This window comes from Sturnira hondurensis, unplaced genomic scaffold, assembly GCF_014824575.4.
Source record: "Sturnira hondurensis isolate 20B ecotype Veracruz unplaced genomic scaffold, ASM1482457v3 Scaffold0004474, whole genome shotgun sequence".
Classification (NCBI taxonomy): domain Eukaryota; kingdom Metazoa; phylum Chordata; class Mammalia; order Chiroptera; family Phyllostomidae; genus Sturnira; species Sturnira hondurensis.
In genome coordinates, this window is record NW_028077105.1 from 13713966 (window position 1) to 13858144 (window position 144179).

Here is a 144179-nt window from a genome sequence, read left to right on the forward strand (position 1 = left end):
TTCTCTTTAACAGTATTTATAGTTCCTCTTATTTCTTTTAAATTATGAATATCAATCAGATTTATATTTTTATCTGGACTTCTCTTCTAGACATTAGACCTATAGCCAAATGCCTAATTAATGTATCACTTGAATATTTCACAATTAAATTATGCATTTGGTTAACTTAATGATTGACCTTCAGTCTGCCTGACATTGTTAGATACTGAAAAAGCAGCTATCTCATGTAAAATCAATAAATGTCATGTCACACATTCAAAAAGTCAGAAACTCCACGAACAAAACATTCCTCGTATTTGTTTTATTTCCCTGAACCAATAGAAAGCCTCCTGCAGAGTTCTTCAAGGTATGCTCTGCTTTCTTCTGAAAAAATACTCTGCTTGCCATTATTTTCAAATGACCTCTTTTCAAATGCACCTTATCATTTTTCCCTTCCCAAATAGGTTTTTAGAAATTTGTTTACTAGGGAGGTCAAGGGTCTTCCTCCCCTGTGAATATGAAGCAGTTCTTGGAAGTCCAGGGGAGGTAGTGGTGGTGAACTTGGGTTGTACTAAGGTTGTAAAAAGGAATGTGAAAAGTAAACTGGATGGATTAATAACTGAGGTGTGGTATTAACATCTATCTACCTGGTGGCTATGCACCTGAGTAAATGCTAGCCATATTTTTGAATTCTGAGTCTGTGATCTATTTTTTCTCTCTCTCAGATGATTAGGAATACAATGCTGACTATCTCAATGAGTCAATGAGCATTTCTTACATGCCTATTAGGAGTGTGAGCTCTGAGTGTGACATTGGAGCTTGATCATTATAGGAACCCTCAAGAACAGTAAGGCTAAAGATTCACCTCCAGCTGTTCTTTAGGAAATAAACTGCTGGAGTTCCCCCTTCTCTGTGTTTCACCAAAAGGGAAAACTGTGCCCCTAGCACTACCAGTTCATTTCCAGCATGGTGTAGGCCTGGGCTGAGTAGCTTCTCTCCATAAACCTTTGAGTAATGAAGACCTTTCAAACTGGGAACCACATCCTGTCTGTGGGCCTTTCACTTTGGAAAACATGTTTATCAACTCAGAGATGAATCATTGCAGCATTTATGCTAAATCGACAATCTGAGGCTACATAGTTATTTTCCACTGCCACAGTAGACTTTCTCTTTTATTTACATCTGAATCTCAGCCTGCTCCCCTATTGAGTAGAAAGCCTGGCTTCCTCCCAGACCTCCCAAATCTGATTATGGAGTCCTCCAAGGATAGGTCTGACTTGTGTACACTACCTTGAAGGCCAACTTCAGCATTAGTGAGGGCCCCGCTGGTCTGCTCGAACTGGTGTGTTACAGAGATCTCAGCAGTGCTGAGTCATCAGTAAGTAAACAGGAGTCCCAGTACAAGGTGTCCTGAGAGGACGTGGGGCAAAATAGAGCCAGTGTCCACTCCATTCTCTTCTGTCGACTGACAATGCACAAGAAATTTAGGTTTATGTTGACATTTACAGTGCCTTAAAGAAACATCTGTCCTTTGTGATGCAAAATGATGCAGTGGTTAAAGACCTGGGATTACGAATCAGACAGAACTGGATTTGGACCTCGATGCATAGCGACTATGTGTCCTTGAGCAGATGAATTGATGCCACCCAACTGAAGTTTCCTCATCTCGAGATTTTGGCTACTGTTAATTTCTACCTAATAGAGGCAAATATTTTGGCTAATAGGGTGGTTTTAAGGATGAAATAAAATACAATATATAAAAGGCAGAGAGCATAGAACCAGGTGCAGGATAACAGTTCAAAACTGGTGGATATTAAGGATATTATGTTCATAGTCTTTTTTCATAATAATCCAATGCTCTTTTAGCTATCACTACCATCATTCATTTCTTTTTATTTACTGATTCTTTTGGCCTAAGTCTCTTCAGTATCACATTTTATATCATATCTTCCCTTTCAGCTCCAAAAAAAAATCTATTCATCAAAAAGGAATAAAGACAAAAAGTTAATCACACTGGAGAAAAGGCAGCAACTGATGATACAATTTTTTTTAAACTCAAACACTAACTTATTTGAGGTTAATTAACCACCAAGCCTACCTAAAACTTCGTTGCAGTGTTTGTTTGTTTTGTTTATTCATCTGTCTTTTCAATTGTTTGTGATTTCTAACAATTTAAATGGACTGGAAATTAGATAGTAGGGCACTGAATCATAAGAGTATTTACAGAATTCATAGGATATTGCGTTAGAAATAATACAAATACAGTGCAAAACTCAAAGCCAAGAAAGCTTCTATTCATACAGTAGCTGACACAAAACCTATTTCTACCCAAGGATAGGATTTATCCTTGGGTTCTCAGCCATACTGTCAACCTCCTGCTGTTTAAGTAAGGCTATGGCTCCCTTTGATGCCTCTGTCAGAACCGGTCCAGCACTGCCTACGACTTTGCTGGAGAGTCTGTTTGCGGTCCTTTGGCCTCCCAGGTTTATAGATTGATAACTTCACTATATCTGGTCTTTCAACTATTTCTGGGCTTCCAATCTCATCTCATTGGTATTAATTTGTTGGGGCTACCATAACAAAACACCACAGGTTGGATGACTTAAACAACAGAAATTTATTCTCCCACAGTTCTGGAGGCTGAAAGTCTAAGATCAAGGTCTTGGCAGGTTTGTTTCTTAGAAGGCTTCTCTCCTTGGCTTACAAACAGCCTCCTTCTCACCGTGTCCTCACCTGGACTTATCTCTGACACCCTTTCCTCTTCTTACAAGGGCAACAGCCCTACTGGATCAGGGGCCCAAGCTTGTGACTTCATTCATTAACCTTAATTAATTCTTTGAAAGTCCTATCTACAAATACAGGTATATGGGAGGTTAAGGCTTCATCATATGAAATTCGGTAATTTGCAGACTAATCACTTGATGTGGTTCAGCCTTTCTGACCCTGTTTGGTGGAACACTGGAATAGCTAAATTTTATTCTACAGGCAGTATCTGAAGAGTATGAGGTTCACCTTAAGGGTGGGGCGTCTGGGCCGAATGGAATCAAACTATACAGGGCATGGAAAACACAGGGACATACTGACCCTTTTGGAAGGTTAATAAAATGCCACTTTTTCACCGAAGCTATTTAATAATCAGACCAGTATTTACTGAGTATGATGAAAAGTATTTTTTTCTTTTTATAGTGAAATACTTGAAAGATACAGAAAAAATTAAATAATAAAATACTTATTTACCCAGCTTAATCAAACAAAAGAAGCTCTTTCAAGATAATTGTTTTAAAAGATAGTTCTTTTAAAATAAATATAATATACCTGATACATTTGAAGCCCTTGTGAATCCATGCTTAATCATCCTTCGTTCCTTCCTTCCCCACAGGTAATTACAATTTTTGAGTTTTTACCCCTAGTATGATGTTTTCATAATTCTGCTTCATGGGAAAAGACTATTGTTCTTTTTCATTGTGAAATTTCATATGTGGCAGCATATTAGAGGTTTCTATCCCAAATTTTCTTTTATACAAGCAGCTTTAGTTATTTCATTGTCACATAGCATTCCAAGGTAGAATATATCACAGTGCTATCATTTATTCATCTTTTAATGGACATTTAGATTGTTCACAATTTGCTGGCAATTACAAACAACACTGCAAGCAGGATTTTTGTACCTGATCACATTGTGTATGTGTTCAAGTTTCTCTAGAAAGAACAAAGAGGGAAAAATGTTTTCTTGACTCCCCAAGAGTCCCTGGATGGGTCTGACAATTAAACTGACAAAAACAGGTTAACAAGAGAAAAGCACACAAATTTATTTAGTATAAGTTTTATGTAAGAGAGGAGGCTTCATAAAGAAGTGAAGAACGGAAAAAATGGTTAAATCTGTGTATTTTATATGAGTTTTAATATAAAGTGGATATTTGTGATAAAGTATGATAGCTCAAGGAGTACAAGGTCATTGTAGTAAATTGCGAAAACCCAAGCAAGGCCCATTTGTTCAGAATCTTCTCTGACTACAAGGAATATAGGGAGAGCACCTCCCACATAAGGGTTGTATGACCTGTTTCAGGGGAAAAGGGGGAGGGGGAGCTCAGAGTGACCCTCCTTCTTCTGCTGTTTTCTCACACTTCTTCAGGTTAATATACCAATGTGCCGCATTTTGGAATAGCTCATCCTGAGCTCCACCAAGTTCACGTACCTGAATGAAGGGATTTCATATCTCCAACTTAATTGAGATATTGCAGTGGTAGCGCTTACTATACTCCCCCAACAACCTCATCAAAACTTGGTATTATAAATTTTTTTTAGTTTTCTCAATTTATGTATATGTGGTGTGAACATCATTTTATTTTAAGTCACATTTCTTTGATCTCTGGAGAGTATCTTCTATATATTTATTAACAATTCAGTGTTCTTTCCCTTTTTAATCCTTTGCTAAATTTTATATAACATTATCTGCCTTTTCTTATAGATTTTCAGGAATTATTTATATATTCATATTCAAATCATTTGGTGAATAAATTTTGCAGACCAGTTTTGCTAATTCATCATAAGTTGACTTCCTGTTTATGGTTACTAAATGAGTTCATCTTTTGCTATACAGAGAATTTTAATATAATCAAATGTATCTCTCTTTTTAAAAATAATTTTTGAGAGAGGTGGTTAAGAAATCCTTCTCTATCCTGGCATCAAGATACTCATTTATAGTTTCTTCTGAAATGTCTAAGTTGCATTTTTACACTGAAGTTCTTAATTCATTAAATACAAAGATATTGTGTAAATCTATTAAAAGTGCTGAAAATGGATTGGTAATCTTTACATGAGAGTTCTAATATATGAAATTTTAAGAAACATTTTATTTTTTTCTACCATTTGTTATTTCTGATGACTCTTGCTCATGACCAACTTGTTCCTTGTGGATTTCAAATTTTGTGTTATAAACATATACTCAAGATTCCTGGGGAATGTGGATTTGGCATGTCCCTCCAGAACGGCTGTGCTTTGGGTTCTGCCAGGCACTCCGGGTGTACTGCTCCCTAAGACTCCTTTTACAACAGAATGCCACTTCTGATCGTGAGCTTTAGACCTGAGAACCCCAAGTCTACCTAGTTAGGGATTCTCAACTTACTTTTTTCCACCAGGGTCCAGACTAATACCTGTAAAGGCCCTTATGAGGATGGGTTTCCCTGATGGAGTAGCTATTTCTACTCTTTTCATGATGGAAGGGACCTAACTTTATGCAGGATCTTATTTTCAATTTGTATTCCTATCCTGGACCCAAATCCTTATTAAACTTTTAAAACCCTAGAAAAGGAATGTAGCAATCTCCTCCATCGATTTCTCACCCCTCCATTCCACAATCCCCCCACTCAATACAATGAAAGCTCTTCAAAACATTCACACTCTTACCTTAAATATTTTCCTTATTTTCTTGCTTGCTCAGTTATGCATTAAAAATAATTTTAAAATATTGTGATCATTCTAGTTATTTTGCTGGTATAAACATTGCTATCAGTGAATATCTGTTTCTGTTTATAAATATTATATATCAATAGAATCACTTACTGAGTCACTTTGTGCAAAGCAAGATTTATATTCTAATACATGTTAATAAATAACTCTGTTTTATAGTTTTTATTTTCTTTTCAGGATATTCAGCACTTTTTTTCTACTCTGAAATCACTTCAGAGGTATAACAAATGCTTTAAAAATTAGGTTAATTTCCCACAAACATCACTGTATTATGAATTATTTATTCTCAGAATTCTAACAGTGACTGGCTGCCAAATTTCTGCTGTCATGAAAATAGCAAAAAAATTAGATAAGAAATATGAGATATTGTGCCAACAAGAAATGTCCCCAATCTCCACCACTTGTAAGTGGTAATAGAAACAATTTACATATTTCAATTTATGTCAATAACATTTTGATGTCTTATACAGACCATGACTCTTAGCAATTTCTCAGCTGATCTATTCCTAATATCATTTATCTAACCATAGACAGAATTAAATGACTCAGGATGTATAATTTTATGTAACTTCATCTCATTCCAGAAAGAACATCCAGAAAAAATTAAAAATCAACCAAAATTTATTTAACATATCTCTATTTTTTGCTTCTTTTTCTTTTCAAAGACCCTGTTCTCATTTGCTCTTGGGAAATTAATCGATGTCATATGGTTAATATAATCAATCAAGTAAAGTTCCGCTTCAACTGTTAGTGTTCCCAGAAATACGTTCAATGTAGTTTTTTGTTATGTCATTTCAAAGAATGAGTAACATGGCAGAATCAAATAGAACCAATGTAAGAGTTGTTCTCAAATTAAAGGAGATAAGGATGACAGTAAGCATGTGAGTGCTTCTCAAGTTATGCCTTTCTTTTCTGTCAACAAACCTGTCCTGTGAGAGCAAGAGTCCTCTCCAGAGTCCCTGTTCTCCACTCAATGGAGTTTATATACACCTCACGCAAACACACGTGTTCACGAACAGTAACTCACTCATCAGAGACTATGTAGGTTTCCCATATTTTGCTTATTTTAGAAAATGTTTTGCTTCTAGGTAAACCTTCAAAGAGCTCTAACACATGTAACACATGCTACATTTTTTCTGTTATCAGGAACATTTGAAGCCATTTCTTGATGATCATTTTCAAGTAACTTGAGATAATATACATGTCTCCAATATAAGTCCTTTTAAGAATGTCCATCCTTATTTTCAACTCAAATTTTTCATTTAGCCCTGCCTTGACATAGAAATAGTAACACTTGCTCACCAAAACTTTCACATCATCAGTCACTAATTGCACTAAAAATGTCGATGATGCAGTAATATTGCTTAATGAGATAGATCTGTCTTAGATTCCCTTTTATTGAAACATTTCTCAAAGTGTCAATGGTGAAAATCATATTGCACTAAATAAACATAACAAAGAGGGTTTTTATTACTATAAAAAGACAAGGTCAATTTCAATAGCAGTTAAACAATTAAACTAATTGTTTGAATTATTCTATACATATTATATATGACATGCCTGATATGCTGCACATTATAACATGTTACAAAATGTCTATTAGTTAAAATTATTTGGAAAGCAAGATGTCCTCATTAAATTAATTTCTGGTAGTGTCAATATATCTTTAAGTAGCAGAAAGTTGTAGTAGAAATAACTTTATTATTATATAACCATGTTTTAAAATCTTTCATCTTCCACTTATTACTTTGAACTCATCTTTACAAAATCTTCACTTTCATCAAAGTGATATTTGAATTAAAAATACCTTCTTTCTGTTGAAAAGTACTTGGCATATAATTCATTCTCTCTTCTTTCATGTTTATTACGAACATTTAAAAAGCAGAAGAAGCTATATATTAAATAATAAATAAGATAAGCAATATAATTCAAGTTTTTAGTGACTTTAATAATTCATCAATAAGCATTTCATTTGTAGTATTGACAATATTGATAGTGAACATAACGACCAATATTATTTCAACATTTATCAGTATTTAGAGACCTTATTGTTATTTTCAGTGTTGCTTAATAACACCAATCTCAAATTGAAACACCTTAGTCTCCTCTGACTTCTAGTTTAGGTTCATGACACTTGTTTTTATTTTCCAGCTCCTCATTTGCCCTTGGTGAGCTGCATTGTACATTTATGGGGCTGGAGTTTCTTAGAGTATATAAAGATGGGTGCTCTTTAAGGCAGAAGATATTGGACAAAAGAACTTTAGTGGTTTTCTCTTTTTTTAATGGGCATCCAAGGCTTGGGAGAGGGCTACTACATATATACACATAAAAGATGAAGGAATTTGGAGCATAAGCAGCCCCAAGTTTATGACTTCCTGTTATAGTTCCCTTTGACACTAAGATCAACTTATAATGATAAAAATCCATCAAGAAGACATACCAATGACAAACCTTTATGTACATAATACTAGAGTTTCAAAATACATGAAGTAAAAACTGACAGAATTAAAAGAATTGACAAACCAACAGCAATAGTTGGAGTCTTTAGTATTCCACTTTCAATTATAACTAGAACAACTAGATAAAAATCAAAAAGAAAATAAAATACATGAGCACTATAAACTCACTACAGGAGCACAAAAGGAAGATCATGTGAGAACACAGCAAGAAGACAACCATCTGCAAGTCAAGACAAGATAGGCCTCAGAAGAAAACAAACATGTCAAGGTGAATTACTAGTTTCCAGAAACTGATAAGAAAGTGCAGTTCTGTTGTTTAAGCTACTCAAATCTTTTATAGTTTGTTAAGGTGGCAAACTAACACAAATGACTTTAACTCAAGAGTCTGACCACAGTCTAGGATATCGTGGCTTACAAGGTTATTTTCATTTGCCCTTGATTTTTAAATTCTTATAAGTTGCTCTAATCTATCTATATTATTAATATTCACATTGAAGTTTTTATCGAGATAATTGTAGAAAGCTATTTAGGAATCTAAAAGTCACCTTAGGTTATTACTAACTTGTGATAGGTTTTGTGTTGGTCCACAAATCGTAAATCTCAGACCACCCCTCACTTTAGACCACCCATTAGAAAAGGTATAAAATAGTTTTGTTAAGAAATTATTTTAGAGACAACTTGGAAGTTCTGAACACTCAAAAAGAATAGCTATATAAAGAATCCCCCATGAGTAATTTGATTGTTGCCTCCTTTTATCCTACCAGGATTTCATCTCTGCTGTGTGATTATTTAGAGGAGGAATCCAGGGAAAATGACGGCCTCCTTATTGACATTCTGTGTATCCATGACCTCAGAAAATCCTGCTTAAGATAAAAGGGAACATAGGCAGCACGTGAAACCTGAGAGCTTTTTGCTCAGACCAATACATAAATTAACTGCAAGAGGAAAATAAATGACTAAGTAATTGTGATTCAAAAAAAAAAACTCCTCACCTTACTTAATGTGCATCAAAGTTGTCTAAAACATTTATTTTTATTTATTTTTTAAAAAGACTTTATTTTTAGAGGGGAAGAGAGGAGAGAGGGCAACATCAATGTATAATTGCTTCTCACACAACCCCTGCTCGGGACCTGGCCCACAACTCAGATGTGTGCCCTGACTGGGAATCAAATGGGTGACCCTTTGTTTCACAGGCTGGCAGGCACTCAGTCTCCTGAACCACACCAGCCAGGGCTAAAACATTTATTTTTAAATCAGTAAGTATTTAGCTTCCTACACCCATAAGATTTTCTTTTCTTTCTTTTAATTTTCAATATTGGAACATATTGCATTGAGGCATGTGTCAAAATTATCAGTGATTTAAAAACATCACAAAAGGGGCAGCAAGATTCCTACAATATCCTTTTTAAAAAAACTAAACTAGGCTTATTATTCTGATGCTTTTATTCCGTTAGAGTTCAAAGTTCCTATAATGGCAATCAATTTAAAAGACTTCTTGTAGTATAGATGTGTAAATATGCTGATAATATTTCCCTTTACAAGTAAAAATGTTATGTTTTAAAAAGAGAATACTAAATTGAGAAGAAAATAACAGAAATCCTGAGATGATAAAACAAGATGGGTATAAAAATTCAAAAAAGAATATCAAATATTAATGACAACCATTGACCTGAGTTTTTTCGCTGATTCTATTTCACATAAGGTTTTGGTCTGAATAGTTACTGAAGGTACAGGAGAAAAAGCAAGAGCCCTGTACAGGACTGGTGTACTTAAAACACGGAACAATGAATGAAGTTGGGACTACCTAAAACCAACGTTAGATGATGAATGGAGAAGGGAAATATTTGATCTCTACCATTCTAAAAACATCAATTCTATGTAGGTCAAGGATTAAATGCGAGAGGCAAAAAAAGTAAAATATTCTGGAATACAAAGAAAAATGCATTTCCTGAAGAAAAAAATCCATAGATTTCAAAGGTTTTAATATTAGAAAATAACAAAAACTTAAAATTAATAGTTCAGCACCCAAATTAGGAATGTACATCAATAAAACAAAATCTGTAAAATTTATCATGAAGAGACATGTAAAAATATAGTGAAATTAGTGAAACAAGACACAAAGTACAATAGAGTTTCAACTAAGCTATGTAAAGAAGGCTTATAGCAATGCCAATAAAAGAACTTAATGATGAGTAGCAGAAAGAAAATACATGTATTTTTAAAAGTGAAGATTATTATGAAATGTAGGCGAATTTAAAAACTTTGTAGAAAATGGTTAAATTCTTTAAAAAAGAGATACAATGACCAAAGCTGGTACAACTAGAAGCTGAAAATTGGAATAGTCTTCAAATCGTTGAGGATACAGAATTAAGGGTTTAAACATTTACAGCACGAACATACCATCTCCAGATCATGTTAATTGTGTCCTATCAAACATTCAAAAAAAGAAGTAATCCAATCTTATCTGAACTGTTTGTAAAGCTCAAATTTTTAGAAATATACACACAAATAGTAAACTATAGAGAAAAAAGTTAATAATCAACATGTTTTGGATAATTACCTGAAAGCAGGAGAAAGAGGGCATTATGTAGGAAATTGAGGGAGGATTTAAAACTACTGATAATGGCTATAATTATTTTATATCTTAGGGTGAGTGGTAGATACATGGGCACTTCCATTATTCTGTGTGTGTGTGTGTGTGTGTGTGTGTGTGTATAGTATAGAATACATATATATTATAAACTTTCTATCAGTAATATCAAAATGGTTTAGAACAAAAACATTTTAAAATTTTTATTTGATTTTTCAATAAATGATACATTCGTAAAATTCAACAACAAAAAAATGTAGAAAGAGAAAAATGAAAATGTCATTTCCATGTTTGTTTTGATCCACCCAATGTCCAACTCTCCTCACAACCAATGTATTACTCCCTTTATATTCTTATGCATTTCTTTAATATATAAACAAAATATATTTTTATTCTCTTACCCACATTTTTACATTGAAAATAATATTTTCTGACTGTATCTCAGAAACCTTTTTTTCAGTACATAAAGTGTTCCCTCATTTTTAAAATATTGTATTGTATTTTGGTTTATTTAAGTAGATTAGATCAGATCTGTAAAGTACCTTTTCTATGGATGTCATATGTTCTTTTAACACTTTTTCTATTTCTTTGTTCTTGCAATTATCCTTTGAATATCCTTGGAAGTATTTTTGAATATATAAAATATTTCTCATGTGTGGAAGTATATTTGAAGGATAAATTTCCAAAAGTGGAGCAGCTAGGTGAAAGTCCACTTCCTTCTGTAAGTTTGATGGGTATTGCCAAATTGTCATCTATCCTAAAAGCAATGTAACGGAGAGCCTATTTCCCTTTTGCCTCCTAGAGAGCGTGTCATCAATCTACTCCATAGTTTGAATTTCTACTTTTCTCATTTGGAGCATGAGAAAGAATGGAATCATTTTATATTTTTAGAAACACTACATTTTTTTTTCTGTGAACAATCTGTTTATATTAGCTGCCCATTTCTCTACTGGGTTTTTCTTTTCTTATCAATTTCTAGAAACCTTTTAACATATTAGAGAACTTGACTCTAATAGCTAAGTCTATGATATGAATTAAAATTTTTTCCAAACTTGTCATTTGTCATATTCTGGTTTCTCTTCAGATCATATAAATCTTTTGCCTCTTACCATTTGTCATTTATCTTTTGACTTGCCTTATAATTTGTCACTTGTCATTTGACTTGCCTTATAATTTTTCCATGCAGAAATTTTTGAATTTTGTTGATTCAAATGTATTTTTTATTTTATTTATTTTTTAAATATTTTTTAATTATTTATTTATCTTCAGAGGGGAAAGGAAGGAGAGAGGAAGGAAACATCAATGTATGGTTGCTTCTTGTGCATCCCCTGCAGGGAACTGGCCCCTACCAGAAACTGGCCTGCAACCCAGGCATGTGCCCTGACTGGGAATCGAACCCCGATCATCTGGTTCGCGTGCCCGCGCTCAATCCACTGAGCTACACCAGCCAGGGCTTCAAATGTATTTTTTAAAGTTTTTTAAATTTATCTTTAGAGGGGAAGGGGAGAGGGAGAGAAATATCAATGTATGGTTGTCTCTCATGTGTCCCCTGCTGGGAACTGGCCTGCAACCCAGGCATGTGCCCTGACTGGGAATTGAACTGTGATCCTTTGGTTCGCAGGCCCACGCTCAATCGGCTGAGCTATGCCAGCCAGGGCTCAAATATATTTTTTTTAATTTGAATCATAGGTATAAAGCCCTCTATTCTAAGATTATCAAGGCATTCTTTCATGCTTTCTACTAATACATTACTGTTTTCTTATTTTTATTTAAAATTTATTAATACATTTGAATTTTATTATAATACATAGCATGTTGTATGGAGCTATGCCTTTTCTAATCATAATTTATTTTCTCAAAGAAAAATAATATTTAAAGTAGTATCTATGACCTAAGTTACTATCAACTTAGAATATAATAGTGTTATAGCTGTTTTTAATCATAATTTATGTTCTCAAACAGACATAATATTTAAAGTAGATTACTATCAATTTAAAATACAATAGTGTCATAAATATGATTGTTTTAAGACAGTTTGCATTATTTTAAGACAGAATGAGTCTTTGTAACATTTATATTCTCAGTATGGGTCTAATACAAAGTTTTCACACATTATTTTAAAGGCCATGAGAAAGCTGTTAAAAAGTCAGGTCAAATGAGAGTGGCCACATAACCCCAAAGTCACCCTTTTCTAAACTCATCAATAGCGATGTTGAGAGAACCTCAGGCATAATCTGAAGCAGTCTTTTTACTCTCTTCTAATGACCTGAAATAAATATGTTGCATTCTTAGATTATTAACCAGTTAAAATCCATGCTTCTCTCCAATATTTTTAAGATTTGAGCATCCAATCTGTTAAAGATTCCAGTTCATAAAATTCTTACAGTAAATCCTATGATAAAAGCATATCAAACACCTGTGTGAACCTCTGTGGGAAAACTCTCCCAAGTAGTACTCTCACTCCCCTATGTACCACAAAGTTGCTTGCCAGCCATTATGATAGCAAAAGTCTCCAACATCCTGGCCTCCTACTTGCTTTAAATCATGGACAAATGTAGAGAAGATAGTCAAGCCTTAAGCTGAATAGCTATATTGAGCTGCACCCTATCCCATTTTCTTGAAATCAAGGAACACATACGTCTAAATGCATGACAGCTTCATTCAGTAACCACTGTTTTTAGACAGGCTTGAGAGAACTTCATCTTCCTGCAAGACTGGGCTCCGTGTCTACTGACTGCTGAAGTGCTGAAAGACTGGGAAGTGTGGATATGCACAATTTGCTTCTAATTTGAGTGTTCCTAAGTGTTTTTCTCTTTGTGTTAGTAGATATTTATGTAATATAATACTAGTGCAGAATTCCAAGCACAGAAAATGGTGTGGAGAAAATGAAATGAGGTCATATGCAGGGAGAACGTATTCAAAGCAACAGCAATATCACCAAACTGGTTAAGCCTTGGATCTAGTACCAGCATTTCCCTTAATTACCTGTATGACTTCTAGTAAGATAGACCTGATGGGTCTCCACTTAAACACTAACAGAATGAGCAATTTGTAGTATTTGATCTTTAAAGTATATTCTAACAGTAGCATTTATTATTCTCAAGAAAACCAAAAAGAGAAGTAGTATTTGGTTATGGTGAGGGGGCCATGCATGAAAGATAAGGAAACTTTTTTACTTAGGTGTTACTAATCTTTCTGTTATATTAAATTGCCAAATATCTTTGTAACTATTCCAAGTTAAAATATGTATGTTTCCATATTTAGTTTTTTAAAGTCTTAAATGTATATCTATAGTTTGTTTTACTATTCCTGAGAAAATTTTGTTAAAACATCTTTATAATGCCCATTAAATGATAAAAGATCAGCTGTGGCAAAATTAAGCTTAAAATCCTTTGCTCCTTAAAATGCTGTCACACACATTTTGTTGTGTGAGAATCACTATTTCTTCCTAGAGACTAGCTAAAATCTTCACTATATAATAATGAGGGAAATAAAGTTACAAGACTTCATAAACAAATAATGCACAAAAAATAAGCAATCTGAAGGGTGTCTATACTCACATCCAGAAACAATAGAGTATGTTTTTCCTTCATAAATGTGATGAATCAATTGTTGATGGTCTGAAATATTCCTTTGTGTAAGTCAGCATGTGAAATGAGACTCTATTTTTCTGTTCTTTGATTAACATGACACCCAGTGTCCCCTAACCCAGGCACTCTCCTTTAGTGATTTTCTGTATTAATAGAAACAGGAAAACCGCATGTTTCCTTTAGATAGAAATAATTTACTGTTTTTTCCTTATCTTATAAAAGGATATTTATTAACTAATGGCTTCTTCTAATGGAGTTAGGAGAAGATATGGTATCCTCTACTCTACCCAAAATTGAGATTTTTCCCATGATAGCCCATGAAACGTTTTCAAGGTTTTTTATATAGAACTACTTTCTAAAAAGCACAACTGTTCATTAAATTACATGTACCAGCTAGAAACGATCTTTTCAACACCACCTGACTTAGCACCTCTGGAATCGTTATGGTTGAAACTCCCTTTATTGTGCTCTTTCTCAGAATCTGTTTAATCTTTGGTTCTTTTTTCTTTTCTGCTGAAAATCAATGTTTATTTTTCATTTTTAATGAATTAAAGGAGTGTAGAATTTACCTTAACAGGGACAAAACTGGGCAGGACCTGGCAGCTCTCGATGACCCTGGAAAACGCACTGTGAGATTCTTCTTCCCTGAGCATCTGCAAGTCTGACAGCCAATGCCCACACTGAGAAGAAAGGAAGGAACCAAGGAACCCTCACAGCCATCCCCCAAACAGCATTGATGTGAGGAAACTATACTGCATTTTCCTAGTAAAAGAAAAAATAGATCATGAAATCTAGCGCATACTGCTGATACGCCATTTCATAGATGAAGAAACAGTGCCCTAGGGCACGCACATTAACCTTAAAACGCCAACGGCAGTATATAACTTCATCTGCTTTTCGTATGCCTTCTCTACCAGAATGACTTTCAGAGGCCTTTGTTTGTTTACTGTTAGATCCCTGGAACTTAGAACAGCGTGTGGAGTAGAGTAAGTGCTCAATAAATATTTGTTAGTGTTAAAAAAGAAATAAACTGAAATCATCATCAAATCAACTCTACTGCTTCAAGGGTAGAGCTTCGTAACTGATTCTGGCTTGCATCTCCATTCGGTCATTCTGCAATGGAAGAAGTGATTTTCTAGGGATTTGAACTTACACCAATTTTAGCAAATATATGTGATTAGATCAACAGTAACTTCCAAATAGCATTGCAATGTAGCCACACATTTGAAGTCCATTTAAGAGCATTTTATACTTCCAAAACTAACACCAATTTCATTTGTCTCCACACTTAAATGACAAATTTATCCATAGCTATTTTGATATGTTTTCGAAACTCATAGGAATTTTATTTATATTTTAAAAAATTGAAAGGGCATATATGCACATTCACATTTCTGAATTTGAAATTTCATTTGGTGACATTTTATTTAACAGAACTCCATTCATCCTCAGAAATCAAAAAGGACAGAAAGTAATCTAGATATGAAACAAAACATTTAACATTGTGGTTTTAGGAACATAATAATGACCTATAAAATTTCAAAATCGATTAAAAAGTTGAGAAAATTGATAAAATTTACCAAGGAATATATTCCTAGAATTCAATCACAAAAAATAACTTATGAAAAAAACAAAATTCAGTAGAAGATAATATGTACTACATAATATGTACTACATGTGTATGCTTGATCTCAAATCTTTTATTTTGGAAGTGATGCTAAACTCATTCTTGAGGATTGGTGAGAGCATGGCGGCCCCGAATGGCTTCCACGTACAGACTGTCAAGACTCACATAGTAAGAAACACAAAAATGTTGTACCTCCTTTATAACAAGAACCATGTAGTCTTTTCTCAATAAAAGGTCTTCCAAGTTACTCATTAACCCTGACTGCCACATATGTATGTAATTAACATGAAGCATGATCTATATTGATAACCAACATGCTGTGTAGTACCCATCTTAAAGCCAATAAAAGAATAGTTTGGCTGTCTTTTGAAAACATTTTCAAACATCTATTCTTATTTTGCCTCCCCCTCTTCTTTTTCCTTTCTAGTAAAAGTGTATAGGCATTTTCTCTTAGTCTGGCCTCCAATATTGGAAAAATAATGGTCTTTTAACTTCCTGCATTTTCTAGCATGGAATTAACTACGATAATCAAAGAAAAACAATTTACTATAGTTTTGAGCTCAAACAAACTTTTCACCTGAGGTATCCCGCAGTCCCTCCAAGAGTAAGTACAAGCCATGCACATGGCATATTACCTAATAATCTTACAGTAGCTTCCACAGATAAAGCTCAAACATTGATGAAAAACTTAGGTTTGGGGTAGAGACCAGAATTGGGGAGAGGGGTGATACAATTCTTGGTCATGATTCCACCATCATTGTCAGAGAGAGAAAAATTCCCCCTTTGAAGATAAATAACAGAAGATGGTTCTTATTAAGAAAAAGGTGTCTCCTTAAATGCATACTACTGGCTACTATATAACTTGCTGAAATAAATTAAGATTTTCATGCTATCTTTTTGGGTGTGCTACTAAATTTCAGACACAATTCATGTAATTGACACCAATAAACCAATAATGCAATAGTAAATAAGACAGCCTGTGTTGAGTTTACATTCTATTAAGAAAAAAATTAAATAAACAAAATAAATAAGCCATGTGGTATATTAGGAGGGGATAAAAGCTATGAAAAAATAAAGTGGGAAAAAGAAACATAAAAAACTATATTGCCATGTATTTTAAATAGGAAATTCTAGAGAGTTCTAAGAAGTTGACATTTGAGCAAAGATCTGAAGGAGATGAGAAAACTTTTCACGAGGATATCTGGGGGAAAGAGGCAGAAAGAGAATTGCAAAAGTTCTGTTGTGGAGGGATGCTTGGCAAGTTCTGAGTAGAGCAACGATGAGTGTGGCAAGAGAATAAACAGAAAATGTTCTTAAGAGATGACCCAAGAAGAGTCAAGGTCAGAGGTGAAAGGATATATTATGTAGGGCTTTAGAAACAAAAAATTAAAGTATTTAATAATTTTGCATTGTACAGAGAAAAGTGCCAACCCAATCAGAAAATACTCTTCTGCTGTACTGGTGCTTACTAACTTTATATTGGCCCTCCTCATACTCCATTGTAAGGACCTGGTTGCAATTCTTGCAGCAGATTTTTGAGAAGACTGAAATGAGCTGAGTGTGCTCACTCTTAATCACATGTTGTAACCTGACTTTAGCAGCCAAGGGCCAAAGCAAGGAGGCTAGTTTTCAGATTGTTAAAATATTGCAGAGAGAGATAACATTGAACTCTTGGTCCAGCACATGATTTGCAAAGTGGTCAGTGTGGATTTACATACTTTAAAGGAAAGCCAATAATATCTGCTAGCTGATTGGATGTGACTGAGTCAAAAGTTTGGAGAGAAAGAGAAGATGACTTCAAAGTTTTAAGTCCTAGACACTTGAAGGTTAGAGTTGACAGTGAGATGGGAAGTCTAAAGGGGGAGCCAGTCCAGGGTGAAGGAAGAGAAGTTTGGTTTTGTAGATGTTAAATGTGAAACATTCAGTAGACATCAAAATAAAAATGTTTAGATATATGAATTCAAATGCCAGTATATTACCAGTCTTCTCTATGAATCCATGATACACAGAATATTTAATAACTTTCTGGCACTAAAACCATATCATTATATATTTCTAAATTTTTAGGTAAGAATTTATAAACCAGCATGCAAATATTTCAGTTCTATGCAACAGAGTCAATTATGTTTGTATGTATATAATGTAGCACTTTTTCTTAAAAGGCAACAAAGTGTTTATGATTTCTGACACTTGAATGATTCCAGTTATTTTAAAAAAGGAAAAGAGAGCTTGCTTATTTTTATTTTCAGAGAGAAGTGATGCTCTGAGATGAGTTTTTGATGATGCTGTTGCTGTGTGGAGACAGACTGTCACATCCTCATGGCCTCTTTTCATTGACCACGTAGTTAACTCCTGATATCAGAAACCCATGGCATTTAAAAACAGTCTTCTGCATTTACGCTATAATTCCCTTTTTAGTGACACAAAGTGAAGACCACATCTCTGGCTTTTCATGCACTTTTTGGCTCCCCTGTGTTTATTCCCTCTTCGGATGTCTCTGTAGTCACTGCTAGAAACTTGGGCTCCTCCTGACGTGGCATTAGGAAGAGGTGGCAATACCAATTCTTGATAACCTCAAGTTATAAGGAAAAATCATCTGTGTTTGAGCTGAAGAAAGTAAAACCTGTTGTAGAAGGTTCTAGGTAAGTGACTTTTTTCTTCATTGATGGTCTTTTCATCCACAGGTAAGATAAATGAGAAAAACTCACAGAAGATATAATGCATTTATTCAGTGGGTTTTTTTTTCAAGTCAGGCTGAAATTTTTTATTTTACTTAATATTTTGAACTGCAATTATTTTAATAAGATTTATTAAAACAACACTTTTTTATAATACAAATCTCAGCATTTAGCCACTTGTCTAATCCAATAAATTATGTTATTTTATTTACTGATCACTCTCATTGGTATATGCAGCTTAAAAGTGAATTTACCTCTTTGTTTAAACTAGCTTTGAAAGCTTGTATAAAAGTTTAGAATACTGAAAATATCACCTTGATTAAAAAAACTTTTCCCCTTTAAGCCCCAAACACTCAAATATCAGAAAATTTTGTGTATCCTCACCTAATAGCTAACTACAATTTCTCTCATAATAAAGTTGTTGCCGTTTATTTTAGATGACATTTTAGAAATTTATTTCAGACATGACAGATCCAGTACTACCAAACTGAACATTTGCCATATGCAAAATAAATGCTTCTTTAAAGCAGAAATACACATTTATTCAAAAATTATATTATACCATTTATGATACTGTATTGAAATAAATATATTCCTCAAAAGATCAAGGTATTTGAGCCAAATAGTACTGTATTTAAACCTCGATAAGAATAGCTTAGTATTCTTATCAAGGACCTGCGTAATAACCTCTTCTACATCTTACTTTTTCTGGAAGTTTTGAAAACAAAAACTACTTGGTCTTTGGAGTTTTATTTATCACTCAACAAATATGAAAACTAGATTAGGAACAAAGACAATGCTTTGCACCTCTGTTATTTATTAACCCATTATGTATACTTTACTGCATTTTTTCAAAAGAGTTGAGGATCAATTCACTTTTAAAAGTTTTGTTAGAATTTATTTCACTGTTCATTTATGTCCCTCTCATTTACCACAAGAAATAACTATGACAGAATTATAAATGCATTAATATAATTAAGGACAAAAATATTTGCAATGAACCTAGGTCAAATACCTTCTAAACTGTAACAATGTCCACTATGTATTATGAAAGTGCATTTATTATATTTAAGTCCTATACTTATTTGGTTCCAAATTTTTTTAAATTTCAACAGTATCATTTTCATTCCTCCAGTACAACTTGGGTATCTCAATCCATAGAATTCCTATTTTATATATTTTTCCTGCAATTCAGGAGAATAAATTCCTATACTCAACAGAGAAGAGACTTCACAGTATTATCTCAACATGTGGCATTAACCTATGGATGTTTACAAAATAAAAATTTGATTTTGTGAAAAAAATTATCTGCTCTAAGCCATTAAGATCATGATATAATAATGTTTCAAGGCCAAGCATCCTTTCGTAGTTTTACTTATTGGCCCTATTTCAAATAGAAGTAATGCTGAATAATTTCAATAGCATATTAGAAAGCAAATATGAATACTTTTCACTACTGAAGACAATTACATACCCTGAATATTCAGTCACTTGTCTAATTTTGTTTGAATATATTTTATATTACCTGTTGATTCTTACATGATCTAATGGCCTCATAAATTTAAAATGCACCATCGTCTTTTAGGTTATATATCTATTTGGTACATATTAAATGAAAGATATGCCTACTAAGTTATTGATGTAAAAATGTAAATACCGTATCCTAAAGTTCAAATACCATTCCAGAGGTCTGCTCATTTTGTTCTGTGTGTGAAAATCATGCTGAAATATCCTCATGGCTCATGGCAATTTTTCAAGTAATTATATTACTACAAAGTAAGAAGCAAAAGAGATAAATTATTAACTAACCAGACCAATTAGACATTTAGATAAAACAACAGAAGAGTGCATAACCTCTCAGCAGGTTTTCCTGAAATAACTCTTTTAAAGGACCATAAACATGTCCCTAACCCTTTAGGTTGTTTCTAGAAGAAAAGGAAGTCTGTCCGTAAAGTCTCACTGTCATGGGTCTAAGGGTTTTCCTCTTGTGAAGAATAATAAGTATGTTCTCCAAAGTCTAAAACAACTCTCCATTTTCTTGATGCATGAGAGACATTTTTGTTCCCTCAGGAACATTAGAGATACTTCAAATATTTAATTTAACGATGTGACCTAGTTTGCAAAATTAAAGAAACCCTAGCTGTTTGGCTTTTCTGCTTACGAATATATGAACTTTCAGTACTGTAAAGTAAACAGGAATTTTATATGAAGAGACTTAAGAAATGTTTCTGCCTATACTTACGCAAACGATTATAGAAAGAGAAGAAATAATGCATGCCCACTTCAAAAACTTGCTTGCAAAACTCTATTTAATACCTGTATATTGTTTTAGCACAGTGCCAGGCTTGTCAATAGTGCATTCACGTTACTGTATTGGACTTACACAATAAAGACTTACACTGTGCAGGAATGCTCACAGAAAGGCCTCCAATAGCTGCCTTCAAATGATAGCTCTGTTTCCTCTGTACCATATAAGCGTAGTTACTTTTCAGAAGAGAGTACAAATAGAATCCATGTTCTAGTATCACTGCTTTATCCCATTTTTAAAGAGGCACTCCTCCATATTTCTTAGAGTACATTTTCATGATAATCTCTTCCATTTAAATCAGTAAAAAATGTGTCCAACTATCACTAACAACATAAAAGTTACTTATTGTTAAAACAACTTTGGAAGTAGCTGCCCTTGAAACATTGGAAGAAAGAAAAGATACAAGAATAGAAGGTAGAGCAAATAGGGTAAGAGAAGTAAGTGAACTACTGGCCTATTCCAAATTAAATGTGATAAATCTTTGATGTCTACATATTTTCAGTAAGCAGATACCTAAAAAAAAAGCATAGCTCTCAATATGACAGGCAAATTCATTAGGGCAAACAGTCTAGTATGTGTGTGTCAGTGTGTGTGAGTGAGCGTGTACTATCACAGTTACACTGAAAGCTAAGGATGCTTATTTGTTAAGTTTTATAACAAGAGACACAGTGACAGGACAAAAATCTTAAGGGGAAAAGTAGCTCCTAAATGGTACTAGTTAGCTGAGGCTGAGGGGAAATTTTATAAACTTGACCAAGTATCTCTTGACTATGCAGCTTCAAATACATCCCTAGGAAATGAGTTTCCTCACAGGCTGAACTAGATACAGCTATTTCAACAGGCATCATTGTTTTAAATTTGTACATTTGTTTAAAAATATTTTACACAATCCCGCCAATTCTGGACTGCTCATTTGTAGGAGCGCAGATGAGGACCCATTCCTATGCAGTTTCCAAATGTGGGGCGGGGAGACAGTGTATGATACTTCGTAATTAGATGGGTGAAGGTATAAGAAATATGTCTTCCTAATTATTTTTATAGAACACCAGTCTAATGACAGGGGAAAGAAGCTGACTATGCTAGTTGACATTTTTGAAATGGGTAGAATTCTGAGAACTGGCAGTAAAAGAAAAGAGAAATCAGTGAGAATGACAAGTTCACCGCCTTCTGCACTTTGTCTGTGCTTCATTCCAATGCACCATTTGCCTAATACTTGCTTATATAGTATATAAAGCCCACCCCTGGGAAGTGTATGTGAGGCTGGCAAAACATGCAATGGTCAGGGTTCTTACACAGATAAGAGGTGCTGTAGCTTTTTATACTAAATTCATTCCTGCCTCTATGATATTTATGAATAGAATAGAGTACCTGAGAGTCATTAATCTTCCATACTTGACTGGTCATTGGCATTTTTAAGGGACCTTTCATATACGTTATTTATGTATATTTATGTATTTTTACAAATATTAAATAGTTCATTGGTGATACTGTAGACTGTACTGATCTTGAATTTAAGATTTTTCACTAGAGAATTACAATGGAAAAATGTGTAACCTTTTAGCTAAAAAGTATGGAAAGGTCTTTATTTTTTATAGTTTCCAAGTTTCTTCAGATACTTTTCTTTCAAAAGAATATTTTAATGGTAAGTTTTCAATATCGAAAATTACCAATCTGAAAAGGTGGTGAAATTCTCCATTTTTTTCACACTAGAATTTGAAATTTAAAGTAAGCTATTTAAAATGTGCTAAGATGGCAGAATTTTTATGAAACAGAAACTTTCAATGACATAGGATTAGAGTATATATTTAAACTATATGATGCTATCTCAGAGGCCCTCAGATGCTTTCATTGTATCTCCTGGATGCAAAATGTTCTTTCAATTTTTTCTGAAAAGAAAATCTACTTACAGGATCTCTGGGCTTATTTACTTTAATGTGAGTAAAACTTTTATTACTCTCGATCACCTGATACTACCTACACTAGGTAGACACCTGTTGTTTTGAAATATACATTTTGCTAAAATGGCATGTATTCAAGATTGCATTATGAATTGGAATGCCCTTCAAGAGGTTCACTTAAAATGTGTTTCACTATACCTCAAGCAGTTTTCCAAGTTGGTATCTCACGTAATAATCTCTATCATCTCCAAGACCAATGAATATGCATGTTTTATCTTATAAGCCTATCACATCAAGGATTTATTACAGCTCAGCAAAAATATATGTTTGTGTGAATATAGGTGTTTTATAAACCAGCATACAATAAATTAGAAATTAGCCCCTTATCTGTATGCAGCAACTTTTTATGTTCAAAATTAGCTGTCAAAACACTATTATGTATGAGTTCTCAAAGAGTTTTGAGGGAGAAATGTTCTTAAAGTACATCAGACAGGGGTTCAGTGGGATCTCAAATAAAGGATACATTGTGAAGACAGCAGTTTAAAAAGGATCCATTCTCTTTCCAAACTCCACATCTTAATAGAGAAAACATATCTTTTTACAAGAATCCAGGAATTAAATAACATCGAAGAGTTCAAGTGTTCAGTGTATTAGATCAACTGCCATTATTTGTCTCCAAAATACAAGGCCAGTGAGAGTCACTAGAATACATTTTCTGTGAAATGCAATTCACTAGATAGGAAATACGGTTATCATAATAATTCCCTATAATCATCTAGTTCCCTGTGCCCATTAAAGGTACATCTGAATATGACAGAGTTTCAGAGAAAAACAACGAAACAATCACTATGGGAGCTGAAATATGGCTTCATAGGAAACAGAACCACATTGAATTCGTTTTGATTGTTCATGTGTCTTTTTCTTGTTGTTACAGCTCACGTCATTGGCACGGACTCATGCGCCAAATTTTTCCATTTTTAGTTATTACCAAAATTTACAAACTCGACATAAAGATTACATTATATTTACAAAGAACTTGGCACTTACAGAATAAATTATTGACATTTTAATCTAGACCAGGGCCCCCGTGGTTCAGGCAAATGGAAAAACCTGATGCCTTATTATACATTATGCTACATTAACAAGAATAAATAAATTTCCAGCTGGTAATTCCTCCACAGTGCTGTCTTTGTTGCTGAAAACAAGTACCTTTCTTTTCCAATCCGTGGCGAGTGTAGAGAAGTTATCAGTCCAGAGAGAGCAAAGGTTGCATGTTTTCTTCCTCATTTTTATCCATGCGTTTTAGGACTGCAGGGTCCACTACTGATTGGGATCTGGAAAAGACAGAGGCACTGTCAGTGAGTTACCAAATAATCACATTCTCTTCTCTGCCTTTTCTCCATTATTACTTCCCTCACTGATGCACATTATCTTCCTTTACATCAAGGGATTTATGAACTGAGGACGCTGAGCATCAATTTTCATTAGAGGAAATGATACCCTCTGGCCTCTAAATGGAATACTCAACAGCAAAGGATTCTAAATACACAATAATGGGCTTAAGTTTTCCTATTCACAAAGGAGCAAGGGTCTTTTCTTTGAAAATGATAATTGGTGGTATAGGACAGATGTATTACAAATGGGAAATTATTGCAGTGTAATTATTATTACGAGACATGAAATAGAAATGGTAGGAGCTTTTATTCCTGTCTTAGAGGGCTCTATGACACAAATTTAACATAAATGTGCATTTGTTTAAACATCTTTTTTAATGATTATGTTAGGAAAATAGCTAAAATTTGAAAGTGAATTTTGTTCAATTTCCCCCTGGAACATTAGAATAAAATCAATCTTACTCTTGAAATTTTGTGAAATGTTTTAAGATTTTTAAAAAGTTAAAACTCTGGGGAGCTGGGTGAAAAAGATGAAAAAGAGATTAGGAAACACAAATTGGTTGGTACAAAATAGCAACATGGATATAAATATGGCATTGAGAATAGAGTTAATAAGATTGTACTAACTATGTGTATATGTATATGTGTGTATATATATTTTTACAATGTCAAGTAGGGGCAAGACTTATTGGAGGGCCATTTTGTAAGTTATATAAATGTCTAATCACTTTGCATATACCTGAAACTCATATAATATTGTTTGTCAACTGTAATTTTAAAATTTCAAAGAGGAAATTGAAGTTAAATCTCCTCTTGGTTAGGCAGTTGCCCTTTACGATTAGGAAAGCAAATAATTTGAAAACCCCTTACACATGCCTTTGATAGCAGGTGGAAATTATATGTTAGGAAACAACATAAAACAGGAAAGGATGAAAGTTAATGAGACATGCTACGGTTGTGGCAGGAAGCTGCCATCATAATAGCTATAGCATTAAGAAAGCAGCTGCCCTTTTAAAATTCTCCGTGGTAATGAATTTTTCCCCTGCGGCTGCATTCCAGCCAATTGGCTAATGCTCTGCCTCTTAGCAGAGCTCATTAACTTCCAAACAGAAAGACTATGAGCTAAACTACAACCGCACATGCTAATGAAAAAGAAAGGCTATGGAACTAATTGTCAAAGTAAAAATAACTACAAAATGAACTGACAAATCCAGTCCTTCTTTTAAATAAACTTAGATTCCTTTCTGAAGAGAGAATGAAAGGAAGATGAAAATACTAACATGGTGACTTTATTTCCTAATTCATTTTTACCGTTTGATCTCAATGATAGGTATTAGATGCCTCTATCAGAAAGGAGATTGACTACAGGTGAATGTGTATGTATGTGTCTCTACTGTCTCTGGAATAAATAACTTTTTAACTTAAAACACATAATTTCAATTTAGTTATCCAGGTATCATTTATTCATTTTTTACTCCTCTCCAGTACTGTGCTAACATTAGCGTTTAAGAGGTTAGATTTTGGACAGAAGTGGATCCTGATCCCAGTTCTGCCATTTACTATCTCTGTGACTAAGGGAATCCTACTTACAGTTGCTAAGATGTTGTTCCCTTATCTGTAAAATGGAGAACATTACAGCTACATCGCACAGATGTATTGAGGACTGAATGAAATAACGCATGCGCAAACCCCAGCACAAATTCTGGCAGCTAGCAAATGGTAGCAGCTGAGGAAATGACTCACAGAATAGCACTGCCTGTGTTCCACTATTAGCACCACCACTTTGTAGCCATGGGACATGGGGAAGTTACTTGCCTTCTCTGTCTGGGTCTCCTCATTAATAAGATGGGGACACTATTACCTTACTAGTTGTTTAGAAAAGCAAAGGATTCAATACATAAAAACATTAGTTAAGTTTTTGCATGCAGTAACAATAGATGTTAAATATTCCGCAATAAAACTGAAGGTCATATCAGCATAACCATATTATTATCATTACTCAAGCAACTGTTATGTGCCAGGGACTATCCTAGGTACTAGAGATATAAGGAGAAAGACACTTGCCTGGTTTAAGGCAGCCACAACTAGTGAACTTTATATCTCTTCACACAACTATGCTATCCCTCCACAACTTTACACAGGAGGATCGAGTCTTCTTCTTACACATCTGGCTAAATTCACCCCAAGGGTTTACCTACAACTGGTGAAGGAATGATTTTTCCCTCTCAACTTAAATATGACAAAACTCAAAAAGAAGAGAGAGGAGAAGAGAGCAGAGGGGACCTAGGCACAATTTTCTCTTGTCCTTCACGGGGGAACTGTCATTCCCTGATGTGGAGAAGATAGGAGTCAAGTAAAACACATTTTTTAATCTCATTCTTTCACATACTTTCAAATAGAACAACAAAATCTTATATGATACAAAGCCAGCACCAAGCAAAGGATGTCGGAAATAATAATCAACCCATGTCAGAAGCAAGAAACTCAGAGTTGGGGAGGTCGATGTGCTGTGAGCCCAGTCTACAGGGGAAAAAATGGCCTAATTAATTGGAGAAAAAATTCTGGATCCATAAAAACTTCAAAAGGTGGATAGACCAAGCCAAATCTAACAACATGGTATTAACTGATTAAAAGTAATGGGCTTGGACGAAAAAGAGAAACCCAGTGACAGAGAATTAGGAGAATATGGACCTAAAAGCGAAGAGACTTACTAGTTTTAGGCAGCGCACTATGAGTTAGCAATGTGCTTTGACTTCTGAATGATAGCCACAGGGCAACAATGACTGCAACAAAAGGAAGCCAGTGAAGTCTACACCGCAAAGCCATAATTCTAGAACGTCAGTGCAAGTAGTAACAGTGTCAGATGTTACCTACTCAACTCTAAATACAACACTTAGAAGGGGCCAATGACAGACAGCAGAGGCCTCTGTCATTTTTCAACTAGTACCTAGTGAGGACCCTCTGCATGTCAGGGCTTACTCCAGGTACTGGGGATTCAGAAGAGAACAGGACAGACAAAGCCACTGAAGTCTCCATGAAGCTGACATTGGGGGTGCATATAAAACTAAATAACATAAGTCACTTTACAGACTGGTAAGTGCTATGAAGAAAATAAAGGATTGTGATTGATAAGGAATGACTAGAATGAGGAGGAGCTAGAACTAAATAAGACCTGGTGGTTGAGAAAAATCAAAAGACCCTCTTCAAGAGATGACCTCTGACTGGGCCAGCCACTGCACAACCTAGGAAAAGGGCATTCCAACCAGACATGAGAAGTATAAAGACCCTTAGGCAGGAACAAGCTTGAGAAGCCGAAAGAGGATAAACAAGGATGTTGGGTCTGAAAGGTGGAGAAAGACAGAAAAGGTAAATAAACTTAGAAAAGAGAGGCAGGCAGGATCAGATGACGTACCACAATGTAAGCCATGATATGGAGTTGATTTTATATGTATAATCAGCAGTCCTTAAAAATCTTAAAGCAGAGAATGAAAACAATCTGTTGCCATGTGGATACTTAAAGAAGGTAGAGGAGCAGTGTAGGGGTGGAGGCAAAGGCAGCAGGTAGGCAGTTTTGGAGTCAGTGAAGGTAAGCAGAGTGTGGGTGATGGGGGTATAGCCAAGGTCACAGAGGATGTGCTCGGACGAGGGGATCATGCTAGGTAATATGTCACAGAAGGAGTGACTTAAGAAAATGAGCATAGTTAACTGGCCAAGGAAAAGACGAGGAAACAATTATGGCAGCTGTCTTTGAATCTTTATGTAGCTTAGTTGTAGAGTGAGGGCTCTCTCTATCCTGTTATCGCAGAAGGGTAGGTACACGCGTATGTCAACACAGAAGACATACCTCCTGGGTTAGAACCCCATTTCACTACGTATAGACTATGTAACTTTGGAGATACCATATCTGTTTGACAGGGTTGCTCTGAGGATTAAACAAATTAATGTAAACAAAAAAGGGACTAGTGAGGCCTAATTTGTGGAAAGCAAATGATAGATTGCAACACTAATATTAGGATTATTATTTTTATAAGAAGAAAACTATTCTGAGTCCATGTATTTTAAATATTTGTGTTTTAGAAAACATTTTTGAGAATTTAATGAAATATATGCCTTTTCTCCAGAAAAAATGTACTTTTCCCCCCCACACTTCTCCATACACACCTTTGAAGACAACCTTTAGCACTTAGTAGACCTCTTCAAGGGTCCATCCATGAATCCCTTTGGTTAGAGAGCAGAACTCAAATTATAAAGTCCTATTTTAAGAAAGGAGCTGAGAAAGGAGTTGAGAAAGCTGAACTTGGTTTAAACATGAGCTTGGTGGCCAGTGGAGAAATTAAAGCCAGAGATGCCATCAGCCTTTTCATTCTCTCCAAGGAGTGGTGGAACAGTCTGGGGAAAGGAAGACATCACACACATACCAACAGTAGCAAAAAAAAAAAAAAAAGCCAACTCAAAGATCTTGAGTGCCACATATAAGTCACAGCAATGACAAAGGACCATAAGGCTTTCATCAGAGAAGGAAACATGGCAGCGTTCGGGATGACATGTAACATATGCTTGGTTCCTCCTGAACTAGATGAGAGGAGACTTGCAGGAGCTGTGATTCCTTTATTTCTGTGATGAAAAATGAACCAATAATATTGTTACATTATCCACATGAACCCTGGGCCTGTGTGGCCTAAGGAAGCCTGGGAATTAGATGTCTTATAGTTTGCTACAGAATGCAAGCTCAGCGGCAATTATGTGTTTGTGCACGTCTGGCAACTCTCCCACTCTCCGTTGTCATTAGACAACGGCTGGATGTACATTTTATCCATATTAGATCCCAAATACCTAGGAAAGAGCCTATTGCAAAGCACGTGTTCAATAAAGTATGCACTAACTGAAAGAAAACAGGCAGAAAAATACTGTGAGAGTCAAAGCAGGGAGTCTGACTCAACAGTGAACTTTATAAAGATTAAAGCTGTAGGGAAATAGTGTTTTTCCCCCAAGAATGACTAGATCTTTAAACAAAAACTTGGCAGAAATTCTGTAAAGAGAACACAAGCTTTGAATATTGGTGTTTAAAGAGTTTGTGTGCATGAGTGTTAGCTACAGGTCCCTTTCTTCAAATAAAATTTTAAATAGAAGTCTAACAAATTGCTTGGACAGGAAGGCCATTTTCATTGTGGAGATGGGCATTGTCCCCATCCCACCTGCCTGGCCCGAGAAACTCTACCAGAACCCTAAAGTGCAGTTTGAAATATCACTGAATTTAGTGACTTCTAGGACTGTGAGATTGTCTGTGAATTTGCAATGTAACACCGACTTGAGATTACCTCAAATGATTTTATTTGACTCAAAATTCCTAGACATCCGATCATGGGAGCATGAAATGCTTTAAAATATCACCAAACATCTGCTTCAAAATATATAAAACCTGGAATTAGAGTTGGGGGCCACTACCCTGGCCCCACCCCATTTCCCAGCTGCCTCAGGCATACCTCTTCATGGACTTGGGGGAGAGTTCCTTTTCTACCTCGGTCCCAGGCATGCTGAAGGAGTCCACATTGTATTCACTGTCATCGTCGTACTCGTGGTCTAGCAGCGTTCTTGCCCATGTGCCCATGTCATAAGGGGGCAGCATTCCTCCGAACTCGGAGGGCAGGATCTCAGGATGAATTAGTTGGTGTAGACTATTCAGGTTGTTACCATGCAAAAATATCTAGGAATACAAGAACAGAGGTGAGAGGAAGCACAAAGAAGAGAATAAATATTATCCAAATGCTGTACAGAGGGAGTAAGGATAGAAGGAGAAAAAGCAAGAGTTTGCCACGTCTATTAAAATATTTAAGCCCCTCATCCACTCTGTGAAACAGGCAGGCTGGTACTCTCATCCTATTATTTCATATGAAAATTCCAAGGCTCGGGGATTTTAAGTAGCTTCTAGAAAGTCCAATAATTATTGACTTAAAGAGCTGGAACCAGAATTTGGTTTCCTGCTTCATACCCAGGGACATAGCAGAATCTAATGTGCAAAGCCGATGATGTGCATAATGAATGCAGCTAAAACAGCTTCTTCTCATGTGGGTCTCATTGGCTACAAAGTCTATCCAAGTTATTCAGCCCAAAAGCTGTCACTGGTATGGCTTTCTCTTTATCATCCATAAAAACAGGAATAGTGTGACTGCTAAATTACCACTTCATAATGCAAAGTATATGATGTGAATAAAAGTAGATTAGCATCATAATGAAAGGTTGAGTGAAAGTTCATGTCCCAAAGGACTTATGTTCTGCAGTGTTTCAACATCTTCTCTGCTAGAGAGTTCCTTGTTATTGTACAAGTTGAAAATGAAATGATTAAAAATGTAAAGCTAATTGCATATATTAATTTTAGGTGTAACTGTTTACACAAAGCATTTTGTTAAACTGAAAATTATTCAAGCTACATACTCTAGATCTGTTTGCCCATAAATTGCTACCTCTTTTCTTTCATTTCAGTATCAAAACTACAAATTAGTCTTCTCTAATAAAGCATTGTTGTCATCTCATATAAAGTTATATAACATTTATTTAAGGATTATAGTTTATCCTTTGGGTTCACAATGAACAGGCCACTACATTCATCTTTGTTTTATAAACTTTTAGAACTAGTGATGTAAATATTTAGGAAAACAAAGAAAGACTAGTCTATAATATCAAATAAAACAAAAGGGATGGGAGTCACTAATCGACAAGTATTTTAACAAATTACGGAAGAATAAAAGCATCTGAGAGCAAGCCACTGGCCAGAATAGTCAGAAAAAAACCCCAGCTGCCTGGAATATATGATGCAGAGTATACAAAAGTGGAAGAGGCCATCTGTCCCAAATTGCAAAGTTTCTACCTTACCACACCTTTTTGCAGAGCACAACAGCTTAGGAGAACACACACACACACACACACACACACACAGAGCTAGGTTCTTCTCATAAGAAAGGAAAATAATTTTTCTTGGCAAAGTTAAGCTCTACCATCTGAAACCCATATTTTATTAGGTACATAACCTTTATTTTATCAGGTGCATTACTTCATGTAATAAACTTTCTCTTTCAAGTCATGCAAGATGTATGGTAATACATCCTTAGAAAAATAAATGTGACCCAACACACTACTTCCTCTTTCTTCACTAACACTCTCTCTCTCAGGATCACTTTCTGCTTTGGCCTTTTTTCCTCTTTCACTGAAAAAATAGGGCAACCAGACGAGACCACCCCACCACCCTCTGAGCCTGTATCAGTTATGTTTCCTAAGCAATTCTCTCTACCTCTCTCACATAATCAAATCTCGCTCCGCTGGATCTTTACCACCAGAAACAAACATGCCAACGCTACTCTGCCCTTCCCCCACACAAATACATAAAATCTCCAGTATTCCAACTTCTCTCCTACCCTTCAATGCAAAATTCATCAAAAGATTTGTCTGTATTCATTCTCCAAACACTATTGTCCCATTTTTCCTGAATCCAATGCAAATAGGTGTTACCTCCCACCACAGTATGGAAACTGCTCTTGTCAAGAGTCTTCTTGTTGCTAAATGCATTGTCCAATTCTCAGTCCTTATTATTCTTTAATTCTCAGAAGCCCTAGATATAGTATTGGGGCTGTCCAACCTTTTGGTGTCTCTGGGCCAGATAGGAAGAAGAAGAGCTGTCTTGGGTCATGCATTAAATACATTGTGGCATGTAATTACACACACACAAAAATCTCACATTAAAGTAAATTTACAATTTTGTGCTGGGCCATGTTCATAGCCATCTTGGGCCACATGTGGCCCACAGATCACGGGTCACCCCTGTACGTGGATAGTTTTCCTCATGAAAACATTTTCTCCCATGATCTCTTTTTTTCCTACCTTGACTGATACTTTTGCATTCTCTTTGGCTCATTATTCCTCATTTCCCCAACATCTTAATGTCAGAGAGCTCCAGGCTTCATGTCCCTCTGGGCTGAATAATAGGATGTATTGTAATTGCTCAACTATTTAATTTTTGCTCTAAGATTTTTCTTTGTTTTAACTAGTTCTGTGTAGTAGCATCATTTATCAAAGTTTTACTATTTTTCTCCTTCTTTTTTCTCTTCCTGAACTCCATGCAAGAAGTCTTGTCTTTGTGGGCTCCTTTGCCCCAGAGCACCTTCAAAGGCAAAAACAATTATCTTGAATAACACTTCCAACTTTTATTTCATTTTCCTAAACTGTGACATTAAAGAGAAGATGCTAGGCAACTAGAGTGGAATACTTCTGAAAATCAACATGGTATGAGAGTTCACCATTTGAGGAAGAGGTAGAAATTTGTACAAACCAGAAGCAAAATCTGCTTTCTGTCAGCTCTTGAGGAGTGGCAAGGTCACAGCCATGGACTAGCTGAAGAGTGCACCGGGGTAGTGGGTTAAAGCCTAGCCAGTGGGTTCTAGCTACAGGAAAGACGCTCTTTTTTCACAGACATCTTGAGAGCAGAAGGAGAACTTAATCCAAGGAACTAATACTAGCTTGAATAATGATGTCAGACGTGGCCATGATAGTTGAGAAGTCTGACTCTGCATGATGGATTCCAGCTATCAGTGAGATTTTGAGAAGAAGACACCCCTATAACACCTAATGTTGATATTTCTTCTCATAAGCCAGGTATGTTGAGGATGCAAAGTCAGGCTGAAGTTAAGCAAATGAAGAACCAGGCTCTTGTTGTTTGTAAAGGAAGATTCACAATTATGCCTATGTTTTTCTGAATTCCTTAGACCAATGGTAAGGAAAAATTACAGCTTTGCATTGTGCATTGATTGCATAGAAAGACAGTAAAGGAGTTTTCACCTATAATTATTTTCTCATATGAAAAATTCAAAGTCATATAGTTTTAATTAAAATGTTAAAGTTCTGCTACCTCCCTTCCATCTAGAATAATGGAGAAATGCATTCATTTAGGTACCATCAAAACTGTCAAATGCAATCAAATAACCCCCAAACCTGGAGCTTTTCTAAATTCAATCCTCTTCAGTCTCTTTCAACAGAACTGAATTGTGTTAAAATCACGTCAAAACAATCATTCCTGTTCTCAAAGTCTTTCACGAGCTTCTCATTTTATTCTGAAAGCCCAGGTTCTTGCAGTGGTGTCCAAGGCCCTACAGGGCCGGGCACACCATTTTCCCTCCTACTTAGTCCTCTGTTACCCGCCCCCCCCCCCCCCAACGCTCATTCTACTCCAATCTCCGTGGCCTCCGTGCTATTTGTCATATACACCAGGAGTTTTCAGCCCAAGGACCTCTGTGCTTGCTATTCCCTCTGCCTGGAGCAGCATTCTGGATAAACCCATACATTCAATTCTACTACCTTTTAGCAGTGATTTTAGAGTAAATTGCCTAACCATCTTGCCTAGTTTTCCCATCTATAGAAAGAGAAAAAATAAGCCTTGTTTTAAGGATTACATGAGTTGACATGTGTAAATTACTTGGACCACGTGCAGAGTGACTACTACAGAAGCGTTCAACTGGTATAATTTGTACTAAAAGCCCCAGTGGGTGTTTTGCTCACCTGATCATCCCTTCACAAAACAAAATTTGCAAGTGTTATTTGTGAGGCACATCAATCCATTTTTCTGAATTCTAAAATGTAAATTAATTTGAGACTCAGTGGTAAAAACAATTTCTAATATCAATTATAATTATTTACAAAATTCTTCCTCTTAAACTACTGGGATATTTTCAACAAATTCAGGAGCAGAAAACTCTCCATCACTAATGTTGGATATGAACACATACTTAATGACTATTTCACAAATACCCACTCACAATGAGACTTCTACAACACAGAAATACTTAAAGTGATTTTTCACTCACTGAGAGACGTGGAAAATTATCTCCACCTAGATTTAGAGGTATATTTTAATATGGAGCTAATCATTTGAAAATTGGTCACAGCACAATGGTAAAAATAGCTCTAAATATGGAGCTATTTTGATTTGAATGTTGCTGTACCACTTTACAGCTGTATAAATGAGTAAGCAAGTTACTTATCCATCCTAAGACTTACTTTCCTCTGCTCAGAAATAGGACATAATGTTTACCAAGCTTACTTCCAGAGCTGTTTGAAGAATTCAATAAAATGATATGCATTAAACTGTACTTTTAAATCAGTATTATTAATAACAATAAATGTGTTCAGCATTTATCATAAGTCATGCACTGTGCTAAATGCTTTATATAAATTATCTTATTTTGCCCTGACTGGTGTGGCTCATCAGATTGAGTGCTGGCCAGCATATAAATAATCTTATTCTCAGAATAATGATTTTATTGAGTGTACTTTGAATGTGCTCATTGTGAGGTGAAACTGAATCTAGAAACTCAAGTTACTTGTAATTTAAATGATAATATTTCTACACATAAGCATTCTTTCTGAAATGTGAGATTGATCAGGATAATCATGACACAATCACATTAGCTATCATACAATGCATTATATTCAATGCAATACATATTGTGAAGTAATTCCGTTTACCAACTTATAATATTATAGCTTTTGTCTAGACCTACTTGATACAAAGTGTACCAATAAATATAGAGGTGACATTTTTTTACTTTTAAACTGAAACATTAATATATAATAAAGTGCTAAAGCATTTTTCTAATTTGTGGAAAAGTAACAGAGCTGACTTTTAAATATTTCTTTCACAGATAAGGTTAAGAATTAATCACATATCTTTAAGAATGTTTAAATGTCTTGTATGTTGAATATTGACATGCACTATGGGAGCATGTTTACCATAGCCAATATTATACACATAGTAGTATCATAATTCATTGAATGGGGAAGGTGAAAGGAAATAAAAACAGAAATAAGCAAATACCCTTTTCCGAGTCTTCTCCTTTAAGAAAGGCCGGATCACAGTATACAGGGCATGGATATACCATGGTTGATTGACAAAATGAATTCCTCCAAATCGTGCTGGGAAACTGTCCTAGAGGAGTACAGAGGGAAAGAAAATCCAATGTGCCTTAATACATGGTGAAGTTTCAGGGAAAGTCATATAGCAGACAAATTCCTTATTCAACACAATTAAATGAGATCATCTGTATAGTTAGTAGAAGAAAGAAGGAATTCATCACTTTAAACATTGCAACTTTCACACAAAAACAGAACCAATATATAATAAAGCAAATATTTCTTAATAACAGATTGTTGGTAAGGATTTCAGCACGTTTAGGATTGCCATATTTTAATTACCATAATGGTCATTATACATCAAGAAACATAATTAAAAGATATTAGAAATTTGCCAAATAATGAACCTATGATAGATAAGTGTTTTATTTAAATGGTTTATATTTATATTGAAGTATACTCAAATTAAAATGTTTTATTAAATTTCACTGTAGTCATCTATAATGTGAGCAATGTCAGGTATCAAAACTCACTTTATTCTTTTTCTCTTATTATCAACTTTATTTTAAACATTCTTCTGTCCTTGTTTCAACCATTAACAAAAGAAACTGTGCTTAAGCAAAAGAAAAGCCTAGAATTGCAGTGTAAGAAATTTGGAGATGGATTTTGCCAGATTAAATAAAAGTCAAAACCTGCTGAGCTCACCACACACGTGGAAATGGGGCTATTGTAATGGCAAGAACCTACCTGTATAGCATTTGCATCTGAAGTGTTGTAGAGAGGTACATCCCACACCCATTCCACAACAGGAGGGGAATCCTTAAGCAAAATCAATCGCAACATTTGAAGTGCTATGGGATTCCACATAAATGGACCTGAATTTTGCTACTGTTTCAGATTTCCACACTGACTTGATTATTAACGTCTTCTTGTTTAAGGAAAACTATACCACTACAAATGTGCTTCAATGGGCATCACAACTGACCTTCTTCTGGATTCTACTAAGCATTAACAGAAACAAAAGTAAAGAAATAAAATAAGTGTACATGTATTTTTTTATGTGAATGTTCTCTTGAACAAGATTAAATTAGCCCTGGCTGGTGTAGCTCAGTGAATTGAGCACGGGCCTGCGAACCAGAGGATCGCAGTTCGATTCACAGTCAGGGCACATGCTTGGGTTGCAGGCCAGTTCCCGGCAGGGTACACATGATATCACACATGCGTTATCACACAGGGAACACATCACACATGATACATTGTGTATCCTCGGCAGAGGCAACCATACATTGATATTTCTCTCCCTCTCTCCTTCCCTTTCCCTCTAAAGATAAATAACTAAAATATTTTTTTAAAGATTCAAAAAGATTAAAAACATGCAAAATGTAACACCATTAATCTATTTTGTTTTGGGAGGCACATATAAGCCTTAACAATTAATTATTGGTTATGTACACTGGCTTTCAGAACTGATGAGCATTTTTACAAAGTAATGTCTACCTCTGAGAATAACACACTATTTAAAAACCCACAGTACCTCAAAAATAAATAAGTTAGAATAACTAAAGGTAAAATGTGATTTCTTTTCTGACAGTCAATAACCTCATCAAGAGGTTATTACAATAATAGAAATAAATCAAATAGAAATCAGACAAATATTTTTTGAACTAATCACATTTTATATATGAAAAGAAGATAAATAATGCATATAAAAATAAAAAGAATGCTAAGATCAACACTCAAGAGCCTTCCACTCAGCTGAAGAAATAGCAAATTGTTGGTAACCTTGAAGTTCACTCTATTCATATTCTTTCACCCTCCCCCACATCTTAAAATTTCATATTATACTTTAAATAAAAGCATTTCCCTGCCTTTATTGTATTTTATAAATATTACAAACATATAAATATTATATTTATATTTTATGTATTTTAATACTGTACTTTTGCTCTATCCATAAATCTAAATTATACTCTTAAGTGTTTTAAGTACCTAAACTCTATAAAAATGTTATCATAGTGCAGACATTGTTCTGTTGTCGCATAACATTGGTTTTGAGGCTCAGTATATTGAGGTTTACCCATGTTATGTATAGCTTCCATTCATCGTTACTGTTGAATAGTACAGCATTATGTGGTAGAGTACAAGTTATTTTTCTTCTGTCCATGCACCTTGTTTCCCAAATTTCCGGGTTTTATGCCATTGACAGCAATGCTGCCCTGCAGATGCCTTCTTAAACATGTCTGTCTTGCATATTCAAGTGTACTCTCTCTGTATGGGGCGTTTACCTAAAAGTGTCAACGTCAAGTCATGAGTGTATATACTTCAACTTGACGGAACTGGTCAGAGCAGTTGTACCAGTTTACATTCCTTTCCCCCAGTAGTGCAGTAAAGTTGCAGCTGTTCCATATCCTGCACTTGGTAGTGTGAATTTTTCTAGTTGTTGCCAATCTGGTGGGTGTAAAAGAGATTCTCACGATACTCGAATTGTGTACTTGCTTGGCTTTTGCCCATTTTTTTTACATTCTGTGATTAGTAACATTGTTTGATGACATAACTATTTAATACACAAGTACTTTGTTTTTGAGTCCTTGAGTGTTTGAATTTGTTTGCTGTCTCTGCTGCTCTTATTTGTGGTAACTTGTTTATGGTGAGATCATATTTGGCTAATATTAATCACTGGGAATTCCAAATGAGCTTGTTTGAGATTGTCTATCAACCTGATTTCCCTTTAATTTAATTTTCTATCTTGGGGTTTATTTGTGCAGAGCATATTCAAATCTTAGAGCCCTGTAAAAAATTATGGCTCCAGATTATATCAGAGAAGACTATTATTATCATCTCCGTTATTAATGGTGATATGAGTGAGGCAGAGAAGTTTCCTTAAAGGTTTCCTGGCCAGTGGGGTTTTCCTGGCACAAGCTATCCCTAAGCATATAGTCTCCAGAGGAACACAGGGTCAGTCTCACATCCAGTTGCCCACTTGCCCTCACAGTAAAATCCAAAACCTACTACCTCCACTCCCCTGCTTAGCAGCATGTCACTTCCCTCCATCCTCTTCATTTCTAGTCATGTCCATGTGCTGTTTTACAACTTACTCACACTTTGTTCTCTCCCCTACGCTTGCTGTGTCCTCCCTTCCGTTTTTGCACAACCTGCTCTTGCTAATTCCGTAAGAACTATTCAAGCAACATCATCTCCAGGAAGCTGTGTTCCCTTCTCTACCTTTGAACTCACTGAAAGCCCTCCAACACCAGCACAGTGCCTAAATCCAATGCTGTCCTTGCCATATTACTCTGAAATTGTCTCCTTATTTTTATGCCTCCACTCTTTGGTCTATTGGTGCTGAACTGGCATCCATCTCTACCCTACAAGGTGGGGGCAAAGGACTAAAACATATAAATCTCACAGCAGGGATTCTGCATAGGAGAGAGTGCTTCTCTCAATAAGAAGCACTTAAGTGAGGTTAAAAGGACTTCCAGGGAGGCAGCAGTCACCTTCCTGCTGCAAGTTCTGGAGGGGTTTGCACCAGAGTCTGAACCAGACCTTCCACTTTCTTTTTTTTTTAGTATTATTTATTTTCAGAGAGAGGGGAAGGGAAGGAGAGAGGGAGAGAAATATCAATGTGTGGTTGCCTCTCATGTGTCCCCCACTGGGAACTGGCCTGCAACCCAGGCATGTGCCCTGACTGGGAATCGAACCACGATCGTGTGGTTTGCAGGCCCGCACTCAATCCATTGAGCTACACCAGCCAGGGCCACACCTTCCACTTTCTAGATGCCACTGGGGAAGGTGAGAGGCCTCCGGGACAGCAGCAATAAGGATGTGGAGACAGCAGTTTCTGACCTCTGCCTCACATCTGCAGGGTGTGACCTCAAAACCAAGACAGCAGTCACCATCCTCTCCAAATTTTCATTCTTCCACTCTTCCAATAAGGTTTGAAGCACTAACTCTGTGTTTTAAATCCATTTTTTCTTGACCTGCCCATAGAGATTTCTGTTTTGTGCACCAGACTCTGGACCAGGCTGTGCCTGATTCATCTTTACATCCGAAGCATTTCAAAAACGTGTGTATGTGTGTCCCAGGATGGAACTAGATACGTTTTTATTGAATGGAATAGATTCTGATATTTACTCTTTAATAAACTACTTTTCTGAGGCACAATCCCCTTATCTGATAAAGGGGAACAACATTTAATAGAACTGCTGATGGCTGCCCATAGTTGTTACTCATTGAGCACACCTCCTAGGTACTGGGATATCAACCCCACATTACACCCATGGAAGCAACCACAGAGGTAAACATATAATGTGGATAAATATATTTACATGTGTCAAATATACATAAGTAAATTATTCAGGTATTTCTAGCAAAAATATGTTTGCCTCAAGTGTACAGCTATTCAAAAAGAAAAGTTAAAGAATATTAATTCAAATCTTATTTAAATTCTTTAATTTATTTTAATAAAATGTATTTTTATATTTTTTATTTTTATTTATATTTAGGAAGAGAGGAAGGGAAGGAGAGAAATATCAATGTGTGGTTGCCTCCTGTGTGCCCCCAAGTGGGGACCCGGCCTGCAACTCAGGCATGTGCCCTGACTGGGAATTGAACCAGCAACACTTTGGTTCGCAGCCTATGCTCAATCCACTGAGCTACGCCAGCCAGGGCTATTTTAATGAAATATAAAAAATATGTTTTAAGATATTATCACAAGTTGTCACATTTGAAAACAAATTATTATAATTTCTGGAGCAATCAGGGTACAATTTGCAACTATAAATGTGAGTAAAGGCAACTTTTCTATAAGAAATAAATCCACAACTTTGGTCTTATTCCACAAGACTGTCTAGGGACCCTAAATCTATCCACTGTGGGAAGAAGTGACTGCAGTGTGGACATCAGCAAAAATTGTGTGTAACCTACCCATTCAGGTTTAAATCTACTAGGTTTTTAAATGTTTGTTTTTCTCTTTTCCTTCTCTTACACTGTGAAGCACCTAATTTTAACTGCTATACACACTATGAAAGGTACATATAGAAATAAAATTACAATTGCAGAAATTACTCCTTTAACTCCATAACTCTATCTCTAAAGTTATACTGGGATCAAAAATATTACACCATTCTTTTATGATGTTTTAGTATAAATATCAAGCAGGCTTATTGTAGGAACTTTGAGCCATAATAAAATATAATTTTTAAAAAATCACCAAAAACCTTACCAACCAGAGACAAAAGCAAGACTCTAAGCATCTTAGAGTATGCTTCCAATTTTTTTCAGTTAAATTTTAATTACATGACATGAAACTCTAACAGCCTGAAATTACTATAACAGTGTTTCTGTAATGGTTCCTACATATACAACATATATGATATTTCTCATTCTAAAAGTGTGCCTATGTAGAGAAAGCAGAAGGTGATTATTGTCACAGCTGGTACTACTGGTTCTTTAAGCAGCATCAAGATTAGTTTAAACTTACTAAGATTGGTCTACCTTGATGTGCAAACCACATCATGTTTTCCTAAACATGTCTTTTGCAGGTATCCTTTCTAAATGGAATAATATTATTTATATACCCTTTCTCTACCTTTTAGAATGTTGTATTAGCTATTTGTGTACACATCTTACTCATTTCCTACAAGACTAAGGTTCTTAAAGGAGGTCATGTTTATCCTGGTTCCAAAGCCCTGCTCCCATTCCCTACCACTAGCACCCTGTGAAGTGCCTAGTACTGAAAAAAATAATAATAAAACCATAGTTGTGACTCCATATATTTAGACTTATCAGTAGTGGACTGACAAGTCTAGGAAAGTCATTCAATTGCTTTCACGAAAGAAACAGATTTTACCAACACATTCTAACCAGTGTCTTCTGCCAAATTGAGAGTAGACAGCAATAAACTATTTAATTACCAGCTAGTTAGAATGTCTGTCCCGTCCCTGTCTAATAATTGGTAATGAGCCATATGTAAATAAATGCAAATAACAAATTGAAAACAAAGAATCTTATCCCTGCCACAGAGATAAGAGTTTAAATTGGGATTGTACACAGGCAGGGAGAAGACTCGCCTCTATCCTCTTCATTTCTACCTGCCGTTAAAAGGTCACATTGCCCAAATAGGCATACACTAAAGACACTTGGTTGGACGCAAGAATTATGTAGAAGCAAAATTTCATCAAAAAGTTGCTCTGATATGTTGGGAAAGAATAATGATTAACATTTTTCTACAGCCAGTTTTTATCACACTTAGGAATTTTTTCATCCAATATAAAAAAGAAAACCTTAATTTAATAGTTAAAATAATAGTCAATTCCTGTCATGGGAAACAAGTCAGCCTGCAAAGACCTATTGCCTTGTATTTCAAAACATCAACTTACCAAACATTTCTATTTGATGACCAGTCTCTGAGACAAAATGCATGTAAATTACAGGCTTAAATTACCATTATTCCTCAGAAAACAATGTATTAATTTTAATAAGTGTTTTAAGAAACTTGGATTAACCATGATGGATCATTTAGAAGAGTGATTAGTGAGATACACTAATTTCCCATTAATACGTGGCATTGTAGGTAAAATTCCTTGTAGAATTTAAATTTTTTGAGATATGAATATATTTCAAATTAATCTTGCCCTGCCCAAAGTTAAAGTAGCAAATATAAATATGCACTAAAATGTATACAACTTTTAGGTTGAATTTTTAAATTTGAAAATTAATTTGTTTAGATATATATTTGCGTGCTTTACAGTATCTGATTTATTTTAAGATCTGTATCAAAATGTCAGCTTTTGTTTAAATCATCTATCATGAATAGAAGTGTGTCAACATGTATTTCTCTTAAGGGTGGTCAGCACAATACGCTCTACCCAAAGGCAACTACATATCATGCTGACATTTCTATTAAAAAACAGCCAGCTTCCCCATCCTGTATACATCAGTATTTGACTAAAGAAAACTTCATGACATTGTGACTGCTAATCACCCTCCGTTTCCCTGTCACTCTCCGTTGGTGACATTCAGTTCCCATTAAAGAGATGTGCTAACTCTGCTCTTTTTCAGCCCTGTCTGAGAGTGTCCTCTGGTTTTTTCGTTAAAGTTAATTACAAATGACGCCCAAGTAGAACGATGTTGCCTGACCAGCTCTTTTACAGGGTACAAGAAAGAAAGCTTAGAAGGGTTTACTAGAGGGCTGGATCATCTCACAGCGAATTAGAAGGAAAATAATCATGCCCTTTAAATGGTGGATGGACATGTGCTATAGAGAGAGCGAATCTCACACCAGCATTTCGAAGGTGAGCGGTTTGCCTTCATTGATTCAGGGACTCTACCTTCAGCATTTATTCTACTCATAAGGATGAGAGGGGATCTTCTTCTGTAACCCAGAACACGATGGTGGCCAAGGGCTATTCCAGTGGGTGAAGCCGCAGACCCAGAGAAAGGCGAGGAGTTGCCTTTCCTCATCCATGATGGTGCAGGAGTATCACCTGCTCACATGAAAATGAGCGCTTTGTGATGCTCCTATCATTGTTGCAATCTTAATGGAGATGATCATTTCCAATTTTTTTTATTTTGTTTTAAAATCCTAAATAACAGTATGGTTGGTTTGCTTAAATCTACAAAAACAAAACCTCATTCCTTTTTCCACCAGTATATTATCACTTGTAAATAAGTTATTTACTGATTTCACAAGGAAAAAAAGAGCATTGTTATTTCTTTTTTTCCTTTTCCTAATGCATTTTGAACTAGGTGTTTAAGTAAACCATAACACTCATGGCTAGCTCCCAGAGATAAATTTTCTTAGTTATTGATAAATCTGTCTGTGTCAGCAAAAGCGTCTCCGTCCCTCCCTCCCAGCCACACACAGAATTACTAAGAAGACAGGAGGGGCTATCACGGAGAACAATCCTACAGGAGTAACGGCGACTGTGTATGATAAGGGCCTCTGAAATCTGTGGGTGAGAACTGACCAATTGATCTAAAAATCTCAAGTACACTCTAATTTTAGACAAGTTATTATTTTGTCATTGTGCATGTGTGCCTACAGTTAACCACCTGGAGCTGGCTAACATCGCTTCAAATAAAACCCTCCCACCCTGTGGAGGACCCAGAAACGCGATGCTGGTATATTGGTGTGAATACAGCCCTACGCCTGGATAATCCTCTGAAATTTCAATAGTGACTCTCTGCATCTACTTTACATATGGAGGAGGAGGTCTGAATCTTGGTAACAGTAAAATACAGACAACTTAAACTGTGATATTATGTAAAATATTCCTCCTTGAAAGAGCTCTCTCTGCCTAGCAAAAAATATTTATTGAAGTAAAGCAAACACAGTTGTGAGTAGGTAAAATACAGTTTACCCTTGTAGCATTATTTATTAATTATTGTATTATTTTCCATATGAGCAACTGTAAACCTACTTTTGCCTACCCTGTATTAATATGTTTAGGCCACCATATAACTGAATGGCAAGAAGATCCCTCTTCCCTGAGCAGAATAAGGGTGGTTTTTCTCCCCAGCTACTTTTCTGTCAGAGAAGGCTGAAAACAGATTGAAGCAAATCACAGCCACAGAGCCTTAACATGAAGACACAAGCCTTATTTAAGTGAGTCGCCGCTGGTGCGCGCCTGGTGCCTGTGGGGGAGTTGAGAAGACAAGCCAATCACAGGGAGAACATGACAGGAAGCTGTTCTCACACCTCTTCACAGTCCGTGAAGTACCAATTTCAATCAAGTACATCAGCAGGAGAAAACCCAAAGTAGAAACTACTATCTTATAAAAATGTTACTAATGTGTCTAAGTTAGGATCTTTTATTAAAACTGAATGCATAGCAAGGGTAACAAATAATGGTGTCATTTCACATCAAAACAGAATGTGTAGCAATTTTCTATGATTTGAATCTTGAGGCTTGTAGCTCCAACCTATTTGTCAGCTCCAGCAGGAAGTCCTGACTCTTACACCAGCCATTGTATCAATAATGGATTAGATCTCTCACTTGACTTTTAAACGACTTTAGTAGCACACACTCAAAAGTGCTGATGTTCTTATATTCAAAATAGCCAAAGGGCAGTTAAGGAGCAGAACTGCTGCTAGAGGACTGAGGAAAGCAAATTATGAAAAGAATTAGGTGGAAGTTGTGAAGTGGATATTTAAGGACCAGCAAATCTGTATTTAATGAAGAGATTCATTGTTTCTGGGCACTGACAAAACAGGACCCATGCTATTCTGTTTTAAAAATATAAACTGGTAAAATATTCCTGAAAGAAACCTTCAAAAAATACTCCTTCGGTCCCTTAATACTGGTTCTAGAAATTAATGATAAAGAAATTGTCATTAACTGTCATTTTAATGTGCAAGAGTGTTTTGTACATATTTGGTAATGAGGGAAACATTGGAATCCATTTAAATTTACTTCAACAAAAGCTAATCCATAAATAATGTATTTATAATATGTAGTATTAAAGAGCCTTAATATGGCACTTTAAAGAATTATTAACCGAAAATAATCAAAATATAATATTAGGTTAACAAATCAGGAAAAAATAATTTAATTAAAAGGAATATAAAAGAAAGACTTGGAAAAATAGGTCAAAATATTAGCCTGGTTAACTCTATGTGACAGAATAATAGATGACTTTTATTTTATTCTTTGTGCATTTTTCATTTTTCAAGTATTCTGAAATGACAATGTAGCATGCACACAAACACACTTGCTTACAAATATGCTTATAAAAAATCAACATGAAGAGATGGCAGAGTAAGTAAACAGGGTACTCACTTCCTCCCAAAACCACATTGAAATTATGCCTAAACTACAGAACAACTATCATTCAAGATTTCCTGAAATCAAGCTGAATGGAAGTCATACATCTCGGGAATTAAAGAAGAAGCCACACCAAGGCTGGTAGGAGGGTCAAAGTGTAACCTGGGTTGGTTCCACACTCACACATGGTAGAAAAAATTGGGATGGGTGTCTCAGCGGCAGGGTCCCCTCCAAGAGGCAAGGGATCCCAATCCCACACCAGGCCCCACAGTTCAGGGTTTCAGTGCCAGAAAGAAAGGTCCCCATAACTTCTGGCTATAAAAACCAGTGAAGATTGAGGCTGAGGGAGACAGAGACTTCTAGAGCTCCAGGCAGTTCCTCATAAAGAGTCCATGTATGACCTTACTCTGATTCACTCCCTCTGAGCTTCTATACTGGGGCAGCAACTTGAAAAGCACCAGAGACACATGGGGAAGATGGAATTGTCCAGCATCAGGCCAAGAGCTTCAGGGCGCTTTCCCTCAGAGAGAACTGATGGCCGAGGCTATTGCTCCTTTGCTGAGCCCTCCCACAACAGAGCTGGCAGGCAAATGCCATGTCTGAGACTCCAACCTGGCTCACACTGTTTGCCCAATCTGGTGATTTCCTGAGATTCCCTGCACCCAACTTTTGGGCCCACTAAAGATTTTTTCCAATGGCTTTTCTATACAAATTGTTGGTCTTGGTTCATGCTTCAGAACTTCCTAAAATTTCTCAGACAATCAGCTTCAGGCCTCAGCATGTCCCATACCTCTCACTAAGTGGAGCCAGGAACCATTAGTTGCTGGAACTAGCAGCAACCATTCTTAGTTCACAGTTTGGCCTCTCCTGGGTTCTTCTAGCCCAGGATAAGTAGCAACCATCTGCAAAATATTTTGTAGCTCATGCCAGGTGGCTCTGGACAGAACCCAAGTGGTGGCTGACCTTAACTTGCACCTCCCAGGAGACCCCAGAGCTAGTGCCCCCAGTGAACAGCTACAGACGGTATTGAGGCATGGCTACCCAACCACCTCCACAAGTGACATACTCAAGGGGCAGACTCACTGTGCATCAGAGCCCTGCTGAAGTAAAAAAGATAACAATATAGCACTCTAAGCACTGATTAAGTTTAGCAAATATTTACTGAAAACTACTCGAGCCTGGGATAATATAAGGGGCATATGAATGATAAAGAATTCTTACCTTGAACGAACTTATAATCTGGCAAAGAGAATAAGTAACATGAAATAAGGAAACATTATTTCCAAATGTGCTGTGAGACTTAAAGAAGTTCAAGAATAAAAGAGTGAAGAGAGAGGAAAGAACTCCTCAAAGATGTAGCACTTAGAAGAGATCCTGGGTGTCAGTGAGAATCTGGTAGTTGTGGATGAGACAATGGAGCAAGGAGAGAATGCCTCACTCAGAGAGTAGTACCTCCGAGAGAAAGAGCAGTGAGACCAGAGATAGGAAAACCGGGCCACATTTAGAGTACAACTGTTAAAACTGTTTGTCTGCAATTAAAGGTAAAGGTAAGGGAATGTTAGCAATATGGCTGAGGTGATTTGGGGGTTTACCTGGACCATCCAAATTGTCTCATATAAGAGTCTGTGTGTTTGTAGCACTGGGCAGTCTTGAGAAGAGAGTGACATATTGCAGTTAATCTAGAAGGGTATGTAATTTATTATGGAAGATTGGTATTTTAGTATTTAAATTTTAGTGCAATACCTTTATGGTGAGACATTCTGTCTCAGGCTACAAATAAAAAGCAACTAGAGTTTGATATTATTTTTTTAAATAATCAAGTGATGTGTGACACACACATGCATCCACCAGGCCCTACCATCGTGACCTCCCACCACCGGCCAGCAGGGATGAGGTGGTGAGGCTTAAGGGAGAGACAAGATCGGAATCACACATGGGAATGGATGAAGATAAGAACAGAATAAGAGCCATGGGTGTCTCTGGGACACATTTCTTGGAATAAAAAACAGTGATTTATGTTTTGACCTGCCCAGATCTATTGATAAACCCTTGAAAAATGTCTAAATTTACTTGATTTCAAGTAGGGAGAAAGCAAAGATGGAGACATGAGGTTGAAAATGTAGCACTATACAAGTAACTAGAGACTGAATTTGTTATATCAAGGTATTAACTGTAAAAGGAAAATCGGTACACACATTGGAGCTGTGAAGAAGAGAGAAGCTACACAATTTAACAAATGATTGGACGCAGAGGAGGTTTATGATAAAATGATGGAAAACAAGTCATTTCATTAATCTTGGTTAGTTGAGAGACCACTAATTGTAATAGAAATTGAAATAGAAACTGAGGAGGAGTGTAATATCTTAAATTTCCAGTATCAGAAGGCTGTGTGACGATGTCCCCAAGTTTGGATAGCTCAGACTATAGTAGGTGCATAGAAAACAGCAACAGAGCAAAAAAATTAAGATTCATGAATATGTTGAAAGGCATTTGTAAATGCTACAGTCATCTGTCTATTTTAAAAGAATAATAACACACAGGCTTCTCTCTAATTTAAGTTCTTGACCAGTAAGAAGCTGAAGAGAAGGGCTGGCTTCAGTAAGAAGTTGGAGAGAGAAGAGATCACTGGAGCCAGAGTGATGTTTTCCCATCTTCTGCCAGAACACTTTTAGCCCTACCAACTCCTTCCAAGACTGTGCCGTCCAGATGGATTGTAAGGCAGCGGATTACAAAGATAGCTTGAGAAGATCTAAAGATGTTCAGCCACATGTCCTTCAAAAAAGCACACATTAGGAACAACACAACCGAGGCCCTGGGTACAGGCAGCCCCTCCACCTGCCACTGTTAATGAGGGACTCCCATTCAGTCTCTGTCTGTGCAAGGCTGGGGGTAATGTGGATTATGCCTCCCTTTTGCTAATCTGAGAGCATTTATTTTCTCTCGCCTGTTAGTTGTATCAATACAACAGAAGGAAGCAAGGATTGGGCTTGAGATCATCACCCCTCTCCAAAATCCAAAAACACTTCATGAATACACCTCTGAATACAGAACAGGACTTTTAATTCAGTGCTTCAAAGATTTGACTATGCTTTTCTTATGTTTATTCTAAAATCTTAAAGATATTTATTAATTTTCTTAATTTGAAGGGATTCTAATTCAATCACCAGGAATTCATGTGGCCTGTACGGGGTTTTTCTTCCTCTTGCTTCACCTCCTGTGACATTATTGGCAGGAATTAATGATCCAAAGCTCTTTCGTAGAAGTTTCCCTGCACACGACTACACAGTCCTCCTATACATAAAGCTACATAGGAGGTAATAGTCTACGAATTTTTGGACCATGATGCACTTCACTGGAATGGAGATGTCGATGACAGTACTTTCTCTCACTACATGACTATGCACTCAAGGTCTCTGTTCACTCTCGGATCTAGGAGTGGATTTGGAGAGCTCATATAAGACTTTGGTCTGGCAATGTTCATGAGCAACCTATGCAAGCATCTCTGTTTGTCCAAGCATTCAAATTAGAGCAACCACACACATCTGCAGTCTTTCTGTCCATAATCAATAAAAAATTTCTAGCTGAGCTACCAAAAGTTGCATAAAATCCTTAAAGAAGTACAGATTTTCTGAATAAAAAAATTGTTTCAACTACTGGTCTATGCATGGATGTGTGATTGCGTGGCTAAAAGAGCACCATAGCTTCAATCCCTCCCTTGCAACTGGAGATTCTATTCCTTGTGCTTCCCCTGCCCTTGACATCTAAGCGAAGGCAATTCTGGACGACTGACAAAACTGGTCGGGGTTTTACGTCACATGTGAATCTGACTGGGGTGATGCATGTCATTTTAAACACTGAAGTACATAAAATAGTAATATTTCCATAATTTTGAAATATTCACTTTCTATTCTTTAGATTGTAGTTCAGCTGTGAGTACAATTTTGATGGATTCAAGAGATTTTGGAGCTAAAACACAGAGAGATACATCTTTTCTCAACATCTTTATTTTCAACATTTTCCCACCCATCCTTGTAGTTTGACGTTGGATCAGGTCTTTATGATACTCCTTCCCACTTCCCACTTCCCTTTCCCTCTGTAGATACATGTATATGTATTTATACATACATGTGTATATGTATTTATGTATATATATATAACTGATGGAAAGCTCCCTTTGATGGTCTACATATCAACTCGAAAAACTAATGGCCACATGTAGGTAAAGCCATGAAAATATCCCTTTACATATAAATATTAACAAAATGGTAGAATTAAAATTGAATAATTTTTCTTTTATCTCTAGAATACTCTTTTTCTTTTACAGATATGAGCAAACCTAAACCAAACAGCAAAGAAATTCTACTCATTGTAATGATACAAAATAAAAGATACTTTTTAAAATAGTATCTTTTAGTGTTCTTCAAAAGAGATAATGGAAGTGTTTTTTCTCATTCAATGAGTGTTTGTTGTTTTTTTCACACATGGGCGCAAGGCCGGTGGTGGGCTCAGCATTCTGGTATTTTCATTTTCTGTCATCAGTGTGTCTGAAGGTACCTGTGTCTATTGATTCCTTGATTTTTAAATTTTGAAGTAATCATAGACACAAAAAGCTGCAGAACTGAGCACTAAGATATGCACCCTCCTCCAGTTTCCCCCAAATGGGATACTTGACTAGAATAAAACCATTCAAAACAAGAAATTAATTTTCGTGCAGCCCAAGAAAATATTCAAATGGCAGTAGTTTTCCAAGTACTCATTTGTGAGTGTCTATGTATGTACTCTCTGCAATTTTATCATCTTTGCACCTTGGTGTAACCATCATCAGATTCAAGATACAGACATGTTCTATCACCACAGGGTTCCCCCACACTATCTCTTTGGAAAAGTCACACCAACCCATCAGACCCCTGCCCCTAACCTCTGCTAACCATTAATCTCTTCTCCATCTCTACCATTTTGTCATTTTGAGAAATTAATATAAGTAGACGTATATAGTATACAACCTTCAGAGATAAGCTTTCTTCATTTAGCATGATGCCCTTGATACACATCAACATTATTGTACGTATCAACAGTATATTGCCCCCTTTTAATTACTCAGTAGTATGTCATGCTATGAAAGTACCAGTTTTAAACATTCACCTGTTTTAGGATATCTGGGTCATTTCCAGTTTGGGTTCTCATGCTAAGAATATTCATCTAGAAGTTTTTGTGTGAACAGAAGTTTTCATTTCTCTGTGTTAAATGTGCCAGAGTGCAGTTTCTGCATTATATGGGTGCACGTTTAGTTTTATAGAAAAGTGCTGGCATGATACACCATTTTACACTTTCACAGACAGGACAGAGCCAGTTTCTCCTCATCTTTGCATCCTTTAGTGTTTTCATCATTTTTTTTTAAATCTGAGCCATCCTGGTAAGTACGTAATGACATCTTATTATATCTTTATTTGCATTTCTCCAAAGGCAAAGATGTTGAGCACCTTTTCCTGTGCTTATGTGTCATTTGTCGATCCTCCTCAGTAAAATATCTGTTCATGTATTTTACTCTTTTTATCATTGAATTGCTTTTTACTGTTGCGTTCTGAAGTTTTTATGTTTTCTAGATAAAGTTCTTTGTAGCTTGTCTTTTCATTCATTAAAGGAATTGTTTCACAGAGCAAAGGTTTTTTTTTAAATTTTGATGAGGTTCCATTTATTTATATTTTTTCTTTTATGCATTGCCCTTTTGGCATTGCATCTGAGAAATCTTAGCCTAGCCCTAGATCCTAAAGGTCTTCTTTTATTTTTTCTAAAAGTTCTATAGTTCTGTTTTGTACATTTAATTCTATAATCCATACTGAGTTAACACGCATAAAGTTAAGCTCTAAGTCAAGGTTCACGGTCTTGCCTACTTGTTGAACAAACTGTACTTTCTCCACTGACTTGCTTTGCAGCGGAGGACAAGCTGGATGGAGAGGGATTAAGGAAAAAATGGGGAAAAATGTAATAGCGTAAGTAATAAAACATTTAAACAAAAAACACACAAAAATCAGCACAAAAATCATTTGCGAATATTTGTGTAAGTCTACTTCTGGGTTTTCTGCTCTGTTCCATTGATCTACATGTGTCTATCTGTCTATCAATTCAACATTCTAATATTTATCTGTCTAATATTATTGTTCCAAACACATCTGACACAAAAAAGAACAAAATTTATTTCATTTAAGAATGCAAATTTAAAACATTTTCCAGATATAATCCTGCATTGTTTTTGAAAGATAAATAAAAGTTAATTTTTAAGAAAACAAATACTTCCTGAGAAAAAAGCTAAAAAATGAACTGTCATTTTTAATCTTTCAATTTCATGAGCCAAATAACATTAGTTTAAAATGTTTCCTTCAAAACGAAACAAAATAAGCCCTGGCTGGTGTAGCTCAGTGGATTGAGCACGGGCCTGGGAACCAGACGACCGTGGTTCGATTCCCAGTCAGGGCACATGCCTGGGTTGCAGGCCAGTTCCCGGCAGGGACCAGTTCCCAGCAGGGGATGCATGAGAAGCAACTATACATTGATGTTTCTCTTCCTCTCTCCTTCCCTTCCCCTCTAAAGATAAATAATAAATATTTTAAAAAATAAATGATTAATATGTCAATATGAAAAAGATAAACCACAATCATGAGTCAAAGATACATGTTTTAAAATTGACAAAAATTAGTAAGAAAAAAATACAACTAAAAAATAATTTTTAAAACACTCTGACATAGATGAAGAAACAATACACAACAAATAAATCTTTCATGTGTATAATTTACCAAATGCCCATAACCTCTTAGATGAGCCTTTTATTGCATGATATTAATTTTAAACTAAGAAAACTGAAAAATAGTTGAAGATTTAAAAAATTAAAGTTCAATTCAAACTGTTGTTAGTTACGGTGAGTATGGATTCTACCATAGTTTCAAATCTACTTCCTAGTCTTTTTTATTCATGACTAAATGAGAAATATTTTATTGCAACTTTTTTATTCATAACTAAGAAAGAGATCAGATTTTGAATACTAGACAAGAGCTAAGTATCATACTAAGAAAATATTGGAACAGCCCTATAGTAGTGATGCTGTTTCAATCATGACAACTAATATCCACCTCTATCCTTTCCTTAGTTTAGAGGAAAACATCACATTTTACTGATGATACATGTACTTAACCAACACTTGTTAAGCTCCATTTTTTGCCACTCTCTTAGTGATGGTGAATAAAACACCATACCTGCCAACCATGGATGTTGCTAGTTAGTTGAAATAAAACTTTTATATTCTGTGTTTTACCAGTGAGCATGTTGGTGCCTTACAATGATATATAAAATTATTTATAAGCAGATGAGTATTTCTGATTTAAAATGACAGACGGAGCACATGTATTTGTCGCTCTTACCCTTGAGGTTTTATCAAAAGTAATGAGAAATGAATATTTTTCAAAGGAAATGAAACCTAAATAATGAAAGAAGTGGAGAAAAACACCATCACATAAGTTATTTCAAAGCATTTTTGGCGTAAGAGAAGATAAAAGTCTAATGGATCAAACAGAGACAACACAGTGTGAAAAACAGGAATGAAGGAGGGATATTAAACAAGAAACTATAGATTCAAACCAGGATTTCACGGAAAAACAACCCAGGATAATAGCCATGCTACAAGACTAGAAGACAGTTAGACAAATTAGAAAGGAAAGTGTCTGGCCTAAAAAAAGAATGAGCTTTTTTTCACAGAAAACAATTTTTATGATAAATTTATAAGCAGATAACTATAAGGTATTGGCAATAAATAGTGGGAAAAGGTCTTTTAATTATAGGCTCTCATATTTTTATGAAGAGTTACATATCTTATTTGAGATAGTATTTCCAAATAGAGTTAAGTATAAAATAAGGAAAAATAAGACTAAGAGACCAAACAAGATTAATGCAATAAAAACATGTACTACCAGTGGACAGCAAATATGTCCTTGGGCGTTTTAGCCCCAGACTTTGAAGTCGTACCCTTTGACACGCCACTGGAAATAGTCATGTAAAAAGCTCAGCAGATTCTTTAGCAGATGCATGAGCTGGAATCAGAACTGGCATTCGCTTGTGGAAATAAAGGAGGTCTTACAGAGACGCCTAACAACAGAAATTCATCCTTCCTCTGCTCTGTGAACTTCCAGCAAGATTAAGATGCTCCTTACAGAATTACTTCAACCCTATCCTAACACATAGCAAATAAAATAAGATTTAAGTCCCTAGGATTTACTCCAGGTAGTTCAGCGAAGCAAGTTTTAGTCTCCGATATCAAAGATGAAAGCACATACTATTATTCGTTCTGCATGGCTTGGCTCCAGTCCAGTATTATTACCTGGCCAGCAAAGTCCAGTTTGGAGCTAAGAGAAAAGACAAAGGGAAGCAAAGCTGGAGAAAACGTTACTGAAGATAAGGCTGACCTTTATGCTTAGCCAGCAGGGAGTGAGTAATTCTCCAAGCATTCATAAATGAATCTGAACTACATATAGTTTTAGATGCAAAAAAACTTGACTTCAAATGACTTATTCCTGCTTCTCATGGCTGGAGCAATGAAAACACTAAAACAGAATATGAGGTAGGGTTCTTGGCTAACTGAGACTCTGCAGAAGATTAAACATTACACAGTGAATTCAAGAATTTATTCTCTTATCTGTGTCTTATAACAGCACCATAGGATAAGAGATAAGATCAAAGATCGGGCACAGATAGAACTGAACTAGAAAAGAACTAAATTTACACGCTTTTACTAACAGCTCACTTAAAAACCCATGTCAAAGAAATAAGACGGAAATGACATAAAAGGAGACACAAGGATATTATAATACAACACTGTGATGGTGATAAACTGTTAACTTCCTGCCTTTTCATCACAGTTGGCATTTGAAGAGCTTTGACATAAAGCTTTGACTCTGCTCTCTCTGTAATGTCTTGCTAAATGTCCAGTGTGCGGAGGTTATGAGCATTTCACTAAGGAAAAGTAATATATCTCCAAGCTTAACAACATTCTCCATGTAAGATGATTTATGACAACTATTCTCAGAAAGCTTTTGACAAAAACTGCCTCATCAATCTGTGTTTCAATATGCAGTTTCCTTGCTACCTTTGAATTCCACCATCAGGCAGTATTTGTTTGAATTATGGTTGACGACATACTTAAAGTGAACCAACAGCATGTTGCAAGTGTTACCATGTTTCCTTTTGATGACTCCATTCTTCGTCATAGAACCAGCAGATTTATCTACTAAAATACACACATCCTGTTAAGTCAAAAACTTGACAGGTCACCTACAGAAAAACTCCAACCGTAGAGAAGCACTAATGAGCTTCTACTACTAGGTATCTAGCAACTTTTGCACCCTCATTTCCTCCTTTACTTCTTCATGAATGTTAAGTATAACTAAATGAACCTACTTGCCAATACCCAAATGCATCATATACATATTCATCTCTGTATTCCTCCCAACTGTTCCTCAACCTATGATGCTTTTAACAATGCATTTTCCTCCTTTCAAAACCCTTCTAGGGCCTTCTATAGATATTTTCTTTTTAATCCTTTCTCTAAGTGAAAAATAATTGTCTTTTCCTTTCTTCTTTCTTCACCTTTGGTATGTTATTTACTCTTTTACAAAGCATTTTTTATTTTAAATTAACATCACCTCTGGCTATTTGACAATATTCTTCTCTAATAGTAAGATATACTTGCAACACTAATAAAACACATGTGGAAGAACTATTTTCCTTACTTGGGAATAAGCCAACAAAACATTTTGAACTTAGAAGACATCCAAAATGACCCACTGCACAGCAACTACATCATGAGAGAAAGGGACAGTCTGTAAGTATTTAGCAAATTATAAAATGAAAAATATCTGCAGGTTTTAAATGTTCAAAGGAACAGATACTCTGTTTTTGAAATACTGTTATGTAAAAGACAGTGTGTTGAGTGGAGTGGCATTAGTCCTGTTTTTAAGTATAGGTATAAGGGCCAAAGGGTGCAAGATTCAAAGTCATATTTTAGCTGAATGTAAAAGCTTTTGTGGCCAAAGTTAGAGATTAATTGGGCTGCCTCATAAGGCACTGCACTAGCAGGCTCAAATGAACGTAACCAAGCTGCATAATCATCTCTAAAGACTACCGCAGAGCCGGTCTTATGTAAGAGGGCTTGTGTGGCTTCTAAATTTCCTCCAAGTGCTAAGATTCTGAATCCAGACATGTCTACGCTCAGCTTTTCATTATAGCACGTGACATGATACGTGCTCCTGTGTTGCGCATCCGCTAAAACTCATTCAGATCTGCTTGGGGCCAACAGCCCAACACAAAAACCACATAAAATACCAAGAAGTAACCTCCCTGTTAAATTAGAAAAATCATATTCAGACATGGCCTGATGTTTTAACAGTTTTCCATTCACTCAGACTTAGTTATTAGTCTAGAAAGTCTTCCGGAAAAAAATCATGAATTTGTAATCCTTATTACTTACAGTATACAAATAAGCATTTGTAATTTACCAACATTTGATCAGATTTTGGAAAAAAATAATTTTACTAAATGCATATAAAACAGAATATATGTCTCTGTAAATGCACAGTGTATTAATATCACATAGTCTATCATTAGATCTTGAGCAAATAAAAATATACAAACCCTTTCAAAAAAACCCTTTCCAAAAGAGATTTTACCAAGTGTAACAACTAATTTAAATTTTTCAAGATAATCTTTAAATGGAATTCTAATTTCAGTTCCAAATTGTTGCCTTGCTAAAAGTCTTCTCTGTTTTACTTCCACTAAAGCCTAAGGAGCTCTGGTCTGCAGGGCTTGACAGAGTCCTTACTTCTTATCTATGCAAAGCAAATAATGAGTGTAAAGACCTGGTTGGGAGAAAACAAAGACACAGGTTGGTGACCAGAAAGACAACTAATGATCACCATGTCCAGGGCACTAGCTAGAACTAAGGCCACAGATTTGTCTTTCAAGGTAACCAAAATAAAATGCAATGAAAATTTAAATGATAATAGAAAAAAATGTGCATAGGAAGAGACATGGACAAAAGTCTTCTTTTTTATTGTCACTTATCCTGCCACTGATGTGGGCTTTCAGCTTTCTGGGCTGGATTGCCATTTAAGCCTCTCCTAACTTTCCATTTTTCCAAACTCTTTCTTTAAAATTATCCCACTCAACACATATTTGTAGGATGAAATCATGAACAAATGAATAATGTCACATTAATTTTTCATGATTTGCTCTCCTACTCAAAATGCTCATTGATTCTCCATAATTCACAATGCATAGTTAAAATTCAAAATGCATTGAATTTTTACCCCAACCTGTCAGTTTTGTTCAGTTTATTTTCTTGCCTACCTTGTATCAGTCCTTCACATCAGACTACCTAAACTAATTACATATCCAAAATGCAATCTATTAATTTTCACCTCTATACCTTAACTCTGCTATTTCCCTCCCTGTGTCTCTTTACATAGCCATACCATGTCATCCTTGAAAATCTAGCTCAATTTTCAACCCTTTCATCAAAGGTTATCACTTTATATCACTTTAGTCCAGACACCATAAATCCCTCCTATGAACTTCTGAACTTCTGTCTGTAAATTCTGTGTGTAAATTATATTCAATAATTGACTTAAATATATAAGGCTAAAACTGACACGAAGAACTAACATGTATTGTTTAAAAGCATGATTGTCTTTATAAGGTATAATTTTGTTTTTTTTTAATTCATCCTATTTTATTCAGAATATTTTTACTAGGGCATATTGATGGATGACTGACTAAATTTAACTTTCTTCCTCCTACGAAAAACTGTTTAGCCCATGCCATGTATACCAGAAAAATATTTTAGATTACACGCTTTTTCACTCCAAAGCATATTTACATTTCAACCGACTCTGCTTTCCTAGGTCTTGCTGTAGATTTCCTTTGTGGTCTCCAAATACGACCCATCACAGCTATATGTATTAGCACTGCATAATTTTAAGATGAGCAGCTGCAGCTGCCAGATTCNAAATTTAACTTTCTTCCTCCTATGAAAAACTGTTTAGCCCATGCCATGTATACCAGAAAAATATTTTAGATTACATGCTTTTTCACTCCAAAGCATATTTACATTTCAACCGACTCTGCTTTCCTAGGTCTTGCTGTAGATTTCCTTTGTGGTCTCCAAATACGACCCATCACAGCTATATGTATTAGCACTGCATAATTTTAAGATGAGCAGCTGCAGCTGCCAGATTCTATTAATTTACTCATCGCACTATGCTAATATTATTTTAAAATACACACTAACCTTTTTAACAATAGCATACTTATATTTACTTGTTAAATAATTGCCTTTACTTTCTGCAGCATACCATGAATGTTTTTTTAAGACTTTATTTATTTATTCTTAGACAACGGGAAGGGAGGGAGAAAGAGAGAGAGAGAAACATCAGTGAGTGGCTGCCTCCTGTGCACCCCCACTGGGGACCCCGCCCACAACCCAGGCACATGCCCCCAACCAAGAATCAAACCCCAGATTCGCAGGCCAGCGCTCAATCCACTGAGCCACACCAGCCAGGTGAATGTTTCAAATACAATATTTTAATGATAAAAATACTGCTTCTTCTAATGGTAAATATGTCAAATGCAGAAAGTTGAAAAAAGAAAATTTCACCATAGTCCAACTTCTCTCATATAAATAAGTTTGTGTTCCAATGCATTTTTCTTCTCTTTTTAAACGTTACTAACATAAATGTGGTATTTTACACTCTTCATACCACATATATTCCGGTTAACATTATACATAACCATTACCCATGTTATTACTTTTTGCAAACATTACTCCTAACAGTTGAAAGATCATCCATCACAGAAACAACTTGGTGTTGCAGGTCCTTCTTTTGGGGGTCTCTTTTCTCCTACAGTTTATGAATTCAGAGGCCGAGAACTAGCTCAAGTCAGAAAAAGAAGTATGGTGACTTAACAACACTGGGATAGCCGCCTTCATTCCTTTTGCCTCAGTGTAATACTCACCAAGTATTTGAAACAATACTTATTGTTTCCCTATCCATCTTTCCCACAAGAACACCATGTTTCATAACCATATCCATAGCTCCCTGGAGGCCAGGCCCTTAGGGCTGTCACCCAACTTTGCCACTCATTATAATAATAATACTCAACCTACTTCCTATATTAAGTGCCACTACCCAGCCATTGTTTCTGAATCCTATCATCCCCATTGCCCAGGAAGCCCTTTCACTGACTTTCTCTAATGCATCCTCTCTTTCCCATTTCCTTTTGATCTGCTTCCCCTGATTCTCTCAAATACCTGAGACACTGTACCCTCCAGTGTATCCTCTCCCAAGAGTCTCCCACCCTATTTCACCACAGGTTAGAGTTTTCAGAATTGCAGTTCTCCAATATGCCTATTTTCCTACTGCAGCCAGTGATATGATCCTCCTTGATAGCCAGCTGGTGACTTACTTAGCTGAACTGAATATTGTTCTTGCCATTGGGGAGCTTTTTATCTAGTTGAGAACAGTGAAGAGAGATAAGTGTATGAATCATGTTTGTACAAGTCTGGTTTCAATGGAAAACATTTGTGATATTCCAAAGAGTGAAAACCCTGAGAGTCTTACAGCCTAAGAATAAACCAATGAATTCCATACATTATAAAGCACCAATACTTTTTATAATCATATTTAATCATTAGCTTACAATCTGAAAGGACCAAAGCAGGAACTATAAACATTGAAGTAACTATTGCCTGTGGTTTCTCATAATTTACGGAAACTGTGGGGAAGGCTTTCAGCTCACATAACTTCAGTTGGTCAGTTTTGTATGATCTGCCGAGTTTGGCTGATGGATTGCACTGTGTGATGATAATGTTTTGGTCTAAGAAGTAATCTTGTTTTATAAGTTTACTTAGATTTTCTTCCTGAGCATAGGGCAAGGAAAAAGTACACAGACAGGTTGGACTTGAACCAAGTGCCTTCTCTGCCTGGGTATCATGGCCATCTCTTTCATGTATGTTATCTTGTTTAATCTTCACTATAATGCCAAGTGGAAGGTGCCAATCCCATATTTTTAGATGAAATAACAAAGACTGGGATTAATTAAGTAGTTTATCTAAAATTAAAATCTGCATGTGTCAGAGGCAAGATTTAAGCCCAAGCGTGCTTGATTCTAAAGTTTGCCCTAGCCATTGTCAAAAAGAAAGATAATTTTGCTTTCAGCCATATCCTTTATAATTGTTCTCCAAACAACTCTTTAGGAAGAACACTGGTAATCAAAACATTTCTTTCCCAGCAGTTTGCTCAGGCAAAATAAGATAATCTCATTCTTCTTTATGTGGCCTTAAGATAAAATACAAACCAATTTCATTTTGTTCACCTTATATCCAACTTAAGAATGTTTTGTGTTTTTAAAATTAGATTATAAGTAACATTTTGAGAAGTCTCTAAGAGGGAAGGAAAGGGAAAAGAGAGGATAGTTTTATTTTTTTCTTGTATTACTTATTAATTATTGTATTGTTTTCTTCTGTCTTTTTTATTGTTGTTCAAGTACAGTTGTCTCCATTTTTCCTCCACCACTCCTCCCCACCCCAGCCATCCCCACCTCCCACCCTCGATCCTACCCACCTTTGGCTTTGTCCATGTGTCCTTTATACATGTTCCTTGAGGACCCTTCCCTTTCCCCCCATTATGCCCTCCCATCTCCCCTCTGGTTAGTGTCCTTTTGTTTTAATTTCATTATCTCTGAGTATACTTTGCTTGCTCGTTTGTTTTGTTGATTAGGTTCCACTTATAGGTGAGATCACATGGTATTTGTCTTTCACAGCCTGGCTTATCTCACTTAGCATAAAGGAGCTCCTACCATTTGCAACTGCAAGGAGAGGATAATTTTAATTCCAGTGCTGATACATGAGTTTCCAGTAAACAATTCCAAAACAGGAGCTAATAATAGAGGGGCGGGAAAAGTCTTAAAAGGAGAACCTTGGGCCACATGAAAAAATGCAGCATTTATTTAAACACACAAGCTATGAGACTCAGAGATAATGAAGGAAACTTTGACTTCTGTGAGGACTGAGACCTACTGTGAAAAGCAGAGGGGCTCACTCTAGAGGCTACAGTAACGGCTAGAGAAAACAGGAACTGCAAAAGAGAAAAAAAACACAGCAATGGAATTCCTGGGAGCTCTCCATGGTGCTGCTCAATTCAGCCCAAGCCTCCTTTGAAGGTTTCTATGCGACCCTGAAGTTACATTAGCTCCTCTTTGAGTTGAGTTAAGGTTTTTTTCAGATGTAAATAGTTAAAAACTAGAAAACATTTTCTTATTACTTGCATAAGAGTGCTTTCACTCTCCTTCCCCTGACTAAATTATATCTCTAAGTTCGGCATATAGCAGTAACCCAGTACACTGCTGATCATCTACCTCATGTTGAGACAGCAGGCTTCAGTCACCACTAAATGCAGTTTGCCTACCAGTTGTAGAAACACATTATTATCCCAAGTGCAGTAAAATGTGCTTTCATTAGTCACGTTAGGAAAGATAATGGGCTGACCATAAGCATCTCTTTGAACTCTTCTTTTAAAACCAGGTGATAACTACACCTAGTTTCTAAGATTTGTAGACTTCTTATACTGATTTGCAAATAATTATGGCCCCTTGTTGCCTCATTGCATACAAAAGAGGAAAATGAATCACCAGCAGATATACTGGAGCCATCCAAGAAAATTCTGCCGGGATTCTCATTCTTGCCACATCTGTCTGAATGGACATAGTCTGATCTGGAAATATGGCCTCAATAGGCACTGCCAGGGTTTCTGTCAATACACAAAGGATACAGACTTCATTAGGTTGGACTAAGTGAATTTCCTTGAGTGGGTCATTCAAAGCATCTGCATTACCACAGAAACAATGTTAGCATTTTACAAATAGAAACTTCAATTATTAGTTTTTTAATATGGATGGAATAGTCACATGATTACAGAAATTTCTGTTTTAAAAATTACTATTATCTTTTCAGTGGGTTCATCTTTAAAATGTACGGCTTATTTTCCACCAGTTATATAAAAGTATTCATGCTGAACTCTGATTAAAAATAAAGAGTTATGAGGATATCCCTCAGAATTTTGATTTCTGGAAGGAAATTATTTCTATATTTTACTCCAAAATTAATGTCTCTGGGGATTTTTATAACAAAAATACTGCAAGGAATGTTCTTCTAAATTAGTGTTTTGGGTTCCTTTGGATATATATCCAGAAGTGGAATCACTGGGTCATAAGGCAGTTCTATTTTTAATATTTTGAGGAAGCTTCATACTGTTTTTCATAGCTGCACCAATCTGCATTTCCATCAGTAGTGCACATTTTGGTTTGTTACAGCAGTTATCATTACCTTATACAACTACCTTAAAAGTCCAGTTGATTGGGGCCTTTCAAAATTGACTTAAACCATAGAAACACACTATTATTGATCGGGCATTACATAGCACACCAGGATAAATACAAGGAGGCACTGTTCTTACAAGTTTATTGTGGCTTCTCCAATTGCAGATATAAAGAAAATAAACCTATTTGAAACATATCTTTAGAATAGTTATAATAAAGAATAAAGAGTATTCTAGTTTTAGATAAAATTTAAGAGAATATAACAAGAGCAGTAAGAGTTCTTTCCATGAATGGAAGAGAACATTCATTGACCTCCGAGATTTTAGCAATATGGTACTGCAATTTTAAAATTTAAGAACACAAAAATAAGAGCTCAATTTGAGATTTCAAAAAATTTTGATTTAGATGTTCATGAGATCACATTTATGAAGCTGAAGTGACCAAACATTTGAAAGATAAGTGTGCCAAACTTATCAACATCTGTAAGAAAATCTGATCATACAGGGATTCTAAAGTAATTTTTCTAGCTTTATTGGGTACCATTGACAAGTAAAAATTATATATATATATATTTAAGGTATAGCATGTTTTAGTGTACATGTACATTGTAATATGACCACCACAATTAAGAATAACACATTTATCGCCTCTTATCATTACTTTTTCCGTGTGTCTGTACAAACACTTGAGACCTTTCTTAGCAAATTTCAAATATACAATTAGTAACTACACTCACCTTATTCATCTGATAACTGAAAGTTTTACTTTTGACCAGCATCTCATCCCCTCACCATTGTACTCCCTGTTACTATTAGTTTGACTTCTTTAATTCCACATATGTGAGGCAATACAATGTTTTTCTGTGCCGGGCTTACTTTACTTAGCATAATGTCTTCCAGGTTCATCTATGTTGTTGCAGATAGCAGGATTTCCTTCTTAAGATTAAACTGTATTCCATTTATCTAAACTAATTTTTAAAGTATAATGGATGTTCATATTTATCAGTTTTAGATTGAAGACACTGAAAAATGATGTTCTTCTAGGGAAGAATGATATATCAAGGTGTATTTGCATTGTTACTAAGAAGAATAAGAAAGAACTTGTAGTTATTCATCTTTTTTGTTCTCTAGTTAAAGGCATGTCTAAACATAGCCAATAAAATAAATTGCACATTAGCTCATATTATTCATTTACTTTTTCATTATAGATAATTACTTTTTATCCATTTATCATTATCTCAATGATTCAAATCAAAAAGATTGTTATTCACTTCTTTCTATTTTGTTGCTTCGATTTTTTGTTTACTTGAAGCAAAATTAACTAGTCTTTTTTCCAGTGGCTGAAAGTGTAGCAGCATTAAATTTTATTAATTTCTGATACTCTCTAATTGAATAAGTATCTGTTAAATAATTAAATACCCCTAGAGCACTCACCTCTTCATTTTTCTCCAGTTCTACACCTACTTCCTGTTACTAACCATTTTACACAAATTTAGCTGTTAATCAAAGAAAATAAATAGCAATTTTAATGCAAGAAAAATAGTGATATGTATATACGTATGTGTGTATAAGTACATGTATCTATGTTGTGTGTATATCTATGTATAGTCTGTTATCAAAAGTCATATAAAATGTTTAGCCTGCTCATTAAACTAAATATTACATATAGCTTTTACATGCCCATTGTCAGCTTTTCAAAAGACTTCCAATGTCCTATTTCTGGGCACTAAATTTCTCAGTGAAACTACCACAGTCTCACACTATGAAATACAGCAAAGCTAGAGTTTTCACTCATTTTGTTTTAGGTTAAGTAACAACTGAAAGGAAGCACACTTATCTCAGACAGTAATGCATGTGATGAACAAAATGTCACTTTTTTTTACACACTGCCCTCATCACTGTTTCTCAATATGGTCCTGCCTGTGCATACAAAATATGCAAATAAATGCTCCCACCTCCAGGCTGTCTAAATGAATACAGTTCATGAGTTCCTGTGTTTATTTTTAAAAAGACAAGCATTGTTTCACCCCTCCTCCCATCAATGCACCATAATTCTGCCTTAAGTTTACAAGGTAGCTTATATGCAAAAGTTCCTACTATGTATTTTCCACAGCATTATTAGTCTGAAAACTATTGACAGGTTTAAACCACCGCAAAGGACACTGTTGCAAAGCACAGGATCCTTTTGTTTTATTATGAATCCCTAATTTACTCAATATTTGATGGAGTTGCTTTTTAATATTCTCCCTTGACCATCCTACACACACACACACACACACACACGCAGGAGTTCAGTTTCAAAGCTGCCAGAGATTCAGAGATTGTGGGTAGATTTGGAGGACTGAATAGAAGTTAATGGAGCTCTTCACCTGCTAGTCCTGGACCATGATGTTCCAAGTCATTAGCATGTTCTCTGTGTTTGGCAGGATCCCCTAGATAGGACTGAGCTTCCAAACAGTCAGAGCCAGAATTTGTAGCAGCAGCACTTTCTGCCTTCCACATGAATGACCAGAACTATCAGATGTAGCAGATTGGTGGCTGTTTGTAACACAGAACTCTTCTTGAGTCAAAAGAAAGGGCCCTATTAAGTACTGCGAATTAATTACATATTCTTTATTCTCTCACAAGTCCTAGTTTTACGAAGGGCTCTTACAAATCTGGCACTGAATCTGGCGCTGTGTGATGCCCCACCCTCCACATCTGAGTCTTACTGTAGCAACTCAAAGAGCTATTCAATTCTCTATTACAGCTGAACCCGCTGCCAACAGACCCACATCTTGACTACATTATGTCCTTTTCAGCAGATAGAGTTTGGGGATTCCTATGAAATTGTGAAAACAAAGCACAAAGCACAAAACAAAGCAGGACAGAGCTAAGAGGAAAGTAACATATAAATATATCCAAAGGATGACAAATCATACATGCAGGACTTGGATAATGTTTTTAAGAATTGGCAAATAAAAGCTTCTGGATTCATAAGAGAGTTTGGTTTTTCATTATCAAAGGATTTTAAGTGATAATATTTTATAAGAAAAAATAAAAAATAGAGCTATCATGACCAAAAAATATTAAAAAGCACATCACTTCTCTGTAAATTCAAAAAGTTTACATTTTTCCAGGTATTTCCAAACATTTCATGCTTTAATTGGTTTCCCAGGCAGATATATTAAAGTCTACAAGTCACTTCCACTTAATCTTGTATTGATTTTCTAAGAGACTTCCTGTTACTATAACTACCTGAATCAATTAACTTCTTGTAAGTAGCAAGACAATTTTCTCTTTCCCTTTCCCTTCCAATGAAGCTTGAGTGCTTATTTCCACAAAATATCTGATGTTGCCTCTTATCTATCACAGAACCACATTTTGTTGGTAAAAATGTATGATGCTTTCTGTTTTAAAAAAATGTTTGAATAGTCTGCACAGAGAAAGTATACGGAATCTCCTTAAACCACTATCACGAGTGCCTTATAAATTTTGGGCTGTGTTGTTGTAAGTTCTCTTTGGCTATCAGATGAAATGCTTTTCCCTTGGCCTCACTCACAGGGAACTGGGAAGCTGGCAGTCACTCAAGGGGAAAGAAATGGTTCTACCACTTGCTGTCAAAAAAAGAAGTGCCAAGGCCAATTGGCATTGCCTTTTTTATCCCAATAAACAAATTTCACCTGTATTAACATGTGAGAATTGGGCATGGGGGAGACACATTACTCTAAATGGAACTTGCCCACTTTTTTTAAAGCACAGGCCTGGAAACAATAGAAACAACACAATTCAGGAGAGCCATTGGTCTGTGGAGTTGGCCAACCTGGACGCAAGCCTTGAAGTTAGTTGAGAAAATCTGAGTGCCAAATTCCCTGAAGTTTCATTTCCTGTCTTACAAAATGGAATTAACACAATTATCTATGGGATAGTTTGGGATTTACTAGATCTAAACCCTCCCTCCTTTGATCCAAGTCCATTCTTCTACCCAAGAGTTCTTCCTGAGGCAAAGTAGTGACCAGGTCACTTTCCTGTCTAAAATCTGCCCCCCCCCACCAATGTCTGAAAACACAGGCCTAAATGCACAGCGTGCCATTTGATCCAGGGGTCTCAGCATCTCTGGGCCACACTGGAAGAAGAAGAGTTATCTTGGTCCACATTAAACACAAAAACACTATTGAAAACTAATTAGCAAAAAAAAAGGTTTTAAGTAAATTTATGGTTTTGTATTGGGCCGCATTCATAGACATCCTGGGTTGCATGCAACTCACAGCCTGTGGCTTGGACATACCTCCCACAGAGACAAGGTTCAGCCTGCTCTTCCCAGATCATTGCTGGCCATTACCTTCAATTCATTTCTCATTTCAACCATATGAAAACAGATTTATCATGTATTTTCACCCCCTTGTGGCTGTGCGTTTCTTCAAAAGCATTTCCCCAAAGTTTCCCTGCCTGAAGGGCTTTTTCTGTCCTTGTCAACTTAGCCAACTCTTGCTCAACACTCAAGGTCAAAGATATCTCCACAATTACCACCTTTCCAACTGTGCCTGCCTGGAGATTCTCCTAGAAGAAACAAAGATTATTTTTCACTAGATGAAGTGATCTCATTTTTGCTTGGCTTCCAACATGGAAAAATATTTTATCTGGCACCTAACATGAACATATCTAGACACTATTTAACCACACAGTGAAGTGATTTGTAAAAAGTCAATCTGTGCATCTACAATCTAAGCACTAAATGCAAAATATGAGATCACTCAGATTCCCAATGTCAATCAACGTTAAGTCTTCACTGTCTAGGTGGTCACTGGAATTGTGCAAAAACCAGCACACGTGTAGAAAATTGGGCACTTGTAAAAAAAATGAACTCATGCAGATCAATGACTTCCATCCTTGACATCACCTGCTAGGCACAAGATGTATCTTTTTTTTTTCTTTTATTTCTTTCTTCTTCCTCTCTTTATTTATTTTAATTGTTGTTCAAATACAGATGTCTCCATTTTCACCCCATGTCACCCCCCACACCCATCCCTGTCTCCTACTCTGGAACCTACAGCTTTTGACTTTGTCCATGTAACCTTTATACATGTTCCTTGATAGGTCTTCCCCTATTTCCCCCCATTATCCCCCTTTCCTCTGGACACTGTCAGTTTGTTCTTTAATATAAGCAAGCAAAATATAATAAGATGTGTCACTTCTAATAAAATACTTTCAATGTGATATAAATGAACAGACTGAGATTCAAAAACTTTCAGGAATTTGACCCAGTATTTGCTACATGGCAGAACTGTCTCCCAAATCTGGGTCTGTCTCTATAACTGATTTTTATTTTCACCCTCCCACACCGTCTCTCCATGGACCTTGTGCAGCGATCACAGGCAGATCTTCTAGCAATGGTCTATGCGTCTTTAGCCACGGTACCAGGAGCTATCCCTAGACAGATCACTCAAAATACCCTTCTGCTTGAGGAAAAAGGGGGTTAGTGTGTGAAGAATAGAGAGGTTATGCAGCAAAAGGAAGAGAGATGGGGACTCCTCAAAACATGTTTATATCCGATTAGTAATACATATCATTAAAGTTTAAGTTTCCTTTCTGGCACTAGACCCATTTGTAGCCTTTCTTATTTTTGGTTCAACTTACTGAAATATTTTTTACACTTAACCTCAGTGAAAATAATATATTATAGCAGAATTATGACATGATATAAACTGTCACTCAGTTATTAAAAATATTCTCACATCAAAATTTAAAAATAAATGAAATATCACATCTTAATTTCCCCGACTAGACTAACTGGAAGTTATTTATTGTTGTGATAGTGTTGGTGGTTTTGATGATGATATTAGTTGTGTATAGTGACAAAAAATTGAATATGTGCCTGGCTGGTGTAGCTCAGTGGATTGAGCGTGGGCCTGCAAACCAGACAATTGTGGTTCGATTCCCAGTCAGGGCACATGCCTGAGTTGCAGGCCAGTTCCCATCAGGGGACATATGAGAGGCAACCATGCATTGATATTTCTCTCCCTCTCTCCTTCCCTTACCCTCTGAAGATAAATAAATAAAATCTTTAAAAAAATTGAATATGTATCTCTAATGAAAATGTTTTATGGTCTAATGTCAATCTCAAAAATAAGTTTACTCATGCTCTACATGAAACATATATCAATACACAATAATATTTCTCACCTGGTAGGTGAAAAATTAACAGAGACTTGATTTAAAAAGTCAGAAAATGTAACTTCTATATAAGGCTAAATATGAAATGATGCCTGTTACAATGGAACATTTTTAGCACATTTTAGAATCCAATTCAGAATTACCATTGTTTCTAAATATAGTACAGAGACATAGACACATATAGACACAGATATAGAGCATTTAAAAAATTAGTCTGACCTGAAGATAACATTGAGTTTCAAGGTTAATAACATGTCAAATTTATTGGTAGGAAGAGCTCTCTTATTTTAAGTGGCTTCTCAACAGGCAACCAGGAGGCATCAATCCTTACATCAATCCACTCAGACCTTTCTACTAACTGTCTCCATACAGTGTATATAAGTTGGCACACAGGAAGGCACTGAGTCTACCCTTGAGGTGGCTTTTTGAGTTCCTTCAGAATGAGTTCTCCAGTCCTTCACGCAGCTAAAGGTCTAGTCTAGCTCTAGCACAAGAGAAGGCACAAGTTAAATAGTGATAGCAATTCTAAAAAGCTAGGTTATACCCTGCTTAAAAGTCACATGGTTGGTGGCAACTGATTTTCTTTATAAAAGAACAAACACTTCATACACTGCTGGTGATAGGGTGCACTCTAAAATATGCATTATTCTGTCCCTCTCCCAACCTTATTAACTCTCTCTATGGAGTTAAAAAAGAGTGTTGTTCAAGATAAGACAGGAGCCAAGGTGACTCACTGAAAGCAAGTCAGGAAATGTGCATCAGAAAAAACCTATGCAGAGACAAAGGATCACAGTGTCTTATTCACTACAGAAGCAAAACTTAAACTGTCAGTTTAATTTGGTTAAGCTGTCCTGCCACCTGAAGAAGTAGCTCATTTTTAGGGAGTAATGAGCCATTAACTAAATATGACATACCACTAAATAATGATTGATCTTCCATTTTATAATTCTCAATCAGTTAAGTGTCATTCACTGGAAGATAGACCATTCCTGTACAAATTCTATGTGATAGCCCTTCTACCAAAATAAAAAAAAAGAACAAAAACCCCAATGAAGTCTAAAAAAGTAATTGAAAACAGTGATTCTATAGCTCGGAGATCAAAATGATTTTGATGGATTTTCCAACAGTTTTTTAGGCAACATGAAGATATTGCCTGTCACATCCTAAATTCACCAGATTAAATGAGATAATGAAGCACACCTTTAACACTTAACTAATATACACAAAAAAGGAGAAAGAAACAAAAGCAAGCTTAAATAGTTAATCATTAAAATCCAAAAGACGTTGCTTATTCTGATTCTCAAGATAAAAATCTTGGGTCATCATCACCCATATTTATGTGTAGGCATAGTCAGGGTTTGCACCAAGTAGTACAAATGCTCATTTATTAACAGGCCCACGTCCTCAGTTTTTCTTCTAAAGCCCTTTGTCCAGTTAGTGGTTTAATGTTTGTGCTTGAAAACTGTATAACAATTATTTTTATTCCTCAAGTAAGACATTTTGTTATTCTAACAGGTGAGTCAAAAGTGGGAGACCAAGAAAGTGGGTAATTTGCAAATCTTTACCTGAAGGCCTTCGATCGCCAATCGCAGCATGCTGGGTGTCAGTTTAGAGGCTTGCTTGAAGGTGAAGTTACTCCAGTCTATTATCAAAACAAAGCCATTCACTTGAAGCTCGGGATCTTCAATCATGGCTTCCAAAGACAGCAAGATGGCACGCAAAATATCCACCAGTGTGTACCTATCAACAAGAGAAAAGTTCTCATTAAATCTGACAGCGACTTCTTCATAAACTATAGACAAAATTTCACACACTAAAAACTCCTCTGAAAATAGCTAAAGAATTTTAAGGAGATAATTTTATTTTAAAATATTCTCTTAAAAGGAACTTGATTTTGCAGCACTTGGGACATAATAGAATTTAACATGTATTCTACCAAAACAAGCTAAAATGCTTTGGAAAACACTAGTTTTCTTCATGTTTCACAACCATGTACTTTACCTCTAGGCTTTTTTTTATTATTTTCTGATCTCACTGTAACTTATCTCAAAATTAGTCATGTACTTTTAAATAGCTCAGAAATGCTCTAAGTAATAGACATTTCATGTCAACATATTTGAAATTTTTCAGAATGAGATTTGGGGATACTAATCAATAAATGAGTAAAAGTGGCAACAGATTTTAATTACTTGTATTGAGTTTGTATCATGAAGACAAAAGAAAAGAAGGAAGAAAAGTTTATACACAGAGAGAAAGAAAGATCAATGAGTACAAAGGGGGAAGTTGACCTGTCTATCACAATGCAGGCCTTCTGAATGAGGGTTGAGTCTCTATCTTTTTCTGACTAACACCTTAACCCTGTGCCTGGCACAGTATAAAAATTCAATAAATGTTCTTTATATTGTTTCTGTAAAATGGACTAGACTAGACTATAAAGACACTAGTGTAGATTATGGCACTATCTTGACAAAGGCATGGAGATAAGGATGGAGATAGTAAGTCAAATTTGACAAGTATTTCAAAAGTAAACTTGGGAAAATTTGACACTTAATTAGATGTGGGGACTAAGATTGAGGGAAGAGTAAAGGATGACACACAGACTCTAGCTTCAGAGCCTGAATAAATATTATAATTTAAAAAGAAGACACAGTTGAGATGACTGAAAATAAAGACTTTGGAATAGAACCTGTTGTATTTGAAAACATGTAGTTCCCCTGGTCAATAGCAATTAGGTATCTGAAAAAGTATATACTAAACTCAAGAGAGAGCTCAAGGTTAAAAATTTCATAATAAAAAGCATACAGATCTCAAATTCAAGAAAGTAAAGGAGGTAATGCAGCCAGAGCTGAGAGAAAAAAATGTGATAATTATTTTAAGACAAGAATGTCAGCATTTTAAGAGGAATTGGCACAATTATGGAATATTTTAACCATTTCAATTTTTTAGCTGCTTCTCAAGTTTTTTTTTTTTCTCCTCAACATTGCAGGTGGAAATGTTCAATAAAATCTACAGAAGATGTAGATTCAAGATGTAGATTCATCTTGGAATCTTAAGATGAATTCACCTTAAGATGAATCTTCCGGTCAAGATGGCAGCATAGGCATAATTGTCTAGCCTCTTGGCACAACCACATCAAAATTACAACTAAAATATAGAACAACTTTCACTTGGAATCATCAGAAATTGAGTTGAATGGAAGTCTGACGACTGTGGAATTAAAGAAATCACAGCCATCCAGACTGAGGTGGCAAGCTGATGCTACATCTGAGACTCCATCAACCTAGCTAACTAACTCCGTTCAGCTGCTTTGGAGATCCCCAGAGACTCCACCCCAACCAAGTTACAGGCCCACCCAAACTGCTTTTCCATGTGAATAGCTGGTCTTGGCTCACGTTTCACAACTTCCTAAATCCTATCAAACAAGCAACAGCTGGCCTCAGTGAGTCACAGTCCTCTCACAAATAGCGGCCATCTTAGATTATACGAAATGTTAAAGGGACTTGTTTAAAAATGAAGATCAAAACTATAAAAAATAAAATGTCAATAAATACAAATCTATCAACAGTCAAATCTAAAAAAACAAGCTAAGCAAACAAGAATAGAGATAGAATCATTTTGATGGTTGCCAATGGGATAATGGGTAATGGGTGAAGAGGTGAGGGGATTAAGAAGTACAAATAGGTAGTTACAGAATAGAATAGTCATGGTGATGTAAAGTACAGTATAGGAAAAAGAGTAGCCAAATAAGCTGTATACATGACCCATGGCATGAACAATGGTGTGGGGATTACCCGAGGGAGTGTGGGGAGCTATGTGGACAGGGGCATGGGGATGGAAATTGGGACAACTATAATAGCATAATCAATAAAATATAATTTAAAATGATGAAAGCTACAGAAAAAAATCTTGACCTCAGGAAGAGGTGGGATGGGGAAGGTGGTGGATTAGAAGTGGAAATCACTGGTATTTAGTGGAAGTGAAGGTTGACTTCCACTACTAAATGCTCACTCAGTATGAGACAGTGAGTGCATATGTGGGAGTCATCCTATTTGTACTTCTAAAAACATTTGGAGGCAAAGAGAGAAAGCATAGTAGTGCGAGAAGGAAGAAATAAATAACAATAAAAGTTCAGGTGACTTTTCACTTTCTCTGGATTTCATTTCCTTATCTGCAAAATTAGTACAGTAATACAGAGTAAGATATTTCTTGGATCCCAGCATTCACCAAACGTAGAGCATGATGTCAGAAAATTTCGAGATAAATTTCTTCCCTATCCCTCATTAGTTGTATGAACCTGGATATACTTGGTAAGGTATGCTCAGAACTAAAGAATATTCATTTTTACATTCTACTTTAAAACTTGATGATCTTTAGATAACTTATTACTATTGTAAAAGGCAAAGTTCAACAGGTTCTTTTTAAAACTCTGGATGGTATACAGACTACTTATAGTAATAAGGATATGGCATCCTAAAATACTTTCTAAATATATAAGATAATAAAACTTATTGTAGAACTCTATCACCTTATTTGTCTTTTAAGCCTGTGAAGTATGTATGGCTGAATACCTTTATCTGTCACTTTGTGGCTAACCCATCTCCATTTTCTTCTATTCTTTCAAGGATTTTATTTAGTTTCAGAGAAGGAGAAAGTGAGGGAAAGAAATGTGGGTGTGTGAGAGAAACATCAGTTGGTTGCCTCTCATACAGGCCCCACCTGGGGACCTGGTCCACAACCCAGGCATGTGCCCTGACCAGGAATGAAACTGGTGACCCTTCTCTTTGCGGGATGATACCCAATCAACAGAGTCACACTGGGCCCTGTCCATCTCCTTTTTAAATTTAATAGCCAATCACAGTGTCACAAGCAAAAGCCTACAAACCTACATCAACTGGGAAGTTGGAGCAAGAAAGTTATATTTCTGGTTGAATGTAGACCCACCTCTAAAAAAAATTCATTCTAATTCCTCAAGTCTATAATAACATCATGATCAAGAAAATTAAAAATTAGAACAGCGCAACTTAAAACTGTTTCCTCATTGTGATCATCCTTGTGCTTCTTACAACAGTACCAAATATGATTAATATCAAAGTAGCATTAAGTAGAACTTGAATCTGAAACAAGTTGTGGAAGGACGATGCATCGTACATAGAAAAAAATTAATCATGACCCTAGTAAGGGCTCAAAACAAGAAGCAATTTCTTTAGCTAACACACTTTATATATGGTTCTATAAAACTGTCCAAGTCAGGAGAAAATTTATACGTATATTATTATTCTGAAGTATCTAAAATAAGGTAAATTCCAGGATCATCCATGAAAAAAAGCAGGTTTGAGATGTTTTCAAGCATAAATCTCACTAAATTTTAAAATTGAATATCTTACTCCAAAAAAAGAGCTAAATGACATTTATCTAAATCATATGAATGTACAAGTTTAAGGAAAGAAACATAAAAACATCCTAGCTTACAGTATTCAAAGAGCAGGTCATAAGCCTCTTGACACTCTGCTGTCAAACATGTCATATTACTCCCATCAGCAGCTCAGAGGGCTTTTCCTACGCAGAACATTATTAAAAGAGATCTTGCTAAATTCCATAAAATATCTTCCAAAGAAATGGGGCATTTTATGAATTTCATCTCTTCAGAAACCCTACCAGAGTTCTACTCTTTGAAGTTACTTTTAATTTTACAATTTATGAAGTGTCAGTACAATAAGTGATCGACATGTTTCTGCTTTGGGTTTACACCCCAATTTGCAGGCGTTCCACCAATGCTACTCCTCTTGTACGCTGAAACAAAGTAATAGGCAACAAACCAGCACATTTATGCAGCTCTTAACTCCTGACTGTGCTTCCCAAAATAGCATTGAGCCTGAATCTGAAATCAACTTGGAGAGGATGATAAGTAGCATATAGAAAGAAGAAATAAAAACACCAATTAAGGGATTTTAAAAGTGGGACACCAGCCTATATAGACCATCGCTCTTGAAAGAAAGAGCGGAGTAGACTATGCATAAAAATTAGGAAGAAAAAACTTTGACACCCACTTCTCCTGTTTACTACTTGCACAGTCAAGAGCAGGGACGCTTCTTGAAAGGTTCTGAGTGGCTACCTGTCCTGTGCTTCAATCCTGAGGTTCAAAGTATTTCACCCTCTACCATAGCTTATAATCAGTACTAAGAACAACGTAAATCACAAGCAAGTCATTTCCTTCCTATTTTCCAAACCTTTCTTTTGGTCTGACTGGGAAAAACTGGCATCTTGGCATCACATTGAGCAGCACACAGCAAGCAATTTCCCTTTGTCACTAAATCAATCAGCCATTATTAAATTCTTCATTAAGGCTGCCCCCGCCCATCAGTTTTCATTAAGACAGGTCCTGTAAGAAAGTTGCTAGGGGAGAGACAAAGGAGAAGAATCACCATTATTAATATCTCGAGGCATCATTAGTGCCAAAGTTGAACCCATTACATGCTTCATATTACTGAGGGGAATAATAATAATATCTCTGTCTGGCTAACAGAATAGTTTAAAATTTTCAAAGGAATTTCAAATGCATTACCTTGATCTCAAAACAAGCCAGTCTCAGTGCTGGCTTTGATCCTATTATTTTGGAGATAAGGACACAGATGAGGTCTCAGCAAATTAGAGATAAAGGCAGTCTACAGCCATACCACCCTCAATGCGCCCAACCTCATCAGCAATGATGGCACAAGGTCTCAGAGAATTTAAACAATATGCCCAGGGTCACCATGGGAGGAAATGGGAGCCTAGATGAGAAGCCACCTCTTTCTGACACAATTCTCTCCACTCCCTATGCTGTCTCACACCTAGAACAGAGTTTGATGAATAGATGTTCTGCTTTTTCATGTCTCAGTGGCATAATGTGTGTCAGGAGACAGATCAGAAAGTCAATACTAACACTGTGCTGGGTCAGGTACCAGGACACACCCCAGCCTGGCCCCACAGGGGGCTTTAGTGGAGGAAAAGCAACAAGACGTTCAAAAGAACTGGGATGGGAAAAAACTAAGTCTACAAATCCCGGGGAAAATATGAAGTCCGAAATACTCATGTGTCTGGTTTGTATCATTAAGCACAGAAGATTATCTGTCTGGGCCTGGCTTTAATTTTACTGCTATGGGAATGTAGGTGAGGGAGAACAAGAGAAAGATGTTTTGTTGGAAATAAAACATCTAAAGAAGAAAATGTCCTTCCTTGAAAAAAAGTTTAAAAAGTGTGCACTACTTCCATCAGATTAAAATAAAACAGAATTGTGCTGAAAATATACAAACCCACCAGAAAGGAAGAATGTTCTAGGCAAGTGTCTGCTTGGTAAAGCCGTTCCCTTCAGAACATTTATTCCAACAACTTCAGTACCTAGTCATCGATATTCTGATACTGAATCAAGCCTTTCTAAAGCACAGATGATTTTTTAAATACTCAGAGCTTGGTTTTTGATAGAGTTACATTTGTTTTTTCCCTAGATTTATGTTGGTAACTGTCTATACACACACAAAAACAAAAACTTGGACCAACTGACTGGTTATGAATGAAAGACTTAACTGCTTTGTGCCTCAGTTTTCTCATTTTCAAAATTTAAATATTAACCAGACCCACCTTGTATGATTATCATGAAGATTTAATAAGTTAATATTTGTTAAATACTTAGAGGAGTGCCTGACACATACAACAAGTGTTTTAAATGAATGAATTAGTTAATTAATAATTAAAATGAAACAATAAAAGGTTGAATTTATTTTACCAAATAGATAATGTTCTCTCTATAAAACACTGAGTGGCTCACAGCTCCCCCACTGCCCCGAACTTCTCCACGGGCACTGTTACCCTCATTACAACTTCTCTGGAAGGAATGAATGTCCCTTTCCCCGTTCTTTCTTCCCGGAGAGGTTGTATATCCCTTGCTAATACAAAGAATGTGGTATATGTGTTTATTTGCCTCCAGCAACCGTTAAATTTCTATGTATGTAGCAAGTGTTTGACTGCAGTGTGCTTTTGTTAAAAAAATTGACTTGAACTGAGTACTATTCGCTCCCTGATGTGATGAGGCCCCAGCGGACAGAGACATCCTTTCCCTGATGTCAACAGTGTCACTTGCTATGTTAGTGAAGGACAAGTACCTGTGCTCAGTGATGTAAACGTGCTCAGACCCTTTCCCGGAATGGAGGAAATGTTTTAATTTACTAAGGATAATTTATTATTTCTTTAACTTGGCTCATGTTTTAAAATATCTTTAAACATTTATTTTGAGGCCTATTTTCAGTGCTCTGTAGCAACCTCAAATCCTTCTCTTCAACTCTGTTTGAAGCTGCATATCTGAAACAAGCCTGGTTTTGTCTAGACCCGATCGACTGTTACTGCAGGTTAGTTCTCTTGGTCTTCATTGTTATTTCAAAACTATTTTACTAATTCCTACATAACTGTCCTAATTTTTAGAGACTTATTTTTTTCAGAGATTTATCCCAATATCCCACTCATGTTTTTCAGGACAATTTTTTTGCTTTCCCAATTTCTAAGGTGTGAACCAAAGACATAGTGTTGAACAACCTGCAGTTTTCAGAGTATTTGTTAAAAGGGCCATCCCTGTAAGGAAGCAATACGAAGCTCTGCCGGGACAGAAGCCCCGTGGAAGCCACATCTGCCGTTACTGGTTTTGACTGAATCTCAAAATCCATCCGTAACACAGCACAGCAATGTCTCCAGGATTCCGAAGGGAAACATTCCTGACCTTCTCATGACATACAACACCATGCAGCAAATAGTTGAGAAATATACAAACATTTTAATAAATTAAGCCAGGGGGTCTTGAAAAATGAGGCCAAAAATTATCTGTATAGTCCATGGTTACTTTTTAAATGTTAGTCTATCGTCATCATACACCTTCTTTCAGTTTAGAGATTGGTTACATTGTTTTAATAAATGGAAACATAACCACAATTCAATCTAAAGCTGCAAGTAGCTAACCATTTGTATATTTTCTATGAAAAAGCCACACAAAATAAACAAACTGACAAAAACACGTTTTTCGGGCCGATTCCAGGATAGGTTTCGGGATCAGAGCTGTGTCCGAGCAGCCAGCCTTCTACCCACCCCTCAGGGCTTCAATAAATATTCTAAGTGATGATCAATGTCCATCATGATGAGCCAAACAGAGCTACAAAATGACCAGTGTTTTCTGAATTGCCACTGTATCAAGAATCATTTTAGTTTAGCTGTACTTAATTGTTTTCCCATGGTTATTAACCAGATTCCAGATAAGAGATTGTTTGCTGCCCTAAAGCATAGAAAACTATAAATCTGATGAGGTAAAATATGACTTTCAGGCTAACTGAAAATTTACAAGCCAACTGCCAGAATATATGTCACCATTATATTCCAGGTGACACAATTTGCTCATGAATATTCCCAGGAAGTATATATGTCAGTAAATTTCAACTACTCAGATGCCCACTCCAATGCCCTAGGGTGTAGATCATGATCTACTTTAATTCCAAACCTCCTCCTATGAAGGTAGTGCAATCACTTCTAGCTTCAAGGCACATCATCCCCACATTCTGTTGTTAACATCAGGTGAACATGTGAAGGTTTCTGCAGAGCAAATCCTAAGCAGGGCACTGTCACTCATGAAAGGAATACAGCATGGAATGCAAGGAGGCCACCTGCATCCTGGTGATGCAGTGAAACCATCAAATTGTTTTTCATTTTGTAGAATTTACTTTTGTGCCCAGAAATTATGTTAGATAATCTGAAAGAAGATAAAATTGTATGAATATTTTCCAAAGATAGCCTGCTCAAGAAATGTAATATCATCTAACCCTGTTCAACTCTTTTTAAAAAGAACCACAAACTAAACTGAAAGTCATTTTGACATTCTAGTTTTTTCATTTTTTAAGATTTATTAGAAAGTGGGTATACTGTAAATATTATTTTACCTTAGTCTTCCTGAAGATTCCATGCCTCTTGTAAAGGCTTTGGAAATGGTCCAATTAAATAACCTGAAACTGACCTGCATTACATCACAGTAGAAAGAAACACTATTTTATTTATAGTCACCATCTCACACACACTTACTATTTCTAGCCTCCTGAGGAGCATAGAAAACTGTCCTACAAATTTAATATAGGAGAAAGTATGCATTAGATCACTTCCTACTTAGCATTCTTTTTAAAAAAAATACATAATGGCATTCAACTCAACAAATATTTATCGAGCACTCACTCTAGTTCAGGTGCTCTTATAAAGATAATAATACAAGGTTTAGTCTTTCTTTTTTTATAAAGATCAATTATTTTGGACATCTTTATAAAGTTTTTCAATACTCATTGAAAAAATCTTCCTCTTCCCTTTGGGAAGTTGAAAATAACCTGTTCTCCAAATCCATGGGGGGCATTTTCTTTCTAGCTCATGTCTGGAATTTGCCTCTGTAATTGTGGACATTCCCACCCACCTATTGTTGCTTTAAAACAATGCTACTCTGTAAAAAGTTGTTGAAAGCCAGGTAATTTGCTGAACAACTCAAGGAAGGTGGCCAGAACTACGTTCAGACGTGCAGTCTTCTTCTCAAGAGACCCAGGTTGTTTGGGACTGCAGGATCAGAGTGGGAAAGTGAGAACACCTGACTCACAGGACAGGAGAGGAATGAGAGAATTTAGCACAGGGCTATCCACCTAACAAAGCAGTAGTAAGGTACTCATCTAGGGAAGGCGGTAGCAATTTCCACAGGAATCTAGTCAGATAGGACTTGAGGCTGAGAAGTGGAAGAAGAAAGGGGATTCAGGCCGAGGGGAAGGTGGGGGGCGGGCTGTCGATACCCTGGTACTGCCAGAGAGGCACAGGTGCTGCGAGTTTCAGGGCCTTTCTTATGCATATTTCCAAATGATAATAGTTTACAGAGGATGCCAAGAGGGTAGACCTGTTTACCCACTAGTCCTTGGAATTAGGGATATGTAGGTTTGGGATGGGGGCAGGAGATGAGAAGGAAGAAATAACTTTTTAAAAAATATATGGAAAGAGAAAACTCAACTAAATTTTAGTCAGGTTCTAAATAACTCATAGAACTTTTTCCCTGGTTTTCCATGTTTATTTTTTTGCTTTAATATTTTTGTTATTGTTCAATTACAGTTGTCCCATTTTCCCCCTATTACTTCCCCCTGTGCTTTCTTTTGACCTTGATATACTATAACTTCATGATTATTCTCATTTTCATCCATAGAAATAGAATTCAGTTATTAATGTACACAACCCATTACAGTGTTTTCACAAGACACAGCTTCTCATGTTTAATTTCACATGTGCAAAATTTTAATATTTAAAACTTTTATGTACATTTAATAGAAAGCAGTTTATTGTACAAATTAATAAATCTTCTCCCACTGCAGATTCCTAGGGAGACAGATTTTGATTATTAGTAACTTATCCTTTATATAAAAGTATGAAATAGCCTTGGCTGGCATAGCTCAGTGGATTGAGTGCAGGCTGTGATCCAAAGGGTCTCAGGTTCAATTCCCAGTCATATCACATGCCTGGGTTGCGGGCCAGGTCCCCAGTGGGGGCCACACAAGAGGCAACCATACACTGATGTTTCTCTCTCTCTCTCTTTCTCCCTCCCTTCCCCTCTCTACAAATAAGTACATAAAAATCTTCAAAAATATTTACTTGAATTAATGACATTGTTTTAAAAAAAGTATGAAATAGACAACAAAAACACAGTTTCTTTAGTAATCTGGAATAATCAACTACCCACATACATGAGAAGTGTTAAGTGATTTTCATCTTAACTAGGTTTATAAATCAGTGGGAATATTAGTTCACTTATAAAAATAAATTAAAATAGGTCTAATGTAAATGTGTGCCTCCCTGAATGTAATCTGCCCCACTAATTGTAACTTTCAGAATTTGAGACATATTTAAATGCAAGAGCTATTTCCATACCCCCATTTTAACTGTAGCTTAATAAACAAAGTTCCAATCTAACTGACAAATAGAATGCCAGGTTCTACTTAGTATAGAAATTTTCAATTTTGATATACACAATCATTGGTTTGCATGACCCTAAAATGTATTGCCCAGATGAAAAAAAAAGTTAAAGAAACACAGTGGTCAAAATTGGCATATCATGGTCCTTTAAACTTTTCTACCTGATAAAAAGTAGAATATGACTTCTGCACTGACTGGTGTGGCTCAGTGGGTTGGGCATTCTCCAGCAAGCCAGAAGTTGCCAGTTCTATCCCGTTCAGGGCACATGTCTGGGTTGCAGTACAGGTATGGGGGTGTGCGAGAAGCATCTGATCAATGTTTCCCTCACACATCTCTATTTCTCTTCCTTCCTCTCTTTCTCCCTCCCTTCCCCTATCTCTAAGAATGAATGAATGAATAAATAAATAAATAAATAAATAAAATATTTTAAAAAGAGAAATGATTTCTGTAACCAATCAATGGAAATAACAGGACTCCATTCCCCCTCAATGGCTAACTCTCTGTGAGTTTCTTAGCTTTATGATTTTAGGATTCTTCATGTAGTAGTTTGTCTTTATATTTACCTAAAGAATAATTGTAGTAACTCTCAACCTAAAATTAGAGAGAAAAGATAACCAATTAAAGAGTAAAAGCCTGTTGCAATATTAGTTTACCTTCTAGGATCCCAAGATTCTGAGTATCTATAAGATTTCCCAGTCACTGAAAAAAAGCCTTTTACAATTGCTCCAGGGATAGTTTAAACTAACCTGGTGCATCTAAAGTCACCATTCACAGACCTAAAAATACACCAATATTTTAACAACCAGTTCCTTATGAGTCACAGTTTTGATAAACAAGTTTATGTTCCATGAAATACACTGCCTTTGAACTTAATTGAAACTCCCTTATACACAAGCATTTATAATTCCTTGTATCTATCAGTCTGAGAAAAGAATTCTGATCGAGGAAGTAGGAGACTCACTCTTTGCATTTTCCTATGGTAATGTAAACAAAATTAAAATATGGTTTCCCCTCCATTTAAAAGCAAGAGAGCTCAAAAAGTCTACCTGAGTATTTTCCACTTCCTTCCAAGAGATGAAAAATCACACCAGTCAGGAAACACCTTCTTTGGATTAGTGACAAGGGAAGAACAAGCACACCAGTCACCCTTCATTCCAGTGTGGGCAGGCACGCTCAGAAAATGAGAACACAACCCTGCCTTTTCATTGAAGTGACACACATCCTACCATTCCTTCATCTGCATGTCACCAAGCAGAAATGCTCCCCAGCAATAAAACCGCTTGATCTTGGTTGAATGCCAGGCTATCCTTAAAAAATAAAACCTCAGTACCAAAGACAGAGATGATGATGGTGGTGGTGGTGGTGGTAACGAAGACGACGGTGATGATGATAATGATGATGAAGAATCTAGTTTCATAGTTTCTTTAGAAGGAAGGAAAAAAGTCATCTCCATCCTTATACTAATTTCTCTGCAGCACAGCAAACTTATTTAGGAGGTGGGAGACTCCGCAGATTTATTTAGAAGTTAAATTATTTCGATTGCCCCAGAAATCTAAAGGGCTCAGGAAGCACTTAAATCTGCAGTAGAAACTGGGTGCTTGTGAAGTAAGAGTCTCAAAGGTTTAAGAAAATTCCCTCCTCTCACTACCCCAGGTGCCTCCCAATAACTTATGTTTTAGTTCCAGTTCCCAGCCAAGTCATAGCCTCAAAGCTGTAAAGCCCTTATAAGACACTACTCAGGGTAAATCCTGTAAAATAGGAGAATAAAAGAATCCCTAGTATAAGTTGGGATTTAAGATTTACCTGCTCTGATCCCAGTTGGCAGCAAAAAGGACTAGTATCTTCCTGCCATAGTGGTCCAGATTGGCCAGGCCCCCGGGGAAGCCATCCTTCAGCGCCTGTTTGATGCCAGGGTCAGTGGCCTTGAAGCTTTTAAACATGTCCAGGTTCTGTTGCCGGTACTCAAAGTATTGGGCCAGGAGACGGAAGGCCTCAAAGTGATGAAACTTCCTGGCCCTCAAGAAGCGTAAGATGAAGGCATCATCCGTGCGCAGGAAACCAATGTCCGGCCTGGTGATGACCATGTCCCTCACCTCCTGGATGTCCTGGTGCAGTGTGTCGGGGTTCTCGTTGAGCTCCAGGCGAGCTTTCTCCAGGGTCTCGGGAGACAGACCAGCTTGTAAGTGAGTCATTGTTCTGTTTGTTCCTGAGCCTTCCCTTCCTCCTGCTGACTGTCCCACAACAAACCTGGCCCTTGCCACTACTACACTCTGGCCTCCAGACCTGGAAGATGCCTGCTTCCTCTTCTTTACAGGAAATGATTTGTCTTTGTGCCCAATCAAGTACCCTGTTGCTCCCGCTTTCCCACAGCTTTATTTATAAAGGATAGAAACTTCTTTCCCCACTCCCTTGAAAAACCGCCCCCCACTTTGGTCCCCTCTTTCCTTTCCTCTAGAGATGCGCACCTTTGGCCGTCCCAGCGCTCCTCTCTGGTCCCTTCACTCCCCTAACAGAACGCGCCTAATCGCTCCCGGCACGGGCGGTGCTGGTCTTGGTGCTGTCCTCTTCTCTCCCAAGATGTAACAAAAACAACCCCCACGCACATCTCACCGCAGCACTTCGACGCTTCTGCGGTCCCTACAGAAGGATGCTCCAGCCAGGGACAACGATGGGGATTGTGATTAATAATAAGGTGGCTGTTCTGCGCTGAGCTCCAAGCAGGAGAAGAGCGTCTTTGCCAGAAAGAAAAAGACAGAAAGAGAAAGAGGGGGGAAAGGAGCTTATTTCTCTTTCTGCTTATTTAAAGAATCTATTTGTAAAAGATATTTGTGGGATTTTATTTAAAATTATTACGATCCGATTAGGTGGAGACTCTATAGCGCACCTTCCCTCCGCCCCTCTTAGATACACCCGCGATCTCCGAAGGCACCAGAAGGGTTTTTGGTCGCGTTGGCACCAGCGTTGGCTCCCCGCACCCCCACCCCCACCCCCAACTTCTGCCTTTCTCTGGCCCTTTATTTCAACGGACTTGCCCAGGAGGACTGGGGGATTCTCTCTGGGAACGAACATGACAAATGCTAGGTGGGGTGAGAAGGTGCAAAAGAGGAGTGGAGAATAAAATCAAAATGCCTCCACCTTCCTATAAAACCCCAGAGCAAGAGGGAAGGAAGAAAGAGCAGAAGGCTCCTACCAGCAAACCCGGAGGCGGGGACGCCAAGCAATGCGGCACTTCCTGGCATCCATCAGCCGCGGTTTCAGCAACGGCGGCGGCGACAGCAGCATCAACTCCGCCCGGTGGGATGCATCCAGCAGAGAAGAGGGACGGCAGCGGGTACCCGGGCCCAGGACGCACTGGGGAGCAGCCGCGGCCACATCGTCCGCCAGCAACCCGCTTCCCCTCCCAGCAGGAGGGGCGGAGGGGGGTGCAAAGCTAGGGCCACCTCTGTCCCGGGCCCTCGCTCAGCCCTGCCATTCTCGCTCTCAGGAGAGAAGGGAAGGAGCGGGAACTGAACGCCTGGTGGCGAAGGCCACGCGGGCGGCCTCCGCCTTTGTGCACCGGGAACCGCCGGGGCGGTGGGCGCGGCGGGGTGGCTGCCGAGGGGCACGGGCCACCTCTCCCCGTGCTCGCCCGGACCAAGGGAGCCAGGCGCTCCCCTCCTGCTGCTGCTGCAGCTGCTGCTGAGGCTCCCGCTCCCGCCGCTGGAAGGCGGACTCGGTTCAGCTCAACTCCTCTCTAATTACCCCAGCCCTGATCTCGCTGCGACGTAAGCACTCGGCTCACGCGCGCTCCTCGCCTCTCTGCCAGGCTCGTTCGGCAGGGCGGCAGTGGAGGTGGCATTCGTGTATCCTGAGTCCCAAGTTCAGCCTGCTCCTGGTCCCCTGCTCCGGGTCCCCGCCGGTTACTCCGGCGGGCACCGCCCGGCCAGGCGGGACGGCGACGCCCAGCGTCCTCCCCACACCCCTCTCCCACCCTTTGTGTGCGAGACCCCGGAGTGGGCGGGAGAGTGGCCCCTAAAAATGGCAATTCCCGTTGACGCCCGTTTGCCTGTTCCTGTACGAGGTAATTTAATGAACGAGAAATACGGGAAAATTTTATACTTTTTGTATCTGTCGTTGAAACCTTTAATTTACAAGAGAAGACCAGAGTGTTTCCAAACCATTGTGTTGATAATTAAGCCTCGGGGGGAACTTATTGCATAGTATTTCAACCCTAAACTGTGGTTGCTAAATTTGTATTGAAGAAGAAGAGAAAAAATAGGCACTCCTTGACTCACTTCTTATAATAAAACTAGTATTTCTGGAGACATACGATTCTTCAACCCGGTGCTATGCACCTATATACTAGAATCACTGTAAGGAACAGGAATCGTTAAGCTTAACATGACTATCTGAAGCTGCAAGAAAAAAAGGAAAAGAAATGTTTCCCGTTTTCAAAGCACAAAATGTGTTACTGAAAAAGAGCAACCTGGAGCTTGCAAAGTGTAGAAGGGGCGACTGAGTTCGAGTCCAGCACTGCAAAAATACTTACCGACTTCTACTATGTGCGGGCCTTTGTCCTAGATAATATGGATAAATGATGTTGAAAATAAGAAAATAGTCATTTTTATGGCTTTTAGAATCCCCAGATTACACTTTTTCTTCTCATGGCCATGCTTTTTAAAATTGTTTTAAGAAGATGGGTGGCAGACCTATATCATTTTATTAATTAAATTAATGCAGATAATGTAGAAACCGGAATAAGAGAATAAATTACACACATAGACACACAGAGACAAAGTCATTATTCTCAAGAAATTTACATTTTATTTGGGGAGATTAGAATAAGCCACCTAGGTATGTTTGTGTATACATACACACCATGTAACAGTCCTTCTATGTGATTGGACTCTCCAAAGCATTCTGAATGCAAGTGTTAAATAATGTGGTTCTATTTCAAAAAAAATTAATTTGGAGCCAGGCCAGTATTCTAAAAATTGAAGAAAATTGTTTCATATGGACTGGATGATGGTTGAAAAACCATCACCAGTATTGGAAGACAATTCTCCATGGATCTCTTGTGTTTCTACTTGTCTATGAGCAAGGCACTAACTTCTCTTTTTTCCAGACTATATTGTCAAGGCTCTGTGGTAAACAATCTTGAAAGAGCCTTGGAAGCTAAAGATAGCCTTTTCATTTGAACAAAGGGTAAGTTTGCTTAGAGTTTAGGAAGACAGGGATTGTGTCTTTCTCCTGAACAAAAGGCAGACTGGCTTGAGTTCCCACAACTCAGACCTGGTCTCCTGTAACAACACCCACTGTGTGAGCAAGTATTACCTGATGCTCTTAGGCTTGTGACAACTGGGGCTAGGAAACCAGCACATGATATGCTGATGTTCCTACCGCTTGCTGCCCCTGAGTGATAGTCTTTATCTCTCTGACCCAGGAGTTTTCATCTACCAGCATCCATGCAACTGTGGCCAGCAAATTGGTTCGCTTGCAGGTAGGCTAAATCTCTGATTTTTCAAGGTGATTAACAACCAACTGCTCAGTTGTACTCTCTGAGATGGCAATATTAGATTATATTTTTAGAATGAAATATATAATTAAATTTAATTTGTTGGTTCATGATATGGCATTACCTATATTTAGTGATGATTTTTTATATTTATTAATAATATAATTGCTTCAAGCCAGGTTCATTTTAATATATCAATAGAGGATATAAATAGCTTTTTAATTTTATTTAATTTTTTATTTAATTCTGTTCAAGTACAGTTTTCTCTCTTATATTCCCAGCCCTGCCCCGCCCCAGTGCTCCCCACCTTCCTCCCATTTCCACCCCCTACCTTAGTTATTGTCCATGTGTCCTTTATATTTGTTCTTGTGAGTCCATCCCCTTTTCCCCTGTGATTCTCTCCCCTCTCCCCTCTGGTCCCTGTCAGCCTCTTCCGTATTTCAGTGTCTTTGGTCATATTTTGCTTGCTTGTTTGTTTTATTATTTAGATTCCTGTTAATGGTGATATCATGTGGTATTTGTCTTTCACCACCTGGTTATTTCACTCAGCAGAATGCTTTCCAGTTCCACCCATGATGTTGCAAAAGGTAGGAGCTCCTTCTTTCTTTCTGCAGCATAGAATTCCATTGTGTAAATGTACCATAGTTTATTGATCCAGTCATTTACTGATGGGCATCTAGGTTGCTTCCAACTCTTGGCTATCGTAAATTGTGCTGCTATGAACATCGGGGTGCATAGGTTCTTTTGGATTGGTGCTTCAGGGTTCTTAGGATATACTCCTAACAGTGGAATTGCTGGGTCAAAAGGCAGGTTCATTTTTAGTTTTCTTAGAAAATTCCATACTGTTTTCCATAGTGGTTGAACCAGTCTGCAACCCCACCAACAGTGAACTAGGGTCCCCTTTTCCCCACAACCTCTCCAGCACTTGTTGTTTGTTTCTTTGTTTATGATAGCCATTCTGACTGATGTAAAGTGGTATCTCATTGTGGTTTTAATTTGTCATGCAGTAGATCAGTTAGATACATCTAAGAGTATTTTTCATTATTTTTACAAATGATTAAGTCCTTCCTCCAAAGATCATACTATTACTCTTTCTATATTTACACATTTGAAGTCATTTCTGAAACCAAACTAAATATACAAAGCCTCCTAATAATTAAACAAAGTGTTAATCCAAATGACATCAGAGCCTTCGATTCTCATTCAATATTAATTTACTTCACCAAATTAATGCAAAGTAATGTAGGAACTAGAATATGAGCATAAATTAAATGAAGAATTAGAGCATAATTGGAAAAATAATTAAATCAAGAACTTCAGGTGTTTTCAAGCAACTCAAAAGGACACTTTGATTTACTGCTGTATTTAGAGTGGATAGACTAAGTAATTTGCCTTAAAATATTTTATTCCATTTATTAAATTATACAGAGAGAGAGAGAGAGGGAGAGAGAGAAAGGGGCAAAAATAAAGATGTGCACAGCTCCATGCATATTGCAAAGCAGACACCTGTGTGAACACCCTTCCAAGTTAAGGAGTGGAAGAATGTCGCTGGCACCCAGAAAGCCCCGCCCTCCTCCTCCTCCTCTCCTGTAGGCCTCTCCTTCCCAAAAGAGGATGCCTCATTACCTTCATTTTGAAAGTAATGAGAGAATGTTTTTCTTTAATATTTTACAAACTAAGTCACGATGCACTACAATTTAGTTTTCCCTGCTTTTTAAAATCTAAATGAATGCAATCATTTCGTGTGATTTTGTGACTGGCTGGTCTCATTCAATATTACATTTGTGAGATTCATCCCTATTGTTGAATGTGGTTAGTTCACATTCAATGATGATGGAATTTCACTTTGTGAACAATATACTTATCCATTCTACTGCTGATGAAAATTTATTTTTCTGATTGGGGCTATTATAAATTGTGATATATGAACATTCTGGTATATATTTCTTGGTGCACGTGTGCATCCCTAGAAATAAAATTGCTGGTTTATAAGAGTTGTGTAACTTCAAATTTAATAAATAATGTCAAACTATTTCCCAAATGGTTGTGCCATTTCACCCTCCTCTGAGTAGTGTGTGAGATTTCTCACTGGGCCATAGTCTCACATAGGTTCTTACTATTGTCCATCACTATCATTTTCTATCAGCTCTGATTTTGAGTATTGCATGGTGATTTGGGTATGCATTCCCAAGATTACTCACGAGGTTGAACAAGGTTTTCTATTTTTTGGCTATTTGTATAATTTTTTGTGTGTGAAGTGACATGTCAAGAATTTCGCCTATTTTTGCATTGAGCTGTTTATTGGTTAACCACGACTTCTGGAAGATCTTAATGGATTTTGCACACGAGCCCTGTGTCATGTGTCGCCACTGTATGCCTGTTCACTGGCTTGCCTGTTCACTCCTTAACTGTCTTTTCATTAACACAATTTTATATTTTAATGTACTTTAAATTTTCCTCTTTGAATATGCTTTTTGGATCCTGTTTAAATGACTCACTCTGATAATACCTTTGAGATGTTTTATTGTTTTCACCTTTCATATTTAGTCTTGCAATTCACCAAGTATTTTTTCCCATATAAATATCCAGTTGACTCAGCCACCTCTTATTGACACTATTTATTTAAAAGACATTTTTTTGTACCATACGGAAGAGCTACGAGGCACAAAGTAATTGTCCATATATGAATGGATTTAACTCAATATGAATTGTAAACTCCAGAAGACATCACTGTTGTATGCAACCAATATTCCTCAGTGGTTCTCAAAGTGTGGGCCACAGGCCAGCAGCAGTAACATCATCCGGGAACCCGCTGGAAATGTAAATCCCACAGCTGATGTATTGGATCAGAAATCCTGGCATGGGACCTCACAGTGTTTTCGGCCAGACTCTCAAGTGTCTCAAATATACACTAAAAAACTTTAGTATAGATTCCAAGTCTAGTGTAAAACCTAGAATCATTACTCTAGACTTATGTGCATATTTATCTTTTTATTGTTATTTATTCCTTCATCTCTGTATTTCCATATAGAATAGTTTTCCTCTTACTTACATAAGATATTTTAATATGTCCTTTAGTGCAGATCTAGGGATTATATATAACATTTTTTATTTGCCTCAAATGCACTTTATTGTACTTTAACTCTTAATAAATATTTTTGCTAGGTATAAGATTTTAGATTAATAGCTATTTTCTTTCAACACTTTAAATATTGTAATCTATTTTTTCTGGCTTTTATTATTTCTCTTGTAAAGTTAGCTATTAATCTTTTTATTATTCCTTGAAAAGTAATCTCTATTTTTCTCTAGCTAATATTTTTTTGCATTTTTTTCATTTTTAGAAATTTTGCTTTACTTTTTTTTTACCACTTTGCTCTTTTACCACTTTTATTCTTTTCTTCCGTTATAGATTTTTTAAAAAATCTTGCTTGGGCCTCTTCACTAGTTTTTTGATGGCTCTCATCTCTTTTGGAAGGATCAAAGTCACAATGTAGCATCTTCAAATATTGCTTCAGCTTCATTTTCTTTCTCCTCTGACTCTGGAATTCAGTGACACACGTGTTATATCTCCTCACTGTGCCCTCTATATCTCTTAATATCTCTTCTGCATTTTTCATCATTTTTTCTCTCCATCTTTCATTTTGAATATTTTCTCTAACCTGCTTTCAATTCAGTAAGTCATCTTCAACTATTGGTATTCTACTGTTCTGTCTCTTGACTGTCTCTTCATTGATTTCTTAATTTTATATTTTTTAATTCTAGGATTTCTACTTCACACACACACATCAGTTATGTTGTGATTAGCGACCTTACTTTTTATCTCTTTGAACATAAATGTAGTGATTGAAAAATCTTTAATAACTGGGTTCCTGGTGGAGCTGCTCTATTGTTTTACCCATCACTTATGCTAGTTTTATTTATGTTATAGTATGTTTTTAAGTATCTTGTTTTATATCCTGGTCATTACACCTAAAAAATTATTTATAGGATAAATCAAGGCCTGAACTGCAATTTTGTCTTCCTCTGAACAGGCTTTACATTGGCTTCTATCAGTCACCTGCAACCACTAGCACCTATGGACAATTGGGGACTAGAACTTCAGATCCACTTAATCCTATTACAAGGAATAAAATTACTTGTAACTGAACTGCAGTCTCTTGGAGGACAAGTACACTTCTACTATACTTCAGTGGTCTTGGACTCTGACACCTGTCCTGTAGACTTTCAAAGCTGCCACAAGTGCTGGTCAACCCTTCAAACTCTAAGCTCTTCTCTCCTCAATTATAAAATGCTTCTAAGGAAAAAATGGACCCAAATGCTGGACTTCCCTTCTCTTACTTCCCTCTGGTCCTATGGTGTTGGCTCTCTGATATCTTTAGGCATTGTTTGCTTTTGTTGATTGTCACTTCTATAAGTCTTCAATAAGAGTATTGATCTCCAAAATACCTCAAACCAATTTCCAAATTTTCTCATGACTGATGAACAGTTTTTGAATGTTGGAGACCATAATTTTATATCTATATCTACACTGTATAATTATGAGCTATATGAAACTATTTTACCAGCAGGAACTATGTCTGCATAATTAAATCACTACTAGGAGTATATGTTCATGAAAAAGCAAAAATTTTCATAAGAAATTGAACATATTCTAAATCTCCCTTTAGTATTTATTTCTCAAGTGCTTATTCCATGATCTGCAAGTTATACTCACAAATAACAATTAATCCCAAAAGTATAGGAGAATGTTTATAAGTTTAAAATTAATTTAAAATTAGGAATTTTTATTTATTTTTTCAAATTTTAAGATAATTTCAGATTTAGATGCAGTTTTATAAAATAACACAGAGAGACCTCATGCACACTTAGCTTGGTTTTTCCCAATGGTCACATATCATAATCAGGATATTGCCATTGATACAGTCACGAGACAGAGTATTTTAAACACCACAAGAACCCCTTATGTTGCTCTTTTTAGCCACACCCACTCCTATAAGCTCTGCATAACCTTGGACCTAAAAGACCAGTGTTCCTAATGTATCAGTTCATCAAAGACTTTAGCGTTTCCTTCCTTCTGCAATTACACGATTCAGAAGTAGTTGCCTCCTCAACATAGGAGAGCACTAAGAGAAAACAGGTCATATCTTCACAGTCTTCACCGTCATAATAATAGTTCACAATCTCCGTTGTGTTAGTTAATAGGCAACATTCCTTCTTCCAGAGGTGTATTTTGTGGGTCTTTTTGTCCTTTTTTATTTGTATATGTAAATAGTACTACAGATAAGTTAAAAATTAATATTAGGACATTGTCTTGAAGAACATTGTGTAGACTAAGTGTTTCAGACGAGGCTGACAAACTCTCGTTTCATCTCAGTGTCGTGATTTCACACCTTCACAGAAGCCAGGAATAAAAAACTGATCCAGCTATTTCCCCCCGTGGCACAAATGCTTCCCAGAGACCCTGTCAGATGCATTGGAGGTGGTTGTATTGTTCTCCTTTCTTTTTGAGAAGTAAATGCAATCCTAGAAATGCTTTTATTACATCTGATTAGTCTAAACATTTTATTTGAAAGTATAATATATATTGTCTATGACTGTTTTAATATTGTTTCATATCACAGATCTATATTAATTAATTTATTTTATTTTACTTTATTTTTCAGAGTTTAATGAAGGCTAAAAGTATTTCCTAAAAGAGATATAATTTGCCTAGATCACTTCATTTCATATGTCAGTAGTTCTAATACAGTTATACGGATAAAACTAGATGAAAGTAATTATCAACAGCCACCCTAAGGAAAAACATTTCATAAAAGGTTTCAGGGTGTGTGTGTGTGTGCGTGCGTATGTATGTGTGTGTAGATTTGAAAAGTAATGAAGGTCTAGAGAGATGGTTATGAGCCTTGACTATTTTCAACACAATCAGCAGCAATGTGCTCACTCCCTGGGTAGCAGTTTGGTACATGCAAGCTACACTAACTCCCCTAAAATACATCCTCCAATTTCTGATAATAAAGAGTCTATCAGGTTGAAGACACTTCGATATGTAGACATATGGAAAACTACCATTTTCCTGAATTTCCCAGAGTTTTCATTTCTTAAATGAATGTAGTTGTATCCAGTCTTGTCTGTAGTAGTGAGCACACCCATGACTAAATGTCACCCTGGTGGTGCCGTCTCATCAGTAGAGAACAGATTTAGTTCTGCCTCAGTGCTTTTGTCGTGAGGCGTGTAATTTCAGTCGTAACACATTTTCATACCAACTGCTCAAACTCGAATCTTTCATTTTCTCAAGAGTGATTTTGTTCTCACAAATACTGACAATCCTGTTATTGCATTGTATCGTTAATAATCATCTAAGAAGGCCTGCATCTGTTTTAATGAAGCATTATTAGATAAACTTCACAACAGAAGTAAATTTTCTACAACAAACCCATGAAAACCAAGTGCATGTTCACCTTGCCTGTCAGGCCCGACACTCAGCACTCATGAAGTACTCAGAAGGCCACCAGGGAAAAGTGGAAGAAAAGTATAACTTGTGATATTAAACAAAAACAAAATCCTGATGTGTGCCATCTGCAGGCCAATATTTTAAGTGGACAAAGTCCACATAATGTGCATGTGATATTTTAGATTCTTGAAAGCAGTTGTCTTTGACATTTTGCTCAATGTGCTATAAATTGGTTTTCTCTGATGACTTTTGCAGTTCAGCTAAATCACTCTTTGAAAGTGTTTTCCTTGGGTTGTCACTGGTTTGCTGCTTCTCAGGCTATAGTTACAGACATGCACATGCCTTTCCCAAGCTGTATTCCTCTGACTTTAAAAAAAAAACCTTGAAACTGTCCCACTGACTAGGTGTTGGAGAATTTCTGAGATGGCATTTTTAGGGATGCAGAGTGCTTTGAAAAAATCAGTCTGGTACATTATAGATTGATCCTCACATAAGGTTTCAAGACAATGTTGTTTAAAGATGTAAATGGACTTTCAGCCCTTTACTAATTCAGTTTTTCTTTCACCAAATATTTACCAAGAACCAATTATGATACAGGCCCTGCACTAGCCAACTCTCCTCTCTGCTTCATTTTCAGCTCACTGCTGCAAAGTATTCTGTAGACAATCGATCTGAATTATTACATTAATTTTGCAAATGACTCAGAGTTAGGGTTTTATTGTCAAGGTTATGTTTTCTAGTTTATGATGAGAACAGATCTGTAAATTTTAAAAAGTTCTTTGGGATAATAATCAACACTAGTTGTACTGTGGCTTTTCATACTGATGCTGTAACTAAAAAGGTATTCTTTTAATATTTTTTAAGGGCAGCTCAGTTTTTCTCAACCTCCCAAACAGGTTTTCTGTTTTAGATAATTCACCATGAACCCATAGAGAGAATGGGACTTTGACTTTTGTGCAATTCCTGGACCACTTACTTTATCCAATATTCTTCCATTAAAGAAGAACTCTCTGAAAGGTATAGTGAGTTATAAGAATGCAACCTGGAATCCTACTCACAGTTATATGTGTGAAGATAAACAATTTCCAAATGTCAGTACTTTAGGGTTTAGTGGTTAGTGGTTAGGGTTTAGTGGTTCCAAAGCTTAGCTAGTTGTTGTGTCTGAATAATTAGATGTCTTTGATAACAGCTCTTTTGATGACAATTTTCTCTTTAGCAATGTCAGCAGCTACCTTCCTTTCTCTGCCTCTAATTGACCCAGCTTCTCACAAAGATCCAACCTTGGCTTCTTCTGAAGATTCTGGCTCTTCTCAGCTTCCCAGATCAATCAAAAGAAAAGTAAGCTATCAACCCAAGTGTCCAAATTCAAATGTCATTAGGAGCCCAGCTGCAGGGTATCTTAAAATTTGAAGCAACCCGTGTGAGGCCACAGGGAGTGTTGGTAACTGTGGCAAACTTGAGAGCACACTCAGCATCCAGGCATTTTGATTTTTTTTTCTGGCACATTGTGCCGAACATCAAAACATCTGTTGGGCTGCCATTGTGCTACCTTTGACGTTGACTAACATGGCATGTTCTGCCTAAGCTATTCTTCTGTCATGCTGCAAACCTGAGAATTTTTGGACCACTGCATTCCTGGATGCTCAGGTTGTGCTATCCTACTGACCTCCCCGCACCTCAGTCACTTTGGCTACCATACTCCCTGGAACAGAGTGTGCTAGAACATCTGTATACTCTCTAAGTCACAACATCTCAGAACTCCCTTCTATCTGACCCAGTCCACAGGACTCCCTGTGAACCCAGTCCACAGGACTGAGCTATGAAGCTTGTCCCAAACCCTTGTATACTCACTGTCCATCTAGTATTCTGCTGTGCTTGCTCTAGTTGCTCTCCTTGTGGTTATGACATCTCCTTGTATTTGTAACCAGATACCAGACCTCAATAGACAATTTCTCCAGGAGATGACCGTGAACTCTTTGACTTCTGAATGTTCTCCCACCAGTGTAAGGCCTAGAGGCTGCACCCTGACTACCTGAACATGCATCAGCCCTCAACACCTACTCACTGCTTCCCTAAACTCCTTCAGATTAGCACCTGGAGCCCAACAGCACCTCAGAGATCCGGCTCTATCTTTCTTACTGTATCCAACCAGTATTGTTTCTGAGTCCACCAATTTAAGGGAGAATGTAACTTAAAGAAGCCAGACTAGGCATTTAATTTGACACTCATGTATTATGACAGTTTCCTTTCCATTTTAAGAAATGATGGAGAGCCTGGTGTTGGCCACCAGCTGGAAAGACACTCATAGAGTACCAAAAAGGGTTCTCTTCCTGCAAAAGCATGGACTCAGTCGTACTGTTAGCTGCCCATTTTCTCACCCCTTGATTACAAAGGTTAAGAGACTTATTTACTATAAATACTTTCACACCTCAGCAACTTTACAGCATACACCTATCAAGTTACTATGGAAAAACATTAGAACAGCTGTCACAGTGAAGCAAAACATAATAAGAAAATAACATTGTGATAAAAAAAAAACTGTTGGTAGCGATTCTCCCAAACAAGAGTTTTCAAATTGTCTATCACTAGAAAACTAATCACTGAAAATAACATCTTGTGTCTCTCTTCTGATCCCGTGATCCTCTAAAAGCTGCAAAACAGGACTAAAAATAGTTGTAAGTTTTCTGGGAACCAAGTTACAAGAGAATGTCAGAAGAGTTTGATACATGGTCACTGCACAGAAGAAATAAAATACTGGTGTTATGATTTCAAATTTAATCAATAAATGACTTCATAAGGCTGTAAGAATTCCTAAAATATAAAACAAATGAGCTAAGGAAACAGTTACCAGCCAAAATCTTCAAAATGCCCTGTGCTTTCTGCAAGAGGCTGCACTCCATGCCCCCTATAATCATTATCCATGTTCCTCCAGCCGCACCCATTGCAAGCTGCTCGCAGCCTCAGTGTGGAGCTCAAGTCCAAGATGTGGTCAGGCTTCCCATCAGAAGGAGCTACAAACTTGAGAGCTTTAACGTCCAGGTCCCAAAAGGACTTGGAGTTTGGCCAGTTAAAAGTAGGGTTGCTGAATATAAAGGGGAAAATAGCTCCAAGAAATTTGAATTTCAGATAAACAACAAATAAAGTTTTGTTGTCCGTGAAATACTAGAGATATATTAAGCATTTTTTAATTCAAATCTAACTGAACATCTTAAATTATATCTGGCAGGCCTAGTTGAAAGGCCTGTTGCCTGTAGAGGGAAAGAAAAACCATTAACAGTGAAAAAAACCAGAACCTATTTTATCAATACCAGAAGTGGAAGCAGTGAGAGGAACCAGGGGAAAGAGATAGTGAGTGAGACCAGCTGCTTGGAGACAGCACTGCACCTGTCAGGTCAGGCGATGGAATGTCTGCAGGAGAGTGCAGGACTGTGGGCAGGGTGGAGGCAGGGTGACAGGAAATACAGGTTGTGGATTTGGGAAGGACTCCTCATGGAACCCACCAAGGGCATCTGCAGCCTGGAAAGCCTGACATTTGACTTACCTGATCTAACATCTGTGATGGCCTTGACATCACAGAGGTAGAACAAAGTCTCCAGACATTCCTTTATCTTGTAAATGGGAACAAAGATGTTGGAGAGTTGAAAGTTCAGAGAAATTCAGTGGATGTGTGAGGGCTGTGTCTTTGGGTGCAATGCCAGCCTTTGAAATGTGCTGTGGTTCCAGGACTTGGACCTGGACGCTGCAGGTATGATTGTGTACGATGGCATCCACACAGAAATCTTTGGGCCTCTTGAAGAAAAGGACTAAATTTTACTTATATTGACATCTCAACATCTAATACAAACCTATCTTGAAGGACCTGCTGTGACTATTTATGTTGATTGATGTTTTGTAATTAAGAGACTAAAAATTTTTTTTCCAAAGAAAAAAAGAGAGGACCTTCCAGAGCATCAAGAACTATATTTTTGTTTCAAAAAATGACCAATAAATCAAAATGGAATTTAGTTATTTTAAAAAGTGGGAAAGTAATCTGGTAAAGCAAGTTGCATCTTTTAATTGACATAAAGTTGAAATATTTCACTCTGAACACTCGGCACTATCTTTGTGAAAGACCAGACATTCCTGTCTGATAGGACACTGCTACCTATGCCCCAGTGACAGATTTCAATGTGTCCACAATTTTGCATGAATGAGGAATGCCACGTGAAGGAGCACAGAGTGTGACTACACCTGGTCGTGTGTCCCTAGAATCATGTGCCACCCTCCCCTCCCCTCATCTCACACCACTAGTGCAGCACCTTGACCTGGACTGATGATATGAGACTCACTTTAGCAACAGCACATCCTTCCAACCAAATGCACGGCATAATTCACGAGGAAGACTGGTACTTCAGCCTCAGAGGCTTACCCCAGAGAAGAATCATTTTCAGCATAAAATATGACATTAGACACTATGAGAATAGGAAGTGGCATGAAATTATGTGCATCAGTCAAAGCAAAAGCTTTAGCTTATCTCATAAGCTTTATTTTTAACTAGAATGCCCAGACTGTCTGGTTTACATGAAAATTAACTTAGCCGGTATGGCTTAAATCATCTTTCAAAGTCCATTTTAGTACTTGTACAAGAATATATTTTAAACATTTTCAAAATTGAGCATGTCTTACAGTGTCAAATAATAGATCAGCATTATACTAATCCCTATTAGCTGTCATCTTACTTCCCCAAAAATACAAAATGAGATTGTATTCTTAGAAAAAAGTGTTTTCTCTTGCAGAGAAGTTACCAAATTTATAATATTGACACCTGTTCAGGTGAAGACAGAGAGATAAGATCAAAGAGGGATACCATTGGGCTTTAGAAAATTTGGCATAATCATATTTTTAGTAGGTATAATGGGTATAAGGGTTTTCTCATAATATTCTATTTCCTATTATGAAACATTTTGTTTTAAATGTTTCATAATAGGCTTTAAAGAAAGAAAAAAATTGAATTGCTTCAATCATACACATGCTTTGGTGACCTTTATATGCATATGTGATATGCTTTATTTAGTGTGATTTTTGTCCTTAGGTATACACACACCCACATTCTCTGATGTTTCTATATTCATCCAATTGCAAGTCAAAGGAAAATATTTTGAAGAGTTATTAAAATGGACTTGAATTTCAAAAATACTATTGCTTATGGGGTTTTTCAACCTCATAAATCTCTCTACCATCCTCTTTCCTCTCCTCCCCTTTAAATTTTTTGAAAGGGCTGTTTAAAATCACCAACTCTGTCAAAAGGGTACTAGACTTATTGAGATGATCACTGTGTAAGACATCTAAATGTATAATCATATGCCATATGCCTGAAACTACTAATATAATATTGTATATCAGCTATAACTGAAAATAAATTAATTTTTAATGAAAATGAATAAAAATTTAAAAAACAAGTAGGATCACTATATCCTCTTAGTCACCCTCCAATCACCCTCTACTAGGCCCTCTGACTTGCTCCAGTGAAGTTGTACTCATCACACATTAGCGGTTTCCACTAACGAATTCTTGCTAAGTCTTAATCTCTGTAGCATGTGTACCCTTAATATCCAGTCATCTTTAAGCTTTCATGATCTGATGTTTGTTGGGCTTCTCTCTTATGAGTGTTATTTCAACCACGTAAACCATTGTTCCTTGATGGTTGTATTTTGGGTAATTTTTACCTATAAACCCAGTTTTCTTCACTGTAAAGATTACTCATTGCAGCATTAGTTGGACCACTTATTGTATCCAAACAACAGAACACCAGGAGCTATTTTAAAATATAAAATAAGTCAGTTATGATCATCTAAAAGTATTAAGTTACACAAAAGTAACACAGGCCTTTAAAAAAAGAATCATCAATATCAATAAATGTGTAGAGAGTAGGAAAAGTTAGAGGAATATGCACCACACTTTGCCAAAAGCTGTTTTGTGGAATGGATTGTATAGTACAGTTATCTTCTAAATTATGTATTTATATCATGGCAAATTTTATACAAGTGTATGTATTACTTTGATAGCTATAAAATATGAAAGAGAAAGTGAGGAATAGGGAAATAGACTTCACTGTGTTGTCAGGTTGATTAAATGATATAACATTTGGTGTTGTCTATGGTATATGTAAGCCTACTGCAGATGTTAACTATTATTACCTCATTACACCTGTGCAGTTTCATTACTCTTCTCCGAATCCTAAAATGTTGTGTTTCTCAGGTTGCATGTCCATCTTTTCCTATCACTTAATACACCTCCCTCCCACTCCCACACCAGTGACTCACACCTCTTTAGCCAAATGATCCCGAGGAGCTCCAGACCCCCTACCACAGTCCCAAGCATAATTGTACTTGCAGATCCTTCAGGCCTAAAAATGCAACAAAAATAAAACTGAAGTCATCAACTGTTGGGAACCACCCTGCCTGATTTCAGAAGCTGTAACCCCCCTTGGCTAAGGCTGAGTGAGCAACCTTCAGACCGTAAGCCACTAGGAAGACAAAGCTTATCTCCATGGCAGGAGCGCTACCTCGGCTCCTTTTTCTTTACCCTGACTGACCCCCAATGCTTGCTCAGTTAGCCAATGACAGATAACATTCCTCAAGGAGGAACAACCTAAGACAGGCACGATCACAGGGAGCCTCCAGGGAAGGAGTTGGGAGGTATAGCAAAAGGGGATATGGACCCTCATGCCTTGGCTTTGACATAGCCTGAGTCCTCATTCTGTCTGTGAGAAGTCTTCTAATCTCTTGGCTGCCTGATTTAAGCCTGAAACAATGACAGACGGCAGTGCAGCCCTGTGCTAGAAAGGGCAGGTTCCCCAAGCAATCAGGCCTAAGAAAGGATATATAAAATCCTGTGAAACCTGCTTTGCTAAGAACACTCCCAATTAAATGATAAAGAGTCCAAGCAGGAAATGAGTTTGTTTCCCAAAGTTTTGTAGCCCTTTAGCTAATAGACCCTGCCTTAGAATAAGCCCTCAAAGTTCTTTGTATGTTATCTACTGTTTGATCCTTACTGCCTAACAATAATTAATGAGCTTTACCTGTATTCATGTGCAAATTAAAACCCAGTAAAAGCTTGTCCTCTAGAGAGAGTAGCCATGTGGTCCCTTTTTCTTCACAGGACTCGGTAGTCTGTGTGAATTTCTCTTGTGCCTCATCCACAATGTGGCGGACCCCACGGGCTGGGGTGCACGTCAATCAACTTGACCTTCCATAAGTACTCGGTCTTTTGGCTCCCTATTTCAGTGATTGGTACCATAATAAAGCCATTGCACAAGCCAAAAACCTGAAGGTTAACCACTATTATGCCACTATCCTTCACAACTGATCTCTGGTCCAGTCAGTTCTTCTCTTCTATCTACTTCATCCAATTCCATCTAGAGCCCATCTACTTCCATTCAACTCCATTGCCATTCCCTAGGTCAGGGCCTTTATTACATCTGCAACCACCTCATATTGGTCTCATGTTCCAGCTGTGTGCCATTCTAATCATTCAAGAAGCATTTATTGAACAGAGTTCACAGCCAGTGGTGAGAAAAATAAGTAAACTTGGGATCACAACATCGTTTTCCATCAGTATGAGCTTAATTATCCTTATTTCATGTAATGTCATACACCTATTATTCATATTCAATTTTTAAGAAGATAAGCACTTCAATGCACTCATAGTCTAAGATGATGATGATATGATAGTGATAGTATGGGGAGGGAGTGAAGACACCAAGTAGATGAAAACCAGCTTGGAATGGTACTGGGTGATTTCAGGGAAGGCTTTCTGTAGAAAATGACATTTGAGCTAAAACTTAAAAGATGAGTAGGTACATACTGGACAAAGATAAAAAGAAGTGTCCAAGGCAAGAAGCACCATTTTCAATGTTCTAGAAGTCAGTCTTCTTGGCATGAAACATTCTTCACTAGTGTGGCTGAAATTTGGTGTCAGGGTTATAAAAACAGATACAGATTCCTATAACCTTTGTAAGGTAATTAGACTCTGTACTATGGAGAACGGAAGCCACTGCATGATTTAAAAGCAAGAAAATCACATAATAAGATGATTGCTCTGTCCAGTGATGCCAGTGCCAGCCTTTCAACTGGAGTGAACTTTGTATCTGCTCCTTAATATCTTTCAGTAGATTTCTATGTCCCTTAGTTTAACATCCAAGTATTATCTGACACTGCTTACTTCTCTACTCATCTCTCTACCATTCACTCAGCTTCAGCCTCTTTGCATCCTTGAAAGCAAAAACACCATACAGTTTTTCTACTAAGGCTTGGCACCCTCTGTTCCACACTTTGCTCCCAATACTGGGGCATTGTTGTTGTAACCCTCTTCACTGTGACGGTAACCACTACTAATCGTTCTGGACTCAACTTAAAATCCACCTCATTATACAACCCATCCCTCTCTGTCCAAGATTAATCCCTGCTCTGTAATGATAACACTGTGTATCTTATTGTGTTACATATCAGTCCCACTGTAATTTTATGCTTTCACTTTTTTTTATCTTGTCTCCTTGTGTGCATAGTTGTGTAAAGTTAGGGCTTTATCTTGTAAGAATATAACAAATATATTTTAAGTGAATGAGTAACAACATTTGGTCTTCCAGTTTAGAAAGTATACCAGGTTTCTCAAGGAATTCAAAAGCTCAAATAAATGTATCAAATAAATATTACAGTAGCAGTTATTTAAAACATGTAAGAAATATTCCCTGGCTGATGTGGCTCAGTGGAATGAATGCCATCCTGCAAACCAAAGGGCTGCTGGTTCGATTCTTAGTGCACATGCCTGAGTTGCAGGCCAGGTCCCCAGTAGGGGGTGTGTGAGAGGCAACCACAAATTGGTGTTTCTCTCCCCCTCTTTCTCCTTCCTTTCCCCTCTCTCTAAAAATGAATAAATAAAATATTTTCAAAAAATAAAACATGTAAGGAATACAATAGCTTTATGAATTATATGATAGAAATTGTATTAGTAGAAGTCAAAAAATCAGAATTAGTTATGTCTGTCTTACGTGCTGTGCTATTAGGTTAAGCCATTTAAAAACTCTTAAAAACTCTTTAAAAGCCTCTTAAAAACTTTTTCTTTACTTGTAAATAATGGCATTTGGTTAGATAATTTCTAACATTTCTTTCAAATTTGGATAATGACATTAAGTGTAAATAGAATCTATATAAAGTTCAAATGTTCCCTACAGTATTTATCTAACAATATAGTTTCTTTACCTCTATTCAGTTGTGTGAAATGGAGTAAGGAAAAAAATACATATCTTTATAAACCATCAGGGCTTGACTAAATATCTCGCATATTTTTCTGATAAATTGGTTTGTTTTTGTGATTTTGGTACCAAATGGGAAATGTAATTCTTAAATAAAATTGAAGTTAAAGACAATTTGTCTGGACTGTAAATGGTGTTTTGAAACTTACTCCTAAATCTACTCTTTGTGATTCAATTCTAATCACTATGATTCAACCTTATATAGAAATTCACTTATCAATTGAATGGTCTTTTTTTCAGATTCCATGAATCTTATTAGTACCTTTCCATGCATTACCTTCTTTGATTAGAACAATGTGAAAGCTAGTATGAATAATTTCAAATGTTAGTTTTATACTTCTTCAAATGAGTATAATTTAACATCAGTACATTGTCATCTGGCTATATATCTAAAATTCCCAGTTTTATATGAACAAAATAATATCACCTTTGAGAATTTATCCACAAACTGTCAGGGCAAAATTAAAAGCAATTCATCACAAGAGCATACAGACTGTCTTAGTAGAATGGGCATTGATTATGTACCATTTAAAGCAAACATGCCTCACACTTGAATGGAAATCAATTGACTCTATCTGTATAAAAAGAATGATCCTCCCCTTACTGTCTCACAAAATGGAGCTATGAAAATGGTTCAGGAGAGCAAGATGCTCCATATTTCTGACAGCACTGTATTACAACTCCGGAAAACAGAGGGTGGTCCCAGAGAATGTGTGGCCAAGGAAACACCAGGCACAGACTTACATACTCATCCCACCCCATCTAGCTCACAGCTTTCCGGGAGAGGAAACTGAAGAGGGAACACCATGCAGTACTGGCCCCAGGAAGTTCCATGGCTTTTCCAGGAAAGAAGCAGACTGCATTCAGGGGAGCATCGGGGTGAAGGGCAGAGGAAGCCCCTTCTCCCACTATGGCCTAGGTGGTGTGTATTCCTTAGGGCAAAAGCATAAATTATGTACACTAAAAGTGTTGGGTGGGCCCCGGCTGAGGCGGCTCAGTGGACTGCGTACAGGCCTGTGAACCAAAGGGTCACTAACTAGTTCAATTCCCAGTCAGGACACATGCCTGGGTTGTGGGCCAGGCCCCCAGGTTGGGGCAGATGAGAGACAACCACACACTGATGTTTCTCTCCCTCTCTTTCTCCTTCCCTTCCCCTCTCTCTAAAAATTAATAAATAAAATATTTTTAAAAGTTTTAGGTGGCATGTATCCCTTGTCATCCCTTCATAACAATGGGAATTTCACTCAGTTCTGTTGGGAACCACTCTGCCTGGCTTCAGAGTTGCCACCCCCCACCCCCCCACGATTAAGGATGAGTGGGCAACCTTAGGAATCTGAGCCACAAGGAGACAAAGCTTGTCTCTGGTAGCAAATGCTGGCTCTGCTTTCTCCCCCTGCGTCCAAAGCATGGTCGGTTAGTCTATGATAGGTATGACTCCTCAGAGGAGGGGCAACCTAAGCCAGACACGATCACTTGGGAGGCCATCATGGAAGGACTCGGGGGACTACAACAAAGAGGGTGTGATGGACTCTTGCCCCGCCCAGCTATTCTGACATAGCCTGAGTCCCCATGTCCTCTGAGAGAAGCGATTCCTGGCTCTAATCCACCTAAACCATCAGAAATGAAGCCTGAAAACCTGTGATAGGGGAGGCAGTGCTACTCCTTGCCTTGCTAAAGCAGGATCTGGGGTAATCAGGCATAAGACAGAATTCCTAAAAGTCCTATGAAACCTGCTTTGCTAAGAATGCTTTCATTCATATGTTAAGTGTCTGGGCAGGAAATGAGTATGTCTCCCAAAGTTTCTGCAACCCTCTTTCCTGACAGACACTGACACAGACTAAGCCCTCAGATTTCTTTGAAATGTTATCTACTGTTTGATCCTTACCGCCTGTATTCTTGTGTATTACAACCCAATAAAAGCCCCTGAAGGAAGGGGGTCATGGCCTTTTTTCCTCTGAGAAATTGGCCACCTCTCCTCCCCGAGCAGATCACGTCTTGCTAGTATAACTTTCATCTGTGGCAGACGGGGAGACTTGCGGGCAAAGCCACCCCCACAGGGTTCTCCCAGTGCTGCTATGATACACTCTCAGATTCCCCACTAGCATTTTTAAAATGGGAAAAGACAAATTATCAGGTTCTACATGGTGTATTATATAGCACTAGAGTGATGAGAGCAAAGGCCTTAAATCCTGTCAGCTCCATTTATTAGGTGTTGTAAGCCTTTTATGGTTTATACAGACAATTGAGTATTACAGCATGACAAAATGAGAAGCCACCATGGTGACTGAGAAAGCATTTTGGGAAATCTGAATTCAGCAAGCCTTACACCAATCATGGTAGCAGTTGATTTGACTAAAAAGCTGACTATAATTCTATGTAGTTTTTCCCACAGAAATTGTTTAGTGTATTAAAGAGAGTAAATTTAGAAAAAAACTGCTGATTTTAACCCTCATTTCTCTTATTTTTATTTATTTTCCTATTATCAATTACAATATTACATATTATTAGGGTTATTACATATTATAAGGGCACATATTATTAACCTTCCTGTGAGCTTATCGACAGAAGAAAGAGAAAATCTATGTTAATTGTTTTAGACTTCATAATTGTTTCTTTTCTTTTTTTGGTAGTCTCTCAAGGTAATAAAATATATTACCTATATTTGAGTTTTTCAGGCTTTTGATACAAATTACAGCCCAAAGTTCAATATTTTGTTTTTCCCCACTCATTTTTTGGTCTGAATTCAACTGCACCTTCCTTTGTCTTCACTTGTTTATACCTCAAAGAACTTATTTTATTCTAACAGTGTACATTTTGCATATTTTTTACCTATGACAGGATTGCAAGCTTTTAAAGGGCAGTTCCTATGACATTTTCATCTTCATATTTCTCACATCCACAAAAAAATGGTACTCTCCAAAGATATAAAACTCAATATTTTGTGTCTAATTGTGCTGAGTTTAACCAAACCAGTTCGAATTTTCATTTAAATAAAGACAAACTTCTGGTCAAGATGGTGGCCTAGGTAAACATCACCTCCTTGTACAACCACATCAAAATTACAACTAAAATATAGAACAACAATCACTCAGAACCATCAGAAATCAAGTTGACTGGAAATCTGACAACTATGGAATTAAAGTAACCACATCATTCAAACTCGTAGGAGGGGCAGAGATGCAGAACGGGCTGGCCCCACATCCACTTGTGGTGGATAAAAATTTGAAAGGGATGTCTTGAGAGTGAGGAGTTGAAGCTCCACACAGCCCCCACAGGTTACTGTGCCAGGAAGATAAGTCCCCATAACTATAACTTCTGTCTGCAAAACCAGTGGAGATTGAGTCAGTGGAAGAAACTTCTGGAATCCCAAACTAGTGCTCTCTCTGAGCACTAGCACCAGAGTAGCCACTTGAAAAGCACCAGCAGCATACAAGGAGATACTAAAGTATCCAGCATCAAGGTGGGAGCTGGAAGATAGCTTTCTCCCAGACTGAAAGGTGAGCAGAAGCCATTGTCCAGTTTCTGAGCCCTCTCCACGCAGAGCTACAGAGCCAGCAGGCAGGTGCTATGTCTGAGACTCCATAAACCTGACTAACACTGGTTGTCCTGCCCTGGAGATTCCCTGAGACACCATCCCACCCAAAGTACAGACTGACCCAAGGTGTTAACCATGATTTTTCCATATGAATGGCTGGTCTTGGTTAAGTTTCACAACTTTTTAAATCCCAACAAACAAGCAACAGCTGGCCTCAATAAGCCCCAGGCCCAGCACAACAGGAGACAACCTGAATTCACAGCTTGGCTTTGCCCGGGAATCCACAAGCCCAGCACAAGTAGCAGCCATCTCAGATTGCTTTATACCACATACAGGTTGGCCCCGAGCAGAACTAAGGTGGGGGGTGACCTTGGATGGTACCATCAGGGAAAATGCAGATCCTGCCCCCACCCAGTGGACAGCTACAGGATGGACAGCTACCATCTCTCCCCTGATCAGCTGATGTTCCATGGAGGGCGGAGGTTAATGGTCAGTGGTCACAGCCAGTCCTTGGAGCTGATGGGCCTGTATAAATTCCTCCTATGACCTGTCAAAAATAATAAAGCCTCAACTGCAAGAGGAGGGTGTACTCAGCCCACAGAAAGGGCACATCTTGAATACCCAGCTTGGGTGTTAGGGGAGGTTGTGCCACTGGACCCTATAGGACACCTACTACATTAGGCCACACCACCAAGACACAGAGTCAAAGCAGCTCTACCTAATACATGGAAATAAACGCAGGGAGGCTGCCAAAATGAGGAGACAAAGAAACACAACCCAAATGGAAGAATAGATCAAAACTCCAGAAAAAGAACTAAAAGAAAATGGAGACAAGCAACCTATCAGATGCAGAATTCAAAACACTGGTTATAATGATGTTCAAGGAACTTAGTGAGGACTTCAGAACATAAAAATATCCTGTCAGAAACAAAGGATTCACTCATTGAAATAAAGAACGATTTATGGAGAAACAATAGTAGAGTGGATGAAGCCAAAAATTAAATCGATAATTTGTAAAAAAGGAAGCAAAAAAACAACCAATAGTATAGGATAGTATAAGCAGCCTCTTAGACAGCTTCAAGAGGTCCAACATTTACATTAGAAGGAGAAGAGATAGAGAAAGAAATTGGAAATCTATCTGAACAAACAATGAGAGAAAACTTCCCTAATTTGATGAAGGAAATAGACATGCCAGCCCAGGAAGCAAAGAGAGTCCCAAACAAGATGTATGCAAAGAAGTCCACTTTAAGATACATCATAATTAACTGTCAAAGTTTAAAGATGAAGAGAGAACCTTAAAAGCGTCAAGAGAAAAGCAGTCAATTAAATACAGAGGAGTTCCCATAAGACTGATCGCTGATTTCTATAAAGAAGCTTTGCAGACTAGAATGGATTGGCAGGAAATATTCAAAGTCATGGAAAGCAGGGACCTACAGCCAAGATTTCTCAACCCAACAAAGATATCACTTAGAACCAAAGGGAAGGTAAAGAGGTTCCCAGACAAGAAAAAACTAATGGTATCCATCATCATCAAACCATTATTATATAAAAAGTTAAGGGTCTTATTTAAGAAGATCAAAGCCATGAACACCATTATAATGGCAATAAATACACATCTACCAAAAATTGAATCTAAAAAGCAAACAAGAAGAACAGAGACAGAATCATGGATATGGAGAATGTTTTGATGGCTGCCAGATGGGAGAGGGGTATAGGGATGTTGGTAAAAGGGTGAGGGGATTAATAAGTGCAAGCAGGTAGTTACAGAATAGCCATGGTGATGTACAGTACAGTATAGGAAATAGAGTAGCCAAAGAACTTGTATGTATGATCCATGGACATGAACAAAGGTGTAGGGATGGCCTGAGGGAGTTGGGGGGTGATGGATGGAGAGGGACAAAGAGGGAAAAATTAGGGCCACTGCAATAACATGATCAAGAAAATGAAATTTTAAAAAATAATTATATAAATAAAATATAATTTATTGAATAGTTAATCACTGTGGTTACCATGATCAATAGCAGTCCATGTGAGAAGACTTATTTAGTTGCCATGTCAGGCAGCACTATATCCTAAAAACACAGAGTTTAGTTTATAGGTCATAAATTAAATGCAAAAATCAGATCTTTAGCCCAAGCAGTAGTGTGCAAAGCATCACATTTTTTCATACTGTTACTACATAATAATGAAATATGTAAATCAAAAGTAAAAATGTGTGTCAATTATATGGTGCTCTACAGCCAAAAGATAAAAATGTCAAGCAACCTAAAGGTATGCTTTATATAAACTATACAATGTCTGTGCAGAAGGTATCCAGTATGTATGCAATATGAAAAATAGAAACATTTATTGAAGAAGCTAGAAGGCACAAGAAACATTATAATAGGACAACGATGCCTCAGTCCCCTTCAAAGTAGGCACCTCGGGACCTCACACAGATTTCCCAATCACCATCAGCTGCCCCGTCATATTTTTCTACACCACATTGATGGTCTGAAATTTCTTCCCTTTCAAAGGTGATTTTAGTTTTGGAAAAAGCTAGAAGTCGCAATGTACCAAATGTGTGGGCTGTAGGACTGAGTCACCTGGGTGATCTGATGTTTTGCCAAAACACTGCAGAAGATGTGATACATGAGTGGGCACATTGTCTGTTTAAGTTGTCCATAGCTGCAGCCTTCCAAATCGTCTGAATAGTTTCCGTGGAGGAATATTCAAGTTTAAAATAAAATTTGACAGAAACTCATTGCTCCACTCAGTTATTTTGAATGTGACGGCCACACAGTACACATGCTCACTCAACGTCTTCTATCATGCCCACTGACTAGTAAAGTGAAGTTGTCATTGTTCACACATGCACATTCCAGTCCACTCTCCTTGGCTGCCAGTGTACATGAATGTCACGTAAACCATTCTATTCCATTAACAATGGCTGTACTTTTTCCAGACAGTCTGTATACCCAACTGTTATCTCAAAATAACTACCCATTCAACATCAGTTGAGCAAAATATTGGGTGAAGTGACTCAAGTTCATAATTTTTATATAACCTTGTGCAGATGTCTTTAATTGATTTTTTACATAGTTGTCCTTCCATTTAACACAAATCCATTTGGTGCTTACCATTCTGAAGGTTCTATAAAAGGTGTTTAATGCTTTCTATCTGAGGTTTAAAAAGTCAATTTGCATTCTTCTTATACTGCATCCTTATAAGAACCTAGTATTTTTCTCTGAAGTAAAAGACGTTTTAAAATTTCTACTTTAGCAGTAAAAACCGAGGACCTAGGAGTTAAGGTGCATGACTGAAATCCCACTGTGAATATGTCAGGACTTGTGACTCTGGGGAACTAGAAGGCTGCAGAGGCTTCTTCCCTCTGAACTGCATGAGCATTTCTAGAAGGATAACTGTGTCTGTCACATTTATTTTAATATTTTTCTTGCATAATATTTACCTTTTAACAAGAGCTCCATACAAACAAACTTATTTACTGGTGAAATGACAATGTCTGGTACTTGCTTTAAAACATTCTAGGGAGGAAATGTGTATGGTGAAAATTTTAAAGTCAATTGGGAAAATGCTGACAATTGTTGAAGCTGGGTTATGTATATATGGGACATTTTTACTCTATTTTTTCTAATGAAAAGTCCTGATAATGAAAAGTTAAGGAAAATAAAGAAGATTTTAAAACAGTCACTTGGGAGCATAGTTGATGAATTATTTAAGAAACTTAGTACTTCTGATGTTGACAAGAGATTAATTCTGGAGCAAGTCCAAGATTACAACTCAGAGCTTTAGATCTGGAAATTCTACTTAATTTATCCCCTTCAAAAAATAAAACGTTTACTTTTCAAAAACACTTACTGAGTGTTCAAATTCTTCCATGGACTAACCAAGCAAACAGTCTGAAGGAAAATGATGCATAAGAAAACAAAGGCTTAAATTAAAATTTTCTCTCAGAATAATGGGTGAGAACAACGTGAGAAAGAGAAATGGTAAGAAAATACCTTTTGAATATTATTTTCAAATTCTACATAATATGACTTAGTACATTTAAATTTCAGATTTTTACAGAACCTGGAGCATACTGTTTTAAACAATACAAGGATAAAAAGAGTATGTACAAGTTTAATATAATATTGAAAAAATGATTTTGAGCTTGAAAATCATGATGTTGGACTACTTTCTTCACCCTTCACAGAAAAAGGGTGATGCAGGGCAATGACTACAGATTCTGTCTAAATGCACCATAGTGTAAGGGCTACCTGTGAGATTAGATGGGTTTAGACCAATAAACTTCAAGAAAAGGGCTGCTAATGTTGAAGGGTTCTCAAAAAAATCTACCTTGCTCTTCCAGGAAGGCCCCCAAAGGCAATGTTCTCTCTCATTCTCCTGGATATGAATGAGGAAGCTTAAAGCTTATTGTCACTGGCATGCATCCTAGAGCCATGAGGAACTTGCTTTAGGTGGATGGCCAAACTGTGTATGTTTTCACAGAGAGACCAGAGCATCCTGAGTCCTTCATAGTATGTGGTTCATTGAATCAATCGGTGCTAAGCCCATGCTTACCTTTGAACTTCACGCAATGTTAGTCTTTAAATCACATATTAAATCACATATTTAAATCACAAGTTTAAATCACATATTCTAGTAGTCCAGACCAAAGCATATAGGATAAACTGGAGAATGTCATGCAAATATATCTCTAAAGCTCAGTTCCCTAATCTATAGGGCTCTTGTCCTGGTTAAACATTAGCAGGCATGTCCAAACCGTGGCCCACGGGCCACATGCAGCTCAGCATGGCTATGGGGCACAACATAAAATCGTAAAATTTACTTCAAACACTATGAGATTGTTTTCTGTGCTTATGTGTCACAATGTATTTGATGTGTGGCCTGAGACAATTCTTATTCTTCCAGTGTGGCCCAGAGACACCAAAAGTTTGGACACCCTGCTACCGTGTTTGCAAAGCTTCTATCACAGTGTCATACACATTCGTTGTCAGTGAGGCTTAGTTCCCTCTGCTTCCTTGTGTTCTGGGACTCAGCATTTCTTTCTCCACATACCCTTACACTTATCAAGGAAAATGTTTTCTGTTTCCTATCTCTTGAGGTAGAAACAAATAAGTGTCCCATGGTTCTCAGGAGGAAAGAGTACAATTTCTTCACCAGAAAAAATTTTTTTTTATTTCTAGTAACAAGACTAGTCCAAATCTCTTATAATTCCCACCCTCATAGCACAGCTCCATTTTTTTCTATGAAATTTTAAATTTATGTGCTTAAAAGAACTGTTGTTCATTGTGTTGTAAAAATTGGGGTATAGAAATACAACCTCCAGAGCAGACAGTTTATGTTCCAAGTCTAACACTGAAAGAATGTAGAGCAAACTCTACAGACTGTGTTTAGGTGGCAGTTTTTACATAAAAGTAAAGGAGAAAGGTATTCGCATGGTACACACTGGACAAGACCACTGGATTTAAATCAAAACTCTGCAATGGCACATGAAAAAGTAGTGGGAGACTTGAGGTCCTGCAGATTACTATTCATAGGTCAGGACTCAATTGATTCAGAAACTTTGGTCTTGTGAATTGTGGTTTAAACTCCTATCTTTTTTTATAGAGACCTTGGAGTATCAATCAGATGGCCACTATACCAGGTAATAAGTTAGATCAGACTTAGGCTGATACAGGTTTAGTTTTTCATGTCCCCTTGAGAAAGATTTATGAATTTATAAACTATATCATTTACGTGGTCGGTGGTGACATTGGATTAATGACACCAATACAAATATTGTCCATTGTGTAACCTAGAGAAGGCCTTAATTTTTGTGTGTTTGTCAAGAAGTGTTTATGATACTCTAAAATTTCCATGCAGCTAGTGACAAATTATTATTCAAGAGACAGCTAGCTCTAATAGAATGCTACTATAGATTTTTGCACTCAGAACATATAATCAAAGACATTTTCTCCCTAACACACACCACTGCCCTTCATTTGTGGATTTAGCTTCCTCCAAATTGTTTTCGTTTGTCCTACCTACAAACGAGTTATGCTACTTTAAGCAGCTCAGTGAATCATGTAGTTTTGGACTACATGTCAAACAATATTGACCAGGTTCCTTTTAGTCCATCAATGTCCATACCTTTTAAAATAGACCAAACCACTGTGGAAAAGAAGCATACAAATCTTATACATAAAGCTCTGATTCAATAGTATATGGAGCTGGCTTCTCTCTGTGTATAACTATTCATTTGCTAATAAGGCACATTAAGAAGTTTAGCTCTGTGAGACTGTTTAGTTGTAACTCACAAAGGACCATTCACTTTTCCTGCACGCAAATAGCTGTTCCTACAATAAAGTATTGCTTTATATTTGTAGCACTTATTTCACTCTGTGTCACGCTTGTCTTCTGGATCTCTGATATAAGCCTCCAATAGTAGGCAAAGAATTAACACAGCTTAAACAGTTTTATTTAAAGTATTTATTAAATACTTTAGTGCAAGGCTAAATTGGAAAAAGAATAATAAAGGAATTATAACCTTCATTAACTATTTTAAAATTTATTTGATAAAAGAGAATAATAGTTGTGGAGAGATATATATATTTATATACATACATATATGTATGTATTATATAAAGAAAGTTATAGAGGTATTGTTATATATAATTATATAGTATTGTATATACAGTTATACCATTATATATTATTTATGTTCTATAACATGCTTTAACTATGCATCTAGTGTACATGTAATGAATATTATATTTACATATACATGTTTATATGTATAAACATATACATTGCATGTATACATGTTTGTGTTTAATACATTAGTTATTTTATTCATGTATTTAGCAAACATTTTTGAAGTAGAACAGAGACTGGCAAACTTTTTCTGTGAGGAGTCAGACAGTACATGTTTTAGGCTTTGAAGGCCGTGCAGCCTCTCTCGGAACCCTTCTATTCCACAGATCGGTAATTCACCAGTGAACGAGTGTGGCTGTATTCCAACAAAACCGCAGTTTTTCCTGTGACCAAAGGGTTTGGCCCCTGTCATCACTGAACCCTGGCTTACTCACAGGAACAGGGACTCTGTACTTGTGGCCACCAACACAGGGCTTAGTATTTGTTTCTACCTAGAATTTTCTTTCCCCAGATATCTTTATGACTTGTGTCCTCACCTCCTTCAAGACTTTGCTCAAATATCACCATCTGAATGAGGCTTTTCTTACCACGTATTTTCTTCCATGGTATGTAATACTGAGACCTACCTCCACATGGGTTCATCCAATACTTTGTATTTTGCTTCGTGGCACTGATTTAGCCCAGTATTTGGAAAAAGCATAGGCTTGGGAGAAAAATGTCTCGGTTGAATTCTGGTTCTATTTACTAACTGTGTGGTTTTAGACTAATTATTCAGTCTCTCAATGACTCATCTTCCCTTACCCATACTGATAGTATATAACTCATGAGGCTGTTTGAAATAGTTAACATATATCTAGTTTAATATATATATAATGCCAAATTAGTATTAAATTCAATTAAATGTCTAAAATAATAGAGGGCTAAAAATAATCCAGAAGGTGGATAAGCAGAAAAAAATTTTAAAGAAAATATAAAAAGCAGAAATCACAAAATAAGTTTCAAAAATAAATTTATGTCATTAACCATCAATTATAATCATTAGTTCCAGTATACATAAATAGATGAAATCCACCTATTAGAAAAACAGATTGTTGGGTTAGAATCTTTAAAGAAATATAGCTCTCAACATCCAAAACACATACATACACACATACATATACATATATACACACAGATTGAACATCAAATAATGGGAAAAGATACATTTTGCAGAAACTAACCAAAAGAAAGCTAAGATAGCATGTTAATTTTAGACAAAACATAAATTAAAGCAAAATCCATTTAAAAAGATAAAGAAGTACATACAAATAAATGTACAACCTGATCTTGTGTATACCTGTCTTAGTCCTTTTGGGCTATATAACAAAATTCCACTGACTAGGTGGCTTATAAACAACATTTACTAGTCACAGTTTTAGATGCTGAACATCTGAGATCAGGATGCCAGCATTGGTTGGATGAAGGGCATCTTCCAGGTTGCAGACTTGTATCCTCACATTGCAGCCTGGGATAAGGAGCTCTGGAGGGTCTCCTTTACAGGGGCACTAATCCCATTCATGAGGTCTCTACTCTCATCATCTAAGCATATTCCAAAGGTGCCACCTCTTATACCATCACATTGGGTATTAAGATTTCAGCATATGAATTTGGGGGGAGATACAAACACTTAAACTATAGCAGCACCTAAGACCTATGTGCAAAGGTTTATATCGCAGCACTATTTATAATAGCAAAAAATGGCATATTTACCAATTTAAAAATTGTGAGATAAGAAAATAATTTAAATTCAAAATACAGTTTATATGTCATGCTTGTAAAATATGTAATAAGTTTATATTTGCATAGAAAAAGAAACTAGAAAGCACTCATCAAAAATTTGGCAGTAGTTATTTCTGGATGGTAGAATTCCGAGTGATGTTAATTTCTCATTTTTTAAAATTTGTTTTTCTAATTTTATATAATGGACATTATTACATATAATTTTAAATCAAATTTATTGGAGTAACATTGGTTAATAAGATCATATAGGTTTCAAGTGTACATTTCTATGATACATGATCTACATATTACATTGTGTGCCCACAACTCAAAGTCAAATCATCTTTCTTTATCATATATTTGGTCCCCTTGCATATAATTTTTAAAGCTAGAAAAAGAAATATTTTTATTCAAAGGTTTACCAGCAAACCACAGAAGTTGAACTATATATCACAACAACATTAATGTCTTTTTCTGGAAGGAACTGCTTATTAGAGTGCTTGTAAAACAGTTACTGTCAATAGATATTAGCCACATTCAGATGTTTTTATTTCTTGTTGCCTCTAACCTTGGTTCAGTACAACAATTTTAGTCATAATAAAAATTCTTCACATGTTTATTGAGAACATAAATATTAATTAACATGTCTCGTTTCTCTCCAGGGTGACCTCAATCTATAGCACTACTCACCACCTCCAAGCTCTCAGTTTCCACACTTCACTTTTGCAAGGATGAGGGTATATTATTTATGTTTTCACACATACACTCTAAACATTTGGGATGCTATGAAAACCCCCTGCTCTCATCATAACTCATTTAAATTGTTTTGTACAATGCCACAGGAGAAATGGTGAGAAAGAATAAAATGGGTAGCAGCTGTTATACTTTAAAGCTCCAACCAGAGATGTCTAACTATTTCTTTAAACTATGCTGTAAAGGCCACTCTATTGCAACCATGAGTGGAGTTTTCCTAGTCTCCTTAACTCAGGTGTTTGCCTAAACTTATGTCCTCTCCCCCAGCCCTCCCCCCTCCCCATTCCCCCCTCTTCTCTTTTCTCTTTTCTCCTCTCTCCCTTTCTGTCTCTCTCTCTCTCCACCCTCCCAATTCTCTTTCCTATACCTGTTCTTATGCCTTGGGTTAGGCTTGAACTAAGGAAAAAAGAGAAGCATTAAATTGTAGGTAACATTTCAATTTTGGTTTATACTAGATTTTTCTTAATATCTTAAATTCTGAGAGAGGACAGAAAAGATTGATCCTGAAGAGCATGTTTGAGTGGTATGGTATTGTGGCGGGGGTGGGGTGGGGTGGGGAGGAACCTATTTTCTAGTTGCACCCTTCTGAGTTCAGTCATGTAAAGAACCAATTAAATTGACTCCCATGGTCTGGATTATTCATCATCAGCCCAATCCTGGCCGTGCTCACGGCGCTCCATGCAGGCCTTTGTTTCACGAGTGCTTCTGAGTTGACCTGTGCTCTGAAGCCTTCCCTGGAGCCTTTAGGCAGCTCATGCCCCCTGTGTCCCCACCAAAGGAACTGCACTGCAGTCTTCAAAGGGCCCAAGTTACACAGTAAGCTGATGTCACAGAGAGAAAAATTCACACTTTAAGGCTTTTTTTTCACTAAGTCAATTCCTTCTACTCAGGATGAATTATCATCCATAAAAAATGGGCTTTCATATAATTGTCACACCAGTTTTTCAAAAATGTTCATGCATGTCTGCTCCCCAGACATGAGTTTAATTTGAGTTTAAGCTGGAATTCTTTTGACAATTATATTTGTCAAAATCAATGCCTCATTTAGTTACTGCAACAGGGTGTTTTTAAACAAAAGAAGTTACCAAAATACTAGTTCAATGCACACAATGTGGCTACAATTATAATTGGGAATGATTATTTAAATATATGAACACATATGAAATTATCAATATCTTATACCACAAATATATATATATACCACATATATATATAAATTTGATTTTAAATTTATGTATTTCTGGAAGTGAAGCAAGACAATCCTTTCAAAAACATCAACATCAATACTTTAAAAAGTGCCAACAACAAATATTGTTTTCATCTTTTACTGACATTTCCTTATTCTTCTAACTAGCAACCAACAAACACATTTCTTCATTTCAAAACCTCCACACTATAGTTGTATGACGGGCACTTAAAATGCCATTTTTGAAACTGGGCTGTCCCAGGTTATACAGAGATGGTCAGAGGCATAAGATTGGCATATAAAGAACAAATAAGTTATGCATGAAAATGGATAGAATGCATGGTTAAAAACAGTTCCAAAATGAAAACCCAGATCTGTCTTTACAAAGTACATGCCTGATGACATCTGTATTGTAACAGAAAAGCTTGAGTCTTTATTTAATATTCAGCCTTGACACTTGATTTACTACTCATCATGGATTCTCACATTGTAAAGAAAGCTTCCTTTAACTGTCTTTCTCCCTATTCAGTTTTCATTATTTGTACTCACCAAATCCTCTCAGTAAAAATAAGTGCTTATGTTTATGTCAGAATGTACATAATTAGGTATATTTACGTATACATGCAACTGTGCAACAGCTGTGCAAGAAAAGACTGTTTTCCAAGTGTGACCTTCGGGGAACAAAGAGAAGAAAAAAAGTAGGTATTTTAAGAATCTCCTATCTTATAAAACTGAAGTACCATCAAGAATTATGTTGATTAGCATTATCTATTAAGATGATTGCTAATGTGTCCTCATCTTGTTCACGAGGAGTCTAAAACTCAAGAGAGTTAAGTCACCTGTTGAAATGTACACAGTGGTTAATTACAAAAATGGGATCCAAGTCTAGGTGTAATTCCCAAGTTCTTATTCTTTAAGTTATACAATTATTCCTCTCTTTTGTACTTATATTCAAATACAGTATGAAATGGTATTTGCCTGAATACATTTTTATTTTAAAGATACTGAATAGACATTTGTACCTACACAGACTTTGTAATCACAGAGGCTGAGAATATCAGGCAGACAGTCCAAAAACATGTCTTATCCAGCACCAGGCTTTGCTGACAATTACGGAAAGACATCACAAGTGGAGCAACATACCCAACGTCAATGCAGCCAAGGCCTCAAACTGTCGGGCATGTTCCTGAGTCCACTTCCCAAACTGGAACATGTTATGGTTGCATGATAATGAATATCTGAGAGCAAGTTCAACAAAAGGAAGCCTGTTAGTTTTGGAGTCTGTGCAGGTGTTCATCACGCCAACCATGGAACTCTGTTCTGGTTATGTAACAAACGCCCTTCTATGCAGCACTTGTCCATATATTGCAAATCTGTCTACAATGAGCAGACTGAGTAACCAGGTGTGTGCTTCAGAATGCATTCCTGGGTCAGTAATCAATGCGTAACACAGGCAACACCCTCATTTATCTTCTAGCAAGTACATTTTTTAGTCAGTATCTGAAAGAACTTTAAATTGTAGTTAAAATGACATTAGATGTGTATGAGAAGCAAAGAAGATACAAGATATTTGTAAGGCCTCCCCGTTAACTCTTTTTCTCTGCAGATGTTACTTAGTATAGACTGGATCTTTAAAAATATGGAAAGATAAATATACTCATCTGTCTAAAAACAGAGCATGGTTATAATTGTGTATATAGGATATATGGAGATTTATAGAAACAATATATTTACAAGTCACTTTTGGTATTATAAAGCTCTTTCAGAATTAAGACATTAAGTTGCTGATTACTACTTTAACATGTTTGGAACAGACTTTCTGAAAGTCTGCTAGAGAAAGGCTTTTGCTTTCAAAAATATCTCTCTTCTCAGTTATGCCAATTAAAGTTTATTGAGATTTTAGGATCTCTCTTTGAATCATCAATAATTCACATCTAAACACAAATTAACCCATTAATTTTGATGTTTCTTGCTACAAATTAGATTTTGTGGAAGAATGGTAAATTAAATGAACTCTGGGGAAATAGAGGTCTCAATAGGACCTCAAAGTGGGCACAGTGTGAGAACAGTGACCAATTTGGGGATGGAGAACACTGGGAAAATGCCAATGCAGAACAGAAAAGGGAAAGAAAACTAGAACACTCAGCACAAGTACAGCAACCTTGCAATTTTGACAGTGTTAAATCCACTGAAATCAACATCCCAGCCATCACACTTCATTGGTCCTTGTGTTGGTCCTTGCTTACATTCTTCTCCACACTGCCTGATTTAGTCTTGTCAGCTGAGGAGTAAAAGCCTTGCAAAGTCAATGACTCTGTGTGGAAATAGAGGCATTAAAATTTCCCCTCAATCCTTTAATCAATTCAGAATGACAGGAACCATACTACTTGTCTATTAGTAATAAATAATGAGAAAAGGTGACTTCACTATAAATTCAGTTTAGACCGATGGAGACAGCACATCCATAACTGAAAGAGAATGCTCCTCAATGAGAAAGGAACAATAATAGCAAATTTAAAAGAACATGAAAATTAAGAATATGATTATTGAAATAGAAATTCAACTGAGAATTAGATCATAAAATGGAGATCATCTCCCAGAAATCAGACCAACTAAAAAGAGATAAAAATATGAGAAAATAGATAAAAAGGTAAAAAACCTTAGAAGACCAATTCATGCCATCAAACACACAATTAATAAAAATTCAAGAAGAGAATGAAGCAAAAGCCTCTAGATTCAAAATAGAACTTACTTTAAATTGGGAATGAGGGGACACAATGCTAATATTTTTTACTTAAATGCTTACCTTTAAGTTTGTCTACTATAGTCACTATTATTTATTTGCGTCGGTTATAACAATAGAATAAAAGATTTACCCCTTAAAAGCTTAAGTTAGTGGACATCAAGCATCCCGACGAGTGCCATCATCCAAACAGGTCACCTTGAACAGCTAAATGCATGGCAGTGAGGCTGCAACCCTTTTTAGAAATCCTCCTATGAAATGCTCTTCCAAGTGAACATTTCAAGTGAATTTAGAAAACTGTGTTTACTGTCTTGTATTATTATATTTTATTTGTAAATCAAAATTTCTCATCTAACAAACATGAAATGAGACACAGGAAACTATTGCCACCGTCTTTGAGCGTAGAATTAACTGGCAGCTCACATAACGTGGATGAATGTACACCTGACAGATGGAGAGCAATAGGTGGCCACTCCACCTGGAACAGCTCAAGGAACAGATGGTGTTCATGTGTGTTTTTAAACAAGAATGAAGAGACATATTTATCTTATTTGAAATGATCATCCAGAAAGATTTGAAGGAACAGAAAAACACCTTAAGAATCACATGGTCAACAAACAATAAGGGTGTACAAATTGTGTGTGTTACAGGAAAAAAAAGATCATAATGTCTTTCTATCAAAAATACTACAATCCAAAAAAAATTAATTCAAAACCCAAATCAAGATATAGGCAATACATATTTTGAGATGTCATAGATCTTAATCTCTTTACTAACCCCATTACACAAACATATTTTTATCCAACTTATGGTAGAACCTATTATGTTTCAGAATGCCTTTTGCTTAATATTTGAGAACTCTTTGTCCTCTCATTCTCTCTGAGTTATCTAGGTAACAGAAACTAATATAATAAACTAATTGGCCTAATGTGGTAATAATGGACAATGGAGTGTTATTCCTCCTTAAAAGCCTTCCAGGACTAATGGTTCAGCAATAAGATAATCTGTTTTGATAACAAGGAACTTGTATATATAATTGAAAGTTATTCTTCGGAACCTTCTTCACCTTGGAAAACTACAATATTTATTTATTCCGTGAAGGCTGTCAGTAGTCAACGTATTTTTGGAACTTCTTTTTCTATTGCCTTTATACAAGTTCTCAGAACAAATATATACATATACACACACATATATGTATATTCTACATTCACATTGTGATTATTATACATGCCCATCTAATAAAATATCTTACTTATCACTTTGGGTCCAAGTAACTTTTAGAAGCCTTGTTTAACTTCTTTCTCCATCAAACAAAAGAGTGGTGCTCTGCCACCACTAAAGATTTCTATAAGAATGTGGTGTGGGGGCGGGGCATGGGCAGGGCAGGGGAGAGCTCCACTGTAAAATCAGGACAACTATAATAGGCCAGCATTAAAAAATAAATAAATTGATTAAGATAATACTAAAAAGAGAACGTGATGTGGATTCTGAAGATCCAGATCTAGTTTGAATCTTGTCTCTACACTTATAATCATGAAACCTTGCGCAAATATTATTTAAAGCCTCTAAGCCTAATTTTCTTATCTATGAAATGATAGTGATAATGTTGCTAATGTTTGAGCCAAAAATCATGATGCCAGAAGATGGAGGAAAAGAAGTAAATTTGATGAGTTCTGTTTATCCAGAGCCTAAAACAGTGCACAATAGATAGTATGTGTTCAGTACATGTTTATTGCCTATGTAAGTGATGGTTTTGTTTAAAAGTTATAATTACTGGAATAAGAATTTAAACATTCTATTTTAAAAGTTTAGGGAAAACAATTTCAGAATCACTTTAAAAATAAAATGAGAAAAAATATGTACAGGGTAAAGAAGAAAGTGTTCTAGAGAAATGGAAAGCAAAACCCATGAAGAAACTGAAAAATAGAGAAGATAGCTTTTCAAGGTCACAAGAACACTTGAATGCATTTATCAGGCAGAATATGGTGTAAGATTTTAGAGCAGGTAGAAAAAGAGAAGTCTAATCAGAAAGATTCATCTATCCAGAGTAAAATACAGGTAAAACATTAATTTCGGAACTCAAGTGTTATACTGAGAACACTATGTATGGGTAATGTAAACCCGGTGCACTGAGAAGCGGAAGAAAAGAATCTGCAGAAAGCAAAAGTGAAGCTCATCTGTTTGATACATCATGGCCTTGAAAGATGGAGAAAGATGCACCAGGCCATCACTGTCCTGGTCCAGGCCCTCCTGAGGACCACCTGCACTTCCAACTGGGCAGTTCCACAAAACACTGTGAATCCTTCCATTGTTTTCCTAGTTTTAGTTAAACTAATTTTAATGGACTTCTGTTCTTTGGGACCAGACTTTCCAGAGTATACCAGTCTCATAGAGTTCAACCTTATCACAATTTGTAACACATTTTCAGATTCATCATAGTTGGGTTTTAATTATGAATCTACCAGATATCATTTTCCTATGAACAAGCCCAAGATAATAATACTATTTTCCTTAGCTCCAGGTAACAAGGCAGGAGAGTTAGGTAGAGCCCATATTTCCCCAAACTGGAGATGTCACAAAAGGTAAGGTCAGAAAACCCTGCACTGGCTTTAGCAAAAGAGAGAGACAGAGAAAGAAAGAGGGAGAGAGGAGGGAAGGAGGAAGGAAAGAGAGGTAGGTAATGAGCAATCTTATAAAGTGCTGTTTGGGGGGAAAGTTAAGGCAGAAATCAAGAAGTTTTCTTTTGAAGGGTTAAAATAAAGCACAGTAGTTGGGAATACATGAGTGTAGTTGTTTCAACAATTCTTTATTGGTTTTTAGTGTGCTAAATTAATTAATATGAAATTATAGGAGTATTCAAACTTCTATGAAAGAGATAAGACTCTGAAGAGCTCTCTCATTTTATTAAGTAAAGATGAAAATTTGGTGTTGAAACACAATTTGGTTTATAGGTTTGTGGGCAACTGTTTGAAAATGTACTATTTGATGGCTCTTTTTTCTTTGTAAACAAGATAAATTGTCCAAAATATGAAGGACTTCAAAGGAAGGGTAGAACGAGAGGTCTGAGAACAGAAAAAACTTTCAAAATGGCACTTGTGGAGAAAGGGAGAGAACTTACAAGGGAAGCATATCAGAATTCTTGGACAACCTTGAGGACATGGTTACTGTGGTCCCAAGACCAATAATTTATGGTGACAATGATCACTTTATAGTGTGATTATTTCCAACAATACTTCACAGCCTCTATGTACACATAAAAAATATAACACGTTGTTTAACATTGGGTTTGTCTGCGTGACAAAATAATGGGTCAAGAACCTCGGTATATGTTCAAAGGATTGATTGAGCCTGTCCACAACCAAATCTAACCTAACTTGGAGATGATATGAAAATGAAAGATGTCTAAATAAGGTAGCAACAGAGGGATCTTTGCTAGAATGCCTGATAAGGCAAAACCAATGAAAAAAGAATTAATATAGTGGGTATTTGCCATATTTTTTGGCTTCAGGGAACCTTTTGAACACCTGTGTAACATACGAGAATTTTCTGCCCTATGAATCCTGCTTGCCCAAGGTAGACACCAAGAAACTTCCTGGAAAACTTTCCTGCTAAAGTATAGGCACGTGAACAGCTATCAAATGCATCCTCTTAGAACAATTTTAAGAAGTGAGCAGTGTGAGGAAGCGAGCAAGGGGCATTCACCCGTCAGCAACCATATCCACAAAGACGACTGGCTCCTACAGAGGACTGTCTGGGAGCTTTGAGCATCCACTGACACTAATGGTACCAGCAACAGTGATGGTGCTGAACAGGGCCAGCAGGAATGTTTTCACTATAGTAACCTTTAATGGTGTGGATACAGAGAGATCCAATCAGATCATTAGGGAGGAGAAGAGAGAGGCCATAGAAGGAGGTTGCCTGAGGCAATGGTAAACAGTCTAGGATAGGATTGGCTGAGAATCTGAATGCCTCTGGAGCACATGGAATTAGGAGCCAAAAAAATTAAAATAAAAGGAGGGCAGAGGCTGGCTCTCTGGCACTCTTCCTTGAGGACACCAGGATTATTGTGTTGTAGCTGCCTGTATTTCCCGAAGGACAGAATTTTGGATGGGAGAAGAAACTCTGGGTGCAGCCTAGGACCAGGCTGGCCTGGCAGAAGGTGGCAGGGTTATTCTTCTTTGGATGTTCTAGACAGGACAGGCCCTGAGGCAGCAGCCTGCCATTCTTCCAAAATTGTATAGCTTTTGTAAAAGAGGGAGGAAAACATGGATGTGAGAGAGAAACAACAATCTGTTGCCTCTCACTTCCCCAACCCGTGGGACCTGGCCTACAACCTAGGCATGTGCCCTTACTGGGAATTGAACCACAGACTTTCAGTTTGCAGGACAATGACCAACTCACTGCACCACACCAGTCAGAGCCAACTAAATTTTTTAAAAAATAAGAAAAGAAATTTCAAGGATCTTCCCTTCCCACTCCAGTTCCCTCTCCCAGTATACACACACATGCACACACAACCAAATCCCCAAGGTGTGGAGAATTTTTTAGGGTGGGGTGGGAGGTTGGGGGAATTGAAGAAATAAGAGAACCAGCTTAGTCTGGATTTTTTTGCTAGAGAATGTAGAAGAAAGGAGAAAGTGTAAAGAACGAAGCGTCTGACATACTGTATGAGATCTGGGGAGAAATAACTGGACATTCTACTCTGTATCAGGTCATACACTTGTCCATTGGAACATCTTTAGTAAATAATTAAATAACTTAGGAAGGGAAAATATTAAAGTGTGAGCAGTCAACATGTTAGCGTATTCTCCACTGATACCCAGCTAAAAGGAGAATTACTGGAGTGATGGCCTTGAGTAGGAGTTGGAAATAGGCTCTAGCACACAGATGGGAGGTTCGCCTTAGAGCATGGGCAGGCAATGGGAAGGAGGCAGGGAGCAGAGTCTACGAGGCCAGAAGCTAGAAGACGGGAAGATGCGTGTGCCTATGGCAGTTTGTTGACATTTGTTCCTGCTCGTTTTGATATTTTCACATATGAATAAGAATGTGGGATCATCAGCTGGAAAAAAGTTGGGGTAAGAGTGTTGAATGTTTAAGGACTTGACGAAATGTGCATTTCCCATAATTTCCTAAATATCATTAGATATTTTATCTTGAGATACAATCAAAAAACATTTTATCCTGTGTTGCAGTTCAATGGTTAACATTTATAAACTAAAATCTCAATGAAGAATGCTTATGACAAAATCAGTGGAAAAGGAATATTGAATCAAAGAGTTTTAAAATATATATATCTAGATTTTTGTACTCCACCATAGTATAAATATTCTCAGATACAATTGAGAGAGTCCTCAGTTATAATTTAATTTGTTAAGCTAGCATCCCCAATTCATGGACCACCTTGAAGCCTCACCACAACCTCGTCCTTGTAGAAAGAAAAAAGAAAGAAAGTGTAATTTATTTTCACTGTATCATTGTCATTGGCACATTATCTGAGCTTAAATTTTATTAAAAACTGTCCAATATCCAAGTATGTAAGATAGGGCTAAGAAAAAAATGAATAAGATAAAAGACCAACAGAACCTTTTTACATCAGTGATACTAAAGTTTCTCTCCCTTTTCATCTTCACTCAGAGAGTGTCTCCTGAGGCTAACAACGTCAGTTTCTAGGATTTTATATAATACCATGACAGCCTAACACTCAACTTAGAGGTGGTAAGAATGTGCACTACACCAGTGAATGTTCGTCCGAATGATGCAGGACAGATGGGGAAAAGATCACGATTACTTTTCAATCCAAATAAACTTCTGTATTGTTTGCAGTTTCCACAAGGAGTGTGTCTGACTTTCTGAATTAAAAAGCCAGTACAGGTTCATCGTTGTTTATCTGTTTCTGTGTAAGAAAGTGTCTTTTTTTTCATAAGTCAGTAAATTCTAATGATGGTCTGCATCAGACTGCCCGGGTTTGTAGTTTGAGTCTGCTGCTTCTAGATGTGTGACCTTGGGCATGTTACTCAAACAAATGAGGCCTTTGTTTACAAATGAGGTAAATGCTTTCCTACAGGACTAATAGAGTTAACGTATGTTATATACTTTGAAGAGCACTTGCCACATAAGCACTTAATTAATGTTAACTAGTACTGTTATTTCTTTGAATAGGGATACCTCTCCATTTGCATTCTTTTAGTTTTAGCTCAATCTTTCCATGTCTCCAAATATCATATGATCCTGTATTGTAAAAATGATGTAAAAATAGCATGTATTTTACTATATTCTTATGTTCATTTTTCTACTTATGTATTAGTGTATTTTAAACCAATTTCCTTTGACATTTAGTCATGAACATTTGTACTTTTTAAAGCCACCTGCCATTTGAAACTCTTACAATTTTGGAATTCATATCTTACCTGTCCTAGTGAGAAACAGAGCAATGTCTCTCTCATGAAGCTGAAAGCTTATTTCCCAGCTTCCTTCACAGCAAGGGTGTGCCAGTGTGATCCAGCATTGACCAATCAGGTTTACCAAACTTAGACTATGAACAGGAGTTAGTGATTCAAAGATGTGGGAGCCACACCAACTCCATTCTGGTGGCAGGGAATGGCAACAGCAGCAAAACCTCTAGGTTTCCTGAGACGTCAGGGACAGCCAAGCAGGTTGGTGTCTGGGGTCTGGTGCCTTGATGAACTACCACAAGTCAGTGTTGGCACCAGTGGCAGCCGTGTCTCAACAGGACTCATTCGGGCATGCGATTAGCCTGGGCCTAGCTGATGCCTAGCTCCCTCGCTCTGACTTTGCAAATCCTACAGTCAGTAGTAATGTTTCCAAAAGCCTGTCAGTAAATTACTTTCCTGCTTAAATATGTCAGAGTTGTTTTCTGAACCCTTCAACTAACAAACCTTGACCCATACAATTTAATTTCATGTGCTGTTGCCCGGTTGAATATATACACTCCCCCAATCTGCCTTCCTCTCACAGCACCCTGTGAATGGAGAGAGAGAAGCATGTGCTCTTATTCCATATGCATAGGAAGAAGCTAAGCTAATAGGCAACATTCGAAGACGGTGTTGGTTTCCTATTGCTGCTGTAACAAATTACCATAAACCTAGTGATTTAAAAGAACACAATTTTTTTCTCTTACAGTCTGGGGGTCCAAAATCCAAAATGAGCCTTACAGGGCTAAGATCAAGGTGTCAGAAGGGTTTGTTTCTTCTAGAGGCTCCAGGGAAGAAGGTGTTCTTTGCCTCCTCCAATTTCCAGGAGCTATCTGCTTTCCTTGTTTAATAGCCACACCACTCACATGGATCTCTTGCTTCCTTCCTCACATTTTCTACTAACTATTGACTCTGATCTTTTGCTTCTTTTTTGTAAGGACCCTTATGATTATGTTTGGGCCCACCAGGATAACCCAGAATTATCTCCCATCTCAACATTCACAATCACAGTCGCCAGTCCCTTTTGCCAGACAAGGTAGCATTTACAGGTTTCAGGGATGAAGATGTGGGCATCCCTGAAGGCCCATTATTCATTCTGCTGTGAGTACCTAGACCACCTATTATTAAGCACACTCTAGATTAAGTAATCATAGATCATGTGAGGACCTCTGGTCTCTGTTTTGTTAGAAGAAATCCTTAGTTTCTTCCAGCCCTCAGCCTGCTTCCAGTTATTAAGAAGACTCAAGCTGTATAAAGTTACTGGCTGCCAAATTTAAGGAAACAGAGAAGGTATGCTTGAGAAGACACCTTAAGAAGAAAAAAAGTCATACATATAGACATGTAGAGTGGTGTAGTCTTGTCACATTGCCTGCCTAGCTCAGTCATGATTCAAAGAATGTACGTTACCCAAGTATGCTTGCCTTCATGTCCCAGGCAAAGGGGAGAATTCTATTCAATGTTCTGTCAGCCAGTATATACACTATTTGGCAACCACGAATATCAATACAACAACACAGTCATCATAGAAGTGCTTTACCTGTATTTTGCATATGAGGATATGTTCTCATCTCATACAACACATGCCTTAAGAAGAAGAAGGAACCCTGATGGTAGCACTGTGTGATCATGTAGTTGCCATTGCCCTAAAATACATCTCTTCTTGCTGAACAAAACTACCTTGAATTGCCAAGGCAACAGCCCAACCTTCCTGTGGTCACTCTACTCTATTTATTAACCTCCTGATTGCTTTTGCTTTCCCTGCAACATGCCAAATTAGCTCTGCAGAGCTCCACACAGCTTCTCTCTTCCTGAAGGTCAAGTGTCAATCTGTGAATTTAAAAACTCCTATATATTCTTTGGTTCCAGTGCATCAGGGTATATCTACCTTTATTTTTGCTCTAAATTTGATTCCTTTCCTTTCTTTCAGTTGGTCAATTTATGCCTTTGTTTTTTTCCAACCATCAGTATAAAGTACCTCCTTATTTTATGTTATTATATCTCCTTTGCTTTATCTAGAAATTGTGCATTGTCCCAGCTTGTGTAGATCAACTGGTTGGGTATCTCCCGCAAACAGGTTGAGAGGTTGCCAGTTTGATTCCTGGTAGGGGCACCTGAGTAGGTTGTGGGTTCGGTGACCAGCCCGAGTGTGCATGAAAGGCAACCAATTAATGTTTGTCTCTCGCATCAATGCTTCTTTCCCTCTCTTTTTCCTTCCCTCCTCCTTTCTATAAAATCTAACATAAAATAAATTTTTAAAAATATATATTTAAAGGGTGATCATGTAATTAAGAAACTCTAATTATTTCAAGTAGCTCTAGGGGAAGAATTGCAGGAACTAATCATCAGAAACTGTGATGAAATAGATCTAAGTTTATGATAAGAAAGACTTTCAGACAGTGCTCTTTATAGTGAAATAATCTGCCTTACAAGAAAATAATTTATTAGAAGTATTTATGCAAAGGCCAGACGGTCATCCATCAAGAATAACCTTATACATAGAGGAAATTCTATCACTAAATAAACAATTGGGTCAAGTTATCCCCAAGGATATCTCTAAAATCTATGATTCCAAGTCACATGGTATGTGTAACAAAATGTATTTTTTGCTTGTATTAGATTCTAACTTCAAATTTAAATACTTCTTTTAGGTAGTTAGTCACTCTTCTAGTGTGTAGAAGTAAATATAAGTATGAAAATAAATGTGTATGTTCAATGGAAGTAAAAGGATAAGAAGACAGGAAAGAAAGCACTGTCATTTAAATTCAGTGTGAGATTTTTCCATGAGGATGCCTATGAAGTTAGATTTGCATCTGTGGAAAGCATTATGCATATATAACTAATGTATGTTAAGATGTTAAATTATCAATTATCTTGTGACAGTACTGTACTACCAAGAGCCTGAGTAAACTACACGTGATACCTGGGAACTAGCTAGTCTGCCCCAAAGAAAATGGGAGGGCACCAAGTTGAAACCTTGGCACAAAGAGCCAACTGCAACTAGGGAGCTGGAGAGCAAAAGAGCCAAGAGAACAGATGGGCAGGAGAGGCAATGAGGTTCGCAACAATTTCTGTGATAGTGAGGCTTCTGCAAGCAATGCCACCATTAATGCTTACCACCCCAAAAGGCAGGTTATTAAAGTTAACCTGTTTATTAAAGTTAATTCTTGATGTTATATCACATTACCATAAAAAATCTAGGTTCACCATCTTTCATTTTACTTGAAATGCTATTCTAGATGCCTGACTTTAACTTAAGAAAGTTAAGATTAGGCAACTTTTTAAACCATGTACAATAATCAAAGAAATGTTTTACTGACTGAATTATTCAGTTTCCCAGCATGCATATTTTCTATATGGCACTGTATAAGGCAGAGAGAAATAGTCCTTTGCGGTAGGCATTAAAAAGAATTCAGGGTGTCTAGAAGCTAAACTCCCACTGGAAAGGCTACTTTAAGAACTGGCATCACTTGCAGAAGCCTCACCATCACAGAAATTGCCCTGAACCTCATTGCCTCTCCTGCCCATCTGGTCTCTTGGATCCTTCACTCTCCAATTCCCTAGCTGCAATTGACTCTTTGTGACAAGGTTTCAGCTTGCTAATAATACCCAAGTACCACATATTTTATTCAGGTTCCTGGTTGTACAGTATTGTCACATGATAATTGGTCATTTAAAATCATAATATACACTAGTTATATGCACATGATCCTTTCACTAAACAATTCTTTTTGCAGGCATCCTCATGGAAAACCTCACATTAAATATAAATGAGTGTGCTTTCTTTCCTGTCTTCTTATCCTTTTACTTCCATTGAACATACACTTTTATTTTCATGCTTAAATTTACTTTTACACAAATTAAGAGCCACTACCAACCAAAAAGAGGTAGTAAATTTGAAGTATCAAATACAAGCAAAAAAATACTTTAATATTTATACTGTATGGCTTGAAATCATAGATTTTAGAGATGAAAGAATCCTAGGGGATCATTTGACCCAATCATTGATTTAGTGATAGAATTTTCTCCATTTACAACACTCTTTTTGCTGGACGATCACCTAGCCTGCTCTTCACACAAGCATCCCACAATAGTTGCAGCCAGGTCACGCAGTCCGATGGGTCAGGGATTGGCCTCACCTGCCAGTGAGTTTGGGGCAGTTTTGGATCAGCCACAGTAGGAGGCCACTCCAGGCCACACGGGGAACAGCTTTGGAACACCTGGCTCTAGTGAAAAGGGGGAATTCCACCACTGGTCAGCCACAGGGTGCCTTCTAATTAAGGCAATTTGTTCAAGACCAGGAGATGTAGCTGATCTACTTAATACATACAAACAAACAGGCAAAGTGAAAAGACTAAACAACATGTTCAAAAATAAAAAACAAACAAAAAACACTTCTGAAAAAGATCTAAATGAAATGGTGTTAAACTATCTAGTAGATAAAGTATTCGAATTAATAATAGTAAAAATGCTCATAAATCTCTGCAGTCAGGTGGGTACTACACTCAGTGAGAACTTCAACAAAGAGATAAAAATATAAAAAATAAAAAGTGCCATCAGAACTGAAGAATATAACAATTAAAATTTAAAAGAATATACACTAGAGGGTATCAAAACACATTAAATAACACAGAATATTGAAGTAGCAATCAGAAATACAGCATTTTGAAAATCACCTAATTGGAAGAACAAAAAGGAAAAAGAATAAAGAGAGCAAAAGAAACCTATGGAACAATATCAAGCATACTAATATTTGCATAATGGGAGTACCAGAATGAGAAGAGAAAGAAAGGTGCAGTAAACCCATTTAAAGAAATAATGGCTAAAATGTTGCTTAACTTGGAGAAGAAAACACACATCCAAGTCCAGGAAGCACAGAGTTCCAACAAGGTGAACCCAAAAGGAACCACATTAAGACACATCATAATTAATATATTAAAGGTTAAATATAATAAGAGGATCTTAAAAGCAGCAAGAGAAAATTGCTTACATAAAAGAGAATACCCATAAGACTAACAGCTGATTTTACAACAAAAATTCTTCAGACCAGAAGTAAGTGGTATGATGTAGTCAACATGATGAAAGGAAAAACCCCTCAGCCAAGAATACTCTACCTGGCAAGGTTATCATTTAGAATTGAAGGAATAATCAAGAGTTTTCCAGATAAGCAAAAACTAAAGGAGTTCATCATCCCTAAATTGGTGTTATAAGAAATGTTAAAGGGAGTTCTTTAAATGGAAAAGACCAAAACTGGAAGTAAGAAAATATATGAAAAAAACTTGCATTAATAAAGGCAAACATATAGTAAAGGTAGAAACCAACCACTTATGAAGGTAATGTGAAAATATTAAAATAGCAGTAAGTACATACCTATCAATTGTGAAGGGAGGTTCATGGATGAGGGTGAAATGGTATAAGGGGGGGTACGTAGTAATGGAAAACAAAATACCAAAATACATGGGGACATAGGTGTTAGGGACCACCCTGCCTGGTTTCAGGAATTGTAAACCATCTCCCATGTCTAAGACTGTGAGCGACCTCCAGAATGCGAGCCACTTAAGAGACAAGGCTTGTCTCTGGCAACAGATGCTGCCCCTGCTTCATCTCCCTGCCTCCAAAGTATGATCGGATGCTCAGAGACAGGTGAGACCCCTCAGAGGAGGGGCAACCTAGGCCAGACAGGATCACTTGGGAGGCCATCATGGAAGGACTCGGCGGGGAGGGGCTGCGACAAAGAGGGAGTGATAGACCCTCACCCCCCAGCTGTGACAAAGCCCCAGTCCCCATGTCCTCTGGGAGAAGCACTTCCTGGCTCTAGTCCACTTAAGCCTAAAAACCTATGATGGAGAAGGTGGTGCAAGCCTTGTGCTGGGAATGGCGGACTCCCTGGGTAATTAGGCCTGAGAAGGAATATGTGAAACCCTGTGAGACCTGCTTTGTTTAAGAATGCTTTTAGATAAATGATAAGGGACCAGGCAGAAGAAGAGTTTATGTTCCCAAAGTTCTGTAGGCTTTTAGCTGACAGGCCCTAATTTAGAAGAAACCCTAATGGTTCTTTGTATACCATCTACTGTTTACTGCCTGACAATGACTAATAAGCTGTACCTAACCTCCTGTGCAAAAACCGCAATAAAAGCCTGACTAGGCAAAGGTCGGGTGCTCTCTCTCCCCTGGTGAGAGAATTGCCTGGCTGCTGCAGCAACTCTCTCTCCCTTTGAAAGAGTTGCCTGGCCGTCCGAGCCACTCTCCCCTTGAGGGGCTGGCGAGGCTGTTCTGAGACTCTCCCTCCTTGAGAGAGTAGCGTTGCCAGCCCTTTTCCTCCACAGGAGTCAGTAATCCGTGTGAATTTGTCTCATATCTCATCCATGATGCCATGGGCACTGCTTGTAAGTGCACCTGTCACATAGGGTGCTGAATGGGGAAAAAAGATTCTACACGAGACTCACTTCAGGTCAAAACAAACACTAAAATTAAAGGGATGTAAGAAGATATTTCATTAAAACAGAGGGGGAAAAAGCTAGGATAGTGATACTCACACACTAAATAGTCTTTAAAACAAAAGCTATAACAAAAGAAAGAATGACACAGAAATACCACATCTAGATTCTTATCCAATGGGAATGAGATAGTAATTCAAAAAAATATATTCATCAGCCAGGAGATTTCTGGTCAAGACAGTGTCATAGGTAAACACACCTCACTTCCTCACACAACCACATGAAAATTACGACTAAAATATAGAACCACCATCACTCAGAACTGGCAGAAATCAAATTGAATGGGAGTCTGACTACTACAGAACTAAAGAAAGCACATCCATCAAGATTGATGGGAAGGGAAAAGACACAGAAAAGGCGGATCCCCCATCCACATATTGTAAATAAAAATTCAGGAGGGATATCTTGGGAGCAAGGAGTCCTAGCCCCACAACAGGCCCCCAGTCCAGGGTTCCAGTTCCAGGCAGATAAGTCCCCATAACTTCTGGGTGCAAAGTGGGGGTTGAGTTGGTGGAAAAAACTTCTGGAGTCCCAAGTAGTTCCTCTTTAAAAACCCACACATGAGCTTATTAAGACTCACTCAATCTGAGCCTCAGCACAGGGGTAGCAGCTTCAAAGGCACTGGTGGCGTACAGGGAGAAACTGAAGTGTCTGGCATCAATGCAAAAGCTGGGGAAACCTTTCTTCTAGACAGAAATCAGGCTGAAGCTATTGTCCCTTTTCTGAACCATTCCCCCTCAAAGAGCTAGCAGGCTGGTGCCATATCTGAAATTCCACCAACTGGGCTAATACTGTTTGCTTCACCCTGGAGATCCCCAGAGACTTCCTTCAACCCAACTTATAGGCACACCCATGATGTATTTTCATATGAATTGCTGGTCTCCACACATGCTTCACAACTTCTTAAATCCTTTCAAACAAGCAATAGCCAGCCTCAGAGGCTCCAGTCCCTGTACTACGTGTTACGTGGCCTCATATCTGGCAATAACAGTAACCAGCCTAGTTTCACAGCTTGGTTTCATCTAAGAATATCCAAACCCAACACAAGTAGCAACCATCTCAGATTGCTTCATAAATGACGCAGGGTAGCCCCAGGCAAAACGCAAGTGGGAGCTGACCTTGGCCGGAGCCACCTGGGAAACCCAGAGCCTGTGCACCCAGTGGACAGCTACTGACTACATTGAAGCACCACCATCTTGCTCCCACATAGCTGATCCTCCATGAAGGGTAAAGGTTCATAGACAGTGGTCACAGCCAGTCTTTGCAGTTGCCTGGCTTTGGTAAATCTCTCCCATTGGCCTGCAAATAGCATTCGAGTCTCAACTACAAGAGGAGGATGCACTCAGCCTCCATGAAGTGTACACAATCAAGCACCCAGCCTGAGTGATAGGTGAGGCTGTGCCACTGGACCCTGCAGGATACCTACTACATTGGGCATGGCTAACAAGACAGGGAGTCATAGCAGCTCTACCTAATATATAGAAACAAACACAAGGAGGCTGCCAAAATGAGGAGACAAACATGGCCCAAATGAAAGAACAGATCAAAATTCCATAAAAAGAACTAAACAAAATAGAAATAAACAATCTATCAGGTGTAGAATTGAAAATACTGGTTATAAGGATGCTCAGGAAACTTAGTGAGGACCTCAACAGCATAATAAAGATCCAGTCAGAAACAAAGGATACACTAACTAAAATAAAGAACAATTTACAGGGAACAATAGTAGAGCTGATGAAGCTGAGAGTCAAATCAGTGATTTGACATATAAGGAAGCAAAAACCAACCAATCAGAACCATAAGAAGAAAAAAGAATCCAAAGAAATTAGGTGGTATAAGTAGCCTCTGGAACAAATTCAGTGGGTGCAACATTTATATTACATGGTACCAGAAGAAGTGAAAGAGCAAGAAATTAGAAATCCATTTCAAAAAATAATGGAAGAAAACTTCCCTATTTGGTGAAGGAAATAGGCATGCAAATCCAGAACACATAGAGAGTCCCAAACAAGACGAATATAAAGAGGCCCACTCCAAGACACATCATAATTAAAATGCCAAAGGTTAAAGACAAAGATAGAATATTAAAAGATGCAAAATAAAAGCAAGTAGTTACCTACAGGGAAATTTTCATAGACTGTCAGCTGATTTCTCAAAAGAAACTTTGCAGGCTAGAATGGATTGGCAAGAAATATTCAAAATCATGAAAAGCAAGGACACATAGCCAAACTGATCTACCCAGCAAACATATCATTTAGATTCAAAGGGCAGATAAAGAGCATCTCAGACAAGAAAAAACTAATGGAGTTCATCATCACCAAACCACTATTATATGAAATGTAATAGGGAGATTACATTTCATTAAAGGGACTTACTTAAGAAAAAGATCAAAACTACGAACAATGAAATGGCAATAAATACATATCTATCAATAATTTAATCTGAAAAACAAACTAGGCAAACAAAAAGAACAGAGACAGAATCATGGATATGGAGAGCATTATGATGGCTGTCAGATGGAAGAGAGGTATAGGGGACTGGATGAAGAGGTGAGGGGATTAAGAAGTAAAAACAGGTAGTTACAGAATAGCCATGGGGATGTAAAGTGCAATATAGGAAATGGAGTAGCCAAAAAACCTACACATGACCCATTGACATGAATAATGACATGGGCATTGCCTGAGGGAGTGGGTGATCTGGGTGGAGAGGGGCAAAGAGGTAACAATGGTGACAACTCTAACAGCATAAGCAATAAAATACAATTAAAATGGAATTATAAAAAATTACCTCGGAAATAAGGAAAAATAGAAAAGAACACATTTTAAATATGTATAGTGTTCCAAAAATAGAATGTTCCCCCAAATTATAGATTTTCTGGAGAATACAGGGCTACCATCTAGGTGCCTCACCAAAACAGAGAGAGCTCTCTGCATTCCTCAAGTTAGATCAGAGTAGACCACCCCATTCTCCAGAGACCTAACAATAACTTTTCTCTTTTCTTTAAAAAAATTCTGGAATGTAAAGCTCCTTTTAATTAAAGTATAATTGCATACAATATTATGTTAGTTTCAGGTGTACAACAACGATTTGTCTTTTATATACCTTATGAAGTGCTCACCATGAGAAGTCTAGTAACTCTTTGTCACTGTACAAAGTTATTACAGTATTATCATGTGTTCTTTGGGTACTCTATTTCCTAGTATTCTACTATTACTAGTTATTACCATAATTATTTGGTAACTGCCAGTTTTTGCTTCTTATTCCACTCACTATTTATTTAGTTATTTTTTATTGAATTTATTTGGGTGACACTAGTTAACAAAATTATACAAGTTTTAGGTACACAGTTCCTCCATACATCATCTGTTTTGTGTTCCACCCAAGTCAAGTCTGCTTCCATCAACATTTATCACCCCTATACACTTCTCCACCTTACGTAAATTTTTAAATTAATGATAGTCATTCAAATACTCAACTTATGACTTAGTTATGACTTTTAATAATTTATAACTAATTAATGATCTCTCATACTTAAAAATCTAAAGAACCAAGCTATGAAGAAGTGAAATGTAAAATATGCCAATAGCACTTTTCTACTATTAAACCCAACATCAATAATTTAGTTTTGAAAAAAAATTTAGTTCTGGTCAAATATTATTTACTACACAATATTAATGTTATTTGAATTGTCTGGCTTTGTATTTGATTTATAAACATTTTAGTTTATAGTTGTGTTAAAATCAATAAGTATAAGAAATGTACCCTGGCTGGTGTAGCTCATTGGATTGAGCATGGTCCTGTGAACCAAAAGATTGTGGTTGAATTCCCAGTCAGGGCACATGCCTTGGTTGCAGGCCAGTTCCCAGCAGGGGATGCACGAGAAGCAACCATACATTGATATTTCTCTCCCTCTATCCTTTCCTTCCCTTCTAAAGATAAATAAATAAATATTTTTAAAAGATGTATACCTGGTAATATATTTATATATTTTTAAGTAACATTTTGATAAAGAGTATAAAGGAAACATGGAGGAAGTCTATTTTTTTAAATGTATGAATTCCTTATGTATGAGAAATCTGGATTTGTGATTGTAATTAATTATACACGTCAGCTTGATTTTGATTGCTAGTTAAAGAAAACCAAAAGAGTATTTTTAGGGAACAGAGTACTTATGAGAACTTAAGGCTCATTTGAGCATGCTGCCCTGGAGAGAGATTCTGACCAGTTCACAGCCCTAAGCAGAGGAGCCCAGGGTCCCAGTTAAATGATTAGGAGGGAAAAGAAAGTATAAGAAAACATGGAATTACCCATAGATCCTACCCCATATCTTTCTGGCTTCTTCTATTTCCTCTTCTTATAACAACAAAAGACTACTGACTCCAGGAACCAGAAAAAATAATAGCAGGGCTTCTGTTCAAGATGGCAGTGTGGATAAGCATGATTGGCCTCCTCACACAACTACATCAAAATTACAGCTAAAGTAGAGTACAGCCACCATTCAGAACCACCAGAAATCAATATGAATGGAAGTTTACAACCACAGAATTAAAGAAGAAACTACATCCAGACTGGTAGGAGGGGTAGAGCCACAGAATGGGTTGGTCCCACACTGACATGTAGTGGATACAAATTGGGAGGGATACCTCAGGAACAAAGAGTCCAAACCCCACACCAGGCCCCAGAGCCCAGGGCTGTGAACCAGAAAGAAAAGTCACCATAACTTCTGGCTGTGGAAACCAGGCTGGGACTTCTGGTCAAGATGGAGGCATAGGTAGACACACTTTTCTTCTTTACACAACCACAGAGAGAATTAGAGCTAAACCTCAAAACAAATAACACCCAGAACTGTTATAAAATTGAACTGTATGGAAGTCTAACAATCAAGGATTTAAAGAGACCACATTCGTCCAGATGGGCAGGAGAGGCAGAGATGCAGAGACAGGCGGAGAGGGGAGGAGATGGGGTAGGGCATGGAGAGGCAGTGGTGGTGGAATGGGCAGTCTCACATTCAGGTGTGGTAGATAAAAGTCAGGAGGAATACCTTAGGAATGAGCGATCCCAGTGCCAGGCCAGACCTCACGGTCCAGGGTTCCAGCACCAGGAAGACATAATCCCTATGACTTCTGGCTGTTAAAACCAGTGGGGTTTGGGGTGGTGGATGAAATTGCAGAGTTTTTAGGAGTCTCCACTTAAAGGGGCCATAGGGTCTTAGGATGCATGCAAACCCACCCGCTCTGGGATTCAATATCAGGGCAACAGCTGGAAGGGTGCCAGTCGCATACAAGGTGTGGATGAAGTGACTGGAAAAGGGGCAAGTGCCAGGCAAACCTCCAGAAGCCAGGCAGTGGCATTGTCCCCTCTTAGAGCCTTTCTTCCACCCACACAGAGCCACAGAGGAGTGAAGCATGTTCCCCAACCCTGGCAATGACCTAAGGCTTCACCCCAAACAATTTACAGGTGCCTTTTCTACAAAAAGCCACACTATTAAGACAGGGAGTCAAAGCAGTTTTAATACACAGAAACATACACAGGGAGGCTGCCAAATTGAGAAGACAAAGAAATATGGCCCAAATGAAAGAATACAACAAAACCCCAGAAAAGGAACTAAACAAAACAGAGATAATCAACCTATTAAATGCAGAGCTCAAAACACAAGTGATCAGGATGCTCAAAGAACCCATTGAGTATGGCAACAACATAAATGAAAAAACAAAGGGTACACTAAGTGAAATAAAGGAAAATTCTACAGGGAACCAACAGTGAATGGGAGGAAGCAGGGATTCAAGTAAACAATTTGGAACACAAGGAGCCAATAAGCATTCATCCAGGACAGCAAGAAGAAAAAATAATTTTAAAAAACCAGGATAACATAAGAAGCCTCTGGTATATCTCCAAATGTGCCAATATCTGAATCATAGAAATGCCAGAAAGAGAAGAGAAAGAGCAAGAAATTGAATACTTATTTGAAAAATTAATGAAAGGTAAATTATTTAATTTGTAAAAAGAAGTAGACTTACAAGTCCAGGAAGTACAGAGGGTCCCAAACAAGTTGGACTCAAAGAGGACCACACCAAGACACATCATAATCAAAATGTCAAATTTAAAGATAAAGAGAGAATCTTAAAAGCAACAAGAGAAAAGAAGAGGGTTACCTACAAAGGAGTTTCCATAAGACTGTCAGCTGATTTCTCAAAAGAAACTTTGCAGGCAAGAAGAGACTGGCAAGAAGTATTCAAAATGACAAAAAACAAGGACCTAAACCTACATTACTCTATGCAACAAAGCTATCATTTAGAATGAAAAACAGATAAAGTGTTTCCCAAACAATATAAAGCTGAAGGAGATCATCATCACCAAGCCATTACTACATGAGATGTTAAAGGGACTTATTTAAGAGAAAGAAGACCAAACTATGAACATTAAAATGGTGCCAAATTCACAACTACAAAAAACAGAATCTAAAACAACAAACTAAACAACCAGTACAGGGACAGAATCATAGATGTAGAGATTATTTGGAGGATTATCAGCTGGGAGGGAGAAGGGGGAGAATGGGGAAAAAGGTGTGATGATTAAGAAGCATACTTGGTAGGTACAAAATAGACAGGGGGATGTTAAGAATAGTATAGGAAATAAAGAAGCCAAAGAAATTGTATGCATGACCCATGGACATGAACTAAAGGGGAGTTTCTAGAGGGAAGGGGAATACCAGGTGGAGGGGCACAGAAGGGAAAAATTGGGACAACTTGTAACTGCATAATTATATATATATATATATATATTTTAAAACAGTGGGGATTGAGACCGTGGAAAACGGTCTCAGAAACTGCTAAAGCATAAGCCTATACCCAGTCTTACGCCCTCTGAGCTCCAGCAAGCGGGCAGCAGCTTGAAAGGCATCAGAGACATGTGGGGAGGAACTGAATTGTCCAGCTCCAGGGCAAGAACTGTGGGACTGCTTTCTCTTAAACTAAAGTGCTGGCAGAGAACATTTCCCTTTTCTGAGTCCTCTCCTGACAGAGCCAGTAGGCAGGTGCCATATCTGAGACTCCAATCAACCTGGGTCACACTGTTTGCCCCACCCTAGTGATTGCCCAAGTCTCCATCCCATCCAACTTTAGGGTCCCCCCAGGCTGTTTCTACCGACTTTTTCCATACACACGTCTTGTCTTGGCTCATGCTTCAGATTTTTCTAAATTCTCTCAAACAGGATCTCACTTCGGCATGTCACTTGCCTATTCCTAAGTGGCCCCAGGCTCAGCACTAGCAGCAAAACAGGTGACCTAAGTTCACAGCCGGGACTTGCTTGGACCTCCAAGCCCAGCACAAGTAGAAGCCAAATGCAGATTGCATTGTAGCTTATTTGGGTGGTTTCAGACAGAACAATGAGGTAGGTAACCTTGGCCTGCACCTCCCAGGAGGCCCCAGAGTCTATGCACTCAGCTGACAGCCACAGACTGCATTGGAGCACCCCTGCCCAACCAGATCTACAGACAACAAACTCAACAGGTGGGCTGAGCAGGCACCAGAGCCCTGATGAAGTAAGTCCTGCTCTGTGGAGTGGCCCCTGCACAGCTGATCCCCCATGGGGGTCAGCGGTTATGGTCAGTGGTCACTGTCAGGACTTGCAGCTGATCAGCCTGGGCAAATCCCTCCCACGGGAAGCTGTTCCACTGGACCCTATGAAACACTACAACGGACCACTCTACCAAGCCAGGGAGTAATAGCAGCTCTACCTAATACCTGGAGAAAATCAGAGTTCATCATAACCAAACCATTATTATATGAAATATTAAAGGGCTTTCTTTAAGAAGATGAAGATTAAAACTGTGAACAATAAAATAGTAATAAATACATATCTATCAGTAACTAAGTCTAAAAGATAAAATAAACAAATACCCAGAACAGAAATAATCACAACAACAGAAAATGTTTTGAGGAATGCCAGATGGGAGGGGAGGTCATAGGGATGGGGGGAAGAGATGTAGGGATTAAGAAGTACAAGTTGGTTGTTACAAAATAGTCATGGGGATGTAAAGTACAGTCATAGGGGACTTCCGGCCAAGATGGAGGCATAGGTAGACACACTGTGCCTCCTCACACAACCAAAATAAGGACAAGAATTTAGAAACAAAATAACAACCAGAACTGACAGAAAATTGAACTGTATGGAAGTCCGACAACCAAGGAGTTAAAATAGACACATTCATCCAGACCAGTAGGAGGGGTGGAGTCAGGAGGCCAAGCAGAGAGAGGTCGAGGCAAAAAAAAAACAATCGTCCCGGGCACTCAAGGCAGCAGCTGACAAACCCTGGGCATGCAAGATGGGCAGACCCCAGGCTCCCAGGTGGTGACTGGCAGACCTCAGGTATGGGGTGGCAACAGGTAGACCTGGCAAGGCAGCAATGGTGAAGCCTGTCATGGCGTGCAAGGCATATGGCTGACTGGGCAGTGGTCCCACATTTGTGCACAGATAAACCAGGCAAAACTGGAGCGCAGGACAGACATTGAAACCCAGGGTCCCAGCACCAGAAAATAAAGCCTCAAAACACGATTGAAAACACAGGTGGGGGCTGAGGCTCAGGGAGAGACTCCCAGCCTCACAGGAGAGTTTGTTGGAGAGACTTACAGGGTCTTAGAACATACACAAGCCCATCCACATGGGAACCAGCACCAGAAAAGCCCAGTTTGCTTGGTGGAAGCTGCAGAAGTGACTGAAATCCAGCAGAGTGCAGAGCAAGTGCCATTGTTCCCTCTCTGACCCCGCCCCCACATCCAGCATCACAACCCAGCCATGTAGGTTGCCCCACCCTAGTGAACACCTAAGGCTCTGCCCCTCATACATAACAGGCACATCAAGACAAAAAAATGGCCCAAATGGTAGAACAGATCAAAACTCCAGAAATAATTCAACTAAGTGACCAAGAGATAGCCAACCTATCAGATGCACAGTTCAAAATACTGGTGATCAAAATGCTCACAGAATTGGTTGATTTTGGTCGCAAATTAGATGAAAAATGAAGATTATGCTAAGTGAAATGAAGGAAAATGCATGGGGAACCAATAATGATGGGAAGAAAACTGGGACTCAAATCAATGGAGTGGACCAGAGAGAAAAAAGAAATAACCAAACAGAAAAGAATAAAGAAACAAGAATTCAAAAAAATGAGGAGAGGCTTAGGAATCTCCAGAACATCTTTAAATATTTCAACATCCAAATTATAGGGGTACCAGAAGAGAATGAGGGAGAGCAACAAATGGAAAAGTTATTTGATCTAATAATAAAGGAGAACTTCCCCAATCTGGCAAAGGAAATAGACTTCCAGGAAATCCAGAAAGCTCAGAGAGTCCCAAAGCAGTTGGACCAGGAGCATAACAACACACATTATAATTACATTAGCCAAGATTAAAATGAAGGAGAGAATCCTAGAAGCAGCAAGAGATAAGGGGACAGTCACCTACAAAGGAGTTCCCATTAGACTGTCAGCTGATTTCTCAAAAGACACCTTACAGGCAACAAGGAGCTGGAAAGAAGTATCCCAAGTCATGAAAGGCAAGGACCTACATCCAAGATTGCTCTATCCAGCAAAACTTTCATTTAGAATGGAAGCACAGATAAAGTGCTTCTCAGATAAGGTCAAGTTCAAGGGGTTCATCATCACCAAGCCCTTATTATATGAAATGTTAAAGAGACTTATCTAAGAAAAAGAAGACAAAACACATGTACAGTAAAATGACAGAAAACTCACAATTATTAACAACCACACCTAAAACAAAAACGAAAGCAAACAACTAGGACAGGATCATAACCACAGAAATAGAGATCACGTGGAGGGTTAGCAACAGGGGAGTTGGAGAAGGAGAGATGGGGAAAGGTACAGAGAATAAGTAGCATGGATAGTAGGTAGAAAATAGACAGGGGGAGGTCAAGAATAGTATGGGAAATGTAGAAGCTAAAGAATATAAGACACATGGACATGAACTAAAGGGGAGGAATGTGGGTGGGAGAGGGTGTGCAGGGTGGAGGGGAATGAAGGGAAAAATGGGACAACTGTAATAGAATTATCAAAAATATATTTAAAAATACAGCATAGGGAATATAGTCTCAAAGAGTATATATGCATGACCCACAAGCATGGACAGAGGTGAGGTGATTGCCTGAGGGAGTGGGAGAGGAGTGGGTAGAGGGGGACAAAGGGGAAAAGTTGGGACAACTGGAATAGCATAAATAATAAAATGTAATTTAAATTAAAAAATAAATAAACCAATACCCAGAACAGCAAAAAAAAAAGAAAGAAAAGGAAAAAAGAAAGAAAATAAAACAATCATGACATACTTAAATGCTAAATATGTTTTCATAACACAAAAGTGAAAAAAGAAATTATCCAGACTGTGATTTTCTATAGAAAAATGCTTACAGATGCCTAAACAATTAATTTACACATAAACTTGTGGAAAGTATCATATTAGTGATTGGAGACTACCTACAATTTTTCACTTTCTTCCTTTTGTGTCTTAGCTGTCTTCATAGCTAATATATGTATGCATATATTATATAACATATATAATTTATATACACTAAATAATATGTGCACTCCTGTAAGTACTATTAGAAAGACAAAATTCTCAAAAATTTCTGCAAGAGTGCATTTTAACATCAAAGCATAGCACTATCTACCTCCTTCTAATCCACATGTTCCATGGGAGTAAACACAGCATGTTATCCAAACAATGGGAAATGATCAAAAAAATATTACCCAGCCAGATAATTCCTGGGGAAGGGAGGGAGCCACCTTCGCTCCACATTATAAGAATTATCTGAATTATTGCTCCATTTCATTATTTTACCTTGGGAGTAAGGGTTTGGACTCAGAAACCTCTAAGTCTACCTGAGCTCTACTTTCAGTCTCAGAAACCATGGTAACCAACCACCCCAGTGGTGACAACTTCACAACTTCTTGTGCCACTGTGTATTTTCCCCATCTTTATAGCTGAGACTTGAATCACTGCTGTACAATCAGCCGATCCCACATAGTCTGCAGTGAGCTCCTGGCCCTTTGTTGATATGACTGGCATCATTAGTTTCTGGATAAATGTGCACACAAGGAAATATTTTGGAGAGAGGGGATTAACTTTATGCTGTTCTGTTTTGCTAGCATCATTATGTGACAAACTTTGGTAGCTCTCTCTATTTTATTATTTTAATTAAATTCCCAGAATGCAGAGAAAAATGAGAAGATGTAATGTCCTAAACATAAAAGCAGATACTCTTCTTTTTCCTAAATATGACATTTATGTTTTTCTCATAAAGGAGTATCCCAGAGATCAACTGTCTCCCGGGCTACAAATAAAATAAGAAATAGGCTTCAGGAGGTGGTGTGCACCTGTGTTGGGGGACTGTGGTAAAAAGCTAGAATTTTATTAAATCAAATACCATCAAAATATAGAAATTAGCTTTATTATTTTTGTTTTCTATATTCTTTAATGTGCCATTAAATAAACCACACTAATTAGCATGCAAGTCCTTCATGCATCGCACCTAAAAATATTGAAAGAATAGAATGCAATAGTTTAAAGAATAAATTCAGGGACCAGCTTCCTTCTTTCTTCTGCCACATACTAGTTGTGCAACCTTGGGCAGGTTGCCCACTAGCTCTACTGTGACTCAGTTTCCCCATCTCTAAAATAGCATGTTATCCAAACAATGGGAAATGATCAAAAATACTTTCTGTAGATACTTATGATGAGTAAGTGACTTAATATATATTCATAAATACCTGGAATTTAGTGTTTCATAAATGCTAGCTATTATTATTATCATGATCATTATTTCACTGTTATTGAACTGTTTGATATAAAATCAGATTTCAACCATAAATGAATAGCAAAAAGTTAAATAAATACTAGAGGAAAGGAAATAGTTACACAATTGCTTTAAGTAATTAAAAACAAAACTGTTGCCTTTGCAACTAGAAAGGGCTTTAGAGACCATTCAGTGCAAATGCTACGTTCATTGGAGAGCTGCAGGCACGAGATGCAGCAGGAGCGGTCGCTGACCCAGAGCCCTGGAGCTGGTCTGCATTATGGAGGCAGATTGGAAGAGGTCACTGACTCAGACCCCCAAATTTCTACTCCATATCTATCCTATTACACTAAATCCATGTGTAATTCTTAGACTATAGGTGAACTATATTAAACAGAGCTTTCAGAAGATGCAACAACTTGCAAAATTCAGAATCTAGTAAATGAGGCTTTACTATTACTAGATCTGATTATTGTGCGTGTGCATGCCTCAGTGTAGTGTGCACAAGTGTGTGGCTTATGTCCTTTAATAGCTGATAATAACAAAGTGACTTCTTGTCTTGGTAATGGTGTATTGTGAGTTTCAAAGTTATTAGTAGGTACCTTTCAGAGGCTAGGAGCGTTGGCTTTGAAATCAGATTGACCAATATTTAAGTCTTGAATCCTGACTTTGTATTTTAATGGCTGTGACTCATTTTTTACTTGTAAAATAGGGGTAATAATAATAACTCCCTCAGGGCTTTGCTTTGAGGGTAAAACAAGATAAAATAGATGTAGTCCTTATACATCAGATGTAGTCCAAAGTACATGACAATAAGCAGGAAATATTAGCTATAATCATGATTGATGCAGAAGACTTCTGAACACAAACCTGTTACTAAATGATTTTTTAGTGCTTTCCCATTGTTTCTTGCTCAGATTTTTTTTTCATTATTAGCTTTTTGGACATGGTGGAGCCAAAACCACTCAGAACACTTGGTCTGAGTGGTGTGGGAAATAGTGAACTTTCTAGAGATCAGTTCCATCCTGTACTTCTCCATGTCCACAATGTCTACATCAACAGCAGAGTATCTTCGCTGGTTGTAGAAAGAATCATCTAGGAAACTTTTAATTCCCCAGCCCTCCTGCCAATTAAACTGGAATTTCTGAGATGGGACTCAGACATCAGTAGCTTGTAGAGCTCCCTTAGTTTCCAACGAGCAGTCAAGGATGAAAACTGTTGCATGATATTGGGTATTGTTACAGGTTCTTAGCATAGCAAGACAGAACATAAATGTACTCAACAGATAAAATGCAAAAGCCTTTTTCACTGACTGCTCCCAGTGAGAGAGGGCTGCCACACGGAGCCACAAGGGGGTTGTCCTCCCAGGCAGGGTAATAGTGAGCTGGAACTGCATCAGGTTTACATATGGCAAGTGGGAAAAACTGTTCCTTACTTTAAAATTTGTGAAGGATCGAGATTGATTACTTGTTGTATATGAAAAATTAAATCAACTGGTTATTTGGTTAGTTTACTTTAGTAAACAGATTTGTTCTTTATTCAGCATATCATGAAACACTATAATGCTGCTCTCAGAATTAAGGGTGGAATATGAAATAAAAAGCTTTCAAACCAAATACGAATCTTGAGTAGAATGTGGTAGACAATATTTCAAGCAATTGGCCCTAAGATTCCCAGCCCCTGGTATATACTTCTCCCAGTTATTCAAGAAAACATTAATCTAAGTACTGCTATGAAAGGATTTTATAAATGTAATTAAGATGATCTAATCACAGGAGCCCTTCAAAAACAGAGCATTGTCTTTGGGAAGTGGCAGAGGAAGAAGCCAAAGATCTGAACACAAAAGGAATCAACCAGCGTACCATCACCAGCTTGAAGATGGAGGGACCACATAGCAAGAAATGCAGGTAACATTCAGGAGCTCAGAGCAGCCTGGGGCTGACCAGCAGTGTGGAAATATGGGTCTCGATCCTATTGAGATAAAAGGGACCGAATTTTGATAATGGTTAAAAATAAGTTTGGAAAAAGATTTTTCCCCAGGGTCTGCAGATGAGAGATCCATCTAGTCAACAGCTTGGTCTCAGCCTGTGCTACCCTGCGTAGGGAGTCAGCCATGCCACGCCAGACTTCTGCCCCGCCCATCCATGAGCTAATATGGGTGCTGCTTTAAGCCACTGAGTTAAGGAATTCATTACACAGTGATAGAAAACTAATACAAGGTGCTTTTCTGTTCTGTATCGTTCTTTTCTTAAATCCCTTCTCTTTTCTCTGTGCACCAGGCTCAGAGAGGCCTTGTTTTTGGCCCATTAATTGAAAGCACATATTTTTTAATTTTATTTATTTATCTTTAGAGGGGAAGGGAAGGAGAGAAGGAGAGAAATATCAATGTATGGTT

General features: G+C 37.2%; 2 protein-coding genes across 2 annotated transcripts; one reads left to right on the forward strand and one right to left on the reverse strand.

Annotated features, from left to right (window-relative positions):
- Nucleotides 1–23545: 23545 nt before the first annotated feature.
- On the reverse strand, nucleotides 23546–82801 carry CLVS2 (clavesin 2). Its single transcript, XM_037045895.1, has 6 exons — nucleotides 82399–82801; nucleotides 81012–81940; nucleotides 68780–68954; nucleotides 34851–34961; nucleotides 29476–29696; nucleotides 23546–23932 (listed from the first exon to the last, which is right to left on the reverse strand). Exons 2-6 carry the CDS (start codon nucleotides 81398–81400, stop codon nucleotides 23845–23847), a joined length of 984 nt encoding a protein of 327 aa, XP_036901790.1. The 5' UTR covers nucleotides 81401–81940; nucleotides 82399–82801; the 3' UTR covers nucleotides 23546–23844.
- Nucleotides 60361–60537, forward strand: LOC118986809 (40S ribosomal protein S29-like). The gene has a single exon (XM_037045896.1). It carries the CDS (start codon nucleotides 60367–60369, stop codon nucleotides 60535–60537), a length of 171 nt encoding a protein of 56 aa, XP_036901791.1. The 5' UTR covers nucleotides 60361–60366.
- Nucleotides 82802–144179: the final 61378 nt, after the last annotated feature.

Excerpts from the sequence above, each read along its gene's own strand:
- LOC118986809 (XM_037045896.1), top strand. The coding sequence starts at position 60,367 with ATGAATCACCAGCAGATATACTGGAGCCATCCAAGAAAATTCTGCCGG.
- CLVS2 (XM_037045895.1), bottom strand. The coding sequence starts at position 81,400 with ATGACTCACTTACAAGCTGGTCTGTCTCCCGAGACCCTGGAGAAAGCT. Across the intron at positions 29,697-34,850 it reads AGGAGAAGACTCGGAAAAGG|ATATTTTTGCATGGTAACAA; the intron begins GTATTTGCTTAT and ends TTGTATTCCTAG. Across the intron at positions 23,933-29,475 it reads TCCCCCAAGTCCATGAAGAG|ATCCCAATCAGTAGTGGACC; the intron begins GTATGCCTGAGG and ends TGTCTTTTCCAG.